General features: G+C 48.2%; 1 protein-coding gene across 2 annotated transcripts; it reads left to right on the top strand.

Annotated features, from left to right (window-relative positions):
* Positions 1 to 38,143: 38,143 nt before the first annotated feature.
* Positions 38,144 to 113,884, top strand: SMAD6 (SMAD family member 6). Of its 2 annotated transcripts, XM_087820725.1 has the most exons (4): positions 38,145 to 39,866; positions 47,310 to 47,366; positions 51,052 to 51,129; positions 112,766 to 113,884. In XM_087820725.1, the coding sequence occupies exons 1-4, from the start codon at positions 39,041 to 39,043 to the stop codon at positions 113,305 to 113,307; spliced, it is 1,503 nt and encodes a 500-aa protein (XP_087676851.1). In that variant the 5' UTR covers positions 38,145 to 39,040; the 3' UTR covers positions 113,308 to 113,884. The 2 variants fall into 2 exon arrangements, with proteins under 2 accessions (XP_087676855.1, XP_087676851.1); XM_087820729.1 differs by lacking the exon at positions 51,052 to 51,129 and having other exon boundaries at positions 38,144 to 39,866.
* The last annotated feature ends 29,451 nt before the right edge of the window (positions 113,885 to 143,335 follow it).

Here is a 143,335-nt window from a genome sequence, read left to right as displayed (position 1 = left end):
GTGGTTGAATCTGTGAGCATGGGTGAGCCTGTCTTCAGAGAGTGAGGACAGAAAGGTGAGCCTGAAGCCACTGTGTCCTAACATTAGGGGCAGAGTGGAAGGAAAGGATCCTCTTCAGGAGCCTGAGCAGAAGTGGTTGGAAAGTGCAGGGGGAGGTACTGAAGAGCATGGGACCCAGGATACCAGGACAGGGACAGTTTAGTGAGGGAGTATCCAGCTGGCCCAACAGCACAAAGGATCATGTGGATTTGGTCACATGGAGATCACTAATGAGCCTGTCAAAGGCAGGTTACCAGATGAGGCCAAGCCCCTGGCATCTCTTTCTCGGGCAGCTGCCACAACCCCTTGTCTGGTCACCTGCTCTGTCCTCAACCCTAGAGTCCATTCACCACACAGTGATTGTGAGGGGTTCTTAAAAACACACCCAGGTCATGGTATGCCCAGATTTCTAACAGTCTCTTGCCTTCCCACCACCATCCTTACCATGGACCACCACTCTTGATACCTTCTAGCCTCTGCCCCATCCCCATTCATATTTTGGGTCCCTGCTCTGAACGAGGTGTCTGCTTCAAACGTCTCTGACCTGTGGGGATCCCCTCTGGCCTTAGTCCCTCCACATGGGATACCCCCATGGTCCACACCCTCACCCCCTTCACCTGGCTCTATGGTGCTGTCAGATCACTGGGCAAACTGCCTTCTAAATGAAGGTCCCTGAATGCCCCTTCCTCTCCCTCTCCAAAGTAGGCCGTCCTCATTTTGAACAAACACTGCACCCGGTGAGGAATACTTCCCACAGCTGTCAATGAGTTTTTAATTGTGCTCCTTATCTCTCCTTTAAAACGTGAAGCACTGTGAAGGGCAGAGGCTGGTTCTGCTGTGTCCTCTGTAAATTGCAGCACCAGGCTTGGTGCCTGGCATGGAGAAAGGGCCTAGTGAACTTTAATGAGTGAGCATTAATGAATGAAAACACAGGTGCAAAAGGGTTAAAGGACATGCATGGAGCAAGTGCAGGCTATTGAGAAGCTTGAATGAGAAGTTGTAAAGGGGAGAGTATGATACAGGGCCTTAGTCAGGCGCCAGTCCCTCTGAGTCTTTCTGTTTTAAAGGATAATGGTAATGATTTGAGGCACACAGTACGTGGTCAGTAACCGATGGAACCCAGATCTCACCCATGTTGGGTCTTACAGTGCAGCCCATCTTGGGTGGGGGGATAGGCCCCGTGCACCATCATCTCAGGATGGGTGGTCCCCTAGGGCAGGAAGCGACCACTCCTGACCCCCAGTCGGGTGGGAAGACTCTGCAGCCCTGCTGAGGAAAGCCTGTGGGCAGTGGGGTGGTAGGGCCTGTGGCTGCAGGATGCGCCATTCCCAAGTTCCTAGATACCCCGGCCTGCCTCAGTTTCTGTGCCCATAGCCCCCAAGGGTGAGAGCCGGGAAGGAGGCCCCTCTGCACTGCCCGCCGAGTGGGCCATAGTAGGGTTGACCTCGCCAACCCCCAGCCTCCTGGAGGCGGGACGAGGGTGGAGTGGAGGCAGAGTCCTAACAGGGAAAACCACGCAGGGAATCCGGTGCACCCCACCCGCCTGAGCCGGTCCCCCCTGCCGCCCCGCCCCTCCCAGAGCCGAGCCGCCGGATGTTTGACTTCGGTTTCTGTGACCCAGAAGGACGGGAGGGGCCGCCCGCCGAGCCGCCGGCTTATCGCGCCTGTCTCCGCGCTGTCTCCCGCCGGCAGGCCTCCCAGGCGGACGGCCTCTTCCCCCACCCGGCTCCCGCTCGGCTCCACGCTGGCGGGCTGGTCCCTCCGGGGCAAAGCTAGGGTGGGGGTGTCCCGCAGAGCAGAGAGGAGGCGTGCCCCCAGTCCCTTGGGCTTGGGGAGGGTGTGGGAGAGACGTGGGTCTGCTGGAGCAGGGAGGCCCGAGCCACCCCCTTGGCAGCTGATGTGGGAGGAACTGGCCAACTTGGAGCTGAGAGGACCTTTGTGGGAGATTGCCCCATCCCCATTTTATAGAAGACACACTTGGGGCCAAAGTCTCCCCTCCTCCAACCTCCTATCGAGGTCTTTCCCATCCTGGGTCTAGAAGCCTTCCTTCTCAGAGCCTAGGTGCCAGCGGCCAAGAGGCACAGGCCAGCTGGGCCCCAGAAGTGCCAGCCTCTAGTGAGGCCTGAGGGGGCCCAGGCCTGACCCAGCAAAATGACTGGGTTCCTCTGCAGTGGGGACGGACACGGCCAAGTCCCCTTTCCTACCACTGCCTCTCTGTTCTAAGCCACACTGGCCACCTTTGCTCTGGTTGTTCCCACTGCTTAGAGTGAATGATCTCTTCACCTCAGCTTGTAGGAATCCCCCTCTCCCTAAGGTGCCACCCAAAGACCACCTTCAGCCCTAGGTGATGGGGGCGGGGGGACTAGCACCTGTACGTGAAAAATGGAGGAAAGCCACCTCTCCACTCACTCCCAGCTGCGGGGTGGTCTGAAGTAACCCAGGAGGTTCCAGGTGAAGACATTTGGGATGGGGGGAGGTGGTATAATCTTCTCTTTGGGGCTCTAAGATGGGTCAGCCCTGCAGGTGAGTCAGCCCAGATTTTGTGCAGCCACCTCCCCACACCCTGCCTTGCCCTCCACCACTGCCATGTGTAAGTTAGGGGGCTGCTGAGCTGAGACAGTGCTGACGAGCTCGGGCGGGATGGAGTCCTGGGAGAGGAGAGAAGCCAGAGAACACCCAGACCAATTCAGACATTGGTCTGGGTGGTTAAAAGGAAGACGACAGAGAGCCCAGCATGGGCAAAGGCCTGGGGACCCAGGCGAGAATCTGGGTGTAGCAGAAGGAGGTAGGGTGGTTGGGGGAGGTGGAGATAAAAGGTAAACTGGGGCCAGATTGAGAAGCTCTTACACCTCAAAGCAAGGAAAGGACGGAAGAACAGGTTTCATATTACATGTTACTTTGCCACGTTAATAAGGTGATAAATGATAATAATAGGTATTATGCCCATCTTACAGCTGAGCAAGCTGAGGCTCAGGGAAATACCTTGGCTAAGACTACGTCAGGAACTGGGAGAACTGGAACCTGAGTCCCCATCATCCTGCTGCAGAACCCCAGGCTGCTGCCTTCCTGCCACAGCCTCCAGGGACTGGCGTTGTGGAGAGGCCTTTGGTGCCATTTGCTCCACCCTCCGCCCACCCTATTTTTATGGATGAAGACACCCAGGTCCCAAGAGGGACCGGGTTTGACCTCCTTTTCCTTCTTCCTAAATTGTCACCCTGGTATCCTCCCGATGTTCCCAGGCCAGGAGCTGGTTAATAACAGATTTTCAGCCCCTGCCCAGTCTCCTGCCCTCCCACTTGGTGGGTCCCAGGCAGGGCCTGGGAATCTGTAGCTTTGGCAGGCGTTTTGGTGGTTCTGAGCCTGCTGTTTGCCCTCAGTCATTTGGGGACCATAAACTTTTCCTTCAAGCCTCTCACTGAGCCCCTTCCTGGCTGGCTTCCTCCCTTCCCCCTCAGCCTGCCCCCCAAGGGCACGTATTTCCCCCATTCCCCTCCACTTGTATGCACCCCAGGCCCTTCCTCTTCAGTCTCCCCCTCTCAGAAAAGTGAAAACACATGGTTTCCTAGGCAACCCCATCCCTCCTCCCAGTTTGCCCCGAGACCTCCCAGCGTCTTTCAACCGCTCAGAAGAATATTTCAAATACCAGCCTCGCCAGGCAGAGGCTCACAAAGGCTATGTCCCCTCAGAGCCTGCATCCCTTCAGAGCCTTGTTCCCCTCAGAGCCTGCATCCCCTCAGAGCCTTGTTCCGCTCAGAGCCTTGTTCCCCTCAGAGCCTGCATCCCCTCAGAGCCTTGTTCCCCTCAGAGCCTTGTTCCCCTCAGAGCCTGCATCCCCTCAGAGCCTTGTTCCCCTCAGAGCTTGTCTTCCTCAGAGCCTTGTTCCCCTCAGAGCCTGCATCCCCTCAGAGCCTGCATTCCCCTCAGAGCCTTCTCTCTGAGGGGCAGTGGCCCTGCTCCCTCCACCCTGGAGGCCTGGAGTCTCAGGGGCAAGTGCTAGGCCACCGCTTTGGTTACCACCTGAGCCCACTCACCGCACCAACCCTCAGCCAAGAAGCTCAATTGCTATTTGGCTTCAGAGATCTCTTTAGGTGGGGAAACCAGAGCCTAAAGAGGGCAGGGACTCACCCAGCTTACATGGCAAAACTGTGGCCTGAGTAAGGGACAGAGGGGAAAGGAAGTAGGATTGGCTAAATATCCACTCCCTGCTGCGCACAGTGTTGGATGCTCTTGAGACATTAACTTGTCCTCCCTCTCCACAATCCTGTGAGGTCAGTTTTATTCCCATTTTATATTTGAAAAAATTGAGGCTCAGAGAGATGAAGTACCTTACTGTGGGTCACCCAGTGTGTGAATGGCAGAGTCAAGTTCCAGGAAGCCTGATGTCTCCCCAACAAGGCCCTGGTCTCTGTACTTAGACTGCGCTGTTCTCAAGGCTGGGAAGGGGATAGGGAATTATGGGGCTCTGTGGAGTCCTTCCTGACTATTATTTTTACATTTCCATATTAGAAGATTTGGCTGAAGTTCTTTGGGGGCTGGGCTCCAGATGAGTTCCTCTCTCCCACCTTCTCTCTGCCCTGGATTCTGTGGCCAATATTTCTCATTCCAAGACATCTGTAACTGGATGAGTAAGGATTGAGATGCCATTTGTGCAATTCATGCCTTCTCTCGGTACCTCAGTTTCCCCACCAGTAATGTGAGGAGAGGTTGGAATTGAAGACTTTGGAGATCCATTCTAGCTCAGATATCCTTGAATTCTCACATCAAGTATATGTGTGTGATTGTGTGTGCAATTGTAGACAATTAGGTGTGTGATTATGTGAGTGACTGTATGATTAGGTGTGTGATTCCATGTGGGGGATGGTGAGTAAAGGGTGTAATTACATGTGTGAGAGTATATGTGTGTGGATTATGTGTGAATAATTGTATATGTGAATGTGTGCGATTGGAGTGTGTGTGTGATTATATATGTATATGGAGAAAGGTGATTGTAAATATTGTATATATTGAGTGTGAGTATGCATGTAATTGTGTGTGTGCATGTATGTGGGTTGTGATATGTGGGTCTGTGGGCAATTTGGGCTGTCTGCGAGTATGTTATTGTGAGAGATTATATGTGTTTGTGGATGTGGATGTGTATGATTAGGTGTGGGTGACTTGGAGTGACTGTGTGTATGTGTGTCGTTGTATGTGTTGGAAGGCCATGAAGCCTCTTCTCAGCCTGGTTGATTGGGACCTAGGGTGGGCAAGGTCCCTCCTCCTTGACCCCTCATGGGTGAGGCCAGGCCAGGCATAGCTGCCCATGATGCCAGCAGGGCAGTGGAGCATATCCCTCTGGTAATCAGCTCCAGACGCAGCTGTGTTGCCCGCCTCTGATGGGAGGATGCTGGAAATGCCTTCTGGCCCCAGCCAGGTCTCTTTGGGGGAAAAAAATTAAAGGGAGAGGAAAAAAATCCCCGAAAGGCAGATCTTTACTGAAGCATTTCGTGACACGCACACCAACTAATTGATTTCCTTATTAGTAGCAGATTTTCTCCCGGCCTTTTCTCCTGCCTGAACTTATAAAAATGAGGGGTGGAGAGCCAGCTCGGTACATTCCCTGGGCCAAGTTTCTCCCTGGATCTGCCCAGGGCCAGGGAGTCAGCAAGAGCACAGGGTTTGTTTGCTTTTCTAGGTCTAACTATAGGTAGAGGAGGCACGAACACCTGTGGGATCAGGTTTCAGAAGCCAGGGGAAAGCCCCCTTGCCATTCCTCGATTTCCTCTTCCACTCCATTGCGTTGACTGCTGCCTAAAACCCCACCATTAGTGAGCGTGCTGTGGGACTCTTGGAACCTCATCTGTACACAGAGAGGCTCCTGTTACTGATGTTACAGGGTGCTTGTAACAGGGAGGTTAATTAAGATCAGGTGTGTGACTCCCAGGGCCCTTTGTAAATGGAAGTTGTTCCCATTACGATGACAGTGACTCTTTCATATGTAGTGCATATATCAACGCACAATTCAAGGCCTGAGAGTTAACAAGGAGGGATGGGCCTTGCATTTAGCAGAGTTAGGAGGGGTTGGGCAGCAGCCAAGTTCAGGTGAGGTCTCTCAGGAGATCTTTCCCCTTCCAACCAGAAAGCCAAAGCTACCCCTCTGTCTGGGCCTCTGGCAGATGGTGGCTCAAGCTTCATCTAAGGGCTCATGAAAAGAGAGGGAAGACACTTTGCCCAAATGGTTCCAAATGACGCTTTAGACAGCCATTGTTAATCCATTTGCCATAGGAGGAAACTGAAGCACAAGGGGTTTACAAATATACCAAAGATCACACAGCTACGAGAGGGAAGGCAGACATTTGAACCCAGGCCTGACTGGTTCTGAACCTATATTCATTTAACAAAATTTTCATTTAACAAAAAACTACAGCCCCTCTCATGAAGGTAGATAGAGATGGACAAGACAGCCTGGGCCCTCTCCCCAGAATATCTCAAGGGACAGACAGATAAGGGAACAGATATTGGGGATCATGGTGTGACAAGTGATATGACAGGAGTAAACACAGCCGCTGGAAAGGGCCCCTCATACTGGCCAGTGGGATCAGGCAGGGCTTCCTGAAAGGGTGACACCTACAGGTGGATGGGGATGCATCTGCAGGGCTGACCTTCAGCTGGCATCATGGGCATGATCATGCCAGTGGTTAAAATATTGATGCACTTATATATGTGTTTGAAATAACTGACGTCAATGCTCCCCTCCCTTCTCCAGTGCTCAGACTGCCTGGCCCTCCCCCCAACCCCCTGGACCTTCCTTATCCAGAAAACTTAACAGCACATCCAGGACCCTGCTAGAAGGGTGGGTGAGCACTGTGACTATAAAAGGCACAGGAGGGGCCCCAAGGCTGGGCTGGAGTCTGTTATTCTGGTCTTGTTACTGCCTCTCCCATGGGTGGGTGGGGGTGGAGGCGATGGGCTGGAAAGTGGCTGCAAGCTAGACTCCGGCCCAGCAGACAGGCCTGCCGCTTGACACGTTCCCTTCCATTCCACGTGGACTTCCTGGAAATGGCCAGGGGCCTCTGTCGCAGTTCCTGTTCCCAGCAGCTCACAGTCGCCAGACCCAGGGAGACAAAACGTCCCTGAATGTGGTGGGGCAGGAACAATATGGGGCGGGCGGAGGAGGGCCACAGGAAGTGTGGCGGAGACAGCCAAGGAGCTGGTCCCCAGGCTGGGGGTGACTCAGGGACTTGTGACTTGATAAGGTAAGATGACTCCAAAGGAAAACAGGGCAAGTTGGGGGGTGGGGGTGCTGAAATGGCCAACAAGACGGGATTTCCGGCACCTCTTCAGACATTAGTTCTTGAGTCTTTACACGTCTCTGCACAGCAAAGGACCTTAAACATTATCCAACCAAACTGCTATATTCACTGGCCCTGTTGGGTAGGTATTAAAATCCCAACTTCACAGAAGAAGAAACTGAGCCTCAGAGAGGTGAGGTAATGTGCTCAAGGTCACACAGCAATGGCAGTGCAGCCAGGGCATGCACCAGACAACTCTGACTCCAGCTTGCATGCCAAGCCAGACTTGCCAGCAGCACTGCTCCCCACTGTCCCCGGGAACCAGGCATGCCTGTAGCTGAGCCCAGGGACTCTTACTGGGCTTTCACATCCTTGCCCACAAAGCCAGGGCCCCCCTCACAGCCCCTGAAAAGACCTTCAACAAATAGGGCCATTTTGCCATTAGAAATTAGAGCCTAAGAAAGTGTTTGAAACGGGGCAAAAGTACATGTCTTGGCTCCCAAATACAACATGACCACTGCAATAAAATGGATAATCACAGTAAAAATCATATTTACTGTAGGATCTCTGGGTTTAATATGCCTTTTATGGAGTGGAGTGGGATCTCCTAAATAAGAATGCCCAGGGTGAGAAAGTCTTAAAACTGCCTTGCCAGCCGCTGGTCCTCTAGCCTTGTGAACACTCCCACAGGGGAGCTGTGGCTGGGAGGCTCAGTCAGCTCTTGTCCTTGGATGGGTCATGCCACTTTTCTCAGCCTCCCACCCTGCCCTCAGTTTCTTTATTAGTAAAATGGGACCACGATAATAGCCCATACTGGGGTGATGGGAGGGTTAAATACAATAATGTGTTCAGAGAACCTGGCCCCATAGTTGGGGCTCTACTATTGTTTCTGCCTCCTCAGGCTGCCCTGCCCAATTTCAGGAAGTCTTTTTTTGGCTGGAAAGTTCTTAGGATGAAAGAATGTTGGAGAGAGAAGGCCATTTGAGATAAGGCAGAGCCAGCCTCTCATGTGGGAGGGTGACTTCAGGATCTCAAAAGGCTCGTGCCTTAAGCGCTATTCTCACCCCTGCTCTTTGCCCAAATTCCGCCCTTCCAGCGGCACCCTTCCAGCCTCAGGCTTTGATTAGGTTACAATGCACAGCCCTCCTCCCCTTCCCCTCCAGGGTGCTGGAAGCAGAGTCCAGGTCAGATTTATCTCTGTGTTTCTTTCATGTTTTAAAAACAGCCCTGTTGAAATGTGGTTGACATACAATAAATTGTACATATTTAGAGTGTACAACATGATAAGTTTTGACATATGTTTATGCTCATGGAACCATCACCATAATCAAGAAAATGAACATGTTCATCACTGCCAAGTTTTTTTGTGCCACTCTGTGATCCTTCCCTCTCTCCCTCTCTCCCCAACCCCCACCTCAGTCCCCAAGCAACCACTGATCTGCTTTAGGTTACTATACATTAGTTTGCATTTTCAAGAGTTTTATATACCTAAATGGAGTCAGACAGAATGTATTCTTGTGTGTAAGGCTTTTTTCATTCAGCACATTCTTTAAGACTCATGCATATTGTGTGTATATCAATGGTTCATTCCTTTTTATTGCCGAGTAGTATTCCATCGAGTGGATATCCCACAATTTACTTATCCATCTACCTGTTGATGGGCATTTGGGATGCTTCCAATTTTTTACTATTATAAATAAAGCTGCTATGAACATTTGCATACAAGTCTTTGTCTGAACATAAGCTTTCATTACTCTTATGTAAATACCTAGAAATGGGAGGCTAGGTCATATAATAGATGTATGTTTAACTTTTTAAAGAAGCTACTAAACTGTTTTCCAATGTAGTTCTATCATTTTCATTCCAACCAGTAGTGTAAGAAAATTCCAGTTGTTCCATATCCTTGCCAGCACTTGGTATGATCAGTCTCTTTGGTTTTAGACATTCTAATAGGTATACAGTGATATCTTATTGTGTTTTTAATTTACATTTATCTAATGACTAATGCTATTGAACATATTTTAACTTGTTTATTTGCCATCAATATATCTTCTTGGTGAAGTGTTTGTTAAAGTCATTTGCCCATTTTTAATTGGGTGGTTTATTTTCTCATCACTGAGTTTTGAGCTCTATAAATGTTCTGGGTACAAGTCCTTTATCATATCTGATTTGCAAGTATTTTCTCCTGGTCTGTGGCTTATCTTTTCATTCTCTTACCAGTGTATTTCAAAGAGCACAAGTTATGTTGATGAAGTTCAATTTATAGTTTTTTTCCTTGCATCAATTGTATTTTTTGTGTGTACCTAAGAAATCCTTGTCTAATCCAAGGTCACAAAGATTTTCTCCTGTTTTCTTCTAAAGTTTTATAGTATTAGGTTTTACATTTAGGTTATGATCCATTTTGAGTTAATTTTCATATATGGTACAAGGTATGGATTAAAAGTTTGTTTTGTTTTGTTGCATATAGATATCCAATTGTCCCAGCACCATCTGTTAAGAAGACTTTTGTTTCCCCATTGAGTTATCTTGGAACATTTGCCAAAAATCAATCAACTGTTTACTTGTGGGTCTATTTCTAGACTCTCTATTCTGTTTTATTGATCTATTTGCCTACCATGGGGGCAATACCACACTGTCTTGATTACTGTGGCTTTATAAGTCTTGAGGGCTGGTAGTATAAGTCCTCCAACTTTGATTTTCATTATGGCCACTTTAGGTTCTTTGCATTCCCATGTGGATTTTAGATTCAGCTTGTCAATTTCAACAAAAAATGCCTGCTGGGATATTGACTGAGATTGCATTGAATCTACATGTCAATTTGGACAGAAATGACATCTTAGCAATATTGACTCTTTTGATACATGAAGATGGTATATCTATCTCTTCATTTATGTATGCTTTAATTTCCTCTTAGCAATATTTTATAGTTTTCACTGTATAGGTCTTGCACGTCTTTTGTCAGATAGATCTGTATTTGATATTTTTAAATGCCATTTTAAATAGTACTGTTTTTGTTTTAAATTTCAAATTCTGATTATTGATAATTTCAGGTAGCAGGAACTAGATTTGTTATGCCACCTGAAAACAACTGAAAAATCGGACAAAATATAAGAAACAATGACTCTCAAGACATTGGATATCAGCCAATAAAGAACAGTGATGAAAAACAAATGAGATGAACTGTGATTGCCTCAGATTACTGCCTACAGGGCATTTCCAGGCCACAGTGAAGGGACAATGAGTGACTAGGAAGGGCCCAGCAGTTACCTTGAGTTGAGAAGATGAAGCTAGGAGTCCAAGGAAGCCAGGGTAGCTAGAATTCACAGGGAAGAGTACTGGGTAAGAGAGAGCTACATCAGAAAAATCAGAGTTCCCTCTAGTATTCAATTGAGTACTGATGAGCACATATGTGTGAGAAAACTACCCAAGGCCAGGAAAGAACCCCAAAAGATTACAAAGAATAGTACCTGGAGCTCCACAGGGCTCAGAATAGTGCCTGTTCCTAATAACCTGAGTGTAAAACATGTATAGCTCATGGGCCATCTGCACATTGTGAAAGATCTCATGTCAGTAGTGAGGAGGCTTAACCCTAGACTAGCTGCTACTATTGTCTTGCTTACTGAAGCTTAAGATCAAGACCTGAAAGGATCACACTCTTTCCAAGTAGCTCAACCATGTCCCAGAACTAATCTCAAGATTAATTTTAGAAATACAAAAAGATTTTATTCAAAGTTCACAGTGTTTAGTATCACAATGTAAAGAGAGGGTCATCAATGCATTTTGAATAAAGGGTATAAAAGCAGCTCTTAAAACTGTGTTCCATGAGTTCAAGAAGTTAAAGATTGAACATATTAAGTAGAGACATATAAGACATAAAAAGATCCAAATCAAACTTCTAAAGATGAAAACCACAATGTCTAAGATGAAAAATATATTGAATAGAGTTAATGATGGATTGAATGTTAAAGAAGAATATGAATGTGAAGAAATAGCTAAAGAAACTGTCCAAAATGAAACACAGCAAGAAAAAAGGATTAAGAAAAATGAACAGAGCATCCGTGAACTGTGGGGTAACTTCAAGAGGCCAAATATATGTAACAGCCAAGATTTAAAGAAATAATGGCTGAAATTTTTCCAAATTTGATGAAAACTGTAAACATATAGATCCAAGAAGTGCAACAAAGTCCAGCAAAAGAAACAAAGAAAAACCAAAGTGCATCATAAACAAATTGCTTAAAACTAGTGATTAAGAGGCCAAATTTATAAGTAGCCAGAGGGAAAAAAGACACATTGCATGCTGACAAACAAAGCTAAGGAAGACAGCAGATTTCTCATGGTAAAATATGCAACATTATAAAAAAACGGAACATTCTCAGAGTATCAAAACAAAAAAGTGAAAAATCTCTAACCAGCAAAGCTTCCAAAAATAAAAGCAAAGGAAAGACTTTTTTCCTGATATATGAAAAGTGGAAAGAATTAATCACTAGCATATATGCTCTACAAGAATTTTTAAATTCTTAGAGGATTCAAGCAGAAGAAAATTCAAGCTGAAGGAAAATTTAAATTCAAGCAGAAAGAAAATGATTCCTGATGGAAACCTGGATCTACACAAAGAATAAAGAGCACTGGAAATGGTAACTACACTGATAATGTTAAGGCAATTTTCCTTATTACTTAATATATTTAAAATATAATTGACTGCTAAGAGAAAAATAATAACAATGTATTATTGAATTTATTATAAGTGTAAATGTAAACTGACAACAGTAGCACAAAGGCTGTAAGAAGACAAATGTAAACATACTATTATAAGATTCTTGTTCTCTCTGGAGTGGTATAGTATCACTTGAAGGTAGACTGTAATAACTTAAAGGGATATGCTAAAGAAACCCCTAAAACAACACATACACACACAAGGAGTTATAGTCAATAGGCTAACAAAGGAGATAAAATAGAATCGTAAGAAACTACTCAGTTAATTTTTTAAAAAGTCAGAAAAAGATGAAAAAGGGAACAAATGACAGATGGGACAAACAGAAAACAAATAACAAAGTGATAGATTTAATCCCAACCCTATCAATAGTCACATTAAATGTGATTAAATGTGAGTACCCCAATTAAAAGCCGGAGATGATCAGATAGGATAAAATAGCAAGATCCCTAAACTGCTTTTATCATCCAAACTACTTTCATTCAATTTAAACATAAATTTTCACTGTTAAAGTAAGAAAAACAAAACTAAATAAAACCCCAGCAAGACCCAACCCTATACTGCCTACAAAAACCCCACTTTAAATATAAAGAAAACAGTAGGCCAAAAGTAAAAGGATAGAAAAAATATACTTTACTAATGCCAATCAAAGACGGAAGTGGCTCTGTTAATTTTAGACAAAACAGATATCAGAGCAAAGTCAATACCAGTGATAAAGGAGTTTATTTCATAATGATAAAGAGGTTAATTCCTCAAAGTGACATAACAGCCTTCAATGTTTATATACCTAATAACTACACTTCAAAACACATGAAGCAGCCCTAGTGGGTTTGGCTCAGTGGTTAGAGTGTTAGCCCATGGACTGAAGATCTCGGGTTCGATTCCGGTCAAGGGCATGTACCTCAGTAGCAGGCTCCATTCCCAATCCCGACAGGATCCTTGTGTGGGAGGCAACCAATCAATGTATCTCTCTCACATTGATGTTTCTCTCTCTCTTTCTCTCCCTTCCACTTTCTCTGAAAAGCAATGGAAAAAATATCCTCGAGTGAGGATTAAAAGAAAAAGAAAATCAGTTTGGAGTTTCATCAAAAAATTAAAAATGGAACTGCCTTATGACCCAGCAATTCAACTTCTGGGTATATATCTGAAGAAACCCAAAACACTAATTCAGAAGAATACATGCACCCTTATGTTCATTGTAGGGTTATTTACAATAGCCAAGCTATGGAAGCAGCCCAAGTGCCCATCATTAGATAAGTGCATCAAAAAGTGACAGTACATATATGTAATGGAATATTACTCAGCCATAAAAAAGAATGAAATCTTACCATCTGTGACAGCATGGATGGACCTAGAGGGTATTATGTGGGTATTATGCTAAGAGAAAAAAGTCAGACAGAGAAAAACAAATACCATATGATTTCACTTACATGTGGAATCTAAAGAACAAAACAAACAAACAAACAAACAAACAAAATAGAAACAGACTCATAGGAGATCAGACTGATGGTTTTCCAGAGGAGAAGGGAGTTGGGGGATTGGGTGAAAAATTGAAGGGATTAAGAAGTACAAACTGGTAATCACAAAATAGTCATGGGGATGTAAAGTACAGCATAGAGAGTATAGTCAATAATATTGTAATAACTATGTATGGTACCAGGTGGGTACTTGAAATATTGGGGGGGACCATTTTGTAAAGTATATGGTTGTCTAACCACTATGCTATACATCTGAAACTAATACAAAATAATATTGAATGTAAACTGTAATTGAAAACTGTCTTTAAAATCTTCCAGGTTTCCTGGAAGAGAGAGACTTGATATTTTGGTCAGAAGAAGTATGGACATCTCAGGCACAGGGAACAGCATTACAGGGATCTGGAAACACATGCAGGATCTGTTTTGGGGAAGACACATTATTTAGTTGTCTAATAGAGTCATAGAGGCTGACTGTTCTTGGGAGCAGGGTGGAGTGTAAAAGGGAAGTTAAGTTATGAAAGGCTTTGGATGGCAGGAGAAGGGCTTGGACTTGATTCTGTGACAGTAGGGAGCCACTAATGCTATTTGAACACAAGAAAGATGGCAGTTGTGCTTTAGGCTAGAATCAGGGAAATTACAGATTACAGCAGTGGTTCTCAAATTTGAGGGAGCATCATAATCACTTGGAGGGCTGGTTAAACCAGATTGCTGGACGCTGCCTCCAGAGTTCCTAATTCAGTGTGTCTGAGACAGGGCCCAAGAATTTTTTTTTTTACAAGTTCTCGGGGGATCCTGCTAATGCTGGTCTGTGTATTGGAAAACCACTGGAAGCTTTGCTAGAGGACAAGAGTCAGGTCGGGTGGGCATCTCTCTAAGCCTCCCAGGCACTAGCAGTGGAAAGACCCCTTTCTCCCCCAACTGCCATCTTTTACAGATGAAGAAACTGAGGCCTGGAAGGCAGTGGCCATAGTAGGCTATGATGTTTCCAGGCCTTGAGCCTAGACTCCTGGGTCTGAGTCACCATGGCATCTGGAACCCCTCAGAGGAAGGCTCCTCGGACCTCCTCCTGGGACCACTTGGCTTAGGCCCTTCAGAGGGCACTGCCACTGTGGGTTGGAAAACAGGCCCCCAGTAGCTAGGTCTCCCATAGTTTGAGAAGGACAGGACAGGGAGACAGACACAGCTCAAGGACAGATGCCTTGGCTTGTGTCAGCCCCACCCCATCACAGGTCACACCTCCTCACACAGTGTTGGTTTCAGCTGGGTCACAAGTGTGTGGCCACCAGCCTGGCTCCACTGGTCTGGCTGAGTCGGGCCGAGGCTGCCGGCATACTGACTGAGGACAGCTGGGAACAGAGACAGTGAGAGGAACAGGAGACGGAGAAAGGGTGCATCCAGGTTAGGGAAGGAGCACTGAACCAGGAACCTGCCAAACAGTCTTCCCTGGTCTTGAAGAGCTGTTTAACCTAAAGGAACTTGCTAAACCTCTCAGGATTTCATGCATTCAACAAAAACTTACTGTAGACTTGGCTGTGCCAGGTGCTGGGATGTGGTAGTGGACAGGACCCACATGGCGCTATAAGTCCTGGGTAAGAGCACGACCCCTGAATCCCAGCTTTCCATCCTGCTGACTGGTGACCTTGAGCAGGATACTCAACTTCTCAACTTCTCTGCACTTCATTGTCTTATCTATAATTTGGAAGTAAGACATCTACCTCACAGGGTTGTGAGGATTAAATAAATGTATACTTGTAAAGCCCTAGGAATAGTGCCTATCGAGCACTATTAAGTGCATAATAAGCTTCAGTAGTAGCTATTATTATTGCTATCTCCACCCTCTTGGAGCTTATATTCAAAGATATCTCTTATTTAAAATTTCTTTTCCATTATGAGCTGACATGTAAAAAAACCCCATAAACACTGTGTCCCCATCACCCTATTTAAGAAATAAGTATTATAAATACATTTCTCTCTGCTCGACTTTAGTCAGGCCTTGATATCCTGTGCCCTGGGAGCCTCTAGAGTCTCCTGCCTCCAACCCTTTCTCTGCTATGCTCACAGTCTGTGAGATCCAGATAAACACAAACCAGACCCTGCCATAACCCTGCTTGAAAATCTCCACCTATAAGATAAAGTCGGACACACCCCACTACATCCAAGGCCTTCACTCTGACCCCCATGACGCTTCCTGCTCGGTCTCTGCCACTCAAGACCAGAGTTCCTCTTAACATTTCTTAAGCAACCCTGCTCTTTGCATATGTCACCCCCTCTGCCTGGGGTCCTGTGTATTGCTTGTCCTCTCTCCTTCGCTGACTCCAGGTGGAGTGCCATCCTTTGGTTCCCCCAGGCTCTGTGAACACTGTTCCAGTGATGCAAGCGCGCTCGGTGTGTGTGAGTGTGTGTGTGTGTGAGTCTGTCTGTGTCTTCTGCTAGACTGTAAGCTCCTGACAGAGACCCACAGCTGACTCATTTGCTTCTCCCCCTAGTAAAGGAGAGGCAGGCACTAGCACACAGCTGTAGTTGAGTGTGTTTGGGGCGCTGTGCTGGGTGTGGTGGGGCAGTCATCCAGTGACTCCAACACTGTCTTTTTCATGGGGAACTCACAGTTCATTAGCCGTAACACAGTTGGGGAAGAACACAAAGCTCATTAAATGGGGTTCTCATCCTAAAGACACTCCAGCACAGTGTGATTTCCTCCACAGTGCCCAGCTTCCCCCTCACAAGCCCCTTCCTGCCCCTTCCCTGGTCTCGTTCTTCCTCACGCGGGCTGGATCTTCCCCAGGGACTACGATGTAGGACGTGCAGTGACCATGTCATGGCTCCAAGAGGCTTGTGGTTTTGGGGAAACCAAGTAGATGCCAAGCCTGGCTCCAGACAGCCTAGGCTCTAGGAGCAAAGAGGAGGTGTTTCCAGAGCCAGGACTCCCAGCCTGTTTTCATCCTGTCAGATGTATTTGCAAGGCAGATTCTCTTCATAGAGAGAGGGGAGCCTAAATCTCCATTTAAGTAAATTGGAAATGAACTGTGTGCTCAGGTTCCAGGGAAATAGCTGGGTGCCTAGGGCAGGGGTGAGGGTGGGGGAAGAGAGACACTTACCTCCATGGACATTTTGAATTTTGTACTATGTTCACATCTGACCTATTTTTTTTTTTTTTTTAATGAAAACATATACTGGATGGTAATCAGAAGAGCTGGGTTCCAGTATGGCAAATACCAATTACCAGCCTGCTCACCTAGGTCTCTCTGAGCATTGCTTTAATAACCACCCAGTTCTCAAGCTCAAAGAGTAGGCACAAGGGAGACCTTTGTAAACTAGACAGGCTGGGCGCACTTAATTATTATTTACTCTCCATTCAGTTCAGCTCAGTAGACAATAACTGAGGCCTCTCTGTTGGCCACAGTGTGTGGGTCTCTGTGCAAGTGTGGGTGTGTATGTCTGGGCATGTGGGTCTGGGTGTGTCTGGACATGTCAGGGTGGGGTGTGGGGTGACTATGAAGTCGACCATTAAGGGTCCTTACTCCATGGAGCTCCTGATATAGTAGGACAGGTGGCCATTGAACAGCTTCCTCTATCACTCTTGAAATCTGCTAAGGGGATAAAGGAATGAAAACAGTGGCTGCACAGAGGAGGAAATGTGAATTCAAACAGGGGCCTTTGCACTGGCTGATTCCATTTCTTGGAATGTTCTCCCCTCAGGGTCCTCAAGACCCACCCCCTTGCCTCTCTTGACTCTTTGAACAATGTCACCTTCTCAAGCTGGCCTCCTTGACCACCCCATAATAATAAATAGCAGCTCTACTCCACAATCCCCAAACCCCTCCCGGCTTTAATTTTAGCCAAAGCCCTTACTTTCAATGATAGTAGTTACCTGTAATAAAAATATCTGTTTTTCTCATTCCCTTCATTAGAATGAGAGCTTCATGAGGGAAACCATGTTCGTTGTGTTTACTGCTATGTCCCCAGTGCCTAGAATAGTACCTGGCACAGAGTATACACATTCAGTAAGTATTTGTAAATATGGTGGTGATAGGGTGGGTATTCCAGGGTGGATGGCAGCAAACAAGCCAAGGGCATGCCTGGGGAGGCAGCCAGAGGGCCGAGGCTGCAGCAGGGAGCTGAGGGCCACTCGGTGACGTGGTAGCTGAGGGAGCTGTGGAGGCAGGAGCACTTCAGCGGGCACAGGGAGGAAGACGTTGCCTAGAGAAAACCTGAGACATTTTGGGGGCTGTTCTATGTGAAATTGCAGCTTGGTGCCCATCCCTTCCCATTGGTACTCTGAGAATCAGAGCCTATTGATATGGGACAGGGAGATTCGGGAGCCCTGTTGCTTTGTGGAGTAAGTGATGGTGGACCCATTCATGAGAACCAAAGCCACCTGGAGGTCCCTTGGCTAGGAGAGAGTGCCTGCGGGATGTGTATGTGTGTGCGCGTGTGCATTTAGAAGGGAGGTGGCAGCAGAAGTCCCTGCGATGGTGGTGGCTGAGCAGAGATGTTGTGTGAGTCTTGGAGAACGGATAGCAAGGTCCAGATACAGGGCACTCTTGGGATCAGGGGCCAAAGAGGCTGAGCAGGCATTGAGGCCTGTCTGGGAAGGGCCTCGAAGGCCAGGCCAAGGAGTCAGCATAGAATCCTGGGGGCCTTGGAGAGCTCACGAGGATCTGGAGGTGAGAATAGGGGGTGGCAAAGCAAGGTAGGTATATTCAGGAGGAATTGCCGCTTGGGGTCTTTACCAGTGTGTGCTGCCCAAAGGGATGGAGACATGCTCTCTGAGTCTTGTAGACAGAGAAGGGGGCAGATGGTCATTTCACTCATTTTACCCCACTCATCACTCGTCCATTTACTCATTCACTTTATTAAGCACTTAATGTGGTGGGACCTGGGGATGCCACAAGGAGTCAGTCCTGAACTCTGACCCCAGGCAAGGGGGAGAGTGCCCTAGGAGAGATGTGACAGCTTCAGGGAGGCTGCAGTTGTGTCCAGCGGATAGACCAGAGAGGGCTCCCCAGAAGAGGAGGCATATAAACTGGGAACTGAATGATGGCCAGGGGTTTGAAAGTTAGCTAATTGGGAGGAGAGGAAGATTTACAGGAGCTCCAAACCAGAGGGTTTTAATTCACCCAGCAACTCTCAGAGAAGGTATCCAAGGCAGTGGAGGCGAAATTTTACAGATAAGGAAATAAAGATCTTGGGACCAAGCCCAGAGAGGGTAAGTGCCAAGCCTCAGGTCACCAGCTTAAAAACAGCAAAGTTGGGACTGGAGCCCAAGGCTGTTAGACTCCCAGCCAAATGCTCATCCTGCGGGCTCACAGCAGCCACTGGTTATTTTGGAGCTCCAGTCACTGCAGTTTACTCGGGTGCTGTGGAGGAGCTATTAGCCAGTTCCTAACCCCCAGGATGTTGATCTGCCCCTGCCTGACCCCTGATAGGATCCAGGATGTGGGCCAGTGACCCAGCCCAGGCTTCCTGGCGGTTGGCTGAGGGCAGGCAGTGGCCAAGGTGGAAAAGGATGCCTCAGACTTTGAGTCTGAGGACTAGGGGCTGGTCTCAGCGGTAGGTCCCGGCTGTGCAGACTTGGGCAAAGCATTTCACCTCTCTGTGCCCTTTGGTTTCCTCCTCCATCAAATGTGAACACTATGCACTCCAGTATTCCTCACCTCCAGTCAGCTGAGAAACTGAGGACGTAATAGGCTTGACCCTCCTACAAAAAAGTTAGCTGTTATTATTTTAAGGGACTGGGGGTCAGTTGTGCCACTAAAATGATAATAAGGATGTTACTACACTGCACCTACTACCAACTAACCTTTCTGGAGTCCTTACCAAGTCCAGTGCAAAGTGCTTTATGTACATTCATTGCATGAAGTGTGGATTGGGAAACATTGGAGGGAAAACGATCATCAATGTATATGATCTATAAAGATGATGATAAGATTGTGCAAAGCAATGTAACTAAAGGATTCACAAGTCTTTGAGAGCACCTGGGAGCTTTGCAGACTGTGTGACCTGGCCCCTCGGCACAACTCTAGGTCTTTGCTTCATTCAGTGGAGTGGCCAACATCCCCAGAGCACAGGCAGCCAGCCCCCACCCTCAGCTCCCCAGCCCCTGGATGAGGTGTTCAGGCTCCAAGCCAGGCCAACTCCAAGATTCCTATTCCGGAGCAGCTCGGCTGCAGCCCCAGGAGGGCAGCCAACAAGGGGCCCAGCAGCTTATCGCTCCGCAGAGACTCTCTAGCGGGCAGACTGTCTCCGCTGCTGCTGAGCCAAGCTGATAAAGAGGACAGACCCTTGTGTTTACTGTGGCTGGGAGAGTGGGGCCTCCTGGGGGCGGTCCTGTCTCCTCTGGGAACAAACTGTCTGTTTGCTGAGATACCATCGCATTCCTGCAGCCATGGCCACCCCAGGATGGATGGGGCGGGGGTGGGGTGTGGAGATGGGAGCAGAGGAGGAAACATGACAGCTGCCGGCCCTCTGTTTCCCTGGGGCCTACAATGAGAAGGCCTGCACTGGATCCTCCAAGGAGTCTATAGTTTTCAAGTCTGATTGTTAAGCACTTCATAAAGGTCATTAATAGCCAACATGGGCACTTCACTCTAGAGTTTACAAAGCCTTTTCTCAACATTTATCTTTTTTGCTCTTGTAGATAACCTTCCATTTAGGTAGTCTGGGGTAATGAAATTTCACAGGGGAGAGATGCTGAGCAAGGCTGCAGCAGAGGCCAATGACATGGCTAGACTTTGGGGCAGGGACCCTGAATGACCCTCAGCTGACCAGACCGACCCACAATAATAGCAAACACTTGGAGAATGCTTACTGCGTGGTGGTCACTGTCAAAAGCATACTAAATATATTAGTTCATTTAATTTTCACAACAACCCTTCTGAGGTGCTATTATTATACTCATTTTGCAGATGAGTAAATTGAGGCAGACACAGGTTAAGTAACTTACCTAAATCACATAGGCAGCAAATGGGAGGGCTGGGGTGTAAACCCCAGCAATAAGGCTTCAGAAGCTCCAGTTGAACCACTATGCTACACTGCTAGCTTAAAGTTAGGTAATGACGCATGTATTTCTACCTGCTTCCGGCTGTAGAGGCAGCCTAGCAAAGGGAAATAACTGGCGTTGGAATTTGGCTTGGGTTCAACTCCCAGCACCAATGTTAATGAGCCCTGAGGCTGAACCTCACCTTTCTGGGCCTTAGTTTCCTCCTCTGGAAAGTAGAATAGCACCTGCCTTAGCAATGCGTGAGAGGTGTTGTATGTGAAGGGTCTGGCATGTGGTGGATTTTCATTAACAAATTACTGTTATACTTTGCCAGCTGAGCTGGGGAGGTGGCCTGCCCAAAAATGAGACTTCAGAAGAGTATTTCTTAAAAGGGAGGCCCAATCGCTTAGCTCTGACAGCACAGAGGAGGGGTGACTTCTAGGTGAAGGAATCAGATGGCTTCGTAGGAGGCAGCATGAACAAGTGGTTTGAGATTTTGGCTTCAGGGTTGGGCAGACTTGAGTTCAAATTCCAAAACCTAACTTATTTGCTGGGTGGCCTTGAGGGATTTCCTAATCACTTTGAGTATGCAAAATGAGAACACAATAGAACCTTCTCATAGGGTTGTGAAGAATAGATGAGATCATTTAGGGAAAGGAACACTGGGCACACTGACAGGCACATGGTAAGTGCTCAGCAAATGCTGCTGCCATTATTATTCATGGGGTGGGGGTGGGGGGTGGTAGACAGAATAGTGCACCTCCCCCAAGATGTCCTTGTCCTAGTCCTCCCTGGAACCTGTAGTTATGTTACATTGCATGGCAAAGGGGAATTAAGGTTGCTAATCAACCTTGAGATGGGAGATTACCCTAGATTATCTGGGTGGCCCAAAGTAATCATAAGGGTCCTTATAAGCTTATAAGTGAAGGAAGGAGGCTGAGAGAGTCAGTGTCAGAGTGATGTGAGTGAGAAAGACTCTGCCAGCCATTCCTGACTTTGAAGATGGATGAAGGAGCCATAAGTCAAGGAATGCAGGCTGCCTCTAGAAGCTGGAAAAGCTAAGGAAATAGATTCTCCCTAGAGCCTCCAGAAAGGTACGTGGCCCTGCCAGTGCTCTCAATTTAGCCCAGTGACTTCCATTTTGGATTTCAGACTTCCAGAACTATAAGGTAATACAATTTGAGTTGTTTTGAGCCACTAAATTTGTGGTAATTTGTGATAGCAGCAAGAAAGGGTGTGAGTTGGTCCTTGAAGACTGGCAGGATGGTAACAGGCAGAGGTGGAGCCAGGACACACAGGAAGAGGAAACTGTGCACCCAAAGGCCCTTAGGCTGGAAAGCACAAGGCATTTTGGGGGGCCAGTGGGAAACCCTGTGTGGTTCTTTGCAAAAATGGACATGATTCTCCACCTTTGCCAGTATCCCCTTTACAATGTAACCGGGCAGCTCTTCAGATTAAGAATCTATTTTCCCATTGCTTGAATCTGCATTTGGCCCTATGACTTGCTTTGGCCAAATATATGCAAGCTCTGACCCTGGGCCACAAAAGGCATTGTGCAATTGTACACTCACTGATGCTGTTCTTAGAACCCTGCCACCAGTGTATGACCAAGCCCATGTGTGACAAGCAGCCTCTAAAATGGCCCCAATGACCCCCACCTCCTGGGATTAACATCCTGTGTAACCCTCTCCCACTGACTGCTGGCTTGGACCTAGTGCTTTGCTTCTAACGAAGAGAATACAACAAAAGACATGGGCTAGCACTTCTGATATTAAGTTAGGAAAAGACTTTGTGATTTCTGTCTCTCTCTCTCGCTGGCAGCCTTTGAGGGACTCCAACTGCCATGTTGTGAGTGCCCTGTGGAGAAGCCCACTTGGCATGGAAGTGCTGTCTCTGGTCAACAGCCAGTGAGAACCTGAGACCTGCCAAAGGCCACACGAGTGAGCTTTAGAAGCAGATTCTCACCCCCGTTTGAGCCTTGAGATGACTGAAGCCCTGGTCAATTCCTTGATCGTACCCTTGTGAGAGGCCCTGACCCAAAGATACCCAGCTCAGTGACACTTGGATTTCTGACTCACAGAAACTGTGAGAAAATGAAAGTTTGTTGTTTTTAGTTTTGTCATTTGTTACACAGCAATAGATAACTAATACATCACCAGACTAGTCTGCTGGATGATTAGTGACGTGTGACCCAGTCACTTACTTTCACCCAGCCAACAGCCAGACAACCACCAGACATGTGAATGAGGCCATCCTAGACCACCCAACCCCAGTTAACCTGTTAGCTGCTTGCAGATATGTGAGTGAGCCAAGCCAAAGTCTGCTGAGCCTGCTTCAGATCAGCAGAACTTCTGGCCAACCTTAGACTTGTTAGCAAAAATATAAGTAGTTGTTTTAAGCTACCAAGACTTGGGGTGATTTAAAAATTTTTTTTTTTTTTTACCCAGAAATAGCTGATATAACCCGCACAGCCAGAGGGTTTTATGTGCAGTAGGAACTGAGCCTGGGTAGCAGGGTAGGGGCCTGAATGTGGAGGGCTTTGATGTCAGATTAAGGCATTAGTTTGCTGGCAATAGGAGAAGGTACTGGAGCAGGAGAAAAAGATCGTGATCAGAGCTTTGACTAAGGACTTTCCTGTGGCAGCAGGAGTGGCATGACTCGGAGGCAGGGGGCTCATTTAGGAGGTTGCTGTCCTGAGGCAGATGAGCAGTGATGGAGTCCTAAAATTGCATAGGGGGTGAGGAATGGGATAGAGGGAGTAGAGGTGGAATCAGTGGAACTTGTTCTGGATCGAGTTGGGGGCAGGGCAGTGGCAGAGAGGAAGCTGACACCCAAGTTTTGATCCTGGGAGGCCAAATGCTTGGTGCTGTGGATAGAGATGGGGAAGTCAGCATGGGGGGTAGAGAGATGCATGGTATTTGGGACAGACTGAGGGTTAAGTGCTAAAGGGACCTCCTGGGAAGAGGCCCAGGAGACAGTGATTCAAGACTGCAAAGGGAGCTTTATCCCCAGCCTGGTATATCAGTCAGGTCCGGGGAAGGGTAGAGAATAGCACATTCAGACTGGGCAATTGAGAAGGGTGGATAAAGGACTACGTACAAAGGCGTGTGAAGAGTTTGGGCATTACAGGAGGGGTGGCGGAGTAGCTTGGGACTAGCAGTGGTGGGGAACTATAACCCCATAGGTCTGAGGAGGCCCCAAGGGAGGGAGCAGGAACCAGAACCAAGAGAGGGTATGGTATGGGGAGCCTTACAGGAACCGTGGCATTCAGGAGAAGATGCCGATAATCCATGGCAACCCAGCAAGGAGGGCACAGGGGAATAAACACCCTGACGGCTCCCTCTTCCTGTTCTGGGAGCACTTTCTGGTGTCCCCTATTGGCTGAGTCCAGCCTGGAGCCAGAGAGCAAGGTTACCTGTTGATGCCGCTGGACACAGCAGCCTCACAGGACACAGTGGGTGCAGAAGGGCAGGAATGAACAGACGGTATCTAGGCCCCTAACAAATTACAATTCTTTAGCTTAAGTCAATCAGTGACCCTATTCTGGCAAATGAGATTTGAGGGGACATCTGCTCGGGAGTTTCTGAGGAAAGGTTCTTGACTCTTACGAAGGAGACAGCAGGAAAGATGTTCTTCACTGTGTGTGACTTGATGCCTGGAACTGAAGCAGCCATTTTGCAACTGTGAGGAAAACCAGCCTAAGGGGAAACTGACTCACTGAGGATGGATAAGCAAAGAGATGGAAAGAACTGGATCCTCTGTGACTTTGTGGAACTTTTCCAGGAACTGTCCTACTTCTAAGTTATTTTTTCATGAAATAATACAGTTATTGTTTGAACCACTTTGAGTTGGACTACTTGTAGCCAAAGCTTCCTAAGGGACACAGCTGCCATCCACCGTCTCCGAGGCCATGTGCAAGCACCTTTGGCTCCCACAGACTCCCACAGATCAAGCCTCCTGCTTTCCCCTGCTGACCGCAAGCTTGCACTGACTGCATCAGATTCGGTACAGAGTTTCAAATGCTTTTCCAATCTGTGATGAAAGAATCAGAAATGGGAAGTGGACCCTCTGCTAGGCTACAGATGGCTTCTGCTGGGGGCACTGACCACAGTAAAGAGACTTCCCTTGAGGGAGGTAGTATAAAGTAGGTGTAGGGCACAGGCCTTGTCAGAACTCGTCTCAAGCCTAGGTCTGCTGCTTTCCAATTGTGTGATTTTGGGCAAGTTAGTTAGTCTCTCTGAACCTTGATTTTGTTTGTTTGTTTGTTTATTAATCCTTACCCAAGGACACACACACACACATATTTTTTTTCCTGTTTTTTTCCTTCTCGTATATTTTTATTGATTTCAGAGAGAGGAAGGGAGAGGGAGAGAGAAAGATGGAAACATCAATGATGAGAGAGTCATTGATCAGCTGCCTCCTGCACAGCCCCCGACTGGGGGCTGAGCCCACAACCCTGGCATGTGCCTTGACAGGGAATTGAACCCTGATCTCCTGGATCCTAGGTTGATGCTCAATCGCTGAGCCACACCCAGCCGGGCCTGAGGATATTTTTTCTATTGCTTTCTAGAGAGACTGGAAGGGATGGAGGGAGGAGAGAGAGAGAGAGAGAGAGAGGGAGGGAGAAACATCAATGCAAAAGAGACACATGTATTGGCTACTACCTCCCACACATGCTCTGACCAGGACTGGGATGGAACTTGCAAACCTAGGTACGTGCCCTTGACGGGGAATTGAACCTAGGACCCTTTGGTCCACAGGCTGATGCTCTAACCACTGAGATAAACCAGCCAGAGCTGAACCTTGGTTTTCTTACTGGAGGTGGTAAGGGTTGAAAGGTGGTAAGGGTTGAATTAGATGAAAGAAAGAAAGAAACAAAGCCTGACACAAGTCCTAGCCCTGAGAGGCTGCCCTCAAAGGACCTCACCCCCCTGTCCTTATCCCTTCCCACTGCTGGGCTGGATGTGAAGGAAGGTAGGAAGGGTCCAAAGGAATATTAGAGAGAAGCAGCCCGATCAAAGGGAGAATGTGAACTCCCAGAGAGCAGTGACGTGACCTGACACATAGAAGGGCCATCCATGTGTTTGTATGAGTGAATGAAAGGATAAACGGGGGGAAAGAGTGAGTTAGGGCTGGAAAGATGGAGAAATTTTACCCCAGAGCAAAAGGCTGAAGGAGGGTTTCATGAAATTCCAATCACCAATATCCAGGGTGCAGGTGGTAGGTCAGTCAGGACAGGCTGGTGACGTGGTGGTAACGAACACCCTCAAGTCCCACGGCTTTACAGTCAGCTTTATTTCTTGTTTATACACCACTTGGGGCGTGATCAGGGTGCTCTGTCCTTCACAGGCGCTCACAGATCCAGGTGAAGGAAGCTCCGTGTTGACATTCTCCCCGCACAGCGGCGGCAGGGAAAGGAGCATGCGGCAACCCCGACACCGACTCTGAAATCACCTGCTCGGAAGTGCTCCGCATCGCTTCTGCTCATACTTCACTGGCCAAGGCAAGCCACATGGCCACAGTTGAATTCAGGGCTAGATAAGCATATAGAATCCTACTGTGTTCCCAGAAAAAAGGACTGGCTACTTGTCAACAGTCCTAATAACTGCCGTCAATGGTTTAGGCCAGAGGGGAGCTTGGGCCGAATGCAGCTCAGGCCTGGATGGTTTGGCCTGTTCAGTCTTTTAAATATTTTTATAAGGTTTCCAACATTTATGATATTAGATATGTCACCTGCAAATCTGTATAAAAAGTTGGATAATCTGGTGATAGCGAGCCCAGTTGTATTAATTGGGATCAAGTTAGGCAGATGATAACAGAAAAACACAAAATAACAGCAGCTTAAATAAGATAGATGCCTCTTTCTTATATAAAAGAATCCAGGAGATAAACAGGCAGTCCAGGCCTAGGGTAATGGATTAAAATAAGCCATCAAGGCTTTTCAGTGAATAGCTATTGTCTTCATGGAAGAGCTCCCATTTGCAAAGTCTGCTTCACAGTCTATGATGGCTTCCAGGGCTCCAGCCTTTACATTCATACTCTAGGAAAAGTTGAAGGCATAAAAGGGAGCCTCCCAGCTGAGCCGGCTGTCCGTATGCAGCTTTCCCAGAATTCCTGCACAAAGCTTCTATCTATATTTTATTTGCCAGAAATAGTTACATGGCTATACCAAGTACAAGGGAGGATAGAGATTGTCAGTCATGTGTCTATGCTCAGGCAACACTAGTCCTTTCCCCAGAATAAAAGTTGCTCAACTAAAAATATATCATTCTGCTATTAAAGAGAAAGGGGAAGAAGAGAACTGAGGTTGCCATAGGCACCTAACAGTCTCTGCCAGGGGCCTGCAGGCCTTATTGTCTGGAGTAAAGTAATGGATGCTGTGTTTACACTGGGCCTGAGATCACCAATTTGCCACAGACCCCACCACTCCCTAATGCCTCTCCAGCACTCAGTGTCAGTTACTATTTATCATGGGACTTGTGCTGGCTTTTTTTTTTTCTTAGTGGAATTAAGAAGAGAGAAAAAATTATATATCTATTATTAAAAATATATATATTAAAAATATATATATATATTAAAAATCAAAAGGACAAAAGATATACCAAGAGAGTCATGTGTTTTAAGAAAAATGAGAGTGGACATACATTTCTTCGGGGAAGAAAAAAATATTCCTAGCTGTGTATCATACAAACAAGGTGTGTTGGGGGCAGAAAAAGCAACTGAACACACCATTATGAAATAGCTTTACTCACCACTCTGGCCTGGCAGGCGTTTTACTGGTTGTGCAGCTCCCTGGGAAGACAGTAGGCCTCAGATTTCCCTGGTTCTGCATAGCTCACCCCTCTTCCTGGGAGAACAGTCTCATTTTGTACAACCTCTCTTACCCCTCATTTGGAATGATCTTGCCCTTCTTTGTATTCAGGGCTTATTTTGAGCAAGTTCAAAACCGCCTCGCAAAGTTCAAGATCATTATAACAGGCAAAAATGCAGTGAAATAGCACACCACTGTCAGTTAATTACTAAAAATCCTTTAATAGCTGACATTATTATAAATTATATACCCATTATGACAGGGACAATTGGGCTCTCTGTTTTTCTAGCCCTGCATTGGAACCCCAAACAATGCCTTCTTGTTGGGGAGAATGACCTGGATGCACTTGGAGGCAAGTGGGGAGTTTACATGGGCTACCTATGCTGACCACAGCAGCCTGTGGGCCTCTGAGGACACCCTGTTCCTGGGTGGGAGTGATGCAGTGGCCTGATGAGGCTTTAGAACCAACCCTCTCCCCATTTCCGCCACTGCCATGTCTACAGGAGTCTCTTCCCCCTGGGCCTCCCAGCTCCCTCTGCCCTGTTCTCTGCTCTCCCGCCTGTCTAGGCCCAGCTCAAAGAGCCCCTCTTTCGGGCAGTCTCTGTTGATTCTCTTTCCAGTTCCAGACACATGGTAGGTTGGTTCTCTTTTGTTTTTGAATCAGATACATAGAGTATACATCTTAAGTGTAAACCTTGATGACTGTTGACATATGTGTATATTGTGTAACCCCCCTTCCTAACCAAGATGTAGGACATGGGCCCTCTCTTAACTAAAAAATGTTCCTGTGCCTGAGAATCTCCTTGGGAGTGTATGAAAAATGCAGCCTCTGGCCTAACCCCGAGATGATGGTTCAGGGGGTCTGGGATGGCCAGGAGGGCAGATTAACTGCTCCCAGGTACTCAGGCTGAGGGGCCCGCAGCCTGCCCTTGCTGGGGTAGGTCCTGTGTCTTCTTTGTTTTTCTCCCCTTAGGCAGGGGCATAACCCTTAGAGGGCATCTGGTCCCTTTATCTCAGGGTCCAGTAAGGTTCTTGGCTGAGAGTGGCACCCACAGGGGTGGATCCAAGCTGGGTGCAGCTTGAGGCTGCCTTTAAAAAAAGAATACTCTTTTGGGTGCAGGGTCCTTCTACAGGTGACGCTTGCCCTATTTTCAGTCCGCAACTGGCAGTCACTGAGAGTTTGTGGTCTTAGGTGTTGTCGGGGTGAGAAGTTGTGTGATGGACAAGGCAGGTTATTCCCCAGCTCACTCCTTCCATCCATAGGAATAGCCATGGGGATGCGTAGCCCTGCCCCAGATTAGAATCATGTGGGGGAGCTTAAAACACACACACACACACACACACACACACACACACACACACACACACACATACCAGGCCCACAGCAGATATTCTGATTAATAATTGGTCTGGAGTGAGGATTGAGTTTTAGTACTTTCCAAGCTCCTAGGTTATTTTAATATAGTCAAGGGCAAGAACCCCTGAGCAGGAGCCTGACTCTGAATTTTAATTTTTCTTTATCTGCTCCAGACTTATACTAAGAGAAAGCTGGTAACTGTACCTTCCACCACCACCACCACCACCTTCTTTCTGCCTCTCCTTCTAAAGGGGCAGGACTCCTGGCTGTGGTCAGTGTCATCGACACCAGCCACATCCCTGGTCCACCTCCAGAGCGCTCCCTCCATCCTGGGGACAAATCAACTAATAATATTAGGGATCTGTTAAGTGCCTTACATTATTTTTAATCCTCACTGCAACACGCATTTTAGCAGGGAAGAAACTGAGCTCAGGAAGCCTTGGTGATTTCCTGCAGAGCCCAGTGGGTATTGCTGGAGCTAGGATAAAGTCCTTGTGTATTTCCCTGGCCAGGCTGCTCCTAGAAGCTATACCTATCTATTGAAACCAGCCAGGCCTAGATCACGGGCCCAGGGCCGACTTATCCATTTAGACACAGTGGACACAGTACCTAGGGTCCATGATAATTTTAGGAGGCCTATGAAATGTTTCAATTTTGTTTGAAGCCAGAAGAAAAAAATGAATAATGAATGTATACAAATGAACTCAGCTTGGATTACATTTATCTTTATGCCAATACACTTCTAAAAAATACTTTCATATATAGACATAGATATATATTAATGGAAGAAGGGTCTTGTGTAGACAAAAGTGTCTAGAGCCCATGGAAGTCATGATGCAGCCCTGCACGCAGCCCTGGGCAGCGGAAGGCCCTTCCCAGAGTATGGCTAGTGCTAGTGGGGATTAAGGCAAGAACAGTTTATCACACACCTTCTGTACGCCTAGCTCTGGGAAGTAAACAAGAGCATAAAGACTGCCCTGGTCTGGCTCGGAAGAGGAGATATACACACAAGAAACCAAGAACAAGACAAGACAGGATGTACTCTCCAATTGTCCTCAGTTCTTACTTACATCTCTTCTTGTTTTTGTCATTTCACTTGTCATTTAGTCAGGTCCTGCTTGCAGGTGATTGAACTATTTCATGTATGTAATTCTTCAAACAACTAGTTTTTTGTTGATTTATTCCTGTCTTCAACAAATGTTTACTATTTAAGAATACATTTTTTATTTTTAAATAGTTGATTTAATTTCTTTTGAATGGGTAATTCAGCCCATGGTGCAGAACTTCAGAATGTACTGAAGAATACACATGAAGAAGGCAGGAGAGAGATGGAGGCTTCTTTTTACTAACCCTTTGGTCCTGTTTAGACTTTGTACCAGATGCAAGCATTACCTATTTAATAGAATGAATTAAAACAAGCAAGCCAGCAAACAAAAAACCCAAGCAAAATATGGGCTGAATAGTTAATCTCCCTCTCACCAGGCTTCCAGCTTCCCGGTCCTACCTCCAAGAGACAATCAACAATAACAGTTTCCGATGTATCTTTACAAAGACATCTTATGCATATGCAAGCATATATGCTTTGTGAAAAAATGTACACAAATTGTAGCATACTGTATGCATTGTTGTTAGCCATTTAGGATTTTGATCTTTTGATACTGAGGGCTGCCTCATTCTCAACAACTGGATGATCTATCATAATTTATTTAACTAGATCCTCTGTTGATAAAGGTGGTTTCTAGTTTCTTTCCTTTTCTTATAAAGTAACCTTCTGGAGCATAACTCCCACTCTTTAAATTGTGTGTTATTTAAAGGTATAAAGACACTGTTTCACTCCTGTGCAAGCACATCTGTATGGTGTATGTGAAACTGTAGCATCAACAGGTGTGGGCATTGCTGCAGGGACAGGAAGTTGGTACAACTTCTATGGGGAGGCCAATTTGGCCCTATTTATCAAATATTAAAACCCCTCTCCCCAAACAATTTCTGGAGTCCCTGCTGGGGGCTGGGCTAGAGGTTCAGACATGAGGAGAGTTCAAGCTGTGCTCTAGGGACTCTCAGATGCAGACACATCATTTCTAGCCCTGGGAGGGAGGGATGTAAAAATGCCAGGATGGTGCAAGGAAAACAGCCTGGGCCTGTCCTTGGGAAGAAAGAGAAAAAAAGTTTGCTTAGAGGAAAAGAAGGAAGAGCATTCCAGATGGATGGACCAGCATGTGTGAAGGCTGAAAAGCAGGGTTCCCCATACTAAATGCCTTTGGCCAGTAGCAAGTGCCTAGTAGAAACATTATAGTCAAGCACCAAAATGAACCACATCCCTGGACATAGGCTCTTAAATAAGGGCTCCTGTATTACCCTGAAGGTGGAGGGGAGTGAGCCTCTTCTGGGGTGGGGGATGGGGGATTAGGTCGGGTCTGGGGTTGTGGTCTGATGCTACTCACAGCAACTGTGACATACTTTAGAAGTCTCTCGTCTCTGTCCAAAACTCATGGGAATTTCACATTCTATTCCCTGATATATCTGGGTTAGCTTTAATATTAAAAATGAAATATATTATAAATATAATATACAAATAAATTTCCCCAACATCTCTGAGTCAAATCCTCCAGGAAAATCCTTTGACTTCAAGAGCACCTCCTCTACCCCACATCACCAGTTTGAGAGGGGTGCAGGTAAGCCAGTTTCACTGTAGCAAATCCAGTCTTCACCTTGAACTTTGTGCTCCTGCCTCCAGCTCTCTCAACAACCATGAGACTCTCTAGTCATTCAGTCATTGGGTGTTGCCCTCTTCTGTGGTAGTCACAGGAGCAGAATGACAACAGCAGCTCTAAATGAATGCTTTACATTTTTATCTCAACCAATACTCACAATGACCCTGTGAGGTAGATACTATTATTAAGCCCATTTTACAGATGGGGAAACTGAAACTCTGAAAGGATAGGTAAAGTGACCAAGGCCACTGTGTAAGGGGCAGAGGCAGGATTAGGACCCAGGCGGCCTCACCCCAGAGCGTGTCCTCTTACCTCCTGCACTACATGCATTGCTCAGCTGGGGGCGAGAAGCCTTAAGTACCGGGATAAGGGGTGAGCCCTGGGAGTCAGCAAACCTCTGCTCAATTTGCTGCTCCTACCAACTGACCCTGTGATCCTGGACAGGTCCTTCTCCTCTCTTGGACCTAGAATATATCCAGGCTCCCCGTCCCTGCCCCATTCTGCCCGGCACTCCTGAAAGGCTACCTAGACAGTGGAGGGTTAAATGCAGCCCAGGGGGTGTGACCAGTAGCATCTGGGAGGGAAGTTCCTGTTGGTTCCCTTACACAGCCCACCTTCTTTCTCCAAGTCACTTCCCACGATGAGCTTCTGAGTCCTACAGTGTGTGAAGACTTGACTCACTTAACTCCCACCTTGGTCAGATAGGTCCATTTTATAGATGAGGAAATTGAGTCTTCCATATTAAGTAGTTTCCAGGGTTAGTTTAGTGGCTTAACCTGGTAATGATTGACTCCATTTCATATAACTAATAATAGCTACCATTTATGGAGCACTTATTAGATGCCAGACACTGTGCTAAGCATTTTAATCTTCAAACAACCTCCCAATATTATTATTACCAGTTAAGTCACAGGCTCCCCCTCTGTAATCTATAACATGGGAATAATAATAGTGCACTATTGGGGGTTATTGTAGGAGGTGAAGTAAGTTGCCCAAGGCCAAATAGCTAAGAGGTGGCTAAGCAGGATTTGAACCCAGGTCTGTTGGGTTCAACAAAGTAATGGTTAAGAATCATTGCTCTGTAGTGCCCAAGCCCAGGCTGCCTGGGGTGGCAGTAGTAAAACCAGCAGTTGATTCAGAGAGGCTGTGGTAATGGGCACCATAGTTATAGACAGGACCAGGAAAATCATTCTCTGAGAGAAAGTAGTAAAAAGCCAAAAAATAAGCAAAAAAGTCTAAATGTGAGTGAGATTAGGAATTGGTTAAGCCAGTATTCCCAACATTTCATGTATCCTGGTGGTTCCCAGGACAATTTCAGGTGATGCAAAGATAAACATATTTTATATGTTTATTTTAAAGTGATAAGTATAAGTAGCACATTTGTGACTTCATGGATATCACTGCTTACAATAAGGCTAAATAGACATGGTGAGTTGATTTTAAAAATTAAGTAAATAAGCATCAATAACATGTGTTCACTGTTCAGATGTTCCCTCACACTCTCTGGTATGTAGCAGTAAATCATGCTGGGTCCATCTTCAAATACATTCAGGATCTGATCACTTTTCTCCACCCCAGCAACAGCCTTCTATCAGGCCCCTGCTGCACCCGCCCTCTGCAGCCTATTCTTCACACGGCCGCTAGAGGGAGCCAGTTAAAACAGAGGATCATGCCCCTGGCCAGGAACCTACAGGGGCTCCCAGCCCACTCAGAGGACAAGCCAAAGACCCAACAATGTCCTGTATGGACCTACAATCGCCCTCTAGTATTTCTCCCATCTCATCACCTCTTTGTTGGTTTTGAAACATGCCAAGCATGCTCCCACTTTCTCTGTGCCTGGAACATTCTTCCTCCAGACAGTGTCATAGTGGTTCGTCCATCACCATGAAGACCTTGCTCAAATGTCACCTTCTCAGGGAAGCATTCTCTGATTACTTTCTCTGAGCCACACCTACCCTCTCCTAACATTCCTCTCTCTCCTTCTTGGCTTTATTTTCAATCTTGGCACCTTTACCTTCCAAAACACTTTATAACTGATTATTTTGTTTATGGTCTGTCTGTCCTTTCACTAGACCCCTTGAGCTAAGGAATTTTTCAGTTTTGCTTACTGCAGGATTCTTAGCACCTAGAACACAGTAGTATTAAACCAAGTAGGAGCTCAATAAGTATTTGCTAAATGAATGAACACAAAGTTCCATTCATGCACATACACATTTTACAAGAGAGAGAATCCATAGCATTCACCAAAGCCTTAGAAGGGTAGTCTACCACCCAAGGGTTCCCAACTCACCCATTTTGGGCCATGTTGGTCAAGTAGATTTACCTTCCAAAGGGGCAAACAATATCACTTAGCCAGTTGGGGCTATGGTTATTTTTCATGAGAATTAATGAGTGGGGCCCTTGTTTATTCACCAGTCTCCTGTAAAGTAGGTTAGAATGAATCAGTCCCCCTGCCAATCCATTTGACTGTAGTGAGAGGTGGTCCTGACTCCGTCTGTGATACCTCAGTTCATAAGCAGTGGCCCCTAGAGTCCGCCACTTCCCACCACCGAGAAGTAGGTATTGCCTTGTATGATTTCTGTTTCATGCCTTGTCTTCCCAGCTCAAGTGGAAACTTCCCAAGAGCAAAGGACCATATTTTCTTTTCTAGGACCAGGTGTTAATGAGATGAATACTCACCTCAAGCAGCCATGGGTTCAAGTCCCACTCTGCCACCTATTGGCTGTGTGACCAGAGATGAATTCCTTAACCTCTCTGTTTCCTTCTCTAAAAAATCAGGTCTAGCAAGAATAACTCCTTCATTGTGTTGATGGGGGGATTTGACGAGATAGTGCATGTAAGTGTGGTACAGGATGATAGTGAGCGTGGAGCTTGCTGAAGTGAGGGATTTCAATTCCCGTGACAAATATTTACTGAGTGCCCACTATGTTATAGGCATTGTGCTAGGGACTGGCGGGGGTGTGTGTGTGGGGGGGTGAGGCAGGTGCTGTCCTGTGTGAATCAGTTTCTTTGAGGGCACAGACAGAATGGCATCAAATGGCCTGCTTCTGACTCTATTTCCTTAGTGCCACTGTGGGTGGCCTGTGCCTGATAGTTTCAGCATCTCTATCCAAGTGAGGCTTCATTCTAGGGGCAGAGGAGAAACACAAGTTGTATGGCTGCAAATTGTGAGAAGCACTGTAAAAGGGAAGCACAGAGTGCTTTTGGGGAAAACTGGAATAATGGGAAGGGGGCAGATTTGAACCTGAGAAGTTAGAGTTCTTTGTGATTTACTTTGTTAGTGACTTGGCTACAGACAGCTGAGGAGCAGCAGCTGGGACCCCCCCACCCCTTGCACCTCTCCTAAACCCCCAGGGAATTAGAACTTGTTCTCTAGGAGGGTGCTCTTGGGCTGTACCCTGAGGTCCTGCCCTGCTGGGCCACTGCCACACACACCCTCTAGTGGTCACAATGCAGGCCAGTGCTAGGCTGAATGGGCCCTGGGAATCCAAGGACGGTGGAACTGACTGGTCACTGCCCTTCCCTCCCTGATACTATCTCCCTTCAGAAGCAGTCTTCCAGTAAGGCAGGATGACTCTGGGTCCTCATGTCCTAATTTTGGTAACCACCTCAAGTAGGATTCCTATTCCCATTTCACAGATGAGAATCCCAAGTCTGAGAAAGGTTAAGTAGGGTTAGTACTGAACTCAGGCCTAGCTGATTCTGGGGTCAGCACTCTTCAGGCTCATCCAGCTGGCACCTAATGGCACCCCACCCCCAATACCACACCTCTGGATGAGCAAGAGCTGAAGCCATACTTGGTCCAAGTTACCACCCAGGGAAGAAAGCAGCTCTCCCAGGAAAGCCCCTGCTTTAGACTGCCCAACATCCCTCAGAGCAGTCCTCCCCTCCCCCAACCCTGTAGGAACGGATGCCATGGTACCTCAGGGAGGTATGGGGGATGGAGGGGAAGGAGCCACAGTTAACATATTTGCCCCCAGGGGTAGGTGCTGAGCATTTATGGAAGCTGATCACCCATTTCCTGGCTGCTGTTCCATTTTCTTTGCTTCCCATTACATACACATACCCCCCCCCCCCCAACTGGCTGGGTTCAAATTCTGCTTGTGTTAACTACAAGCTTGTGCAAGTTAATGACTTTGTGCCTCAGTGTCTATCTGAAAAGTGGTGGTTAACAACCATACCTACCCCGAAGTTGTATTGTATATGGAGTCTGGGGCCTTACCCCATAACAACGTGATTCAGCAGGCCCAATGGACCACATTTTGAAAATCACTGCCTTGAAGGGTGTGCTCTGATTTACACACCACTTTCTAGCTGTTGGGGGTGAGCGCTCATACTGGTTTATTATGCCCCTCTGGTTTTAGCATTTTAGCACTCTCAACACTATCTTCATTTCGATGGCAAATTGAAAGGGCAAGTTCCTGTGCCTCAGTTTCCTCACCTGTAAAATAGAGATAATAATACCTAATCAGGGTTGTTGTGAGAATTAAATGGCTAAAATCTTTGTGGCTTCCAACACTGGCTTCCAACACTGCCTTGCCCATAGTAATGACTCTATACCATGAACTATTATTATTATAATCAACAGCCAAACCAGCAAATATCCTGATAAAAGAAAATACATTGAGTTTCACCTTGTATTTTTTTAAAAAAAGTATCTTTATTGATTTCAGAGAGAGGAAGGGAGAGGGGGAGAGATAGAAACATCAATGATGAGAGAGTCATTGATCAGCTGCCTCCCAAACGCCCCCCACTGGGGATCGAGCTGGCAACCTGGGCATGTGCCCCAACCGGTAATCGAACCGCGATCTTTTGGATCCTAGGTTGATGCTCAACCGCTGAGCCATGCCCGGCCCGGCTCTCCTTGTATTTTAGGATGCATTAATCTCCCTGAGGGCGGGAAGTGACTGAAAGGGGCTTCTGGCGTGAGGATCACGGTGTCTTCTGGGTCTGGTTACACAGGATTGTGTTCACTTGCGAAAATTCATCCTGCTGATCCCTTGCGATTTGTGCACTTAAAATGCACTATATCCCAGGATCTATATGGGCCTGTGAAGAACGCAGGGCAGGCTTTATCCCCAGTTTTTCAAACAAGAAACTGAGGCCAAGACAACTATTTTGATTTGGCCAAAGCAGGAGGCGATGAGGGTGGGGGAGCGCCCGAGCGCCCCAGCCCGGTGCTCTATTCGGAGAGCAACTGCCTGTACCAGGGAGCGCGGCCCGAACAGTACCTGGCTCCAGGTAAAGCTCACCAAATGGTTCTGAGCCCTTCCTGCAAGTGCCGCCCTTCCCCCAGTGTACACGCAGATGCCGGGCCGGGGACCGCACGGCCGCACACTCACAAGGCCAGGTGTACGCGTGGGCACCCGGAAGGGAAACCCCCAAGCGGGAGCCCCCCGCGGGGGAATGGCGCCCAGCCCCGGGCCAATGGGAGTAGCGGAATTTCTTTCATTCAATGAGGGGCCGGACTCTGGCTTTTGCCCGGAAAGGGGCGGGGCGCCGTGCCGGGGGCGGGGCCGCCGTGCTCCGAAGAGAGGGCGGTGCCCGCCCCGGGGCCCGGCCAATCGGCGCCGCGCCCGGGGGGGGAGGGGGGACCAGGCCTTTTTTCCCTCCGCGCGGGGCCAATCCGGACTTTACAAGCTTGAACTTTTGCCACCCACGGACGAGCTAGCGCGCCCGAGGAGGTACCCCGCCGCGCCGGCTCCAGGGCCTGGAGCGACCTTAACCCTTCCCGCGCCGGGCGGCCCGCTGCTGCCGCCGCGCCCCCCAGCCAGTCCCTGACCCTGCGGGACCCCGTCCCCAAGGCCATTCCAATTTCAGTGGTGAAATGTCGCTTGAGAAAGCACGACCTCTACCCACATCTCTCTCCGGGGTGCAGAGAGTAAATTGGGGAATGGGGAAGAGGAAGCATCAGCCTTGAGGGGGCCCAGGACCGCTGGCGGCCCGCCTGGCTCCGAGGGAGGGCTGTGACGCCCTAGAGGAGCTCTACTGCAGGAGACACTCCCGCCTCTACCCCACCCTCAGCAACTCCCGATCCTGGGCAAACGTGGAGCCCCTGTGTACGGTGTTCCACGGCCCCCCGTTTGGCCCAGGGAAGAACGCAGGGCAGGCTTTTCTCAGGGGATATGGAGACCTCGGGCCGTCACAGAAGATCCCGCTACCACCAACAAACCAGCACCCCCTGTTCCCAAGAGACGCAAGCCAGTAAGGCTCACACGCACACCCATTTTTATTAGCCTTCCCTGGGATGGGGTTTGCATCAACTCTAAAGTGCAATGTGTGTTTGTAAGTTTGTGCCTCAGCCTGAGAGAGGCAAGGCACCCCGTTTGCGTCCGAGACTCAGTGAGTTCGTGGAACCCTCGCGCCACCAGCCCGTGGTTTGTGTAACCGTGCGTTGTGTGTGTGTGTGCGCGCGCGCGTGTTCTCGCTCGCATCCGTGCCCGCGGCGCAACGCGAGCCCGAGAGCGGGCTTTGGGTGCAGTCAGACCCGGGGCGGGGGTGCCGGGGCGAGCACGGGGCGGGGGCCAGGGCTCGGCCCGCCCCGGGAGCCGGCCCCTTGGAGCCACGGGCCCAGCAATGGGACGTGTTCTCCTTTAAGAGTTAAGAAACTTGAAACCTTGTTTGCGCAACAATCAGCGCCGCGGAGCCGCCAAAGTGTCTAGACTGGCATATGATGGGAGGCAGCCAATGACTCTGCGGCGCTCCTCCGGGGGCCCTCAGTGTGCGTTTGAGGAGAACAAAAAAGAGAGAGAGCGAGAGAGAGAGAGCGAGCCGAGCGGGGGAGCAAGCGAGGGAGCCAAGCCGAGAGAAAGAGCCGCCGGGCGCTGCCTCGCCAGACTTCGCCGGGACCGCGGGGCCACCGGGAGGCACTTTTTGTGGAGGGGGAGGGGGAGCGACCTCTGCAGCCGCGGCGCCCGGGGCGTCCGAGTGCTGCGTGGGGAGGGCTGCGACTTCTGCCTCTGTGGATTGCATTTTTAATTAAGGATTCCCAGCAGCTCTTTGGGATTTTTACAGTTTCCACTCATGTGTTGACACCCGCGTTTGGGAGAAACTCGCTCTAAGTGCATCTAGCGCCTGGGACCTGAGACAGAGTTGGCCTTTCGTGCATGCAATTCCAGGGATTTTGGTTTTGTTAGGGGTTTTTCTTTCTTTCTTTTTTTTTTCTTTTTGCAGGGAGTAAGAAGAAAACAGTATCAACAAGCCTGCTTTTGGGATCCTGCAGGGAAAAGCCCATGTAGTTAAGAGCTTGGGTTTTACAGGCAGGGTTTCCCAGGCATATTTGCGGGGTTCGGCGCGAGCGCTTTGTGCTCATGGACCAGCCGCGCAACTTTTGAAGGCTCGCCGGCCCATGCGGGGACTTCTTGGCGGCGCGCCGCCTGCAGTCCCCCTCAAGCGCCGGGGCTGGAGTTGCTGAGCAGCCCGGCCACCGGGGTCCATGTAGCCGCTGGCCGGGCGCAGACTTCGGCTCGGCGTGCGCGCGTTCCTCGCCGGCCCACCCCGGCGAGCTCCCTCATGTTGCAGCCCTGCGGCGCCCCTTCGACGCCAGGCTGTGCGCGGTCTGCACGGCGCCCGGCAGCGGTGCTTCATGTGGGGCTGCGGCCCGCGCAGCCGGCGCCTCGCTGAGGGAACGGACCCCCGGTAACCGGAGACCGCCTCCCCCCCACCCCCGACGCCAAAGGATATCGTATGTTCAGGTCCAAACGCTCGGGGCTGGTGCGGCGACTTTGGCGAAGTCGTGTGGTCCCCGACCGGGAGGAAGGCGGCGGCGGCGGCAGCGGAGGCGGCGGCGGCGGCGACGAGGATGGGAGTTGGGGCAGCCAAGCTGAGCCGGCCCCGCGGGCACGAGAAGGCGGAGGCTGCGGCCGCTCGGAAGTCCGCCCGGTAGCCCCGAGGCGGCCCCGGGACGCGGTAGGAGAGCGAGGCGCCCAGGGCGCGGTGAGGCGCCGGCGCGCAGGGGGCCCCCCGAGGCCCATGTCCGAACCTGGGGCCGGCGCTGGGGGTTCCCCGCTGGACCTGGCGGAGCCAGGAGGCCCGGGCTGGCTGCCCGAAAGTGACTGCGAGACGGTGACTTGCTGTCTCTTTTCGGAGCGGGACGCTGCGGGCGCTCCCCGGGACGCCAGCGACCCCCTGGCCGGGGCGGCCCTGGAGCCTGAGCTCGGCGGGCGGAGTCGCGAAGCCCGCTCGCGACTGCTTCTGCTGGAGCAGGAACTCAAGACAGTCACGTACTCGCTCCTGAAGCGGCTCAAGGAGCGCTCCCTGGACACGCTGCTGGAGGCGGTGGAGTCCCGCGGCGGCGTGCCGGGCGGCTGCGTGCTGGTGCCGCGCGCCGACCTCCGCCTGGGCGGCCAGCCTGCGCCACCGCAGCTGCTGCTCGGCCGCCTCTTCCGCTGGCCTGACCTCCAGCACGCTGTGGAGCTGAAGCCCCTGTGCGGCTGCCACAGTTTCGCTGCCGCCGCCGACGGCCCCACTGTGTGCTGCAACCCCTACCACTTCAGCCGGCTCTGCGGGCCAGGTGAGTGTGCCGCGCCTGGTGAGGGGGTGTTGCGGGCTCGGGGTCCCCCCGCTAGTCCCCTTCCTTGGCTTTTTTATCCCAGACACCTCGGGCAGACAGAGCTGCGGTGCTCCCGCGGGTGCCCCTGGAGTGTGGGAGCTCCAATGGAGGCGCCTCATCCTGTTCCTGCGGGGGAGTGGGGATCTGGGCACACACATCAAATGGCAACTTCATCAAGGCACTGGCAAACTTAGAAGGGTACATGGTGGAGTTTTCTCTGTGGAACTTCAGGCTCCAACTTCACAGGGAGAGGTTAGGCCTAGGAAAAGCCAAAGATTACGTGTTCCCCCCCCCCCCACCAGTTTACCCCCAGTCTGTCCTCAGGCCTGTAGCATTTGTGTTCATACGCCTATATATACCTAAGCTGTACTTTTCTATATCCAAGTGTAGATATAAATTGCGAAATTGGGTGTAGACAGTTCGTGGCTAGAGGCAAAGTGTAAATTGTCCCACTTGTTCCTTTGTATACTTTGGAGCAAAGCTTTTGCATGGTAACTCCTCTCAGAGTGGATACCACCCTCTTGATCTGATTGCTTCCAGCATCCGTTGGGCATCAAATGCCAGGATTCTTCATCATCATTCTCAGTCCTGTGTCCAGCTTTTGTGCCCAGGTGAGGGTCGTGGGGGCATCTATAAGTAGGTGAGGAAGCCAGGTGTTTTATTACATCTGAGAAACGCTCCTGTCTTTGTTCTCTTACTGGGACTTCCTGCACACACACCACCCCCAGCCCAGTTTACCTGAGGATGCCCCGGGTTCTGGAGCAGAGGTGAGGACAGGTGGAGGTTCCTGGCAGGCCAGAAGCTTGCAGGAACACATTTTAGCCTGTAGCATCTTCAAGGTATATGCATCTTAGGTGGCACTGGAGGTTCTGCAGGGGTGTGACTGTCAAGAGTTATAGGCTGTTGGGTATTAGAGGGCTCAGAGTTTCTTCAGTCTGGTCCCTTTGGAGAGAGTGAGCACCTAGCTTGAGGGTCCATAGAGTGTCAGATCACAGGTCTTCTGACTCCCAGTGTGAAAGGGAGGGATGGGCCTATGAGTGAGCATGGGGGTAGTGGCTAGAGGCAAAAGGAAGGTGCATCAACGGTGGTTCACTTATGGGGGTTGGTGGAGAAAGGCAGCCATTGATCTGACTGCCCTACTCCCTGTATGGTTGGTCATTCCAGGCCTGATTCAGGAGCTTTTGGCAGTCCCTGACCTGTGGCCCATGGCTTGCTGTGCCCCTTGTTCCTCTTTCTGACAGCATCCCCAAGAAGTGGCTTCCTCCCTTCTGCTACCCTGTCTCCTCTCTGCCTCTGGGAAGGGGGCCCTATCTATGGTTGCCCTGTCTTTGGTCATTATTGTTTAGTGGGAGATAATTGGTGGGGCCCACTCTGCTATTTTAGAAAGTCCTGGCAGGTATTTTCTCTCTCACCATGTCAGTCAACTAGCAAATATTTGTTGAGCACTTATTCTGTGCCAGGCACCATGCTGGATGCAGTAGCAGAGAGAGAGGAAATATGAGTAGGATCCCTGCTCTCAAGAAATATAATCTTGGGGTAGAGCTGGGGGAAGAAGGGCCAGGTCAGAGGGTGTGAACTATCAGAGCACTATGGGGTGTGTATGCATCAAGGTCACCTCCAGGAGCTCCGTAGCTCTAACCTGGAGCAGGTCTTGGAGGGTGGGTAAGGGGAGGTGGGTGTTGAGGAGGAGGAGAGGGCCAGCTGAGAGTAAGGTGCCAGGAAAGCTCAGGTGTGTGGGTGGGAAGGGGTGGTGGTGAAAAAGTTGGAGACAACACACAGGACCCACCCTTGCCAAGGATGGGTGGGTTGTTCCTGACCTTAGACGAGGAGTCATCCTGAGTGTTGATTTGAGTTTGGTGGACTTGGGCAACAGGTTGAGGGACGAACTGCAGTGGGATGGTGCTTAACCACATACTTGGTCCTAGGCTCTGCTTGGCCAGTAACACAACTAGACCTTGGACGAGTAACCTGCCCTCTTAGTACCTACCAGTCAGTGGAGGTGGCTTCAGGAACATTCTCCACATCTAATTCTAGACTAAGCACTGGCATTTGACTCCTTTCCTGCTCCCAGAAGGAGGCACTATTGCAGGGGCTGTGTCTGTTCGTCTTCTCCAACCTAGGGTCACCCCCTTTCAAGCCATCCTGGGGACTTTTGGGAGTACTGATGGTCTGGGAAGGGTTTCCAATACTTGCTAGATATGGACCCTCTTGCCTCATTCTCCTGCCTAATGGCATGGGCTGAGGAGACTGGGACTGAGAACTGGGGAGCCCTTTGCTGCCCACCCCACCCCCACCGGCTGGCCGCCAGCCTGGCTCCCAGAGCTGGGCGGGTGCATAGCTGGAGCTCAGTCGTGCGCGTCCTGATAAGGAGACTGCTCCTTCCAGGGCTCTGGGGGAGAGGGCTGGGGCACTGGGGCAGACAGACAGCTAGAGAGTACACTGGAACACCCAGCAGGCCAACTGAGGGACACCTACCTGGCACCAGTCTCCTCAGTGCCCCCTGACCCCCACAGGGATCCTCAGTGACTGGAAGCCCCTTTCTGGGCAGTGCAGACTCTTGCTGCTCAGAGCAAACCCTGTTCCATCCATAACTTGATTTGGGGCATTGGAGCCAGTTCCCTTCTTTGGGCGTCGTCCCATCTGTAAAGTGGTAAGGGTGGACAGAATCCCTGACGTCTGACTGGCAGATTTCAGGTGATACTGGCCTACCTCCCCTGTCCTGCCCTCTCCCCCCATGGCTTGACTCAGAAAGTGGGTTTTCCCCTGTGCCCAGCTCTGCCCACCCTCACCCCCACTCCCTCCCGTGGGAGTCAGGCCCTAGCACTCCCTCCCTCTTGTGTGTCTTTCGTGTGCCTTTCCGTCCAGGGAAAAGCCAGTTCACTGAGCTCTGCCTATGTGGACGGAAATGTGGAGAAATACTTTAATCACAGTTCTAACCTGTGTTTATAGAGCTCCTTTCTCCTGAAAGTATCCATTAACTTTGGAATAAATCTCCTGCTCTTTGCTTCACCACTTTTTTTTTTTCTGTAATTATATTCAGTAAATTACTATTATCCAAATTGCGCCAGGGAAAGAGAGACAGAGTGAGAGAGAGAACTTCTAAATGACTGTAGGAGGCCGCCTAGGAAAACACAGGGTTCCCAGGCCAGGACTATAGGAATTAGAATGGGCTAGAAAGTTTTCCTTTTATTTGGCCTGGCATTATCCCTTTGAAATGAGATCAATTTCAAGTTGGGCTTCCAAGCCCCCACCCCGCCCCTCTAGCCTGCCGGCCCTGCTCCTCCGAGCTCCTCCTTGGAGGTGAGGAAGGGGTGATAATGTGCAGTTTGCCTCTTGCTGGCGCCAGCCGGCCGCGCTGTTTATCTGGCTGCCGGGGGAATCTGGGCAATTAGGCTCAGCCGGCCTTAAAGTGCCAGGAGCTCCTTTTTTGTGTCTCCCACCCTGGGGCTTGGGGTTGAGCCTAAAGCTTCTGGGGGAGGAGAGGACGGGCGCCCGGGAGGCCACCTCCCCACCCACAGCTACTCCTTGGCAGGGTGGAAACTAGGAGGCCCAGGAAGGCCAATGGAGCCTTTTCTAAGCAAGATGCTGGGCTGCAAGGATAGGGGTGGAAGGTAGTGTTCCAAACTAAAACTTAACCAGCCACTGAGAGAGACTGTGAACTCTCTTGGCTTTAGAATTAGATACTAAAAGGCCAGGTACTCTCCAGGGGCTAACCAGAGTTAGTCTGGGCTGAGCTGAGCTGAGCTGAGCATTAGTCTTCTGGTACACTCAGCCCCTGGCTGACTGCTCTCTCACTTCTGGAGGAAGTTGGAGGAGATTCCTGAAGTTGATGCCTGAGGCTGGATGTCTGAGGGGACTGGAGTTTCTAATCTCTCTCCCTCTCCCCTCCTCCCCCTCTTCCTTTCTCCTTTTCTCTCTTCTATTCTCTTCCTCCCTCCCCCATGTTCATTTCTTCCATAGGGGTCTGCAGGACTCTAGAAGTTACTATTTTTAAATCAACACAGCTTTTGCAAGCACTAAGATAGCTTCTAAGAAGGGAGTGAACTGAGGACCTGGAGGCAGCTCACACTTTCTTATCTTACCTTTTGTCTTACACACCAAGTGTCCCACCTGAGTGCCCACATTGCTCACCTGATATAATGTCCTGGAGCTCCATTCTCCCGGATCAAGGGGGCTGGGATGTGTGGGAGTGTGGAGGTGCCAGTTAAAGGTTACCCAGTATTGTTCATTGCAGCATTATTCCTAATAACCCAAAAGTGGAAACAACCCAAATGTCCATTAGCTGCTGAATAAACAAAATGTGACCTATCCATACTATGGAATATCATTCAGCCATGGAAAAGAATGACATGCTCATACATGCTACAACATGGATGGACCTTGAAAACATTATGCTAAGTGAAAGAAGCCAGACACAAAGGTCATGTGTTACATGAATCCATTTGTGTGAAATCTCCAGAACAGGCAAATTCATAAAGAGAGAAAGTAGATTGATTGCGTAGCATTTGGGGTTTGGGGAAATGGGGGACAGGACTTCTTTGGGGGTGATGAAAATGTTCTATAAATAAATGGTGTTGGTCTCACAACTCTGAATATATTAAATACCACTAACGTGTATACTTTAAAGGAGTGAATCTTAAGAATGTGTGAATGATAACTCAATTTTTCAAGAAAAGGTAACTTAATATTGATCCCCAACTGGCCTCCCTTTTGTTTAGTTGAAACAGAGTAACTTCTAGTTTCCTTTGTAACCTTGGACTGGTCCTTTACTTTGCTGGACCTCAGTTGTCCCATCAGTTAAAAGAAGTTGAGTTGGTGAATTCCAAGAAGTTGAGTTAGGCAAACCTCTGACATTTTGAATCCTCCTGCTGGGAGTGAAGTCTATAGGCCTTTATACTTTTACTTGCCTAGTGTGGAAGTTGGTGATTAGCTTCCAGTTCACACAGTTGTTAAGCAGTTTTGTGCAAACCGTTTTGCTGGTGCAAATGGGGGCCTGGGAAAGTCTCTCCTGAGAGCTTTGCAGTTCCCTTTTAGCTGGTTTGTCTGACATTTCAAGTTTGTAGATTTGCTTTCTGTCTTACTCTTGTCATTAGAACCCTGCCAGTTCAGGTGTGGCCATGGGTGGTGGATATCACAATTCAAGGCCCAGGTGGCCCCTGCAAGAGACGCTGGGATTGATGACACCACTGCCCATTGCTGTGAAGTTTCACTTTTGGGGACAGATCTGGGGGGCAAGATCTGTCTGAAGCCTCCCACCTTGTGTGGCCTGGGCCTCAGCCAATCAGATTTTTGCCGAAGGAAGCCTAAAACAGTAATTACGATCCTTCTGATAAGTTAGGTAGTGGAAAGGGCACAAGGCAAGGGGTCAGGAGACCTGGCGTCTAGTTCTGGCTCTATAACCAGCTCCCTCTCTGGCTCTGAGGGAGTCACTTCCACTCCAGGCCTCAGTCTTCTCTGTACAGTATGAGTGCTGGCCTCAGTTCTCCTTCCCTGTGGAACTCTAGCACTACCTGTGTTTTGACAAATAGCTGGCCTCCTTGATTCCCTGTTAGGTCTCCCATGGATCACCCCTTTGGACCCTTAGGTCCTCTTTATGCACACCTTAGTCCACTGATGCCCCCAACTTTACCATTATCCTCATCACTGTTGTCTTTGTCCACAGACACTTACTGAGCACTTTCTGTGCATATGATGTGACTTAGCTGGGATGAAGGGGTGGAAGATGGAGTGCCTTTAGATTGCCTGTCTCACTGGGGTGTAGAGCAGAGTCACGCCTGGGCTCAGATCCTAGTTCTACCACGATTGGCTGGGGGACACTGGGCAAGTCAGTTTTCTCATCTGTAAAATGGGAATAATATGTCTAAGAAAGGATGAAGTAAAAATAAGTGCCCAGTCAGCATACTTAATGTTAACATTGTGTGCCTAAGGTCTAAGAGAATAAAATACAATGAATGGAATTGAAAATGCTGGCATGGAGATAGACACAGGATAGATAGGCTTTCAGCAAATGTTTGCTTCTCTCCCAGTAGCTATTCCATGATTCACTTTTCCTTCTCCCTAAATACTCTCCACAAAAGATTCCGTTTTTAGACCTCGGAGCCTTCGCTTTGTTGAAATAATTTCTGGCTGGAAAAGCAAGGGTGGGGAAAAGCTGAAGCTGCATAGGGTGTATGGAGCAAAACAAATGCTCCTACAGCTAATTGTGCCTTATTATAATTATGAAAAACACTTATTACCCCTTGTGTCATTACTGATACCTGCCTAATAATAGTTATTACCACTTTACTACCACTGAGAGTTTGTTTTAGTTTGCGATTTGATGGTGTTTAGTTTCATTTAGGGAAAATGAAGGGTCATTTCATTCATGCAAATTGTTACTTAGTTTAGCAAATTGTTACTTCCCCTAAAGCAAGAGGCTAAGGAATTCTTCTGAAGACAAAGTATATGTTTTTAAAGAGGAGTATTTTAGGCAAATGAAAGGAAACCAAAAGAAAAATACCATAGACAGTAAGGAATCACACAGGGTCTGAGCTGGAAGGCCGTAGAGAGCTTGTGTCCCACCCCTTCTCTTTACAAAGGGGTGACTGAGGCCGAGGGCTGGCTGTGACTGGTTTAAGGTCTCCCATCTAGGTAGCTGGGTTTGGCTTCTTGGGTCCCAACCAGTGTTGCTCTCCTCCTTGCTCCAGAGAATGCTACTTCTAGTGCAGCTTGTTTGGAAATGAGCTTCTGTGTCTGAGTCTCTGTACTCACACTCAGTTCTGATTAGAGTTGCCAAATTTAGCAAATAAAAAGACAGAATGCCCAGTTAAGTTTGAATTTCAGGTAAACAACACATATCTTTTTAGTTTAAGTATGTCCCAAATATTGTGAGGGACATACTTATACCAAATGCTTACGCCACGGAAATCCAAAATTCAAATTTACCTGCACATCTGGTATTTTATCACGCAACCCTGGCTCTGGCTTTTCCCTGCACCTGCATTTCTCTTGTTATAATAATAGTAGTTAAGTGTTTGTGGAGGTACTTTTCCACAGTACCAAGAGGTGTACTAAGCGTTTTATATACATTATCTTCTTTCACCCTCCTGGCAAACCTGGGAATATTGTCATCCATTTTATGGCTGAGGAAGCAGGCTCAGAAAAGTGAAGTAACTTGCTGGAGGCCTCACAGCCAAAGGTGGTAGAGTAGCGGTTGATCCCAGGTCTGGACCCCAAGCCTGTGGCCTTACCATTGGGCAGTGATGTTCCAGTGGATTTGGGCAGCAAAGGTGATGGGAGAAAAGGAGGGTTTCTTGTGAGCGGGGCTTTTTTATTGGAGGAAATCAATAATCAAAAGCTTGTAGAAGAGCCCCCAGGTGTGAACTTTCCCACCCTGGCAGTGACATGCTGTCTCCTGTCTTCCAGAATCACCACCACCCCCCTACTCTCGGCTGTCTCCTCGTGACGAGTACAAGCCACTGGGTAAGTGTGTCCTCCTTCCAACCCTTGGGGAGGTGTGTCCATCCTGTGCTCCCCTTCATTCCAGCACCCAGCTTCAGTGCTGAAGGGCTGGAGGGGAGGGGGGAAAGCTGGCCTGGTTGCCTTTGAAATGGGGTGAAGTTTTACAAACACACCCTCAGTTGGGCCAAAGCAGACTCAGCCTCTCCAGTGGGCTATTTACATCTTGAAATTCCTCAGCTCATCATTAACCTCTCTGTGACCTTTAAACATGGGCCTGTGGGAGATGAATGGGTTTCGACTTAAGCATCTCTTTGGAGGTGGGTTGGTATTTGTCTCTTTTCCTTTCTCTCCCTCCCCCAGTCTTAGATGTTCTCCTGTAGTGTGTATTAATTGTTACTATGACAAATAGGTTGAGCAAGAAGTTACTGTTGAGAGGAGCTCTAGGTTTTTCCCCCTTTTAAGCCGAGAAGTTTACTTGGGCAAGAACAACAGTTGGAACATTTAGAAAGCATGCGTATTGGTACATAAAGCCCCTGGCATGGCAGTCTCCTAGGTGCACTTAGTGGAGGTGGTTGTGTCGTTTTAGACAGGTCCCATTCAGAGGTAAAATGTGTTCTATGTAAACCTTGGGACTAGATGAGCAGCCAGTATTCTGTAGTAAATGTGTGTGGTTTTAAAAGTAGAGATGGCTTGTTTCCTGGCCATTCTGTTTCCTCCAGTGGAGAATCCTAGTGGTGGGGTGAGTTAGTTTGGCCTTAATAGTTCCAGGAGAGCAGCTTTGTGACCCAGGCAGTTCCCGTGGGACTTAAGCTTTAAAAGTCAGATGGCGTGGCAGTGATGCTAGCACATTCCACCAACTGACCACAAAAAGTGTGTTTTGTTTTGTTTTTGGTAAAGGCCTCTTCTCAGTAGTGTGTGTCAGCATCATGTGGGAGGTCCCTTCTAAGTGTCGTCGACTCTCAGGCATCCAGTCCCGTTTTCCTTCCAGGCCCTCCTGTGGACTCGCAAGTGCCCACCAGGTCCCTCCAGGAGTTTGACTTCCTTGGTCTAGGAGGACAGAGGCTGTCCCAGGATGGTGTGTGAGTCAGAGGCTTAACGATAGCAACTTCCTCAGTGTTTTTCCCGACTTAATGGTCAGCCCATGGATGGAGGAGCTTTATTTAGTTCCGTGGGGAACTGGAGAGGTCATCTGGTTGGACCCTGTCACTTCATAGATGGGGAATCAGACTGAAGGATCGGGAGGGAGGGCTCCCCAGGTAATGAGCAGCAGGGCTGAGGCGGAAACCCAGAGCAGCCCCCTATTCAGCATGCCTGTTCCCCATCCTTCCCTCACAGGCTTGTCTCACCATTTCCCAAGTCAACATAATTGCACTAGTCACTTAGATCCCTAGTTCCATTAGAGGAAAAAACCCCAGCCCTCAAATGCTCTTAGTAAAGTTGCACCTTGAATGTCAAGGATTATCGCCCTGAGGAATTGTGGGTCAGCCTGTGATAAAGCAGCAAAAATCCAGACACCACTTAGCCCTGCAGAGTGACCATTTGGAAATCAACAGGTGGCCTGGTTCTTTTACGAATGGGACAACTGAGGCCTAGAGAGAGGAAGTGACACTTGCTGGTAGTCATATAGCTCAGGGGTCTGCAAACTACAGCTCACCATCTGTTTTTGTATGGCTCACGAGCTAAGAATGGTTTTTACTTTCTTAGATGGTTAAAAAAAATAAAAAAATAGCATTTCATGACATGTGAAAATGATATGAAATTCCAATTTCAGCATTTGTAGTTAAGTTCTACTGGAACATAGCCACGCTCACCCATTTCCATATCATCTGTGGCTGCTCCCACACTACAGCGGCAGAGTTGAATAGTTGCAACAGAAATTGCATGGCTTGCAGGGCTGAAAATATTTACTCCTGGGCCCTTTGTTGAAAAAGTTGGTGACCCATGATTTTGCTGACTGGGAGTGGAGGTGGGACTCGAATCTGGGGCTCTGACTTCCAGCCAGGGTCCGTCCTTGGGGCTTGAGCTGTGATTGAGGTGGGGAGTGTTCTTTTTCTACAACAGCCCAAAGACACTTCAGACTTTGAGGGCCTCACTAGAAGCACCAGATGTGAGGGTTTGCAGAGTGCATTATGAGGACTTACTAGCTGCGAAAGGTAGAAACTGCCTGTTCTCACTCCTGGGAACCTCACAAAGCTGTCTGTGTTGGCTCCACAGTGCTTCACTAAAAAATAGGGTTCAGCCTGTGATAATGAGACTCGGGGTGCTGAACACTTTGGGAACATGAGGTAGTAAAAGCAACAATGTTTTACAAAGATCCCACTGAGGCATTGAGGGTTTTTTTGTTTTTTTTTTTAAAGAGATTTTCCATCTGTCCTTATTTTCCTCTGAACACGTTTTACCAGCAGATAACTTTTTCGTGCCCTAATACAAAAAATAGCCCGAGTTATTTTTTTGTATTATTTTCTTTTCCTTGCATTGTTGCTTTTTTGTAAACAAAAAGTCAGTTCACTTCTAAGCCTCTGTGATCACATGAGACCAAAAAACAAAATAAAACCCAGAACACCCAGTCAGCATCTGGCAAGTGGGAAACGAAAAAAAAAAGAGACCAAATTGGTTAATGTTTCATCTTCCCGCTGCCCAAGCCATGTGGTAAAAGGAAAAAAATAATCCTGCAAGATTGAGTGGAATCCTAGCTAGCGAGGGCCCAGGCTAACGGTTTTTGCCCTAGGAATCCCCAGTTTGGGGTGCCTCTCCTGAGCCAGGTGGGACCAGCTGAGCCAGACCTAGGCTTTGCTGGGTGAGAAGATGATGAAAGTGCTGCAGGCCTCACAGAACATGCCTTCCAACTCCTGGACAGGCCTGTCCCTTAACAGGGACAACACCCCGTCGCTGGTAGCAGGAGGCACAGGCCCAGGAAAAATTTTCCGAGTCTGCCTGCCCCAAAAGGCATCGGCTTGTCAAGCTAGCAGCTCAACATTCAAGAAAAAAAACGTGCAAAAGATTTTCCTTTCCCCATCTAACCACTGCAGACAGGGGAAAACAAATAATGCACGCCATATGAAGTACTTAAAACTCCTCACAAAAAAATGAACGCCTTAAAAAAAAACAGTCCAGGCATTGAAAGTCACTCTGTGTGCAGTTTTGGATGTTAGGGAACGGAGGAAGGGAGAGAAAAAAAAGTTAATCTGGGAGCAAATGCTTGAGCCCTTAATTAGAGGGGTGTAAATGGGACAGAGGGAGGATGGCTGGTAACTTGTTAAAACAGAGTTTCCCCAGCTCCAGCGGGAGGAAGGAAGGAAGGAAGGAAGGAAGCAAGAAGGAACAACTTCAAGAATTTTAATGGTTGTAATTAAGTATAGCAGCTATGAATTGTTTAGGGGCTTAATTTAACCTTACCCAAGGAGGCTCCAAGTTGCTACTTGCTCAGTCCCCTGAACTTGGGTTATTTCTGTGGTCAGAGCAATTGCAACTTTTTCAGGTGCCAGGGCTGCCGCAGTCAGCATTTTCCAGAAGAGTTCCAGGGCTGGCTGGCCTGGTCTCCTACGATCATGGGACAGGGTTACAGAGTGGCATCAGAAAGTTGGGAGGGACATGCTGCCCTTTGCAGGCACTTGCGTGCACACACGTGCACACAGATGCATGAGAAAGCAGAAACGGGAGGCACACCCCACAGCCAACTAAGTTTTCTTTCTCTTTCCTCCCGTAGATCTATCTGATTCCACATTGTCTTACACTGAAACGGAGGCCACCAACTCCCTCATCACTGCTCCGGGTGAATTCTCAGGTTGGCATGTTTCTCTTTGCACATTGCTTTTGTGTTGAACTTTACACAGGGGGATAGGTGGGAGTGGTGCTTGATGGAGGCCTTTTTGATATTCCCACTCCTTTTCTTTCCCCTTTTCCGCCCACCCCTTAGATGGGAAGACTGCCCATCTCTTCATCACTGGTGTTCTTGGGGTTAAGAATGAGACCTAAAGATGATAACTTAAAATGTATGTTGATCCACACTTTAACCAGTTGTCTCTACCTTGTCTTGTGGAAGTGAGTAAAACCCAGCATAACTCTTCATCTCTCTTTTTAGCCAGGGATCTTGCTCTCCCAGCTGCTGAGAGGCAGCAAATGGATGTGTTTGTATACATTTCTCTTCATGGGTTTTTCCTTATGTCCCCGCTCTGGGGAAGGACCTGTGTGAAGGGTCAGAGAGGGGGAAATGGAGTGGGTGGAACAAGCTTTCAGGAGGGTCTGGTAAGCAGGGAGTTTGCCAGAGGCCAGTGGTTTCCCCTGTCTTTCCTTGAGCAGTGGATGCTGGGCTTGCTTGCAGAGAGAATGCTGGCTTGGAGCTCCCATCCCTTGCAATTAAGAGCTGGCTGTAGGGACATTCCAGAAATACCTAAATCAAGCTTTCCTTAAGAAATAAGAGGTTAGTGGTGACCTGGGGGCATAGAGAGCCAAGAGGGACTCGGGTGCCAAGGTTTGTGGAGCCCTTTGGGAAAATGGCTGGTGGTGTTCTATGAGGACAGCTGGGGCTTGTGGCCTGGCTCTATGCTGCATGGGGTGACAGCCCCTTGTGTTGGAGCTATTTCCAAAGTGAGCATGGTTGGATCTTAGCCTGAAGGCCTCTGTCTGCATCTGAGCTTTCTTTCCTCTACCCCACACCCATGTCATAATAGCAACAACAGTGATCAGGGTTATTAAGTGTTTACTTTGGGCCAAGGCCTGTACTTGAGCCCCTTTACATGTATCGTCTCAGAACAGCAGTAAAGGAACTTCGCCAGGGGCACATAGTAGCAGAGCCACTTATCACTGTACCACTGTTCTGCCTCCTACTTTTCTGCAAGGGCTGAGTGTACCTCTGATAAACTAACTTATTTTGCACAAAATTCTATCATTGCTGCTGTATTCTCCCCATGACTACACGAAGCTGCTTTTCATGGCTGCCTGGCCATTTCCCATTTGCAGAGCCCTTCCTCATCCATTTTCTGTTCCATCATAACCATGGGAGATCACAAGACTACATCTGTTTCAAAGACAGAGAAACTAGAAGCTGGAGCAGGAAGTGACTTGTGTAGGGTCACATTCGTGGGGCTCATGGCACAGCTGGTACTGGGGTCTAGGTTTCTGAATCCTACTTGCCTTCTGGTTTCAGGTGGCCCCTCTAATTGGGCCACTTTGTTTTCTTCTCTGCCTTCTGGCCCTACTTGGTTGTAGTGCCTTTTCCTGAAAGACCTAAACCAGATGAACACAAGGAGTTAACATTTTGGATGTTAGGGAGTGGAGGAAGGGAAAGAGAAATCCATTCTTTTTCCTCTGTGACTGGAGATGGAAGCCATATATAATTTTGAAGAAGATTAAAAGTATATCTGAATACATGATTCTGTGTCCCTGCCAACCCTGAGTGTGTTTAATTTTGATGGATCACATTGGCATGAGTCGGATGGATGGGTAATTTTTTGACATCCCCTCACCCACCATCATTAATGGTGGAAACTCCAATGTATGGAGGTGCCTTACAGTTTCTCAGTGTGTTTGCAGGCATAGTCTCTTAATCTCTGTCATCCCAGAGTGGCCCTGGTATGTGGCTCAGGCAGGAAGGAGCAGACTCCAGAGCGCCTGCTGGAGGCCCCTCTCCCATCTGATTCCCAGGAGAGAGTGCCCTCTGGAGGCTGGGAGGTCTTTGGAGACTCTCGGGCCATTGTGTTTGGCTGTCTTTGGGGTCCAGTGGGCCCCTTTGGGATTCCCACCCAGTTATCCCAGAGCAGTCTTTGGTCCTGGCCACTGAGAAGGCCCCTGCTGCTCTCTACTGTGGACCAGGACTGTACGGTTCTCATGAGAAAATTTGCCATCCAGTGCCTTTGGAATTCTAAGGGGTAATGGAACTGGGGAGGAAGTGTGGGATTTCCTATGGGGTGGCGGGGGAGATTGAATGGGGTCTGGTGGGCTTTTGTCTGAGTTCCAGTGGTCCCAGTAAGCCAGTGGCGTTCCCCATTGTGGTCATTCAGTCCCCTTCCAGGGACAACATGCGTCTCCTCCTGCTCCAGGGGTTCACTTTACTGTTCAGTTTTTCCAGTTTACTTGTGCTGTGAGAGTCTGAGGACTAATGAGTTGGCACTGCACTGCCTCCTGGGAGCTCACAGACTTGGGGCTGTGGTGGCTTTCACACTAGAGGACAGGCTCAGGGAGGGAGGCCCTGTAGGGTGGGGAAAAGGCCCAGAGGGTGACAGTCTCTGGGTGATGAGGGCAGGAGTCATCCTGCAAGGAATGCAGGGTTGGACCCAAGGGCAGGGTGGGAGGCGAGGTCAGAAGGGTGAGGGACAGAATGTGTTGGGCCAGGCCAGGGCGCCTGATGTTCAAGGACAGATAATAATGCTGCTGTTGCTGATGAGAGTTGACATTTATTGACATTCACTACTTTGCACTTTGCTAACTGCTGGTCATTCTCCATCTCACTGACTGTTTATCACAACCCAGGGACACAGATGTGATTCTCCCTATTTTATAGGTGAGGAAACTGAGGCTCATTGCTGGACCAGCTGCCCAACTTCACAAATTGTAAGCGGTAGGCTTGGGGTGGGAGGCCTGAGCAGTGTGACTGCTATCCCATCCAGAGGGCCCTGCCTAGCATTCCTCATGCAAGGGTTCCCATCCCCTACTGGGAGACACACCCTGGCGGGCAATATAGAATGATCCAGAGGAGCCTGTGGGCAGCCCGTCCCAATTTAAGCACCAAGGATAGGGGTGAGGGGCTGGCTAGAGGCACTGGGCTCTGTGCCTCTTCCATGTCACCACCAGGCAAACCTTGCAGACCACCCAGAGAGCATACCAACGAGCTGCCTCAGCCCCCTCAGCTGCCCTAGCCCCCTCTGTCTCCCTTCTGCTGAGAGTCTGCCCCTTCTCACTGCCTTGGGATGTATGTCCTGCCGGAGCAGGGTGTCTGCAGCCCCACGACGGAGCTGCCCTTGTTTGTCTTGCACAATGACAATCCCAGCACCCGGTCTGGGGCTGTCTATTTTTATCCAGTCCAAGGTCTCTGCTTCACTTTCCCGTCCTGTTGTTGAGGCCACTTTAGAAGGAATGGTGGGAATTTTGAGGCTCAGTCACAGCCAGGCAGGCGTGAACGCATCAGTGGGGGGTGGGCAGGATAGGGGCTGGCAAACAGGAGACTGTCTTGTTTCAGTCTCTGCTGAGTGGTTGACATAACATTCTCATCTGATATCTACATCACCTCCAAATTTAGCTCCTAGAGCCAAGCTTGACACTCTGGGTTCCTTGCCTAACACAGGGCCTGGGGCCTTTCCCCCCTAACTGTCTAAAGCCCCCTCAGGCCATCCTCTTTCTCTCTGCAAAATCTCCACCCCTGTCCTATTTCCTTGATTTCAGTTTAGTTCTGGGAGGAGAGCAAGATTAGCTAGTTAAATTCATACTGAGGTGTAAGTAACTGGTAGACAACCCTTGTCCATTTAAAGGCAGAATATGCCATAATTCAAAGAATTGCAGGATGAAGGGCCGCATGGGAATGGCCATTCTGAGGAAGACAGGGTTCTCTCAGCTCTTCAGTACTCTAGGCTGGAGGAACAGAATGGCAGAACACAAGGAGCTTTGTGCTCCGTGATACAAGGAACAGCCAGGCCAGGCTTGGTGCTGGGTGCTAAGTGGGTTCTGGGTCCTTTAATGGGAGCCTGAAGTGGTGGGGCTGCTGTAGAAGCCACGCCTGCCTGACTCTACACGTAGGGGGGCTGTGGGGAGGTGGTGCAGCACTGAGCAGACTTCTTTAGAAACCAGGGGCTTCTTTCTGGTATCCTATTCTAGTGCCTATTGGATAACAAACAGTTCAAGCGCCTTATGAAGCACCCGCTGTGTGCAAACCATGTTGTAAGCTGCCTGTCATGGGGACCGGGCTGTCCCTTTTGCTAACCTAGGATGTCTGTACCAATTTTTCAGTCCTTGGAGCATGCTGGTTTCTTTAGAGCTGCATCAGCAAGGGTGAGTCCCTCATTTTAAAGAGGAGAAGGCCTAGGGAAGGAAGGGAGGTATGCAGGACCACGTGGAAAGTTGGGGTCTCAGCTGGATTTTCTCCACCAGTCAGACTGTAAGTTCCTTGAGGGCACAGATGCTTCTCTAGTGCTCTTGCATTTTGTAGATTGACAGAGTTTGGGAACAGAGGCTCAGAGAGGGTAGGAGAGTGGCAGAGGGCCACACAGCAAGCATAAGCAAGTAGAGCCAGTTTATTACCTAAGTGACTCCATGCTGCCCACCCACCTGCCAGCTTTCCCCCCAGTGGTCCCTGAATAGATACCTTTTGGGGTTGATGCTGTTTAATGTTCATCTTCAGTGCCTACCGAAGCTGGGAGAGGAGTGTGTTGATACCGTATTGTCTCCTGCTGCTTCCTGATTCTAGGGCCCAAGCATGCTCTCAGATGCCCTCATCTAACAGATCTTTGAGGTCCTCGCTCTCCAAAGTGCTCAGTCCAGGTCAGTGTGTGCTGAGCCTCTATAACAAGGTGGACTGAATAGCATTGGACTGTGCACCAGAGGACCCTGGGTTTAAGTCCCAGCTGTGCCTTTTCTTAGTTGTAGGACTTTGGGGCAGCCAGGCCCTGTGCTTAGGTCTGGGGGCACAGAGATAAAAATTATATCATCTCAGCCTTCAAGAAACAGACAGGTAAAGACACAAACAGTAGTAATGAGAAGTAGTGTAAGAGACAATCCAGAGGAAAAAGGGATTAGTGATTGACTCTTGGTGTGTTGGGGAGGTGGTCCAGGAAGACTCCCTGGAAGAGATGATATCCAAGTTGGGTTTTATAGGATGAATAGGAGTCTTCCAAAGAGGTACGATTTGGGGGTGGGAGACGTTCCAGGTCCAAGAAATAGCAGGCGCAAAGGCCTGGAGGTGTGAAAACAGCCTGATGTTAAAAAGCCAAAGGAGGTCAGAGGGGTTGGGAAGCAAAGCACCAGGTGTTGGTGGGAGATAAGGCAAGGGGAGGCCAGGGCCTTGGTAATATTTATTACAAACTTTTTACTATTAATACACAGAGTGCACAGGTAAGTGTCCAGCTCAGTGAATTTTTGTTTTGTTAATCCTCACATAAGGATATTTTTCCATTGATTTTTAGAGAGAGTTGAAAGGTAGGAGGGGGAAAGAGAGAGAGAGAAACATCAATGTGAGAGAGACACATCAATTGGTTGCGTCCTGCACCCGCCTCAACTGGCGTGGGGTAGAACTTGCAACCCAGGTACGTGCCCTTGACTGGAAATTGAACACGTGATCCTTTGGTCCGTGGGCTGGTGCTGTAACCATTGAGCAACAGCAGCCAGGGCAGCTCAGTGAATTTTTACAAACTGATCACACCCTGGGTACCATTGCTGTACATGGTGGTGCTCAGTCCTGATGTATGGTAGTGCTCATTGCCTATGGGTCCAGGTCCACTGCATGATGAGTGGGCAGGTGGGTAAAGTTTTAGCTAAAAAGAGGGTTTGTTTGGTTTTAAAGAGTAAGAAGGACGTTTTACCTGTAGTTTGGGCCTTCTGGTGTCCTGACACAATTAGATGTGAACCTAGATTGGTCCCCATGGGTTAAGAGCTGGCCCTTGAGTATGGCCCACATCCACTCTGCCTACCTCCCAAGTCAGGCTCCAGCCTGGGGGTAGGTTTCAGGACTGACCGTGAACTCCTGGGCCAGGACCAGCTTGTCACTTCCAGTTGAGAAATGGCTTCAGACTCCTTGCCTTCTCTTGGGGCGGGAGTGGGGGAGAAAGAGCACTCACCTCTGGTTCCAAAATCGGCAGCATTTGGAACTTATGCCTTCCATTTCTTAGCTTTGACCAGCCAAAGAAAAAAAGAGCCTTCTTACCTCCTTAAAGCCTCCTGGGTATTTCACAAAGGGACCCATTTTCCCTGGACTGGTTGTTTGAAGTTGGAATAGAGGTGGTGAGGGGTGAAGGGCAGGAGTGATAAAGGTGACTTCAGCAGTCCTGGGAAGAACAGGCAGTGCTGGAGGGGTTCTGGGCAGCCTTGTTGGCCATGAAGCGATATGGGGTTTACCACAAAGCCAGAGTGGGTTACAGGCTTGGCCTTTCCCTTTATCCTGCTGTGACCTCAGGTAAGCTCCTCACTTTCTAGTCTCAGTTTGCTCAGCTGTACAGTGGGTCACTGATCTCAGGGGCCCCTTGGTGCTCATGTATTCTAGGCAGTGGGTTCCAGCTCCTGAGCCTTGAGGGGTTATGTGGAGAGATGGAGCTTCTGGCCTACAGCATCTTAGCTTCTCATCATTGTCCCAAAGCAAAACTAAGGCCTGGGGCAAGACCATGTGGAGGGAGAGGATTGGTGTTCTAGATCTCCCCCCACCCCCTTTTCTAAAGCACTAAAGCTTGGGGAATGGAATGGGAATACCCTTGACCAATGAAGAATCCAAGGCCCAGAGAGGGCAACGGACTTACTAGAGATCACCAGCTTTTACATCCTCTGGGGTCTCTAACGAAAGGACCCCAGGGCTGATATGTTTCCTGGCTGTAGGCTTTGGGGTGACAGGTCAATGTATCGAACATTTATTAAGAACCTACTGTATGCCAGTGTCAGAGTGAAGACCCTTCCCTGAGGAGCTGATGGTCTAGAAGGGGAAATAGCAAACAAGGAATGATGAGTGATTGTGTTAAGTGCTGTGAGCTGTGGGCACAATTTAGCACCAGCACAGAAACAGGAGCAGAGGACTCTGTTGGGGTGGAAATGACGTGTTCAGGGAAAGCTTCAAGAAGAAAGCGAATCTGAGTTGGGTTTTGTAGGATGACTAAGAGTTCACCAAGAATACACCAGGGTATAGACAGCCTGTCAGATAGAAGGAACAGCTTATGCAGAAACAGGGAGGTGTGCAATAGCACCATGTGCTCTTTGTACCTAGGTTAATCTGTGAGGAATGAGGGAATAGGGAAAGATGAATCCAGAGAGGGTATCTTGAATCTGGAGGAATGGATTGGAATAGAGGGACTGTGGTCACTGGGGCCAGGGGAACTTTGGGATATGGTTGGTCCTGAAGGGGCTCTGGAACTTGTCTGGCATCAAGCACAGGGCCTAGCCCATAGACAGAGGTCACTGTGGAATAATTAAATGACTTTTTGCCTGGGATAAAGAGATCCAGAGAGAGAGAACATATAAAGACAGAAAGATCAGAACACATATTAAAGAATCATGGCTAACACAGCTCTGTGCCAGGTACTCTCTAAGTGGGGGCCATACACATAATCACTCATGGAATCCTCCACACAGTTCCCACGAAGTAGCCACTTTTGTTAGCCCTGTTAAAGGAGAGTAACTGAGGCCTGAAGAAGTAAAATAACTTTCCCAAGGTTACCCAGCTAGAAAGCAGTAGAACGGGATCAGAACTCAGTCAGTCTGGCCCATGTTGGTTCCCCAGTATCTGGCGTGGTGTCCTCTCTGTCCCCTGAAAGATATAGGACTCACATAGTCTGGCTTCTTGGGGGCTTCTGTGTCCCTGGTTACCCCAGATTCAGTATGTACAATTGTCATCCTCTGTTCGTAGGATGGTTGCTGGATGAATAAATGAATGACCAGTGAGATGGTGGGTGGATAGGCTTCTGAGAGGAGGCTGTTGGGCTGAGGAAGACTCCTCTGCTTGTCCAGGGCTGCTTGACTCTGCGCTGGAGGCAGACGGCCCCTATACTTCGGGCAGCCTGCATCACGGGGGAACCAGCAGATTTTCTCAGGAGACTTGAAATTCCAGAAAATGCACTTGGTTGCATCCAGCCTAATCACAACCATCTGTCTGCCAGGCCCCTGGCTCGCCTTCCTCCTGTCCCTGCTGGCATGCTTTCCACGGGCGTCTGTAACAATCGGGAGCTGCACTCGAAAGTTTCCTTGTCAGGGTAGAGCAGCTGTTGCCAAGAGCTTCTTCTTTGATGCAAAAAATATATCCCGAAGGTACTTTGTCAGATGTTTTTATATTAAACATTCTCCCTCCGTGGCCCTTGGCTGCCAAGGGAAGCGGAGATGCATGGCTTTTCCAGTTGCCCTTGTGGAAAGAATTCCTGGTGTTCACAGGCCTTTCCCTGCCCCCCCCAAGTCAGGGCCTGGAACCCCCAGCTAGAGTGAGTCAGGCCTTGGGGACTGGCACTTCTACCAAGCAGGGGCCCACCTGGTCTGAGGGAGTGATGCCGCCCTTACCCTAGGGCGGAAGTTTCTGGGTTTGGAAAAGCAGAGGCCTCAGGTCTGGAGCAGACGTCCAAGTCAGGATCCCAGACTGCAAGGTAAATCATTGCTGAGACTTTAATTGATGTTTTAAAGGAGAGGTGATAGCTCAGAGATAGGAGCCTGGAAGCCGTATTGATCTCTCTGAGTGCCCAGGGTAGTGCCAGCACTGGACAGAGCTGGGAGAGGGTGGAGAGGTGGGCTCGGTCACAGTCACATGGCCTGAAATCAGGAGGGGTCCGGTGGGGCTGCTCATCCGTCCTGGGAAACAGCTAAGGGGAGGGGCTTTGCTGGGCAGGTGTGGTCAGTGGGGTATGTTGGGAGAGGGACAGGGGCAGAGTACAGCTGTTCTGGCTCATGCTCTTGTTCCAGCCTCTTGGGATGAACAGGGTGAAATGGGGCATCCAGCAGGCACCTTTGTAAGCAGTCTGTCTGAGTCAGCCAGTCAGGGTGTATGTGCCCCAGGAAGTCCCGAACTGTCTTCCCACCCTTCTGCTTTTCTCGACTCACCTCCTCAGCCCTCCTGTCCACTGCTTTATGTCTGGCCCTGAGAGCCTACCCACCTCAGCCCTCATGTTGGGACCCAACCTTCCACTCAGTGGCTGTGTGGTCTTCCGCTAACCACATGTCTGCTCTGGGCCTTAGGTTTTAGGTCCCTCCCAGGCATGCCCGCAAGGTCACAGGAGAAAAGGGGACATTGTTTCCAAAGCAAGGACTCCAGGCAGCTCTCAGAGGGCAGATGATGAGAATGGGGCTTGGGATGCTTGACTCTGAGGGCAGGGCCAGCGTCTTCCCCATGAAGCACCCAGCTCGGGGCTTGGTGTGCAGTGGATGTTGGGATTGTGTTTGTGACTCATAGATTGGCTGCAGCTTCTCCACACCTCTGGACTTTCAGCTCATGTTGTCTGTCTCAGGCTCAAGGAGACCCTGATTTGGGGTGGAGGAGCCCTGCCTCTGGAGCCTCTGCTGCTGTTTGACCTGAGAGAGGAGCTGGGGAGGACTGAGAGGGCCCAGACGCTTGGGGACACAGACTCCGTCTCCTCCTACCTGCTGTTCAGCTGTGTCTTAGGTGCCAGTCCCCCTCCTCACAGGGAAAGGCTGGAGAGAGCCCCAGGGGCTTCCTCTGAGTATACAGGAGTTCCACACCTGGGGCCAAGAGACCCAGGCCCCAGTCCTGGTTCTGTCTTACACCTCTTGGTGACCTCAAATTGTTTCCACTCTGCTTCTCCATCCGTAAATAGGCCAGTCAGTCTAACTCATTTGTTCTCAGCCCTCTTTGCACAGAGTCCTGTGAAGACTTTTTAAATAGCTTAGACCCCATTCCAGAAGTGGTTGGGGAGGATGGGCCTTCAGGATTTTAAAAAATTCCGCAGGTGATTCTGATTGGCAGCCAGGGCTGAAAATCTAGGTTTGGATGAACCTGGAAGAGACCTAGAGCATCCAGCCATCTTCCCCTCAAGGCAGGAGCCCTTTCTGTATCTGGGCCCCCAGCCTGTACTTGGTCACTTCTCGGGATGGGCACACATGGCATCTTAAAGTGGCCGCTTTGTTTGTGAACTGCCCGGGCTCCGGTCCCTTCAGCTGTGATGTGTGTTCTGGGAGTTAGCAGTAGGAGAGCACCACCAGTGAGGTCACATCGGACTGTCCCTCTGAGGGTCACCAAGTGCCTACACGTTTGTTTCTTGCCACGACCTGGTGAAGTAGGTCTTGTAACTTCCAGGTTTCGGGTGAGAAAGCTGAGTCTGTGAGGTGGTAAGAGTGATTTTCTCAGACACACTCAGTGGAAGGCGAGTGTTTGACCTGCTCTCGGGAGATGCTGTAGTTTCCGTCTTCCCAGGAAGGTGGGCTCTCTGTGATTGCTCTAGAAAGCTGGGCCAGCCCCACCTGGGCCCTCACACCCTCCTTGTTGCCCTGACACTTCCCTTGGGTCTGAACAGCTTTACTAAAAATTAAATGAGCCACTCAGCTCTGCCCAGACCTGCTTCTAGACATTGGAGTAGTAGGGTGTGTTGTGAGGGGTACAGGTGACAGGAGGGTGCTGGGGACTCAAGGGGTCAGGGTGAAAAGCCCAGGCTTTGGGGCCAGACAGACCTGTGGTCTAGATCACGTAGCTTCCCTTTTGCAGCCTCCTTTCACTCCATTTCTGACAAGGGGGCTGGGCAACATCTTGTGGATGCCTTGGAGATCCCGTATGCACCGTAGGTAGCACAGTGCCTGGAACACACTCAGTTTTCAGCAAATGATTAAGTGAATTGGTAACCAAGTGTTAGCATGAAGAATATAAAGGCATGAAGAAGAAGATAACCTTGGAATCTAATGTAACCCTAGAGAGAGGCAGGGTGAATGCTGTTTCCTGAGTGAACAGTGTGAGCTGGGAGTGGAGCTGGAATTGAAGGAGGAAGGTTTCGCCAGGCTGAGGGGAAAGGGCAGCCCCGGCGCCCGGAACTGCTGGGTGAAGGCAAGGCGATGCGAAGGCAGTGGTTCTAGGAAGGGAGTGATCCCGGCAGGGCAATAAGCAGTGAGGCCCATAGGGAGGTCTCGAATGCCGCCTCAGGGAGGGCCGGACTTTTCCTTTGGGGTGGGCTGCAGCTGCATGTCCCAGAAGTTCTTTTGATTGATAGATGGATTGACTGCAGCCTTAGAGAATAAGTTTGTATGGCCCACGAGTGTAGAGTTTTGTTTGTTTAATGTTAACTTTTTATTGATGCACAATATGCAGAAAATCACAAGCACCACAAGTGAACAATGTTTTCAAATCACAGGTATTTGTGTAACTACTGCCCACATCAAGAAACAGAACACAGTGTCAGACACCCCCTCTCAGGCTCCCCTCCAGCCACTCCCTGACCCTCACGGGCAGCTGAGCTCTATTCTGACTTAAACACCATAGACTAGTTTTCCTGCTTTGGAACCTGGTACAAATGGAGTACACACTGTGAATCTTTTTAAAAAAATGTTTCTTTTACTTGAGATACAATTGACGTAACATCGTATTAGTTTTCAGGTGTACAACATCATGATTTGATATTTTATATATTGCAAAATGATCACCACAATAAGTCTAGTTAACTGCCATCACCACAGAGAGTTACAATTTTTTTTTTCTTGTGATGAGAACTCTTAAGATCTACTCTTAAACACTCTCCTATATACCATACATCAGTGTTAACTAGAGTCACTGTGTTGTACGTTACATCCCCAGAACTTACTTATCTTACAACTGGGAGTTTGTACCTTTTGACCATCTCACACACACCACCCTCCACCCCATCTCTGGCGACACCAATCCTGTGGGTTCTTCTGTAACTCAACAGACTGTTTGCAAAGCCCATCCATATTGTTGGGACACCTGTGATCACTCATTCATTGCTGGATAATTTTCTCTGGGCACAGACCACGGTTCTCCTACTCTAATGTATGCATTTCACTACTAACGAGCACGTGGGTAGTTCCCATGTTCTGGCTCCTACCCATGATGTTACAATAAATATTCTTGGGCAGGCCTTTCTGTGAACATAAGGACACACTTCTGTTGGGTGTACACCTGGGAGTGGAATCACTGGGCTCCACATTAATCGTGTGGTCAGCTTTATTCCATGCTCTGCTGGACTGTTGTCCAAGGCCAGAGTGTTCAGTCAGAAACTCTTCTAGGGGGGTTTTGATTGATTCCCCCCATTTTACCTGAGACCTTGAGAGGGGCAGTGCCTGTCCTTGGCCCCACAGCTCCCAAGTGGCAGAGCTCAGTCTAGACCTGGGTCTTCCTGCTCAGCGTCCAGAGCCCCTGCCCATGTGGAGGTGGTGCCTAGCCCGCCACTCCAAGGAATTCAGGTCCTGTACTCCTCCATCCTTCACCCCTGAGGCAGGATTTTAGCCCCATATCCTTTCTGAAGGTCCTGGGCAGTGCACTCTGGGAAAAACAAAAAGGAGAAAAGAGTGAAAGGAAACCAAACATTAGAAAAGAAGTATGTTTCCAATAAACTGGGTCTTGCACCGGTAGCCAAAACATTAAATTCCTGGAGCCCTGGAGCAGCCGGTTGGGTTTGCCTCTCCGGGCTGTAAATCTTGCTGGGTGTTGGGTCAGGACTCTCCTCTCGCATCGTCCCCAGAACACACAAACAGGCAGTGTCCTTTGGTGCTTTGGCTCCCTGGACTTTGGGGTGGCATGTCATTTTTTTCAGCAGGCTGGCTCAACCCCAGCGGGGCCTCTGACAACAAGCCACCTAGGCCTGTATGAGGGAGCAGTGTGTGAGTTACCGTAAGAGATTTTCTTCCCTTGCCCACCCCCTTCCTTTCTTGGGTGCTTTGATGGGTTTGAGGTGTTTATAGGCTTGATTCACAACGGAGTTACCAGGGTTTTCCACGGAAATAACTTATTAAAGGGGCCGTGCACACAGCGACATTGAAGTCTGGGGAGGGGTGCCCATCAAAGGCGGCCTGCGGCCCAGCCAGGCAGCGGTTCACTGGCCTGGCACTCCAGGCGAGGCCAGGAGGGGCAGGGAGGGGGCGGCCTGAGCTGCAGGAAAAACACTTGGGCTTAAGAAAACACTCCCCAGACAAGCCCAAATTCAGGTCCATGGGAATAAGGGGGGGGGGAATGAAAGCCCAGCATGCCCTGCCAGCCCTCCTCTGGAGCCTCCTGCCCAGATGTGGGGACACATGTGGGTGCCTGGCTGACGCGTGGTGCCTGACTGCGCTGTCATGCCCAGCCCTGCCCTTGGCCCAGGCCTGTTCCTTGGAAGGAAATGCTAAGGCTGCGGGCTGCCTGCTGCCTTTTGCCAGGGATAGGTGGGGAAGAAGTTAGGGGTAGAGGGAATTTCTGATGGTCTGCCTTCCTGATAGCTCCTTTCCTTTGATTTAATTACACCTGATTTGTCCTTTGGAGCTCACTTTTAAAAGTCTTCCTTTTACAGGAAACTGCCAGGGATTGCACAGCCCACTGTGCTTCTCTCTTCTGAACTTTCAGTACTTTTCATCTCTGTACTACTCCCTTGCAGTGAATTGATTGCATTGAATTTATCTGCTGTCCCCAACCAGACTGAATGAGTGCCTTCTGGCCAGGGCCTGCGTCCACCTCTGCCCCTCAGGGACACTGGTGTCCCTGGTGTCTGCTATTTGCCCACCTTGTGCATGAAGACATGGATTGGAGCCTGCAACTCAGTCCAGGCTCTTTCACAGTAATAACCACAATAGCAGTAGAAGAAGTAATAAAAATAATGGTTAAAATTTGAGAGCAAAACATGTAGCAGACACTGTGTTTCGTATTCCTTAAGCTCATTCAGTCCCAATAGGGTAGGTTCTGTTAATTACATACCCCCATTTTTCAGATGAGAAAACTGAGTCTCAGGAGAAGTAATTTGCCCAGGGGCAACCCGCTAATAAGTGGTAAAGGTGGGTTTGAACCCAGATCAGCCTGATTCCAGAGCTTGTGTCCTTGGACAAGTTACTTTACCTGTCTAGGCCGGAGTCACCCTCACATTCTATCAGTGAGTTCACAGACTGATTGGAGGAACAAGACAAGTCCTCATGAGGCTGCATAAGGTGTGTTGTTTGTTTTGGTTTATTAAGATACAATCTACATATAGTAACACTTTTTGAAGTGTATCATTCTTTGAATTTTGACAGTTGTGTTACTGTTATCAAAATACAAAACATTTCCATTGCCCCAAAAAGTTCCTTGGTGCCCCTTTGTGGTCAGCTCTTACCCCAACCTCAGCTGCTGGTAACCACACATCTGATTTCCATCTTTATGGTTTTGCATTTTCTAGAATATCCTACAAATGTAATCATACAGCAATAACCTTTTATACTTTTTTCTTTAACTCAATAATAATTTGAGATTTATCTGTGTTGTTGCATAGATGGATGTTTGGGTTATTTCCAGTGTTTTTGGTTATAAACATTTGTGTTCAGGTTTTTGTGTGAACATAAGTTTTGAATCACTTGGGTAAATACCTAGGAGTAGGATTGCTGGGTGTATGGTTAAAGGTATGCTTAACTTCATAAAAAACTGCCAAATGGTTTTCCAAGGTGGTTGTACCATTTTGCAATCTCACCAGTGGTGTGTGAGAGTTCCAGTTACTCTACATCCTCACCAGCATTTGGTATGGCCAGTTTATTTTTATTTGGCTTATTCTAATAGATGTGTAGTGGCGTTTCATTGTGGTTTTAATTCACATTCTCCTAGTGACTAATGAGGTCAAACATCTTTTCATATATTTATTTGCCAGCTGTACTGTACATCTTTGATGAAATGTTTGTTCAGATCTTTCCATATTTTTTATATTGGGTGAGTTGCTTTCCTACTGAATTTTGAAAGTTCTTTATATATTCTGGCTTTCAGTCCTTTAAAAGATGTGTTTTGTAACTATTTTCTCCCAGTCTGTGGTTTGTCTTTTTGTTTTCATAATGGAGACTTTTGAAGAACGGAAGTTTTTAATGTTTTCGAAGTCCAATATATTAGTTGTTTCTTTTCGTTTGTGTTGTATGAAGAGCGTTGCCAAACCTAGGACCGGTCACAAAGATTTTCTCCGAGAAATTTTATAGTTTTAGGTTTTACATTAAGGGTTATAATTATGTTGAATTAATTTTTGTATATGAGATAAGGGTCTAGGTTCTTTTCTTTTTTTATGGAGGTCTGATTGTTCTAGTACCATTTGTTGAAAAGACTACCCTTTTGAGTTATGTTGACCTCTTTGTCAAAAATTAATTGGTCATATGTGTTCTCTTTCTGGATTATATTCCGTTTTATTGTCTATGTATCCATCCTTTTACTAGTACTGCACTATCTTGATTTTACTGCAGCTTTACTCTTTTTCAAAGTTGTTTCAGTTATTCAAGGCATTTTCATTTCCATATTAATTTTAGAATCGGCTGTTGATTTCTACAAAAAGGTCTGCTAAGATTTTGATTAGGTTTGCATTGAATCCATAGATCAGTTTGGGCAGAACTGACATCTTGACAATATTGAGTTTTCTAATCAATGAATGTGGTATAGCCCTATACATTTAGGTCTTTGATTTCTCTAATCAGAGAGTACAGATCCTTCACATTATTGTTAAATTTATACCAGTGTGGTTCACATTTCTTGGTACTATTATAAACTGTAAAACATACTGCAGTTATTTATTATTAGAATATAAAAATACAATTTTTATATATTGACCTTGGTTACATAGGATTTTAATGTCTCTTGTGCTTTGCATTGGGTACCGTGTTTCAAAGGAAGAGTTGCAAAGTGGAGATTTTTTTCCTCCTGGACTCTCAGAAACATCACTTCTGCCTTATGCCATTCCCTAAGATAGTCAAGTGTGATTTTATCCTACCGAGACAGATGTGACATCTTGAGTTGCCTAAGGCTTTGGGTGACAGTTTCCTGTCTGCACAGTGGAAAGCAATGGAGAGAAGTGGATCAGATGACCTGGTGAGATCTCTTCCAGCTCTGAGCTTGGTTCACATCATCTACAGGATGGTAGAGTTAGAAGAGAGCTGAGTCTTTATCTTAGGAAACCCTCTCATTTCACAGAACTGGGAGTGCAAGACACTTGCCCTGACTCGCACAGCAGATGATGAGAGGACAAGACCCTGGATTTGGCCTGGGGGAAGACAGCACAGCATGGTGACTGGGAGGAGACACCATTGCCACAGCCAGGAGGGAGGGGAGGAGGGAGAAAGGCTGGAGAGGCGGCCATCAGTGCCTGCTGCCAGAAGGTGGCCAGGAGCTGTGACCCTCAGGAGTGGCCAGTTCACGTTTGGCTGCTTTCAAAGTATAAAAGCACTGTGCTTGGGTTTTGGCTGACCTCACCCCGAGTGTGGAGTTTAAAGGCCTTTGTAACTCTTTGGGGTCTGGCCATGGCTAGGGGAAAACACTAGAAGCCATTAGTGCTCATTCCTGATACTCTGCCTCTGGAAGTGAGAAGCAACCTCCTCTCCCCCAGTCACTGCAGATGATTCAGGAGCCTGAAGAGTGTGAGCAGGGAGGAGAGAAAAAGGAAGGGGAAGAGCCTCTTTGGCCATCAGAGCCCCTGTGGCCTTTACTTAATAGAGCATTCAGTGCTCATTAGCATTCAGTGTTCATTAGCTTTAATTTTCATAGCCCCTCTGTGAGTTATCAACCCATTTTACAGATGAAGAAACTGAGACTCACAGAGGTTTCATTTATCTACCAGAGTCACACAGGTAGCAAGTGAAGGACTGTGATTCAGACTCAACTTTCCTCCTAACTCAAGAGCTGGTGTGATAAGGAAGAGGTGCTGATGAGCACAGGGTTTCTGCTGGGGGTGAAAAGTCCTGGAACTAGGTAGTGATGATGGTGGCACAACACTGTGAGTGTACTTAATGCAGCTGAACTGTACCCTTAAAAATGGTTATTTTATATTATGTGTATCTCACTATAACTAAAAGATTGGTGTGCCCTTTGTCTCATCTGTGGTACCTCCTGCCATAGAAGGCTCCTTGGCATGGAGAATGTGGGCCGTTGCAGCTGTGCCTCCTGGTTGGTGGGACTGCCCAGGGTCCAGGCAGAAGGGCGGGCAGGGCCTTTGGCCAGTGGATAGCCATGGCTCAGCTGGCCTTTCCACGAAGTCCCCCTCTTTAAGGATAGAGTGAAACTTAGACCCTGGCAGCATCCCCAAAAGGATGCTGGGACACTGTCCCAGAGCTCTTGATCCACACAAAAGAGGTGGGACCTGGGGTGACCAGGGCCTGCTGCCACCAAAACCACGCCATAGCCCAGGGCTGGACTGGAGCCAGAGTGGATGGCCTGTTGCCTGCCTGGTTGGCCTCTGGTCTCTGTCCCTTGGCATCGCTGGGAGTTATGACTCTTTCCCCCACAAGAGCCTTCCCCTTTGGGAGGGAAATCAGGGAAGGAAGTCAAAACCTAACTGCCCATATTTTTTTAGAGATGCATAATGAAGATGTAGGGGGAAATGATATGAAGTACTTTAGCCAAAACAAATAAGCAAATAACTAAATACAGGGGGCTAAGTGAAGCAATCCTGATAAATGTTGAATGGGTGAGCCTTAGCTAGGCTGAGTTCTTGAAAGCAGAGCCTGAGATGCAGATTTGGATGCATGTGGTTTTTTGGGGAAGGGGTTTTCTCAGGAGAAGTGAGTGAGGGAAGCAGGATGGGCAGCAAGCATGTGGCCTCAGCTGGAGTCCAGCCTCAGCCTGATCCACAGGGAGCTCTGGGGCAGGAACGGCACCACAGAGTTGGTCACACCTTGAGGCAAGGGTCAGCCTTTTGTTCCCATGTCAGTTAGTCATTGACTGTTGGCATACCCACTCGCGCGCACACATACACACACACCCCACGTGTGTCGGGGGGTTATAATCACCTGACCCACGACAGTTCTCCCAATAAAGGGCATCTGTGAACCAGTGGCAGCCAAATCTCCTAGTAGCTGGGAATACAGGGGACCTGGGGGACATGTAACAGCATCCACCACGTGGACCTATATAAGGGCTGTTACTATTCTGTGTGTGTGTGTGTTTTTAATATGTCTTTTATTGATTTCAGAAAGAGGAAGGGAGAGGGAGAGAGAGAGAGAAACATCAATGATGAGTCATTGATAGGCCTCCTGCACGCCCCCTGCTGGGGATTGAGCCTGAAACCTGGGCATGTGCCCTCACCAGGAATCGAACTGAGATCTCCTGGATCATAGGTCGATGCTCAACTACTGAGCCACGCTGGCCGGGCTATTGTTACTATTCTTTTTACTTTTGGTGTATGCTTGACATTTTTCATAATGAAAAATAAAATTGCTAGTGAAACGAGGTTGTGAGAAGGAAGGAAAAGGTAACTTCCACCCACTGAGCATTGGCTTTATGCCAAGTATCTCACTGCCTTTGACCTAGGTTATTTCCCTGAGACAAATGGGGAAGTTGAGACTCAGAGAAGTTAATTAACTAGCCCTAGGTCTAGGGTTGCCAAATATAGCAAATAAAAACAAAAGGTTCCAGTTATGTTTGAATTTCAGATAAACAACAACAAATGTAAGTCTCAGCATGCCCCACACAGCATTTGGGAAATACTTATACTAAAACGTTTTTCATTGTTTAACTGAAATTCAGCCTTTAACTGGGAATCTTGTGTTTTACCTGACAACCCTTCCTAGGGCATTTAATTGTAAGTGGTGGAGAGCTAAGATTCATACTCAGTTTGGGGCTGACGCCAAAGCTTATGGTTTTCAACTCCAGTAGGTACAGCACTGACAAGGTTTTTGGAGGTAGTATCTTGCCAGGGCCTCATTAGGCTGCTGCCTGAAAGCAGAGTCCATTAGAATCACCTGGGCATTTGAAAATCACTGAATTTTCAAATCAGTAATTTGAAAATTACTGATTCCTGGGCCCTACCCCAGACTAATGAAATCAGAGTCCCTGTTGTGGATTCCTCCTCCCCTCAGTAGTTTTTTAAAGCTCCACAGGTGAATCTAACATGCAACCAGGGCCAAGGATCACTGGCCCGGACTCCCCACTCTCATTGTTCATGAATGTGGGAAGGAGTCCACCAGAGACCAAAAGGGAGCCCTCTGTCACCTGGAAAGTACCCAGAGCCCCTGCCCTGAGCCGAGGAATGTGCTAGGGAGAAGCAGGGAGCCCTTTTGTCACCCTCTCCAATTCAGCATCGTCCCATGGCAGGAGAAAGTTCAGCCTCGCACTAGGCCCTGTCCCAGACTGCCAGCATGCTAGGCTCTCTCACAGCCCCTAAGCCTTTGCTATCCCCTCTACTTGGAATGCCTACCAAGCTGTTTTGTCCACCTGGCCAACTCCTATTCCTTCTGAAGGTCCGTCCAACTCATGTAACCTCCTCTCTGAGCTTGCTCGGACCCTCACAGCAGAGCTGACCTCCCTGTCCTCCACTGACTCATGGCGTAGACTCAGCGATAGCAGTTCAGTTCTTAGCAGGAATGAGTGAGGGGTCTGCTGGCCCCCTGTATTTTTACCTTGGTACATCTCCATGTCTGAATATGGTGCCTGGCGTGGGGAGGCACTTGGAAAATGGGAATTGGAGGGAAAAGGAAGGATTTTTTTTTTTTGGCGTGTCTGAGAAAGTTCGGTCCCATCTTTGCTCCTTACCCTCTTGTCTCCAGTAGAGTCCCCCCTTCCTGCTGCTGCTCTTGTGAGCTGGCATCTAAGTTTGTTTGCCTGGAGCCTAGGCCCTGAGAGCCCAAAGGTAAACAGGTTTATAATGACTTGAGGGAAGAAAAAAGCAAGTGAGCCAGGAAGTCACGCAGTGCCAGCTCTGGGCCTGGGTAGGTGGAAAAAGGCCCCTGTGGCAAACCCGGAGCCTTGGAGCCAGGCCCCAGCCGGCCTGGGCCGATTCTCTGCTTCCCAGAACTCCGCTGGATAAACAGGGAAGTGAGGAGTGAAGCCTCCCGCCTTTGGAAGGGGCCGTGGCCCAGAAGGAGGCCAAGGGGCTGGGGAGGAGAGAGGCGGAGACCGGGTACTTGCTCTTTGGGTATTAAAATAATTGTGTGTGTTTTTAATTGTAAAATACGCATAACATAAAATTGGCCACTTTAGCCCTCTCTAAGTGTACGGCTCATTGGCATCACGTACATTCACATTGTTGTGCAGCTATCACCACTGTCCATTCATAGAACTGCCTTCATCTTGCAAAAGGAGAATGGCTTTTTAAAGCCTCACATTCAGTTCTGTTGAAAATATACAATGAGTCGCTATTTTACATTGGCTGGGGGACACCCTTAGTGAGCAATCATTTTGTGGGACAGATAGGACCAAGGAGCCAAGGAAAATTGGACACAAGTGAGTGGGGAAGGCACAGCTGGATGTGTGCAGGAGAGGGGGTGTCACCGGACTCAGGCTCCGAATGGAATATAGGGTGATGGTACATAGGGGCCACTTTTATAAATCTATCTTCATGTCACTCCCATGAAAATAGTGCGTGAAACAAGAGTCACAATGATTTAGGAAGTTCAGAAAATAGAAAAAAAATTGATCATTCCGCACTGACTGCCATGCTCAGTTTTCTCTCTGTCCTTCAGTATCTTGTTCATATTTTCACGTTGTTGTAATGCAGTGGCATGGAAGATAACCTTGTCCTTTCTGCCCTCCCCACCTAACATCTTATGAGAACCACTTTTCCATGTTCCACTCCCAGACACTTCCCAATGTTCACAAACAACTTTGCTTTGTCTAGGGAGCATTCCTACCATCAATCCCCTCCAAGGGGTTGGGGTGGGTATGGGAGCACTGGCTATACTCGGGACCAGAGAACAGGTTCAAATGGGTTGAAATGTAGAAGAAGGCCAGACACTTTGGCAGCTTGTGGGGCACCTCTATTTTTGAGGTCATGGACGGTGGGTGCTAGGAATATTTATGTGGCATATTTTCGTCCATGCTTTGCATTCACAGACATCCCTCTCTTGGTCCTGTATCACCTTTGGGGAGCTAAGCCTCTCACCTGTCTGCAAGTAGAACTCGGGTGTGGATTGCTCAACCTGGCAGCCTTCCAGGCACTAGAGGTGGCCGGTGAACATCTGGTATATGTGTCTATCTTCTTGGGGCCTCAGATTGCCACTCCCAGGGCCTCCTGGAGAGAACGAGCGTTACCCAGGCTGTCTTTCCCAGTGCAGCTCCCTGGTCCTCTGCACAGATGGTGGGGCAGGTCATCGGGGAGCTGCTCAGGGATGCAGGTGTGCAGTGCTGAGGAACCTTGGAGAGAGATTGGGCACCCACAGTGGCATCATTTTGGCTAGCATAAAACATACCTGTTTGCTTTTGATCTCAAAGAAGCATGGCTTATTATGGAAAATTTGGAAAGCATCGAAAAGTGCAGAGAGATGCAAAGAGGATACTCCCATAATCCTACCATCCAGAAAGAGCCACTGTTAACATTTTGTCTTACTCTGTTTAAATTTCTTTTCTTTTAAAAAATGTGATTTTTGTATCCCACCTTTCCCCCCTCAGCATTACATAAATATTGTCCCATGTCGTTAACACTCTTCATAAACATTGTTTCTGATGGCTTCGCTCTATTCCGGCCTATAGATCAACCCGGGCTGACATACTAGCTCGTAAGTTGGACACCTGGCCTCCCAGGTGGGAAAATGAACCCTGGCCATAAGGAGGGCTCTGCCTAGGGGCAGGCAATGACTGTGGCTCCCTGACTTCTCCTATGGGCTCTGTTGCTTCCTTCCCAAGCCTGGCCCAAGGAGGTGGACACCCATCTTGGGTGGCGTTAACCCACTCCTTCCTTTGAGCTTTGGCAGCCCTGGGCGTGAAGGGAAGCCTTCTCTGGTCACTCCGGGTTGGAGTGGCAAGATCTCTGATGAGATCGGGCACATTCAGGGTGATGCAGACAGTCCTCTTCTCTGAACTCGCACTAAGGAGAAGCCCTCACACATGCTACCTAGATTGTGTGAGCTTACAGGGTGGGCATCGTCCCTGCTACATTTGGCCTCTTTTTCTTGCTTCAGAGAGTACTGGCTTTAGAGGAAGGTCTTGCCACTCACTAGCTGTGTGACTTTGGGCAAGTTTCTTGAACTCTCTGAATCTTGGTTTCTGTAAAATGAGAATGATAAAAATGTCCTGTTTGCCAATTTGTTGTGTAAATGAAAAAAAGATAATATATGCAAAATGCTTGGTACTGTCCAGGGACATGGTGGGTGCTTGATAAGTGGTGGGGGTTATTCTGAGTGGCAACAGTGAGATTGTACTATCCTGTCATCTCCCCTTTCACCCATAGAAATGAACAGCCCAGTGGGGAAAGGTTGACCTGAACTAAGTACAGTTGACTCAGCTACAGTTGAATGAACTATCTTTGCTCCTCTTTCTTCTGCCCACACTTTGGATGGGGAAACTGAGGCCACCCTGAAGGTTCCGCCTACACTCCATGACTCTTGGCAGATCCCTTGAGGGTGGCGTAGGAAACTTGTCTTTGGAGATTCAGGAACACACTGGATACATCAGTTGGTGAGCCAAGGAAATTAGCAGTAACGAGCTCATTTCGATAGCAATGAGCTGAGTCTCCCTCCAGCTGCCAGACATTTACGAGGCTGGCTGGGTGCCGGTGGCCGGAGGCCTCCAGTGGCCCTCATCCCTCTGCCTTCCGGCTGGAAATAATTCGTATTTAAAAAATAACAATAATAAAAAAAAAAGTCTCCATCTCCTTTGGCCTTCTGGTTCCTTCGGGCCCAGGTGGAGAGATGGATGTCTTTGCCCTTTAAACCCTGTTCAGGGCAGTCAGAAAGCGGTGTGTCCCCGTCCCCCCCCCCCATCTGCCAGAAGGTGAGTCTACAGCACCTCATGATGGCCAAGGGGCTTCACCTCACAGGGACTCTTAGGGAAGGATTATTGGAATTTCAGTGGGATCCTGTAAGACCTTTGGGTCCCTTTCCTGCTCTGGACCTGTCTTCTCATCTGCAAAAGGACGGAGGAGATTGATGGGAGGATGTATAACTTTCAGACCCAGCATTATGTGGAAACCAGGATCCAGGGTTGAGGGTTTCCAGTCCTGGCCAGGAGCCATGTGTTAAATGCAGATGCTCAGGCCTACTGAAACAGAATCTCCAGGGCAGGGCATAGCAGTGTACATTTTGGGGGCAATTTTTAAAATTGAGCTTAAATTCACATAACATAATGCCCTGGCCAGTGTGTCTCAGTGGTTAGAGTGTCTGCCTGTGCACCCAAAGGGTCTTGGGTTCGATTTCCAGTCAGGGGCGCGTACCTGGGTTGCAGGTTTGATCCCCACCACCAATCCAGGTGAGTGTGGGAGGCAACCAGTCAATGTGTCTCTTTCATATGATGTTTCTTTCCCCCCCACTTTTCACTCTCTCTAAAAAAGAAAAAGAAAAAGGCAATGGAAAAAGTATCCTCTGGTGAGGACTGACCGAAAAAAAGAAAAATCACATAACATAGAATTCACCATTTTAAAGTGGACGGTTCAGTGGTTTTTGGTGTATTCTCAGTGGTATGCACCCATCACCACTGGAATTCCAGAAGGAATATATGTACATTTTGAACAGGTGCACCCAAGAGATTCGAATGCTGCCTGTTCTTCTGGGGACCTCTGTAAGAGAGTGTCCTGAGGCGATGATTGGGATGGCCCCAGGGTACCAGGCTGTATTGTATGGCTGCTCCTCACTCTAGCTCCCTGCTGGGAGAATCAGGTGCTCTGGGATCCTCGGGAATTGAGGTGAGGGGGTTTCTGGGAGAGGAGGGGGCTGATTCTAGGAGAGGGAGTTCGGTTTCCTCACAACTTTCCAGGGGAGCAGAGGCTCTCTCCCATCCTTGTGCAGTGTACCCCGCACCCTGCCATCTGGTTAGCAGTCACTCAGATCCGGTTACCCTTTAGCCCCCAGCCTGGGTTTCTGGGGGCAGCTTGAACAGCTTCGGGCTCACAGCCAGGACACATGCACAGTGATGGCCCTGGGGCTCCTCACACCCCAGGGACACCCTTCTCCACTTTCTCAGCCTAACCCTGGAGGGTGTCATAGTTCTGCTGCCCTGATCAAGTGCCCCTACTCCAGGCACTAGAGGTGAAGTCCTTTTCATCCCACCGATGTCACATCCTTCAAGATTTCCCTTCCTAGCCACTTGAGGCACCTGGAAACTTGACCCCTAGAAGAAAGGCCTTTGTAAGGGTTATAAAGTTGGGGGACAAGTTACTGTAAATCCCACGTTGTCAATAAAGGAACAAGTTCTTTCCAGGGGTTTCCTCAGCTCCCTACAGACGATACTGGAGGCTCTGCCCTGGAGGAGAGTGTGTCTGGTAGTCTTGGGCAGGCCACTCCCCCTTGGAGCCCCTTGGATTGTATAGCCAGTGCCCCCTGTACAGTAATTGGTAGCCACAGGAATGGCACCCAGCCATAGTGCTCTTGCTGGTTGACCTTTCCCCCAGGAAAGGGGTGGCTGGTTGGCTCTCTGCCCCCTCGTGATGCAGCTCTTGGCTCTCAGGGTCACCACTGATATTTCTGATCCTGGCCACAGTCAGTATCCCTTATTTATGAAGTCCTGTGGGTCAGAGGACATGGCCTTTGCTTTGGACTGCCCACTGCGCTCCCTGGCCTGAGACCTGGCTTTGCTTCTGGGCTTGGGTGCTTTTACTGAGTTCTTGCCTGAATCCTTGGTCCTGGAAGTCTTTTCCTTGGATTCACCCACCTGGAGGTCTGGCATTTCAGAGTGGCTGCCCTCCACGGTCAACATGTGGTAGGCCACACCCTGACTATATGACGTTTCCCTCTTTGGGCCTCAGTTTCCACACCAGGTTATGGCTGGTTCTTGCCCTGTACTTCCATGAGTCACCCCTGCTATGGATGTCATGGCTGCCCAGGGAAGGCTGAGTGAATAGATGGATATACCTACTAGCCAGAGACCCTGCAGTGCCTTATTCCTGTAGGACTTTGAGAGTCTCCTTCAGTTTGCAATGAGAATGTAGCAGCTGAGAGTTCGCTTTTTACGATTGGTGACTCTTGTGGTTTTCTCCCAGGGTCCCACTCAATTCCTAGCTTGCAACCAATTCCACAAGGTTGACCTAGGCTACATTCCCATGGGTGGGGGGTGGCTGGCAGTGGGGCTTGGATGCTGAACAGAGACCTCTGGGCTGGCGTCGAGTCAGTTTCTGCATCTGTAAAGTGGGTGTCTATCTGAAGGGGCTTTTGTGACTGTGAAAGGAGATGATGTACACTAACACTTGTGCTGCAGGTACTGTCTGCCTGGCTGTCAATATCACCGATGTCCTCATTGTACAGATAAGTAAAGGGGGCTCCCAAAGACATTAAATGGCTTGTTGGTACAGCCAGTTAGTGAAGGAGCAAAGACCCACCCCAATAGCATTTCTTCTTTCTTTTTTTTTTAAAGTAATATGTGATTAATGCAGAACATTTAGAAAACAAGAAAAGCACAAAAGAAAAAACCCCCTTAACTCTACCACCCTCAAAGGAAATGATTTTTATTTTTTAGTTAGCTTAGAATATTAATTTTCTTGTTATCCTCTTAACAAAAAAAGTGGGCAGTAGGAATCTGCTATATAAATATATATTTCCAATGAAAGGGAGGGCGCTCTAGAAAGTATGTATAACTGTTTGTAGCGCCCTTTCTTTCTCTCAGCAATATTGAGAACGTTTCCTCAATTCAACAAATATTCTGTGTGATTTTTTTTTTTTTTTTAATGGCTGCTTAGCTACGCCATCTCATTGATGTGCCATATTTATTTACCAGTCCCCCAGGCCTGGACAGGTCGCTTTTAACTATCGCAAACACTTGAACTCTCTTGGCGAGTATCCTCATGCATTCGTCTCCTTGCATCACTGGTTACTTCCTCGGGATAAATTCCTAGAAGAGGGACTGCTAGGTCAAAGGCCATGCACACTAAGATCAGAGTACCCTCCGGAAAGGCTGTATCCGCTTTCTCTCCCAGCAGCCGTACAGGAGAGGGCCCGGATCTTGTAACTCACAACCCTTGGCTATTTCCAAACCACGAGCCCAGAAAGAGTTGAAAAAAATAAAAAATTAAAAAAACCACCGTGCTGGGAGCGACTTCCTGCCAGAGGAAGGGAGGCATTTGGTAAATAGTCCACTCCTAGTTTCTGAGTGGATGCTCTTGGGCCTGCCTCGGGCCAGGCCATGTGGGAACATGCAGGAGAGCTGAGACCTCACTGGCTTCCCATCCCCCTGGACCAGGAAGATGCTGGACACCTGAAAGGGAACAAGACCTGGGAGTTCAGGGTGTTGGGTAGGGCCTCGGTGCTTCAGCCACCTCAGCCACCTCTGTCCCTGGCATCTGGTTCAGTGCTCAAGGGACTAGAAGTGTGGTGAATATTTGTTGAATAACAAAAAGCAGCTTGTTACCAACGAAAGTCTACGTGAGTTCTTTGAAGTAGGGGCCGAGTCTTGTTCACAGCTGGCTGCACCCCGAGCCTAGAACAGTGTCCCTTCTCCGTAAATACTGGCTGGGAGTATGAATGCTCTATGGGACAAATGAATCCAAGAAGTGATGGAGTGGTCCAGATCACCCAAGAAAATGGGATGAGCCTTCTTGTGGCTTGTACATGCCCACCCCACTTGTCAGTGCTAGAGTGCACTGGGCAGGGAGTCTGGGTGTCAATTTCATGCCCCTGCTCCTGTGTGACCAGGGCAGTTGCCTCACTATCTGAGCCTCATTTTTCTTAAGGGACTAGATTTTGTTCTCAGGGCCCCCTTCTGGCTCTCAGGCCAATAATCTGGGTGCCTCTGGTTAGAATGGGGCCAGGGAGGGTGTCAGTTGGCAAGACTGGCTCCACACATCTAGCAGGATGGGGGCTCCCCCAGGCGACCTCTGGACCAAGGACAGCTAGCTGCTGCCAACCCCTGATCCCTGCCACTGCCTCTCACCCCGCCCTCAGCAGGGCCATCAGAGGCGGCTGGTGGCACTTCCCTGGGGAGGGGATATGGAAATAAGGTGATCCAGCTCTTTCCCTGCAGTGACCCTCTGTTTTGAATAAGGTTGTGGATTGTTTATTCGAGATGGGAGGCCCCCGCCAAACATCCTGCTTTTAAAATCTGAGCTCCGGCCTCAGTCCCTCCACCCCTCACCTCACCCCTACTCCCCACCCCCATTCCCCACCCCCACTCCTAATCCAGGAGGCCCCTTTTTTGTAGCCCTTGGGCTGGCATCCCTGCCCCTCAGCTTGACTTCCCCACCCCCACCCACTTCCTGGGCCTGACAGTAAGACAGTTCTTCTTAGCTTCCTTCTCCCTTTTGTCCTGTTCCCCTCCACTCACTTTCCTAAATTTCCCCTCTGCTCAGGGTAAGAGGAGAAGGGCTTCCTACCCCAGGAGGGCACCATGACTTTGTCAAAACACGTTCCCATCTTGGACTTGGATCCTCAAGATCTGAGTACTGAATCTATTTTGTTGGTGAGGACACTGAGCACCAGAAAAATGTAGCTACTTGCTCAGGGTGCATGGTGCAGCAGTGGTCTAACATAGGAACTCTGGAGCTCCAGCCCAGCCTTTGCCTCCAAGTGTCTGTGTGACCTTGGACAAGTCCCATTCCCTCTCTGGGCCTCAGCTTGCTCATCCACAGGGTGGGTGGGTGGTAGACGATCTCTCAAGTTCCTTTCCACCTCTGCTTGTCTCTCTCTAGATGAGGATCACATGGCATCAGGTGGGGAGGCCCCTTGCAGTGCCTCCAGGGCCCTGTGGCACCCCCACCCCTCCCTTGCGCCCCACTTCCCGCAGCCAGTTTGGAGCCAGAGACAAAGGCCTGCTCTGGGAGGAAGGTGCGGCCAGCAGGGATGTGTGCTGGTGCCTGGCTGGCTGGCTCTGATAAGAGGCCATGAATCAGCTGGAGGTGCTGGGGACAGGGGGCAGATAGGGCTGGCTGGCACCAGTCTCACCAGCCTGGGCCCACCCCCTTGGGTGCCTCCCCAAGCTCTCTCATACAGGTGAGAGAAGGTTTCCTGACAAATGCTGGGCTTATAGAAAGAAAGGGATGTAGTAGCTGTACAGCTTTGGTGACTCGTGCACTGTTACATGTGTGTAAGCCTAGGGTTTTTTTGGCCTCAACAAACCTGGGACCTTCAAAAAGGCCGCGTGACCCTGGGGCTCTCTCCTTGCATGTGGGACAATGTGTGGGATGGGATGTGTGTCGTTTCTGGAAGTTAAAGGTCTCCCTTTCCGGCGAGCCAGCTCTTTGTTGCATATCCTCAGGGACCCTCACTTCAGCTTACTGTTCCTGCTGCTGACACTGAGGCTCCCAGATCCTCTGGATTTGCACTGGGGTGGGGGGGCTCCTGGTGTTGGCAGTAGGGAGCTGGGGTTTGGGATCTGTGCATACCTGCTTATGAAAAGTCATTGGCTCATTCAGGGAAAATGTCATTTTGGGATACCCTCTTGCTATGTGGGAGGCTGTGACAGTGACCGCCACTTCTGGCTATTGCTGATTTCATGCCCTTGGTGGGCATGATAATTATTAAACTGCTCAGGTGACCAGTCAAGGGTGAGGTTCAATTTGACAGAAGCTGATAGAGGTAATGCAGAGAGGACTGGCCTCAGATGTGAATGGTTATGATGACCCCCTAGTGAATCCAGGAAACCACCCCCCCACTCCCACCCCCACCCCCAATGTGGATTCACAGGACTTTCAAATCTGAGTTAAGTGTGAAGAACTGAGTTGGTGGGGGCGGTGATCCTGGAATCTAAAGACACTGGCTCTAAAGGTTAATCTTGTTCTAAAGCATAGATAAGGGAAGGGCATATTTAAACTACCTTACGAAAGATGCTATGCATTTGGACATTTAGTATGTCAGTTATTGGTGTAATATATATAATACTAATACACAAAATTCCTTCTGGCCTGATTTTCAGTTTACAAAGAACAATCTAATTGATCTACCGTAAGAGGATCCAGTCAGGAAGACAGAAATTCTTAGCTCCACTTGGCAAATGGGGAGACTGAGGTTTGGCTGAGGTTGCATGGATTGGCCTTGGGACTCTGGCTACAGAGGCCTGGCCCTTGTTGTCACACCTGCCCTTCACTTGAGAGCCTCATCTGCCCCTGCTAATAAGCCTGTCCTTGACTTGGGCCCATGGTTCAGCTCCTCAGCTCCCCCAGGGGGAACCCAGCCAAACAGCCCCAGTTGGTCTTTGAAGGTCTGTAGCCCAGTCCCTGGGGGGTTGAGGGACTTCATGGAGATGCTGTTTACAGAGCCCTCCTGGTCGTCGGTACCTCCCTGTCTGCCCACCAGCATTGCCGCTTCATCTGAAGGATGTTCACAGGTAGTTCTTAATTCCAGGTTAGCTTTCCTCTGCCACTGTGGCTTTTCCTTAGTCACATATACTTATTAAAAGCTGAAGAAAAGTGAGCAGTGTAAATTTGATAGAGGTTGAACAAAACACTTCACCTTAGAATGCGAGGCAAAAGCAGGTAATTTGGGGGGGGTCATTGGACATCTGGAGTTATCTGGAGTGGTCACTTCTGCTCCAGCCACCATTTCCTCTGACTGCAGCCATCTATCCTGTGTAGGAACCAGAACCACTCACTCACCCTTCTCCCTCCTGCAGAGATGGCCCTAAGTTTTCTCTTGAAAGTCATTTGGGTCCCCCCCCTTTGCCCTAGCATTATTTGGGGGGCACACAGCCACCCCCATATCCTAACGTGCTCCACTGCAGCCAGACCCCTCCCTGAATGATGAATCCTGCCTAGACTCCATAAATCACCCTAAGAGCACATTCCTTGGGGGATTTGTAAAATAATCAAAATATTTGGGGAAAAGACCTTAAGATTACTTATGGCTATTAGTGGGATCCATATATTTTGGCACCAAACATGGCTTAATTGAAAAAATATGTGTGCTTGGTGATTTCTTTCTTTCTTTCCTTTTTTTTTTTTTTTTTATAAGGAGTAGGCCCAGAGAGAAGAGTGGTTAGGAAAAAAACAGGGAGGAATTAAATATCAAAAGGGTTTGTGTGGAGGAGCTGTTTACAGAATTGTGGAAAATATAATGCTAAATGGAAAGTAAGCCCTGCCTATATAGTCCGGGATTATTAATAGAACAGAGTTACCACGTACATAATGAACCTTTTAAGAGACCTGGGACAACTTTCCCCGTTGCAAAACAAGTTTCCTTCGAATAGCACCATTCACGCTGCTAAGGGCATTGGGTTACAACAATAAATAAAAATGAACAGTGCCCTGAGAAATTCAAGGAATGCACAAATGTTTCAGTGATTTAGTATGAGAAAACACTACTTAAACATTTAATTGAATCGCATACTTTCATCTTTAAAACGTGAGCGTTTGAACTGCCACCTGAAGCGTTCTCTTCGCTTCATTAGATGGCAGGGCTCCTTGGGGGAGGGGTCACGCTCCTGCCCCTCCCCAGGTTTTTCCCCTTCCCTGCTGTGCCCTAACTCACTTTACCAGAGTTGTCAGGAAAAGGCAACTGGACTGGAGTTTCCATGTAAAGCTATCAGGAGAGGCCTGTATGCAATGTGCTTTTCCAAATGCTGTATTTGCCAGGATATGATGTTACCTTTGGAACCCTGGGTTAGTCACCGCTCCTCCCTGAGACTCAGTTTCTCCCCTGGTAAACAGGGGCTTGGATGAGAGTCTCGGGAGAACTTTGTCACAATACACGTGCCTGCTGGCCAGTCTGATTCAGCAGATTCCCTGGTGCCAATGTTGTGCCTTTCTGGTTAAAGATTACTGGAGTAGGTGCTCTTCCGGGTCTAGGAATCCAGAGGGTAGGAACACAGTGACCATTGGACACCTCCTGGGGCTGGGTCATGTGCTCGGGGGGCTTGCTGCTGGTTGCCCCTGCATTGAATCCTCTAGGGTCTAAAGACTTTGTAATTGTAAGCCTGGGAGGTGGACTGGGCTGATACCTGCTGAAGGGGGCCTGGCCCCACACCATGTCCTGGAGTTGGGTCTGTGTGTGTGGACAGTGGTTCCAAGTTGCCGGGACATCGGTGCTGGAGAGGGCCTGCTGACAGATTGGGTTTGGCATCTGTGAGAAAGGGAAGATCATGGGTCTGCAGCGCATTTTCCGAATTTGGCCAGGTGCTGTTCTTCGAGGTTAATGTGTACACATGGGAAGCACACACAGGCACTCCCTCGAAGGTTCACCACAGCCAGGGCTCCAGGGCTTTCCTTAAAGATTAACCAGTGACCCTTTATTGATTGCCTGCTGTGAGCTGCTGTGGGGTACACAGAGGGGCCTCTCACCCCTGCCCTTGAGGGGCTCATAATCTGTTTTCGCACATAAGACAGAGAGCTATATGACCTTGGGTAGTTAGTCTTCTTTCAGTAAGACTCACGACCTTTTTATCTAGATACCTAGGAAAAACCCCTGGTCCCAAATACCTCTTTTTGGTGTGAGTATATTCATGAACTCTTTTATGTTTTATCTCCCAGCTAGACTGGGGACTCCTCACACAGGACAAGTATTCCATGTGGCCAGTGAGTGCTCAGTGAATGAGGCATCTTAAGTTCATTTATGGGTGCTTCCTGGGAGCCAGCCTGTGCCTGGTGCAGGGGTGCAGGAGAGAAGACCCCGTCTCTGCTCTTGTGGCGCCTCCTATCTGTCGAGGAGCTTGGGCTTGGGACCAGCTACTGTAAGCTATGATTTGTTTGGTGCCAAGGCAAGGCATTCTTGTTTTGGGTGTTCCCAGAAGCAGACCCTGAGACAAAAAATTGGGTGCACAGTTTATTAGGAGGGGGATTGACCCAGGAAACAGCAGGGTGAGAGTAGGGAAGGGAAGGGGTGGGAGGCCAGTGCCCGGAGCATTATTGAGCCAGTTACCTCTGGGGGCACTTGGAGCTGAAGCCTCCTGGGAACGTTGGGAAGCATAGAGCTTACCTCAGAGTGGTCCCTCCTGAGGGGTGAGGGAGCTGGGGTGTTAATCCACCTTGCCTGGGTCATTTATTCCTGGCCCTTCAGGCATGTCCTTGGACAGAAGCAGGTCTAGGTATTTGGAAACTGGGTCATGCACTGAGTTGGTGAGGGCTGAACACCCTTCATATACCTGGCCCTGAGTGGCCCAGAGATCCTGCCACTGGCCTCCCAGAGCAGTAGTTTCTTTTAAGCAAAGAAAGCCTGACAAGCCCCTGTCCTTTATAGAACAAGTGTGAAACAGAACTGTGTTTGAGGTTCTCTGGGGGAAAGCGCTTTTCAGTTGTTGAGTTCTGTTCTGTGGGTGGTCGGAGGATGATGGTGGTGACCACGGCTCTGTACAAAGGGCTCAGACCTGGGCCTTTTACCACTTTACTCTAGAAACAGAAGTCAGGGCCAGTGGGTAGTCTGTGGCCTTGAGGAAGCCACCGAACCTACTTTGCTGGCTTATTGTGACCCTGAAATTAAATAGTTCAAGTACAGGGCTTAGCCTGCTATCTGGCACATACATGCTCAAGAAATGACCATTCCCACTCCCTTATAAGCTGGTCGTACGTGCCATATGCTTCCATACACCTCCCGACACACTATGTGGAGGCAGGTAGGACATGGTCTATCACTGCCTGTTTCACAATAGGAAACTGAGGCCCAAGGAACTAAGACCAAAACCCGGGTCTCCTGAGTCCCTGGGTGACATTGCTTTCCTGACATGACAGGTGTGAGTCAAAAGTCAAAACAAATTGCAGAGCCTGCCTGGGGTGGGAGGAGGGGAACCCCTAGGGACCAACTATGTTCTCTGGCTGTGGCACTTACCCCCGCTTGAGCAGGTTGTTACATATTCTGGGCGCCTAGACAGTGCTGGGCTGGGCATGGAGCAGGCTATCAGTGCTAGTGGGGCTCTGGCAGTCAGCCATCCCAAACCTTTGTTTTGTTGAGAAGAGGAAACGGTCCCAGAGAAACCAGTGACTTCCCCAAGTCACATAGTGACTTATTGACAACCAGAACTGCAGCCAGGCCCCTGATGGCCAGCTTGCTTTTCTTCCTACTCCTTCCATAGGAGGCTGCTATGTAGAGTACATTTTATATAGTTGCTTATAAACATAATAAAAATCCCTTATGTTTAATGGTTCCTTTTTTAAAAAGCAGTTTACAGCCCAGCTTTTCACTTGCTCCTAGGAAAACCACGAGAGGAACAGGGGTATTGCCCATTTATAAGCTACTGAGATCTATAAGCTGGAGTAACTGAGGCTCAGGAAGCTTGCCTGGGCCTTGGGACTCCCAGAACAGTGATTTTTCTGCCATACAAGGGACTGTAGTGGGTCATTTAACGCCACCTCTGGCTTGCTGGTCACTATTGGAAGTCGCATTACCTCTGTGTTTTGAGTCCTTTCACTAGGATAGTTGGTCTCACATCACCCCACCAACTCAAGCCTCTTTCAGAATGCTTGCAGTTTAATGGAAGCAGATACTTAATGAAAAGTTACATGCAGAAATCTATAATAAAGATCTGAACAGATTCCTGTGGGATCGCAGTGGGGGTTGTATAGGTAAGTGTGGGAAGGCTTCATGGAGGAGGTGACGTTTACCCCTGAATATGGACACTCCAGAGAAAAGATGCAGGGGGATGACAGTAGCATTTGCCAAACACATAACCATGTGTGTTGTGCTCTATGTATGTCGTCAATTATTGAGTTCTTACAGCAGGCAGCCCTGGGAAAGTTGTTTAATTATTGTCATTTTGCAGATGAGGTCATTGGGCCCTAGAGAAGGGAGATAGCTTGTTTGGATTGGGTTTTAAAGCCCCTTGTCTTCCTTCCACCTCTCTGCAGTCTCTCACTGCCACGAAGTCCCCAAGGCCTGAGCAGATCTTCCCAGCACTTTTAGGACCTGAGATCTGCAAAAGGTGATGAGGCCAAGCAGTCCTGTAAGAGGGTATGCCTGGGGTGGGAGTGGGCGGTCCCAGTGCCTACCTCAGTTTCAACAGCCTTGTCCCCCAGCCTGTCCTTGTGTCATCCCAGCTGCAGGATCTGGGTAGAGTTGGGCCTTCTGTGAGTTGGATGTCTTTAAGGATTCCCAGAGGCTCCTTGATCTCAGAACCTCACACTGCCCCTCCGGCACCATCTCTCCCCCTCTCCCCTCCTCCTGCCTTGGCTTCCTTGGGAGGCCTTTGGCATACACCAAGGGCAAGCAAGTGTGGCCAAGGTGGCCTCGGCATGCCTGCCCCTCTCCCAAATCTCTGGGCTGCCTTTTCTAGGGGTCCTGCTTCATGGACCTGATATATCAGGGGTTATTCGGTTCAAGATTTCATTCTACAAATGGGGTATCTGAGGCTCTGAGAAGGGAAGTGACTTGCTCAGTCACAGTATATTAAGGACTGGGCCAGAACTCCTGGTGATCCCTGTCTAGGAGTGACAGTGGTGGACCGCCAGCCCTCTGCCATGGTAGGATTGTTAAAACAGGATCCAGTACTTACTCCGCTCCTTGCACAACTCGGGCCCTCCCACCCCAAAGAACCTCATAAACTTGAGGAATTTATAAAAACATTTTTCCTCTTCCTGCAAGGGCTTTATCACTCTTGGAGATTTGGGGGGACAGGGAAGGACCCCCAGCTGGGTGACACTGAGCCTTCATTTCCTGTTTGTGCTTCCTGGCACTGCCTGCCTTCACCATCAGAGGCCCTGAAAGAGACAGCATGTTGCGGGGCTGGGAGCTCAAGCTCTGGGGTCATATGTCATCCCTGCCACACTTACCACCTGTGGTCACGGTCTCATTTATCCTCCTGTAAAAGTGAGGGTAATAGTAGGCCTGTCTAAGGGGAATGAGTTAATAACGCACATACAAATGTTTCATAAATGGGTGATGTTGTTGTCTGGCCCTCAAAGAAAAGGGGGCACTTCTCATCCCTCCTTTCTCTCCCTCTGACTCTGTTCTCCGGATGCCCTCAGCCGCCGCCACTCTTACTAAGTGGGCTGGCCGCTGGCTTCTGTTCTCCTTAAGTTAAAGGCAGGGGTGAAGCTCAAACTCTTACAGAAAGGTCAGAGTTTGCCAGGCTGCAGGTGATGCTGTCTGGGAGTGGGCAGGCGGGCTCTCCTAGGGCTGCAGAAAGACCTGGCTGTGGTTTGCAGTTTGCAGGAGTCACACCCCCTCCTCCCTCATCACCTTCCACTTGTACACGAACACACACAGTTCACCCACATGCCTCTTGTGCAGTACAACTGGTGGTACCTGTTAGGAGCTCAATAATGCATGTGCCCATTTTATTTTCTGACCCTCTGCAGTGATGTTACCATGTGGGTGCCCTCTGTGCTGGGCATTGGAGGGTAGTGCAGAGTAAGTGCCTACTAGCTGTTCAGCACAGAATTTGGGCATTTTACAAAGAGGACCTTTCATAATCCTTATAACCATAGTGGGTGCCAGGGGAGTATAATTCATTATAATCCCCATTTTACAGGTGGGTTGGTTCACTGAGGCTCAGAGAAAAGGCACATATCAATGTAAGGTAACAGTGCAGGGCTTAAAAATCCATTTAATACAGTAGTGCAAGGGACAAGATGAGGCCTTATGGCTCCCTGCAGAGGCAGCATGGGGAACTGGGGGCAGGGGGAGGCTCTTTGGTTTGGGGGCACAGTGAAGGAGGTATGACTTCATTTGGGGCTAGGGAAGTCCCCCCTCTGCCGCTTGCTTGCTGTGTGACCTTAGGCAAGCCCCTTTCCCTCTCTGGGCCTATAAGGACTGCACACTCATTCAGTTCATCTTTGGATTTTCTGGAAACTCTGGCAGCAGATCCGTTGTGTGCAGAAAGGAGCTCTCTTAGTTTCAGTGCTGTCCTTACTCTTCAAAAGTTTCTTAGGGGTATTGGGGTCATGGCCCAGCTCTAAGGGTACCTTCCTGTTGAACAGTCAGCACCAAGCTGGGGATCTGACAGAAATTCTTGTTTGCTCACTCCAAGGTACTAGGTAGACCTCCATCAGCATGAGTGCAGGGCCACACTTCCCAGACCCCACTTGCCCTGAAACAAACAAACCATGATTGCTTCCTGTTCCTGGGCCTGAGTTTCTCCTTTTGTAGCAGGAGAGGAGAGGATAGGAGACAACTCGGATCTGTGGTTTTCAAACTCTTTCAGGCTGCTACAAAGCATGAGGGATGGGGTAGCTGTACTTTTCCCTATTTTAGATCCTGGGACTAACAGGGTTAGAAAGGGGAGTGGGTGTTCCACCTGTTAACTAAGAGAACTAATTTCAAGAACCAAGTAGATGATCCCATCCACTCAAATCTCTTTTGTAATGAGGGCGTTATTGTGCTAAGGTCATCCTTGGATGACCCCCAGGGAACCGCAGAGGGGAGGATGGGGTGCTGGGTAGAGGATGTAGGGCAGGATTTTAAGTATTAAAGGCCGTGTCCACAATTGCTTACCAGTTCATGAAGTCTCCACTGCAGCCATCTGCTTACCTGCAGTCATGGCCCTACCTGAACTCCAGGTGGAAGAGCCCACAGCGCATCCCTGGGCTTTGTGGGTGCTCTGCATTTTGCAAGATGCTCATGACTGATTTCCCAGCACTGCCTGGGCAGGGAAGCCTCTGTTATCACCCCATTTTAGGGATGAAGAACTGAGGTTCAGGGAAGGAGGAGCCCTGCCCTGGAGGTGAGGGACCAGGGGAGTGGCCATGCAGTGGGGGTGGAGAGGTTAGGGGGGTTGGGAGTAATCTCCCACATCACTGGGCAGGACTGGGCTTGGCTCCCACCTCAGAATGGGGCTTTAAAGCCAAGGGAACCCATAGTGGGGTTAAACAGAAAGGCCTCCTGGAGGAAGGAAAAGATTCCCAGAGTTCTGTGCTTCAAGCCATTTTGGTAAAAAAAACCTAATTAGAGGTGACAATGGTGACTTTGTCTGTGTGCTCACTTTTTCCTCCCTCTTCCCCACACCTCCCCCTTCTTTCTGTCCCTCATTTGTTATATCCATGGGAAAACTAGGTAACGTTATAATTACTGAAAATATTGTGGGTCCGTGGAACCTAGGGGGAGGGGCATACCCAGAAGTGCAGGAGGCTCTTTTTAAAAAAATTTTTTTTAGGTTTTATTTTTTTCCTTTCATTTGGAAACGGAGCTCTTTGCAGTCATGCTGTCACAGTTAAAATAAGGTTTAAATTACAGGCCAGCCCGTGGCTTTTCCCCTTTCTTTCAGAATTTTTGCCAACTTGCAATTTACTTAATGAAATCCTGCTATTCCGTTTAACGGGGATATTTTTTGCAGATGTTGATTTAACTTAGCTTTGCAAAATATGTGAACTGTACCGTTTCTTTTCCTATTTTTAACGGTTTCAGGATTCTAGTTCAGCAACTCCACTGGCTCTGCCATGCCAACAGCGGTGTTTACTCCCATCCCTTGAAAATATTTGTTTTCCATTGCTCTGTCTGCCCTCCCCTCCATCCCATGTACCCACAAGGGGAGAGGGGGTTCCATGCACTGCAGAATCTTCCAGTGGATACTTAATCAGGTTTAGTAATGGGTGGAATTGAGCTGATGGAGCTAGAAGGGACACAGAGTTTCTTATAGTCTAACCCCCCTTGTTTTGGAAATGGAGGGTCAGAGTAGGAAAGTGACTCGCCTAAAGCCACACAATAAATAGGAATAGCGAAAGTGGCTTGAGGTATATAAGCTGAGCCCTCTGGACCCAGGTGAGAGTTGGGGGTGGGGGAGTTCTTGCCTAGTGGCTATTTTGGCTTTTTCTTCTCCCTAGAGAGACCTTTCGCCTCCCAGGGAGCTTTCAGCTTGACCCTCATGTTGGGAGGGAAGTTCCACTTCATGTCTACCTGAGGCATCTGTGACATAGTGGAAAACCCCCCACGGAGAGTCCTGAGACTTGGGGCTGTAGGGAAGGGCTTCTGCTGCTCATTAGCTCCTGTGACCTGGGTAAATTTAAATTTACCCCACCCCTCAGTTTCCCCACCTGCACAGCATAGGTGATAGTGTAGTCCTTGTCTGTTGTAAGGATCTAATGGAGGAGGGTGGTGTGAGAAGGGCTAGTATGAAGCACAGCAGGTGTCCAGGGAATGCTTTTGTAAAAACCTCACGGACTGCCAACTCTGACACCCAGGGTGGCACATGAGAGGAGAGAGAATCTGGTGTCTTTGGGTACCCCCGCCATGTCAGACATAGCAGGAAATGTCCCTTCCCTTTTGGGTAGGGACCCACCTCTTCCAGCCACCCTTTTCTTAAGGAGGAGTCGTCCAGAATGACAGGGACTGGAGTCAGGAAAGAGTGGACAAGTTGTTTAGCTTAGCAGGGCAGAGGCCCAGAGATGGCAGGGGACTTGCCAGGGGCAGAGCCTGAACCCAGGGTGGCACTCCTCATGGTTCCTGAGGGGAATCCAACCCCCTCAGGCTGAGTCTGTCCTTAACTCCCCAGGCTGGGGACTGGTCCATCTTAATTCTGGCCCCTTTCAGGGCCTCTCCCCCAGTCTCTTGGAGGTCTTGCCTGGCTCTGACATAACTGGAAAGGTCTAAAGGAAATTCTGGATGTGAGGCCAGCAGGGAGAGCGGGGCAGCAGCTCGGTGCTGGAGGGCTCCCCAGTGCGCCCTGGCTGGGCCGGCCCTGAGCGCTGCATTCCGCACACACGCCCTGGATGCCGGAATGTCCTCCGAGCTGCAAAGGAAGTGCTGGCAGGACTACAGAGCTGCGGGTCGAACTGGATGGGCCTGGGCACTGGGGATTAGGCCCTCTGTAAACGTGGAGCTGGCCTGGCCCTGGCTGGGAGGGCGTGGGGGGGGTGGAGGACGGCCGTCTGGGTGCGCTTGGTGACCTCAGGGAGCAGTTTCCCGTGGCCAGAGGGGTTGGTTTCTGGTTAGTCTGACTGAGAAGGTCGGGGACACTCCTTGAAGCAAACTCCACGTTATATAAACTCTATTTATATAAAGTTGTTGTCTTTGTGTGTGTCTGTGGGTGGAGGTGGTGGGAAGGAAAGTGTGACTAGAACTTTTTCGACTGAAGAATTCATCATACAGATCCTTGTATATTCATGGCTCTTGGTTCTTTAAAACTCTCCTTTTTATTATTAAATATAAAGTAATATGTCTTTACACAAATAATACAGTTATATTCTCTTTCTGTAAAATTCAAGATATACTGATAAAGCAGAAGTCTCTTTTTCTTACCCATCAGTAGAGAGTTAACTACTCTAAAACTTGACAGGATGAAAAAACAACACAACATGGTAGATTTCAAAATATATGTATATATGGCAAGTATAAATGTGACAAAAGCTCTCAGACTATGTTTCTATAAATCCAGCTACATGCTGGATTTCCAGAAGGAGAGACACCTAACAAAATTATATAGGAAGGTTGAAGCTAAAGAGAATGGGAAAAAAGGTATACTAGTCGATTGTAAACAAAAGAAAGCAAGTACAGTAATATTAATAGGAGGTAAAACAATTCCAGGCAAAAACAGCATTAAAAGGAACAAAGAGGCACATTTTATATAGATCAAGGTTGTCAGGCTTTTCTATAAAGGGCCAGGTAGTAAACATTTTCAACCTTGCAGGCTGTACATTCTCTGTCCAAACTGCTCAATGCTGCCATTATGGCATCTACAGACAACATATAAACAATGAACATGACCATGTTCCAATAAAACTTTATTTACAAGAACAAGTGGTGGTTCAAATTTGGCTTTTGCTGATTCCTGACATAGATCAAAGCTAAAATTATCAGCAAGATGTAATTATCAAGGATTTTTATATACCTAACAACATAGCTTTGAAATATCTAAATCAAAGATGAATAGAAATAAAAAGAGAATTTGAGAAACCTCTAGAAGAATGGGACTTTATAAAGTGCTTTCAAAAGTTGACAGATCAGTAGACAGAAAGACAGAATTAGGAACAACACTGTAAACTTGTTGATAGGGTATATTTACAAATGCTTCTCCCACTGTACTGTGTAAGTTCTTTGGTTACCCCTTGAGTTTTTTGTGTTTTGTTAAAATATGTCTATTGATTTCAGAGAGCGGAAGGGAGAGGGAGATAAATAGAAACATCAGTGACACTCTCATCATTGATTGGCTGCCTCCTGCACGCCCCCTACTGGGGATCCAGCCCGCAACGTGGGCATGTGCCTTGACCGGGAATGGAACTGCAATCTCCTGGATCATAGGTCAATGCTGAACTACTGAGCCACAGCCAGGCCCCTTGAGGTTTTTTTTTTAACTGGAGTAGTCTGTCTGTCTCTAAATGGGCTTGACAAATAAAGATGAAGGCAAAACAAAACAAAATTCTCTATCTCTAGTGTTGGGTGCTTTACACTGTCTTCTGGAGTTCCCACTTCTAAGATCCACTTGTCTTTTAGTATTAATCACACCCAGTTGTAGACAGGGTCATTACCCTTAATGAGCTAATGGTCAGTTGGGATGCGTACCCATGAAACAATGGAGAATTGGTTGGGCCCTGACCCTCCTTGTCCACCACCTTTCCATGGCTCCCTATGCCTGCAATACAGCACAAGCGTTCAGCGCCAGTTGGATAGCCAAGGTCTTGCATAGCCTGGCCCTAGCCAACCTCTGTAGAATCTCCTTTCTGCATGAGCATTTCTGTGTTCTGTAATCTGGCCACAGCATACTGTTTTTTCCTTGTCTTCTCTTGCCCCTGTGCCTTTGCCAAGGCTGTTCTTGGAGCACCGCTTTCCTTCCCCCATCCTTTCCATCCCCTCTGTAATGGCGCTCAGCTGTCCTCCCCAGATGGGTTTATCTTGCTGCCCTTTATTGATCATGCTCTTTTGCAGTTGTGTTCTTTCTTCCCCTGAACTGAGGTGTGTTTGGTTTCCTGGCACTTCAGGAGAACAGTGTTGTATGCAGCATAGGCCCTAGGCAGTGCCTGTGGAAGGAAGGCAGCATCTGTGGGGAGTCTCTCTGCCTGCTGCAGAAAGGTTGGCCTGAATGTTTGAGAACCCCAGCACCACCCCCTTCACCAGTGGATGACCTTGGATTGGTCAGGAGGCTTCTGTTTTCTTCCTCATCTGTAAAATGGGACAATTAATAACATCTACCTTCTTGGGTTGTGGGAACTAGATGTGCCTGGTAAATGCTGAGCTTGCAGGACATGTCAGCTATTAGCATGGTAGTCCCCATCCAATGATTCTTTGTCATGGGTGCTTTTGATCCCATTGTACAATGGAGAACCTGAGGCCCAGAGTGGCTAACCAGACACACAGCTAGAAAGCAAAGTTGGGATTTGAACTAAGGTCCTTGATCCCAAATCCCACACAGAGCTGCACACTTTCCCAGGGGCCTGTCCTCAAACATACCCAGATGCACTGAGTCAGGGCCATCCGAGGTGGCTCCAGAGTGTCGCCTTCCCTGCCAGTCTCCCTGTCTGGCCCTGGGACGACCACGTCCGTCTCATTCTAGGAAGTTGATTTCGTTTGGTCTCCTTCCTGCCCCTGTCATTCCTCCCTCGAGGAAGCCAACTCCTTTAGCTAACGTGCCAGGCTGTTGAGCCCTCCACTTGTGGGATGGTGACATATCAGAGCCAGAAAAGAGGCCTCTTAAATCTTGTTAAAAACAGAGATTCCTGGGCTCCACCCAGGACCCATGAATCAGAATCTCCAGGGGTGGGGCCTGGGAATCTGGACTCAAGGGCCTAAAGTAGGGGAATCGCTGACTCTTTTAACCCTTTTATACTTCTGTTGAAGAAGCCCAGACTCCGGGAGGCCCAGTGAGCCTGGGGACTGAAAAGCCCTCTCTGGACTTTCACCTGGGCTATGGTTGTTGCCCCTTCCCAGCATTGTCCCCGCCTCTCCCTCCCCATCCCCCAGCCTCGAATCTCTAGAAACCCTTTACAATGGAAGTGGTTGCGAATGGGTGTGCAGAGACCTTCTGGAAATGCAGGCTCTGCTTGCAGACTTCCTGTGTCTTACAATGTTATCTTCAGAATAGGAAACTTTGCCCCATTTTTGCAACGCACATCCTTTGCCTGAGAGTCTGTGGTGGTGCCGGCCAGCTGGGGCGGGTCACTTCGCAGGCAGAGGCGGGGAGTTGTTCCTACAGCGATGGAGGAAGGACTCTCTCCCTGCTACCCATAAGAACCAACAAACAGACCCTTTAGCAAAAATAATTCATGTTGGTCAGACATATCAGGATTATTTGTTCCTTGAGCTCAGAGATAGGAGCCCTCGCCGTGAGGCCTGGCCCTGCTGCCTGTGTTCTGGCAAGTGATTTCTGCTCTCTGAGCCTTAGTGTCCGTTTCTGTAAAGGAAGAAGGTTGGGCTGAATGATCTCCAGCCCTGACATTTAGCAACTCCCCAAGAATCCTTTAGATTTCCCTAAGTTTCTCTTGGAAATAAACATGATGTTGCTGTTAGTATGTTCCGCAATACCCTATAATTTTCAGTTTCCACCACTCTAAGAGCGGCATGCCCCTCTCACCCTCAACTCCAAGACATTCACATGACCTGCTGGGGTGGGGGGTGGATTCCTCAGGTGACAGAGTCTGTTTTGAATTGGGAGTAGGGAGATGACCCTCAGAATGCACAGGGAATGGGGCTTTCCACAGGCTTGCAGTTAGCTACAGGCTCCGGCTAGTGCTCACTTTCTATAGGCAAGCTACAAAGAATATTCATGCTGTTTCTTTTATTCCCCTCAGACTGGAAATCTCAGGGAGGGCGATTTTGGTTTGAGGGAGAAAATATGTGTGTATAGCCCACTAAATAATTTGGAACTGACCAGAAGGAATGATGTTTACAAAAACAAGAGTCTCTCTGATTTCCTTTGACATCTCCGAAATTTCTCTTGACTTCAGCCTCCAGCACTTCCCTCGCCACAGGATTAAATTCCTCCAGGAAGCCTGCGGGCACGTGGGGGCTGGAGCCATGCCAGGGAGACCCAGAGCCGCCAGTCTCCCCGGGGTGCCTCTGACCTGGCGCTACCCTGAAGCCTGCCAGCCTAAGGACCCCTAAGGAAGGCAGAGCCCCTCCAAGTGGCACTAACCTTGGGCAGGGAGTCAGGCCCAACCCCCAGGCGAGGTTATTCTCCCTCCGCCTCCCGTCTCCTAGTTATAGAGGTGCTCAGCGCACAGTAGGCATTTAATGAGCGTGAGAGAGGTTCCTCCTAAGCAAATGTTCTTCTCGCAGCTCAGTGGCACTTCTGTTGGCTGGACCCCAAACCCACAATGAGTGGTTCTTGAAAACATCCTACCCACTCTTTCCCCTCAGGGAATTTGCTCCCAGGGTTTCAGGGTGGAGCTCCATGTGTTCAAGGCCTGGGCAGGGCAGCTCTTGTGGCTGAGTCGGAGTGGTCAAGAGGGGGCGCTTCGGGAAGGTAGAGATGGTCAGACTCTGACGTGAATGACCTACTAGGATGTGGTTCTTGGTGGTTCTTTGTAAGTATGTGAGTTGGTGTGCCTCTTTCACAGTAACAGCCATGAGGAGAGAGAGGGTTGAACGAAGTGGATGCTCAGATTTCATATGTATGAAGAAGATCCTTTTGATCAAACTGTGGGTCAACGACAAGATCCATGGTGTCTGTGGCAGAATGTCCATCTGGTGGCAGGATGTATGTATGTGGCAAGCCCCAGCCTCTGTGCTTTTTTTTTTTTTTTTTAAATATATCTATATTGATTTCAGAGAGGGAGAAAGAGGAAGAGAGAGAGATAGAAACATCAATAATGAAAGAGTCATTGATCAGCTGCCTCTTGCATGCCCCTTACTGGGGATCGAGCCCACAGCATTGGCATGTGCCCTGACCAGGAATAGAACCTTGATTTCCTGGACCATAGGTCGATGCTCAACTGCTGAGCCACGCTGGCCAATCCAGCCTCAGTTCTTTTGTTGGTCTTACCAATAGCCATTTTTGAAGCCCAAAGGAGTTGGTAGGGGAGGGGAAAAAAGTATCTGCTAGGACACCTGGCTTCCCTGCCTCACAAGATGAGTTTTCCCGCAGAGATACAGCAGGGAAGCCTCTGCTAGCCTTGGGAGCACTTCTGAGGCTGCTTCTATCACCCAGTGGATATTAGTAATCCAGAAGATGTTTGAAATGCCCACAAGGTGGAAGGTGGAGGGAGGCTGGGCCTGACTACCCGCCCAAGGTCAGTGCCACTTGGAGGGGCTCTGCCTCCTCAAGGGTCCTTAGGCTGGCAGGCTTTGGGGTAGCACCAGGTCAGAGGCACCCCGGGGAGACTGGCGGCTCTGGGTCTCCCTGGCATGGCTCCAGCCCCCACGTGCCCAAAGACTCAGGCAGTTGCTCCTGACTCGGTGGCCTTGGGGACCTGCCCAGCCGGAACCTGCCATTCCCCCATCAGTGCCGCCTCCCCGACTTGGCAGGGCCTTCTCCTCAAGCTGGAGCAGCCCTCGGTATTTCCAGCTTGGCCTCCTGCCCGCCTCTCTGGGGCCTTGCAGTCTGTCCCTTGCAGGCCTAGACCAACACGCCCTCTCAGCGTGATGGTTGGCTTCCCAACTCGCCCGGGGCCTCTTCCAGCCACCCCACATTCCCCAAGGGTATCTGTAGGCCTCTCACCTTGCCTGCTCCTCCAAAAGCATTATTGACCCCCTGGAGGTGTGTCACTTTCTCCCAGGGAGAAAACATGGAACCTGGCTAATTTGTAAATCACCAACGAGGCCATAAACATCCTTGGTTCTTCTACTGTAGTTGACGCCCGAGGGGCCTCTCACCTGGATACGCCCCAGTTAGCTGGGTACCCTGGACAAACGCCCTAGGAAATGCTGCTTCTTTAAGATGGGTATGGAGAAAACTGGGTGGCATGTTGGTATGCTGGAGCCAAGGGCTACCACTCTTTCCTGGGCATCCCCTGAAGGGCCTGGAGGCCCTGGGGACAGGGGAGGTTCAACCATCCATGGGGCTTCCTTTCCAGATATACTGAAAGGGAAACCTGACAACTCAATGACTCCTCACCAATTCAGGCGAATTGGGTGGGTTACTGGGAAGAATACTGTCTAATAAACCAAGTTTTGTAATTTTCAAATACCATAAACTGTGATGCGAGCTGGATAATGCTTCCTGTTAGAGGTCATTCAGAGATCTGCTTTAGTGAACAGATAAGAGCAATTTGTAATTGGTTTGCCAGTTGTTTATACAGTGCTAGTTGGATAAACAGTTCTCCTGAACCTTATTTATATTTTGCATTTGTTTATCAAAACTTTTTTTTTAACTTCAACCCAGCTGCTTTCGGAATTATTACAAACTCTTGATTTATGAGTCCTAATTAATGGTACTTTATTGTATGTGTACAGTACTTTATCTTGGCAGTATGCATGTTTTACCCAAAAGCCTCAGTGCTTAGGGTGAGCAAAGCCAGAAGTGTCCCTTCATCCCTAGAGTGTCAATGTTATATGAAGACTTGGGGGACAAGTCATTTGTCTTACCAGATCAAAAGCAGACATGTGGTGGTGTAGATAAAGCATGAGATTTCCAAGATCTTTCCTGGACTATAACCCTAAAAATTTGAGTCCCCTGGGCTAGACTGGCTCTGTGGACACTCCAGGTGAGGTTTACATATGGTAGGGTGTGTATGGAGTCAGTGGAAGGAGGAGAGGGGGAGGATACTTGATGGCAGTTTCCAGCAACAAATGCTTATCTTTTTTATGATCTGATATGTTCCTACTATCATTTTTGTCCTACATGGGGTTGTGTCTTACCTTTGACATTCATCCAGCGAGTACTGGCATCAACCTTTTAGCATTTCTTCTAATTAGGAATTAAAGAGCCTACTTATTAGGCCAAGAGTTCAGCACTGATGTTAGGAAAACTGCTCTTGATTTCACAAAATGTAGACCCACGATAGTGAGATGGGGGCTACATTTCACACCAAGGTAGGCCACCTAGTTTTGTTGACCCCAAAATTTCTTGGGGGTGTTTGTTCTTGCAAAGACCTCCCAAAGACTTGACCTAGACAAAGAGGGGCTCCCACTTCCATCCTTTTCCTTACTACCCCTGAAGACACCGGGATGACTTTAATAAACCTGGACTCAGCCGTAGCCTCTCCTGCCCTCTGCTCACCCAGCTGCTTGTCATTTTCTTCATCCAGTGAGGAGTAAGCGAGCCATGAAGTTAGAGGCAGCAGCTTCCCCAGCCTGGCCTCTGGATTTGCCTTTTAGCTTTTTTTAAGTCTTTGTGTCTCCCTTTCTGGCTGGTGAGAATGACCAGAGGGGAGGGCGTACGAGGCAGCCCCTTACTACACACACACACACACAGACACACACACACACAGACACACACACACACAGACACACACACACACACACACGGTGAGAATGACCAGAGGGGAGGGCGTACGAGGCAGCCCCTTACTACACACACACACACACACAGACACACACACACACAGACACACACACACGGTGAGAATGACCAGAGGGGAGGGCGTATGAGGTACCCCCTTACTACACACACACACACACACACACACACACACACACACACACACACACACACACACACACGGTGAGAATGACCAGAGGGGAGGGCGTATGAGGTACCCCCTTACTACACACACACACACACACACACACACTTATCATGATAATGGCATGCAGGTTGGATTGGTCCTGTGGGGTGGATTTGGGAAAGGAGGCTTCTGGGTATTTGGATTTTCTGCTGTTATTTTAAACTGGTTTTAAGTGTCCTTTATTGCAGCTATGGCCACAAGATAGGGCTAGGATGTTGTGAGATGCTTGATGTAACTGAAAGGGCCTGGCCTGTGAGTTCCCCACTGAGGAGGAAGTGGTTAGGTGGCCAGGAATGCAACCTGTGCCTCCCAGATTAATTAATAATTGAGAGCTGGCCCCCAGCCAGGCGGAGCTGCCGAGAGATACTGTGAACAAAGAGTGGTTAACTACAGTGGGGGAAGGAAAAGTTTGACTTTGCCTGTAGCTAAAAGGGAAATTCACAATGGCCATGATTTATGGGCTGAATTACTCGGGATCCTCCTTAGTGGGCCCAACTTGGGCATGTGTTCCAGGAATGCAGACTGGGCGGCCTATAGCACCATTTGTGCCCGCAGAGAAGGGAGGAGGAAGGGGTGGGGGGCAGCATGGCAGGCGCCAGTCTCTGTGGAGGAGGTGCAAGTTGCACCCGTGGGAGAGAGGCTGCACCGACTGCCTGTTGGAACTAGGTACAGGCTAGAAGTTGAGTGCCTGCTCAACACACTCTGCAAGGAGGAACGGAAGGAGGAGTGGCTGTGGAGTCTGGCTTGCCCTGGGTTCAAATTCTGCTAAATTGGCTGTGTGACCTTGGGCAAGGAGCTTAATTTCCCTGAGCCTTCATTTCCTCTTCTGTAAGATTATGCCTGCCTCCGAGGACTGTCCTTGGAGCTAAATGAGATGGGGTGTATGGATAGTTGGTGCTCAAAAGCAGCTGGATTTCCATAGGATGACTGGAAAGGGCACCTGCAGCAGTATAAACAGGGTCATTACTTAGGGAATCTCTGCTAATGTTTGCTAGGCCTGTGCATACCAGATGTGTGCTGCTTTCTAGGTAGAGTCGATTATTAACCTGCAGTTATTCAACCATGTCCCCAAGAGCCCCTTTAGACTTCCCTGTGAGTTAGGAAAGGCACTCCTTTCCCCCCCATCACACAGAGCCCTGTGGCTACAAACAGCCCTACAGAGGGGGAGGCAGTTCTAGAAGGCACTTGGGCATTGCCATTAGTTAGGTTCAGTCCAGATGTCTCCCTGGCCCCATGTCTTTTCTGGAAGAAATAAAGGATTATGAACTGGATCATGAAAAACAAGCCATCTGCCCCTCGTTACTGAAAAGTTGGCCTTGGAATAGAAGACCAAATAGAAGCACAGTTGATAGTTGTGACCGTCACTCTCGAGTTCTTGCTGCATTGACTTGAGTCATGCAGGGTGTGCCCAAGTATATCCAGATACAGGCTAAAGAATTACTTTGATGAGTATGAAACTATTACTGAAGTGATGGCTCACCTTCCCAGGATGCTTAGCAGGAGATAGTGACAGTGGAAGTGGTACCCTCTACCTCAGAAGACTTGGATGAGCCCCCGTCTTGCTTTCTCCTTAACCCTGTGGACCTCAGGGGAGTCGACCAACCTCTCTGAGCTTTATATACTATAACCTAAAGCGGGGTCATTTACAAATGGACTTGAGGAATTGGGAAATCCTCTGCAGTCTAAAACGGCATCCTCCCATCACCATTGATGAGGATTGGGCCACTGTCTTGGCTTGGGCTGTAGAGGCTGTGGAAACCAAGCTTGGCCTTCTTCTGCTTTGGAAACCAGTCTTGGACTTGGGGTTGAGGCATGGGGCCCAGGTCTGTGGGGCTGTGTCCATCTGTTAGCCTGATGGAATTGATGGACTGGCCCCCTTTCTCCGCTGCACCTCCCTCCCCAGATCAAACAAGCTATCCTTCTTCAGGCATCTTGGAACTTGGGCAAGGATGGCCCAAGCAGCCTTGCCTGCTTCAACTGCGCACAGTAGCACAGCCACAAACAGGAGACCAGGTCACAGGGGTGAGCTTCTGCCAAGCCTGTGGGTCATTTTGCAACAGTTTTGCATGGAACATTTAAATCTTATGTTAGTGCATTCTTTACAGCAAATATTAGTATTTAATTGTGGCTTAATGATCTCTCCAGTCAATATTAGCTTTTTGGTTATTATAAAGCACTCCCGTGTGTTCCATAAATACACAAGAATGATCTAGGCAACCCTCACTTTAAGAAAATCCAGTGTGGAGGACTCTGCATTCACTAAAGAGGCATGGATTATGTACCTTTGTGTTATAAAAGGATATTTTAAAGGAAATGATTTAATGCAAGGATTATTTTTAAATTAAATTTCCTTACCTCTGGGACTTTAATTGGGGGTGTTTATCCCAAAGTGCATCTTTAATGTAAATAAGGCAGGTGTATTTGACTTGCAAAGGTCACATGATACTGTCTCATTGGTAAATAACACCAGGCTGGTGTTAGATGAGGCTTATTTTTGAGAGCTTTGCAAACAAGAAAGCCAGCCCCCCGCACTCTTCTTTGGCTTTTCCAATCAGAGCCATGCTCCCTGTTCCCTTCACCCTCATAGTCTTAGCAAGCCAGAGAAATTAAACCTACCCCCACTGCCAGATGAGATGACTGTAGGCTTCAGGTGATTTTATTTTGAGCCACTGAAACAAACCTTGCATATAATGACCTTATCTAGTATTCCATAGGCCAGGCTGCATCATGAGGACCAGCGAGTTGCTTCTCCCTCCCTGCCTCAGTGTCCTACCTCTGAGCATCAGAGGTATCATCTGTTGAATGGAAAGGCTTTTCAAAGGAGCAGATATCGAGATTTTTTCAGAGGTTGAGCAAGACTGAAAACATTGGGGAACGGGAGGAAACTCAGATTCCTTTAGTGGCAGTTACTGTTTTAGGCCCTTTACTATTACCCTCCACCCCTCTGAGTGAGGTATAAAGTGAGAAGAAACCAGCACTGAGCAGGGCTGGCTTCACAGGTATGCAACATGTGCCTCACTCAGGCCCATGCTCAGAGGGGCCTCCGCTCCATTTAATGCTCTGCTTTCACCACATTGAAATTCTGGATAAATTTTTAACAAGGAGCCCTGTTGCACTGGGCCCCCCAAATTAGCAGATGGTCCTGGCACTCAGAGATGCAGCCACCTGCCCATAATAACAGAGCTGTTAGGATTTGCACCAGTTCACCTCCCTGCTACCTATGGTCTCAGGGAGCCTTGCAGATCAAGAGAGAGTGGGATGGACAAAGTATACACAGAGTGGGGTGTTAAAGGCACAGAGAGCTAAGGGACCTCGATAGCAGGAGATGATGAGACCAAGGATTTGAGGGGTCTGGACTGTGGGGACCTCGCCTGGTGATCCCCTAGGATGTTTGTTGCATTAGTGTGGTGGGTTCCTGTCCCTTAGAATTGAGACAGGCCGATTGAGGGCAATTTTGAGGTACTTTGCTTTTATGGGTTTATATTGGGTCCAAGGAGAAGGCTGAGGCAGGAGGTTTGCTAATAAAACTCAAATTGTATTTGGGAAATAAATAAAAATATGGAGGTGCCCCGAATTCTCCTAACTCTGGGATCCTGTAGAGCAGGGATGTTCCTTGAAGCACAACACTGCCATCTGCCACAGACCTGCATCCCTGCCCTGATTGTCCCCATCTGAACCTCCAAATGGCCTATTTTATTTTCTGTGGTCTTGGAGTCAACAGGGAAGTCAAAGTTGGGCTGAATCAGTGAAGTTTGGCACTTAAAACCTAAGATAAAACCCAGACTCAGCTAAGAACCCAGAAGACCAGTTAAGGGCCTGGTTTGTGTGTGAATTCAGGATTTTGGCCATCAGCAGTGCAGACCCACAGGCAGGGAAGATGCAGGCCAGGAGGATCTGGGGCCCCTTCCCTTCTCACAATTGCTGCCTCTTTCCTGGGGAGCAAGGTACCCAGCTTTATTATCTTGCACAAATGGTGTTATTTTAAATCTTTCTAAGGCCAATATGAAAAGCCAGGCTTTCCCACCCCTGGGGCCAGGGGGTCTCTGGGTAAGAAAACAAACATATCGAGTCTGACTGTGATAAAACAAAAGAGGACTTGGAATGGGAGCAAAGTTCAGAGCCTTTTGTTGCTGAAACTGATTCTTTCTCCAAAATGTGGGCTGATTTTATAAGCTGTTTATCACTGTCTCTTCCCTCAGAGACACTTGTCACCATCCTTCCCTCCCAGGGCACAGGAACCAGAATTCTCCCACCTGACTCCACTGCCTACCAGAGATCTCAGGGGGGCTCCCTGCCCTCAGTGCTTCTGGTGTGGAGTCTGATGGCAGCCTCAGTGTTGGCTCTCAGAAGCCATACCTGCCTGCAGAGTATTAAGAAGGAAGCACCAAAGCCTAGGGAGAAAAGCCACCACTCCCTGGCCAGGGAACCTGGGACAATCTTGCCAGGGCACCAGGGCGAGATGGATGCTGATGGAAGCGGGGCCACAGGTTGCTTCCTCTGGCGGGTCTCCTTGCCTACCAGAGCAGTAGGTCCTGAGGAAACTCTCTGTTGAGGAGAGGCTCATCAGATCTGCGTTTTAGAGCCTGGACTAAAGCTTGTTTTATGTCAGATTGCAAGGTGAGTTCATCTTTTCAGGATTTGTTTGAATACTGCACAAGATAAAATAATGGAAACCTTACCCACCTCTGCCCAGGCTGCTACTTTGTTCCACTGGAGACATGGGGCCGAGCGGGGGGAGGGTGGTGGTCAGGGTGCCAGGGTTGAACGAAAGGCTTCCTGCAGGGCTCAGCAGGCCTCTCCCTAGAGAAGGCCAGTTACGGCCCATCTGGGTAGCCACTGCCTATTTTTATACTTGTATCCCTCCTAAACTCCTCTGGGCCAGGGGCTCTGAGGACTCCCCAAAATAGCAGAGGGAGCCCATGAGGCAGCACGAAGGAACTGGTAGGGGGAGGGTGGGCTCAGAGTCAGGCCAGCCAGTTGGGATTCCCACGCTGCACTGCTGCTGCCTCTGACTTAGGGTCTGTCCCCAGAATGGGGATGATTCCACTTCCTGGGCTTGGGAAATTTGAAAGGGAGAACAGATGACAAGCAAAGAGCACCCAACACCTCCCCCCTGCAGCAACTCAGCCAGGATTGGCAGCCCCCATCCCAAGATCACCGATCGTTAACTGCAGCACATCTAGAAAATGCTTATGTTTTGGAGGGGTGGTGGAAGTGTGGAGTGTATGGGAGAAACTGAAAAACCAAAAAGTACGTGTGTTTGCAGGGCTGCATAGGGGGCCGTAGAGAGCTGTGATAAGGCATGCTGTTTGAAAACCCCACTGCCCTGCGGGAAGGTGGGCAGTGTGTGGTAGGGCAGTGGCCCTCACATTGCCACATCCAAGGACCCCTTGTAGTGCGCAATCTTTATAGAGTCTCCATTTGCTGGTATGGAGCGTACATAGCTGGGTGATTATAGCACAATCAGTGCTCTTACCCTGCAGTCCTCTGGGCTTTTGTAGCCCACAGGTTACACCCATGGGAGTAATGCAAAGTCCTCTGTCTCTAAGCCTAGATAGACATGAGTTCGAATCCCAGTTTTGCAACTTCCTAGCTGAGGACTGTGGACATGCCATGTGGCTTTCAGACCTCAGTTCCTTCACCTTAAAATGGAAATGACTGAGAGGATTAATAATATGTCAAGATGTTGCAAAGTGTTTCATACTCTGCCTGTTATTTGGTTAAGGTTTATTAAATGTCAGCTAGTTTATTTTTATTATTATTATTATTATTATTGTTATTATTGGCTGGTTGGTTTTATTATCACTACCTGCTGCTACAATTATGGTTTCCCCTTGGTTCTCAACTCCATTGCCACATCTTATCTTTGCAGACATTGTTACCTAATATGAATACCCTTATGAAACTATACAGGCTGAATCAAACTAGTAAATAATTTATACAAATAATATATAGAGTTAAGACTGAACGGTGGTAATAATATTAGTAAAAATAATAGTAGCTATTACTTATGGAGTGCTTATTTTGAACCGGGCATTATTAATCACACTTAAAATTAATCCCAACAGCCCTGTGAAGTAAGCACTGATTGCATCCCCATTTTACAGATTAGGAGACTAAGGTCCAAGGGGGTGAAGTCACTTGTCCAAGATTTCACAGCTGGTGAGTGGCAGAGTTGAGATTCATATGCAGGCAGTTTGGCTCCTGGTCCCATGCTCTTTATTCCAGCCCTGTGCAGGAGACAGCCGACTGGTCCTATCCATATGGCTAATTTCTGCTGTGACCTTGGGAAGTCACTTTTGCTCTTTTGGCCACATGGACTGCACCATTCCTGGCTTCCCTCCTCTGCTCCCTGACAGTCTCCTTTTGCATTTCTATTTACTCTCTGCCTTGGGGGTGAACCCCACCACAAGCAAATCTGCGTCTGGGCGTCTGGTAAGCACAGTCCTTGGCCCTAGGTGACCAGTGGCTGAAAGCCCCCAAGGTGGACTCTGTGCAGGCGGCAGCGGTGGCCAGACCGCCCGTGATGTAATGACCGATTAGGAACTTCCTCTTGGAAGCCTGGCTTCCTCTAGGAGCCAAAGGTGCTGGCTCTGAGGTGGGGGGTGGGTAGGGGTGGGTGGGAGCAAATAAGAGGAAACTCCTGTCAGCTGGGCCCTGCTTTTGGAAAGAGTTCAGCAGAGCGGCTTGGTCTAAGCTGTTGACCATTAACAGGGCCCGTGCACATTCCTTCTCTGCTTTTACCACCAGAGCCCAGTGGATAAAGGGTTCATCGCCCCCTCCCTTAACAAAGAAAAAAAAAAGCCTTTAATTAATGCTGCATCTCTGGACTTGCTGCAAAACCTGAAGCCATTTCTGCAGCTTAAAATGACAAAGGAAGGTTAAGTGGAAACTCCTTTTTTCCCCTTAGTTTGATAACAAAAACTACTTATCTAATGGGCAAACAAGGCTTTTAAAGGGGTGTTAGGTTAACCAGATGCAGGGCCACGTAATTACTCCCAGGCCTGGGAGCCGCAGATGAAAAAGCTGCCGGTTGGACTGGAACTTGAAGCCACAGGCATGGCATGGGACAGAAAAAAGTTTTCCAGGAGGGCTAGAGGCCCCAGCGTAGCTTGTGAAAAGGGGATTGGAAAAGCCAGCCCTGGGTTCCTCTCCGGCTCTGCCACCAACTTGCTGAGTGACCCAGGGCAAGTAACTTAACATCTCAGGGCCGCTGTCTCTGAGTCTCCCTTCCCAGCTCTCAGTGGGGTCTGGGTCTGTCTGCCCTTGCTTCCTGCTCATTGAGATGTGGCTGGGCCGACCCTCTCCATCCAGCCCTGGGAGAGCCAGGGAGGCTGCTGTGGTCCAAGTCCGGTGTGAAGCAGCGGCAAAGGCTTTGAACACAGAAGAGCATGAGGCTGGGGGGACAGCCAGGACCCAGGAGACTAGGAGGACTCTGGCTGGCCTCCTGCAACGGCTCTGAGCCTTTATGTCTAACTCCTTTAGAGTCCAAGGGATCAGAGACTTAATCTGGGCACATCTTAGGTTCCCTTCATAGGATGGCCGAGTCCAAGGCAGTCTGGCCAAATGGAAAGGGGGAAATCACGAGGAAAACAAGCTGCATCGCGTGTGCTCAGGCTTTTGGAGCGTGCAGCCCACGGGGGAGCACACAGGAACGTTCCTGCCCTTTGTTTTGACAGAAAACTGCTGATTCAAAGAAGCTAAGGGCTGTTCTTGGGATTTCAGCTCTCCCCGCCATCCCTAGACTGCAGTTGGCCCCCTTGGTGCCCCAGCACCCCCACAAAATTACATGTTGGGCTCACAGCACCCTCCCTGGGCTGGGAGGCAAGAGGAAGGAATGCCAACCATTGGAGGGGCTGGCTCCAGTTTAGGGGAGAGGACCTATTGTGAGCCTGTCTCCTCCAGCCCACCGCAGGCATCCACCTCCCTCTGGTGGCAGGAATGTGGGCACCACCAGGAGGCTGGGCCACCCCTGCCAGGCCTGGAAACATGGGGCTGTCCCCTGGGCTACCACAGAGCCCTGCTGAGGCCACTTTAGGACTGGAGCTGGCCTGGGCAGCACATTTTTACTTTTACTTTTTTCATTCTAATTCTTTCAAGGAAGGCCTCATACCTACAATGAAATCCACAGCTCCTAAGTGTATATAGGTCATGATTTTTGACAGTGTGTACACCTGAGTTCCCATTGTACCAATGAGGATATCAGACATTTCCATCACCCCACAAAGTTCCCTCGTGCTCCTTCCCAGTCCTCCCCACTCCACAGAGGTAGTAATCTCTGTTCTGATTTCTGTCATCATAAGTTAGTTTTGTCTATTCGAGAATTTCATATAAATGGAAACAAATAGCACTTCTGTGGGCCTGTTGGCAGCCCACGCTTCTGCATGTTATGTTTCAGTAGTTTGTTCCTTTATTGGTGAGTCATGTTCCATTGTGTGGATGTACCTTGTTATTATTTTTTAATTTCACTGTTTTTTTTCTTTTTAATATTTATTTTTCAATTACAGTTTACATTCAGTATTATTTTGTATTAGTTTCAGGTGTACAGCATAGTGGTTAGACAATCATATACTTTATGGAATGGTCCCCTTGAGTATTTCAAGTACTCACCTGACGCCAAGCATAGTTATTAGAGTATTATTGACTGTATTCCCTATGCTGTATTGTACATACCCATGACTGTTTTGTAACTGCCAATCTGTACTTCTTAATCCCTTCACCTTTTTCACCCAGCCCCCTAATCCCTCTCCCGTCTGACAACTCATCATTATGAGGCTGTTTCTATTTTGTTTATTTTGTTCTTTAGATTCCACATATAAGTGAAATCATATGGTAATTGTCTTTGACTCATTTCACTTAGCATAATACCCTCTAGGTCCATTCGTGCTATCACAAATAGTAAGATTTCATTCTTTTTTTTTTTCATCCTCTCTCAAAGACATGCTTAAAGAAAGGAGAAGGGAGAGAGGGAAACATCAATTGGTTGCCTTCCATATGTGCCCCGACTGGGAATTGAACCAGCAACCTTTCAGTGCACAGGATGACTCAACCAACTGAGCCACACCAGCTGGGCAGATTTCATTCTTTTTTATGACCAATATTGCATTGTATATATGTGCCACAACTTTTTTATCCACTTGTCTACTGATGGGCACTTGGGTTGCTTTGATATCTTGGCTATTGTAAGTAATGTTGCAGTGAACATAGGGGTGCATATATTCTTTTGAATTAGTGTTTCAGATTTCTTCAGATAAATACCCAGAGGTAGAATTTCTGGGTCATAGGCAGTTCCATTTTTAATTTTTTGAGGAAACTCCATACTGTTTTCCACAGTGGCTCCACCAGTCTGCATTCCCACCTATCATGCACAAGGGTTCCCTTTTCTCCACATCCTTGCTAACATTGATTTATTGATGGCAGCCATTCTGTCAGGTGTGAGGGGATATCTCATTGTGGTTTTAATTTGCATCTCTTTGATGATTAGCAACATTGAATATCTTTTTATGTGTCTGTTGGCCATCCGTATGTCCCTCAGGTCCTCTGCCTATTTTTTCATTGGATTTCTTTTTTTGGTGTTGAGTTCTTTATAATTTTGAATATTAACCCTTTATCTCATGTGTTATTGGCGAATATCTTCCCTTCAGTAGACTGTCTTTTTGTGTTGTTGATGGTTTCCTTTGCTGTGCAAAAACTTTTTAGTTTGATGTAGTCCATTTGCTTATTTTTTCTTTTGTTTCCCTTGTCTGAGGAAATAATATCAGAAAAAATACTGCTAAAAGAAATGTCAGATATTTTACTGCCTGCGTTTTCTTCTAGGAATTTTATGGTTTCGAGTCTAACATTTAAGTCTTTAATCCATTTTGAGTTCATTCTTGTGTATGGTATAAGAAGGTAGTGTAGTTTCATTTTTTTTTGCATGTATCTGTCCAATTTTCCCAATACTATTTATTGGATAGACTGTCTTTACCCCACTGTATGTTCTTGCCCCTTTTGTCACATATTAATTGGCCATATACAGGGGTGAGCAAAAGTAGGTTTACAGTTGTTCATATGGAAAAATACAATTAATAATACAAGAATAAACTCTCTGTTTTGCATACTCACAACTGTAAAACTACTTTTGCTCACCCCTTTATATAGGTGTGGGTTTATTTCTGGGTTCTCTATTCTGTTGCATTGATCTGTGTGTCTGTTTTTATGCCAGGGATATACCTTATTTTTGTGTATTCATTATCTTAGTCCATTTGGGCTGCTATAGCAAAATACCATAGACTGGGTGGCTTAAGCAACACATTTATTTCTCACAGTTCTGGAGGCTGAGAAGTCCAAGGTCAAGGTGCCAGCTGATTTGTTGTCTAGTGAGAGCCCATTTCTAGGGCGTAGATGGTGTCTCCTTGCTGTCCCTCACATGCTGGAAGGATTAGAGAGCTCTCTGGCATCTCTTTTATAAGGGCAGTAATCCCATTCATGAGGGTTCTACCTTCATGACCTCCCAATGGCCCTGCCTCTCCAAATGCCACACATTAAGGGCTGGGATTTCAACATATGAATTTGAAGGGGACACAAATATTCAGTCTGTTGTAGCATCCATTCTCCTGTTGGACATCTGGGCAGTTTTCCAAGATTGGGTGATTATGAGTAGAGCTGCTGTGAACATTCACTAAATCACAGAAATTTAGATCTCATTGTTTGGATGGGAAGACTAGGCCAGAAGAAGGGAGATCACCTGCTTGATCAGAGCCAGGAGGCAGGACACCTGACTGCAGGACTCCTGGCAGATCAGCGCCAGACTGCGCCTCTCCTCTCCTCCTCCCCCCGGAATCGTCCCAGCCAGGACCCAGAGTCTGGCTGGGAACTAGGCCAGGCCCCGAGCAGGGGGTAGTGAGCAGGAGTTTCGGTCAGAGCGCGGTCATCTTTGATGTTGTTCACTCCGGTCTGACTCCCCGGCATTTATTTGCAATTAAGGAGCTGGCTCCTAATTAGGCTGATGGCGGGACCACAGCCTTGGAGCCACGAAGAGAAAAAGATCTTCTGCAAGAGACTCCCTCCGCACGCTGAGTGCCAGCTCAGGCTGCAGATGAGAGGAGTGGTGGGAAGTGCAGAGGGGACCCAGGGTTTGGGGGTGCCTTCCTTCTCACTCAAAGACAACATGTCAGCTTCTGGCAGATACTGCATGACATTCGGATACACATATGCATGTATGTACATGTGTGTGGAGTGAAATAGTGCCACAGCAGCACTCACCCTTGTTCTAGACATTCAGTTACTCGTTGCGCCATTCTTCAGTCTTTTAATTCTGAATACCTTTCACTTCTGGTACCAGCTAGGAGTCAAATCTTAACCTTTCTAAAGTGCTTTACAGTTTGCAAAGGGCATTGCCATCCACTGTCCTATTGTTACCTCCCACGGTGGTGACCCTGAGTCATGACCCCCAACACCCTTATGGAGACCTGGCCTCTGAAGGGTCAGGCCAATGCTGGAACCAAAAAACAGCTGCTGCTTTCTGCACTCAATTGATCTGCTGCTGGGAGTTTCCAGAAAACCCAAAGATAGACTGTGTAAATGAGGCACTCAGTTATGAATAACTGAGTTTTCCAAATGGGGAGACTGAGGCTTGGGGACATTCAGCGGCTTGTCCAAAGGACACATATAGTCAGTGGTGAGAGCCTTAGATCTGTCTCAATTTTGAAACCTTTACATCATGTGACAAGCATTAGATTAGAATTCTGGGCTTTCGACTTCTGGTCCCTGTTGTGCCACACAGTGCTGTATGTCCTTGGGTGAGTCACCCTGTACCTGGGGGGGCATCTTTAGGGCACAAGGACATTGGACTCAATTTGTGATTCACACAGGCCAGTCTCAGGACTAAGTTTTCATGGGTCCATGATAAAAGAAATAAGAAAATTTCTTAAATGCAGCAATTTTCAACCTTTTCCATTTCATGGTATACATAAATTATTAAAATTTTGCAGCACACCAAAAAATATATTTTTTGCCTATCTGACCAAAAAAAAATATAATTTTAATTGATTTACAGAAAAAATAATAACAGTAATTACCTACCCTTTTTGCTCCAGAGTGCTATTTAAAAAAATCTGGTGCCTATACTTATATATAAGGATTTCTGGTACCAAGAATTAACCAATCAGGTGTAACCTTATTATGCGACATGACCGGTAAGATGCAACTCTATTATATGATATATATGGTTCAAGACAGGGCATTCACACCGGATGGCTATTGTCAGTGCCCCTGACTAAATAGGTATTGCATGTTTTAAAAATTCTTGCGGCACACCAGTTGAAAATTGCTGATCTAAATACATTAACTTTAAAATTTCTGATTTCTTTTAGTATCAAATTATACTTTTTTGTAATTTTGTTAGTATTAAGTTATACTTTCTTTTGTGCTAGTGATAGTATATGGTCTTGGGGATTTTAACATCTAGACAAAATAAAACACTAACCCTGTAACATTCCCAACCCCTCTGTTAAACAGTGTACTGGTTTGTGAAAGCCCAAAGTGTTGGGGCTCCCTGGATGAGATGCTGTCAGGGGGTACCTCAAGCTCTGGAGCCCTGAGACCCTGAAAACTGCATGGGGATGGGGAAGCCCCCAGAACATGGTGTTGGCTCACCTGCTGGCTTGTTCTTGGATCAGATCTGAGACCTAAGTCCTTGCCCACCATCCCCTTTGGCCTGAGGCCATTGGTCCCACCTGCTGGACAGGATTTCAGTGGGGGATGGGGGTGAGGACAGTGTGCCAACACTTGAGATGTATTTTATTTCCTTCCTCCTTCCCTTTTAGTGTGTTCCAAGAGCACCCTAGAGTTACGTGCAGCCTTGGGACGGACACAGAGAGGACTGAGACTTACCCCTTTCTACTTAAGAGTCTAGCCTAGGCAGGGGCATTGACCAGTAGCACAGACACCTGCTCAGGTCAAGGGAAGGCTGCATTTAAGCCTGTAATCACACAGGAGGGAGGGGTCAGAGAGGGCTTTTCTGAGGCCGCAGTCCATCTCCTGGAATTTGGAATACTTGGCCAGGAGCCCAGGCCTGATGAGGTGTTACCTAGTCTGCTCAACCAAAGAGGCCGAAGGAGGTAAGGCCTGACCCAGGCAGTGTCCCTGAGCCAGATGGCTGGGGCAGGGGCAAGCTGCGTCCTAGGGCAGCTCTGAGGGGCACTGGAGGTAAGGCCAGGGACACAGGTCTTGATTGGGGTGGGGGGTGAGAGGGCACTTGGCTTGGCTGGTGGGAGGAGGGGGACAGGAAGTCCGACCTGGCCTTGGATTGAAAGCCTTATGGGAGCTGGGGGAGAGGAAGTACCCCCCCCCCCAGTCCCATTATCCTCACCCTACTCCCCCACACTCTGGCTATGAAACTGCTTCTTTCCCTTTTACAGTGGAGTGGCTACACCCTTTAAAATTAGGTGGCCTTTTCTGAGCCTTATCTTTGAAAGTGGGGATAGCAGTAATTCCTCACTTGGTGACACTGTGCAGCGAGTACTTGGAGTGTGAAGGCCCTTTGTTTGGGGGGTAGGAGAGTGGGAGTGACTCACAGGGTTGTGGGTAAGCACCTCTAGGACTCAGGCCATGAAAAAAAAAGCAGTCATGGTTATAGATAGGGCAACTGAGGCTTAGGGAAGGGGAGGGACTTGCTCAATGCATGGGTTTTAGCGGGGAGTCTGCCTGGAGTAAGGAGAAGCGCTCCCTTCTGGGGTATGGCCTGGCACTGATACTGGCTACAGCACTCACTAGTGCATACCCTTGACTAGTCAGAGCACCTCCCTGGGCCTCAATTTCTGTACCTGTGAAATGGGATGATAACAGAGGTGAACCAAGGCTGTTGTGAAGAAGGCGCCTAGTACACGGAAGGCATTCGGGACGCCTGCTGCCCATCCTGTTGCCCAGTGTTGCCCGGGCATAGCTTCTTTTCTTCTTCACCTCTCTGCCAAGAGCACTATGGGAATGCTCTTTGCTTGGTGAGAAGTTGGTGCTGGAGTTTCATGTCCAGGCTGGGATGGTGCGTGGGAACTCCCAACCATTGCCGGATGGATGGATGGATGGATGGATGGATGGATGGATGGATGGATGGATGGATAGGGGCAATGGCTTGGGTGTTCCTGGCTGCCCACCTGCTAGTGCCTGCAGCTTGGTCACCCACCACAGGACACAGTTGTCTCTCTGCCCACTGGCTAAGGGGCAGGTCAATGAGGGCAGGGATTGGGCTTCATCTTTCTCCACCTGACAATCACCTAGAACCATGAGGGCCTTGGATGGAGACTGCGGCAAAATGATACCTCCTCAGGAGCTGGCCTGGGGACCTGTGGCTGGGACCTGAGGCCAGATATAGGGTAAAGGGCATGGCCTTTCGGGCTGTGCCCAGCCCAAGGCCACAGCAGAGCTAGCAGCTTACATGAGGCCCCTCAGACAGTTTCCTGCTAGGGTAGCTAGGTCGGCCTCTGAGCACATAGGAGGAGGATGTCAGGGGGCCTGTCACCCTGCTACTCTGGGGTTTCTAGGTGGGGCTGAGCTGACAGACAGAGCTGACCTCGCTCAGGCTCCTCAGTGAAGTTGTTAGCAGGGTTTTCCCCCTCAGGGTTAGTTGGACTTTGATCAGTTTCCCATGGAGAACAGGAGCCATGGAGTGCCTTGCTGTGTTCTCATCAGACCTCCAGCAGAATTCTCTCTCTGTGCAGGACAGGCTGCTGGTACCTGCCAAGTCTTGGATCTTCCTATAAAAGGAGGGGAAAGTGGCCTTGTCACAGGGTGATTGGAGGACTCAGTGAGGCGACATGCAGAGTAAAAAGTGTAGTGTAGCCCGCCCAGCTGAGTGTGGCTCAGAAGTTCAGCATTGACCTAGGTAGGATCCAGGAGATCCAGGTTCGATTCTGGGTCGTGGCACATGCCTGGGTTGTGGGCTTGATCCCCAGTCAGGGACATGCAGGAGGCAGCCTATCAGTGACGACTCTCTCATCATTGATGTTTCAGCTCTCTCTACCTCTCCCTTCCTCTCTCTGAAATCAATAAAGATTAAAGTGCAGTGTACAGCACCTGGCACCCTGTAGGTGCTTAAGGTCCAGTTCCTCCTTTGGGTGCATGGGTGTTTTTCCGACCCCTGCTAGCTTGTGAAATTCTATGTCCAGGAGCCAGATGTGGTTCATGTTTGTGTTCCCACAACACCAAGCACATAGTAGGTGCCTTGCCTTCTCTATAGATTCATAGCTTCTGTTTTTTCTTTTGTGTGTGTGTTGGGGGGGTGGGTCCTGCTTTGTGTTAAATTTCCTGAGGCCAGGCTGGCGCACAGTAGGTGCTGGGATGTCTGTTGACCGCTAGAAACACCACCCAACCCCCACTATCCAGGCAGCAGTGCCACCTCTGTTCCCCTCTGCCACCCGCCTCCCCACCCTGCATAACACCCTGTGCCCTGTGCTTGCCCCGCAGACGCCAGCATGTCTCCGGATGCCACCAAGCCGAGCCACTGGTGCAGCGTGGCCTACTGGGAACACCGAACACGTGTGGGCCGCCTCTACGCGGTGTACGACCAGGCCGTCAGCATCTTCTACGACCTACCTCAGGGCAGTGGCTTTTGCCTAGGCCAGCTTAACCTGGAACAGCGCAGCGAGTCGGTGCGGCGGACGCGCAGCAAGATCGGCTTCGGTATCCTGCTCAGCAAGGAGCCTGATGGCGTGTGGGCCTACAACCGAGGCGAGCACCCCATCTTCGTCAACTCCCCGACGCTGGATGCGCCCGGCGGCCGCGCCCTCGTTGTGCGCAAGGTGCCGCCTGGCTACTCCATCAAGGTGTTCGACTTCGAGCGCTCTGGCCTGCTGCAGCACGGGCCTGAGCCCGACGCCGCCGACGGCCCCTACGACCCCAACAGCGTCCGCATCAGCTTCGCCAAGGGCTGGGGGCCCTGCTACTCCCGGCAGTTCATCACCTCCTGCCCCTGCTGGCTGGAGATCCTGCTCAACAACCACAGATAGCGGCCGCTCCGAGGCCGCGCCCACCACCTGCCCCAGCGCCAGGAGGGCCAGTGCCCAGAGACACAGCCCCCACGGACGAGACCCCCCAAATATCATCTACCTAGATTTAATATAAAGTTTTATATATTATATGGAAATATATATTATACTTGTAATTATGGAGTCATTTTTACAATGTAATTATTTATGTATGGTGCAATGTGTGTATATGGACGAAACAAGAAAGACGCACTTTGGCTTATAATTCTTTCAATACAGATATATTTTCTTTCTTTTCCTCCTCCCTCTTTTTTTTTTTTTCCCCCCTCCTCAAAGAAAATGATACATCAGAGCTAGGTGGAAAAGCCTGGGTTTGGTGTATGGTTTTTGAAATATTAATGCCCAGACAAAAAGCTAATACCATTCACTCGTTGATAATAAAGTATTCGCATTATAGTTTGTTTTGTTTTTTAAAAAAAACACATGTCTTCTTTTTAACAAAGAGGGACATGCAGGACTTCATCCATCAGACATCCTGAAACTTGACAAAGTTCTTTACCAAGTAAATAGTAGAGGGAATAAAGTGAGAAGGAAGGAAGGAAGGACATATGTTTACTCTTATGGCCACAGGAGGGCCTGTTGTTCCTTCTTGCCCATGGCTGTGGTGTGTCCATGGGATGGGAGGAGGGGGGAAAGTAGAGAGTACTTGGGCCATCCATCCCAGTCTGATGGGGGAGGCTCATGCTCTGGCCTGGAGGAATTCTCAGTGTGATGGTGGAGACTCAGGTCCATGCCTCCCATCTCTGAGCTGTGCACAAGATAGAAGAAAACATCATACATCACCACTCTGGGGAAATGGCCTGAGGAAGAAAAACAGATGGTGGGCCGTAGGCTAATTTACCACCATGTAGAACCCACCTGAGGCCCAAGGTGAAGCTCCTCTTAGAACCTCACCAAGCTACCCTCCCACCCACCTCTATATAGCTCAGAATCTGACCATCTGGGGCTGCATATATGAATTATGCAAAGGCAGGTAGTTTCTTTTTACTCTATAAAAGGGGAAAGTTGAGGGTCTGGAAGGGTAAATGGCTAGCTCGTGAGGCAGATCTAGGTTAAAAGTTATATCTAATTGTAGGATGAGAGCCATATTAAATCAATTTTCTCTCAAAGAACACTCAAAAAGGAAAGCCTCCTTGGTCAAATAATGAAGGGGAATGTTACATTGTGCAGTATATCTTTCTTAGAGATTTAAATGCTCTGAGAAGTCCTGTGGATAATCTATTGCTACATCATAAATTATCCTAAAACTTAGCAGGTTAAAACAGCTAACATTTATTATCTCAGTTTCTGCCTTCAGGAATGCGGGAGCAGCTTAGCTGGGTGGTTCTGGTTCAGGGTTTCTGGTTGAGGCTGCAGTCAAGCTGTTGGCCAGGGCTGCAGTCATCTGAAGCTTAATGGGGGCTGCAGGACCCATTTCCAAGCTCACTCCTGAGGCTGTTGGCTGGAAGCCTCAGTTCCTCGCTATGGAGGCCTCTCTATTCGGCCACTCATGAAATGGCTTCCCCCTGAACACATGATCCAAAAGAGACCAAGAGTGAAGCTGTCACTTCTTTTAACCTTACCTCAGAAGTGACATACCATCACTCCTGCGATATTCTGTTGATCACACAAACTATTCTTGCTGCAATGTGGGAGGGAGCACACAAGAGTGAGCGCCAGGAGGTGGGGATCATAGCCACCATGTCCAAGAAATGCATCATTTCACTTTGTTTCCTGAAGTTATTTGCCAATAGACTCCCCTCCCGTTAATCCTGCCCCCATACCAAAGCACACTGGTACCTCTGGGCTGGTTGGTCACTGCTGGTTGCTAGACATGCCAGGGCACCTCACACTGAGCCCTGCCCTGAAGATGCCCGTCTGGGATGCCAGCCTCTCTGGCGTATTCTCAGTGTGGGGTCAGTGTAGAGGCACCTCAGGCTCAAGCAGTGAGCAGGATCCCCAGGCAAGGCGGAGTAAAGAGCAGTGCCATGGGCATGCTGAGGGGAAGCGGGAGGCCCCCAGGAAGTCTCAGTGCTTCAGCCCTGATCCGTACAGGAGAGATGAGCAGCAAGTTGACAGGCTAGGAGCGGCAGGGGGGAGGGGCAGAGAGGCAATGTCATAAGAGTGGCACAAGTCAGGAGGCATCCGTTGTGTGGATGAGGCAGGAGAGGGGAACCTGTGTTCAAATTCTGGTTCTGCCATTTACAGAGTGACTTCAGAGATTTCTTAGGGTGCCTCAGTGTTAAGAGAATAAAATTGTTCCCACCTGAGAAGCAGGTGTGACTTGGAGGGATTAAGCACATCACACAGTACCTGGTTCATCTTCAGTGCCTATCACCTGTTATTAATGCAGGGCCAGGGCTGGAAAGGGAGGCTGGGAGCCCTCAAATGCTAAGATGAGGGGCTGGGCTGGCATTTAGGAGACAGGAAGTTTGGTTTCTGAGTGGGCCAGGGAGGTGATCAGAGCTAAACTTGAAGAAGCTCCTTGTAGGGGCTTCCCAGAGGAGGGCCAGGCTGCAGGCAGGAATGAATGGTTCATCTGAGCCCTGAACTCATCCAGGCTCCCTAGAGCACTGCCCACTAACAGCAGCCTCCTGACAGAGACTCCTTGCCTGAGAATGCAGCCAGTCACACCTCAGTGCCTGGGCATGGAAGTGATGATCATAGTCCCCTTCATCAGGGAGCAAGAGACAGAGATTGACACTCCTGTTTCATCGAGGAGGAAACTGAGGCCTAGAGCAGGGAAGTGCTCATCTCAAGCTGGGTGACCATGGATTCTGGGATATGACCAGGTTTCCTGCCTCCCACCACAGGATCTACTTCATGCACACCAGATGGTGACATCCTTCCCACCTCCCAGTTCTCAGAGGGTGCCCACCTAGGCAGATGACCTTGATTCTCTAGAGCTAAGCCTCAGGGACCACACTGTTTTTCATGGAAAACTGTCTCCTGATTTCCCTGCCAACCCAGACTCCTCCCTTCACTCCACTCTGCCACCCTTGGGCCTGATCCTCCTGGGAGGCACAATTCCCTCTGCTGTTCTGCACCTTCCCCAGGCCTTGGGCTTCCTGAGCACTGAGCAGAGCTGAGCTGTGCTACATGAGGATGGGCTGGAAGTCACTGAATTTTTCCTCTTTTCAAGTCTATAATTAATAACACGAAGTGTTTTGAGCCCTTCCTACATGGTAAGTTTCTTTTACGCATCTAACCTTCACAAGAACCTCTGTGCAGTGTTCTGTTATTCCCCTTTTTTCAGATGGAAAAACTGATGTTTGCATGAATGCTGTCATTTGCCCGAGCCCTCTGTCTCAGAAACCAGCTGGGGGTTCCTCTTGTGTGCTAGCTGTGATTGTGCTGGAGTGGCCTGTCCCTTGGGGACAGTCTGAGGCTGTAGGACTGAACTCTGGGGACCCAGGACCATCAACCTCACAACTGTTTTGCCTCCAAGACCTGCCCTGTTTTGAGGCTGAGGGCCTCCCTGAGGTCCTTGGGTGGCTGAAAGTGTCAGGGAGAGGCCCTGTGGCTGCCTGTCTCCATGGGGGTTTGAGAATCCAATTCCAGCCCCTCAGTTTACAGTTGGGGAAACCAAGCTCCAGACAGGAGAGGCTGAGTTGTTGTCAAAGGTGGTGGCAAGACCTGCCCTCCTTCCCCCTCTCCTAGTCATGCTGCCCCTAGTAACTGGTTTCCCAGATCACCCAGGGACCTGGTGACTCAGGCTCCAAAGGAGATACTTTCTAAGCAAGGCCTGGTCCCTGGAGAGTGTTGTGGGAGGCTGGTTCCTGCAGGCTCTGGGAAGCAAGGTGGGTGGGGCTTACTGCCTCCAAACACAAGCTCAGGCCTAGAGAGGGGACAGGTTGGGTGGCAGGACTTCCTGCAGTTGACTAGGTTTTTGGAGAAGGGTTAGTCCCTCCATTGCTTCCTCCTCTCCATTCCACAGCCCACCCCCCATCTCCAGCCCCTCCCCCCACCTTAGTCTCCAGGAGTATATGGGGGTGTGGGGATGGATAGGTTAATCTAGGAATGGGAGAAGCAGAGCTGGGGAGGAGAGAGGACTCCACAGATCTTGTTCACGACTCAGGTGAGGAAACTAGGCCCAGAGAGGGATGTGTGTAGCCCAAGGTCACACAGCAAGTTTAGGGCAGAGCTAAACCTAAAACTTAGGTCTTGGGATTTCTGGTCTGGCTGCTTCCTCTGCGTCTGGGCACAGATTCCATCAGTGCTGTGGAGGGTGTACATATACCTCTATTCACCTCTGGGGACTCCCCCAGTCACCTTCTCCCTGTCCTGGAAGCTCCCATCCCACACACATCTCAGGGGCCTTAAAAATTCTAGCCACCTCTGGCTGCAGCTGCCTGATTATAATCCTGACTCTGCCACTCACCAGCTGTGTGATCTTAGGCAAGGTACTTAACCTCTCTGTGCCTCAGTTTCCTCATCTGAATAATAATAAGAGTATCTATCTGCTAAGGCTGTTGGGAAGATTGAATGAATTAATGCATGTTATGCACTCAGAACTGACATGCATTAAGCATTCAGCAGGTGCTCACTAGTACTATTTTGGGGTGTGAAAGGCAGCTCAGGGAGGTAAAAAAGCTTTGGTTGGGAACTCAGCAAGTATGAGGACTCAAATCCAGATCCCTTAACTCGCTGATGGCTTGGGGCAATTGCCTGACACGTGTAAACCTCAATTTCTTTGGGGGGAAGTAGAGTCATGATCCCCTGGGATGTCCCCAGCCTGGAACACCAGGGCTTCCCCCTGACAGTTGCTGTGGCTTCTTAACTGGGCCTCCTTCCCCTCTCCTGCCTCCTCCAATTCACTCTCCTCCACCCAGACCTATGGTCTGCACTCAAATCTGACAGTGTGCCTCTTTTGACCATGACCTCTCTGATGACTCCCTGTGCCCTCAGGATAAGGAACTACCTCTTCGAGTGGCCTGTGAGAGGCCCTAAGGGAATCTGGCCCTGCTCCATCTATACTTGGCCAACCCTCTTAAACACCACACTCCAGACCTCTCTGTCTCTCTGTCTCTCAATCTGTCTCCGTGTCTCTCTCTCCCAGATCTTTGTCCGAGCTCCCCCTCCCTACTCCAGACCATGCCCCAACCTTCCCTATCCAAGTACTGACCACATTGCTGATGGTTTCTCCTCCCAGGGAGTCTCCTGGAATCCAGAGATGTCTCATGTCCCATTTGCTCCTGTGGTCCAGGGCCCCTGCATGTTTGTGGAATGAAAGGGTCATGGAGGTAATGGATGTGGGTGTGTATTTTATAAACGCTAAAGAACTAAGCAGGCATGGGTGGGGGGGGTTGTTTATTAGTATACTGTGTATCCATGACAATCCCCAGCTGGCTTCTCCTTACAGGCCCCTAAGAACCCTCACCTTCTCCCCTATCCTCAAGCCCTGGGCTTTGGGGCTCATGTTCTGCAGCCTTAGTCTATCCTCTCGAGTGTGGTAGCAAGAATTCTTAATTTGGGGGTGGTATCCCCGCAATAATTTAAAACACAGAACACAGAATCCAAGCTGGGAAAAGTTGCATTACTCACAGAACTAAGGCCCAGAGAGGGCAGGATGCTAACCAGGGTCACACAGCAAGGCAGTGGCAGATGGGAACCAAATCCATGCCTTGGGGCTCCTGCCAGAGCTGGCCTCTCAGCAATGCTGCAAAGGCTTCTGCGAAGCCAGCAGTGACCTGAACAAACAACTGAGAGGCAATTAGGGTAGGGGTGTAGGTCATTTTTGTGTTTTTTTTTTTAAAATTGTGGTAAAATACGTATAACATGAAATTGACGGATTTAACCCTTTTTAAGTGTACTGTTCAGTGACATCAAGTACATTCACATTGTTGTACAACCATCACCACCATCCAGCTCTAGAACTTTTTCATCTTCCCTATGCTTCTTTACGTTATTGTGATAAAACATACATCACATAAAATTTGCTGCTTTAACCATTTTTTTAAAAAATATCTTTATTGATTTCAGAGAGAGGAAGGGAGAAGGATAGAGAGCTAGAAACATCCACGATGAGTCATTGATTGGCTGCCTCCTGCATGCCCCTGGCTGGGGATTGAGTGGGCAACCTGGGCCTGTGCCCTGACCGGGAATCGAACCCTGATCGCCTGGATCCTAGGTTGATGCTTAACCGCTGAGCCACGCCTGGCTGGGCAATTTTAACCATTTTTAAGTGTACAGTTTTGTGGCATTAAGTACATTCTCATTGTTGTGTTCCCTAAGCTTTTTAATAAAAGGCAAAGGAAGAGAAAGTTTTAAAATTCTTCGCCCTGGGATTTCGAGGCCTTTGCTGACTTCCAACCGCTCTGATAGCCCAGAGGAGACTGTGTGTCATCTTGGCCCTGCTGGGGGGGGGGGGGGGTGTTGGCAGAGGGTGCTGGGGAAGGGGTGTCCAGCCTAGGCTGACCATCACTAGGGATATGGGCTGGAACAGCCCTGCAGCCTTGCTGACTATTTTTAAAGCAGATCACAGGGAGGCTAGTGGAGTGTAGGTAAAATGCCCAAATTTCTGAACATGAGACTGGGCTGGAGCCCAGGGCTGAGCACAGGCAAGAGATGGTTTTTAATTTGGCTTCCTTGGACTCCCTGGAGCACCATGGGAGACCTGAGTGATCTGGGGGAGCCCCCTCCCTTTCTGTACCTCTATTTCCCCTTGAAACCAAAAGATCTAAGCTAGATGGCTAGATGGTGCCTTCTGGGGAGCCTAGGGCCTCTAGAGAGCCCCTGCCCCTCACCCAAAAATCTATGTCCCAAGAATGGCAACTAGAGTGGACTTTAATATTGGACCTACTGAGAGAAGCTGGGATGATCATTAGAAATACAACTCTACCTTTGTTTAGTAAAAATAATGACATTTACTGAGGGACTTGTTGTACACAGTGGTCCCTCCTATTCATTTTGTCTTCAGTTACCTGTGGTCAACCATGGTTCGAAAATATTAAATAGAAAACTTCAGAAGAAACAGTTCATATGTTTAAAATCAAGCTGTTTGAGTGCTGAAACCTCGAGGGGACTTGAACCGTCCCCTCGCCCAGTGTCTCCGCGGTGCGCGCCGGGTGCCGGGTAGACGCTCGGTCGCCACCCTGGTTATAGATTGACCCTTGCGGTATCGCGGCGCTTGGGTTCAAGTAGCCCTTATTTTACTTACTAATCGCCCCAAAGTGCAAAGTAGTGATGTTGGCAATCTGGACACACCAAACAGAAGCAGTAAAGTGCTTGTTTCTTATTGTCAGAAGGCCAGCAGTAGCCTAAGGGCAGGTCGCCATGCCGCGTCACTCCCCTCGCTTCATCTCACGTGGCCTTGTGTCACCTCACATCGCAAGAAGGGCGAGCACAGTATGAGTTATCTTGAGAGCAAGACCACATTCACAGAACTCTTATTATAACATATTGTTATAATTGTTTTATTTTCGTATTAGTTATTGTTAATCTCTCACTGTGCCTAATTTATAAATTAAACTTTATCATAGGTATATATGTATAGGTAAAAATATAGTATATAGAGAGTTCTGTACTATCTGCAGTTTCAGGCATTCACTGAGGGTCTTGGAATGTCTCCCCTGTGGATAAGGGGGCACTAGTGTACTAGGTGCTTTGTATCATCTCATTTAATCCTTACCTTGTTTTAGAGATGAGGCTCAGAGAAGTTAAGCAAGTTGCCCAAGGTCACACAGCTACTAAATCAGAACTAGGAGTCCCACTCAGATCTCTCTGGTTCCAGAGCTGGTTTTCCTACTCCCCAGCCTGCTGATGGCAGCCCTTCTGAACTTGACTTCCCTGGCTGCTGAGCATACAGGCTTTGGAGGCAACTCCAGGTGCTCTAGGCCCGGCTCTGCTTTCAGCTAAGTGACCCTGAGCAAGTTACTTAAGGTGTCTGAGCCTCAGTTTTCTCATTTGTTAGAATGGGAATGAGAATAAGGTGGTTAGGAAGATGAAATTAAATGAGTTTATATTTGTGAAGCAGTTCGAACAGGGCCTGGCTAGTAATAACATTTAGCATTTGTTGAATTTAAAATACATTACGTTGTCAACAGCTTTATTTTATTTTGGTCAGTTTTATTTGAACCAGCAAATTAATTGCAATTTTTTGAAAAAATTTTGCTTTTAATTTCTTATCACTGAGCAATGAACACAATGATGCTTTAGGAAAGCCTAGAAAACACACACACAAACAACATACATGCAGGCAAGTCCAAGATATGTTTTCCTTAACATTTTAATTTAAAAATACCTATTCGTGAGTTTTGTAGAGGAGAGAAAAAAAATCTCTTCTATGGGCCATTCAGTGTTGGCCAGATCCCTTAAGTTGTATAAAATGGGCAGCATTTTGATGTTTTCTAAGTATGTGTATTAGAAGCAGGCCCTTTGAAAATGGCTACACCACCCTCAACCCTGCTCCTTTCCTTTCCTGCTTTACCCATAGAGCTAGGATGGTTGTTATTATTGGCCCTGATGACAACTATTTTGACTTTTTAAGAACCCCCTGCTTTGTGCTGCCCTAAAAATAATCAGTGAATATCAAAACCACATCAGAAAACAACAACAACACGAAAACACATTAGATCTCCAGAAAGTTGAGTGGCACCTGATCTGCCTTGGTGACAGGCCTTGGCTTGCTCCAGGGCTCTCCTTACCCTGGGGCTCCTGGCAGGGTGTGAGGTGGGCAGCTGAGGTCAGCTGACCCCTGAGGCCACTTGGCTCCATCTGGGCCCACAGCCAGGATCCCTGCCACACTCTAGCTGGTCGTGCTGAGGGGAGCTCCTGCCACAGCTTGCATGGAAGAAGAACCAGCTTGAGCCACATGGGGTTTTTAAGTGAGAAATTGTCAGTCCACATGTTTGGAATCCTGTTCTGAGTCAGAGTCTGGAGATTCCCAGGGTGTTCCTCAAGGGTGGAGGATTCTGGCTGGCCTGGCTCTAGCCCAAGTGGGTGATATCATCAGAGTTTTCTGTGACAATATCTAGGCCTTAGGGTTGGGCTCCCAAGTGACCATGAGAAGCCAAAGCCCTTTGAGCTGAATTTGCTATGGTTGAGGAGAGAGGAGATACTAGGGAACTTAAAGTCCACAGAGCCACTGAAAACCATCTTTGAACAGAGAGATTTCCTCAGCTTTTCCATCAAGCCTTATGCCTGAGCTGCTGCTGACAATGATGAATATGTTAGCTCTGGAAAGAAGTGAAAGTCTGTGGACATAGGTTTGAATCCTGGCTCCACCATTTTCCACATTGTGTGAACTTGTGCATTTTATATATTTCCTCTGGGCCTTGGTGTTCTCATATGTAAAATGGGGATGGTATCCTCTACCATGGAGGACCAAATGAGAAAGCTTATAATGTTGGGAGACTCTCCATGGGCCTCTCTGCAAGTCTTGTAAGCAGAGGCACTGACTGCCTTTGTTCTGAGCTATCTCTTCAAGGATATATGATAGTCAACAGCCTTAGAAGACAGAGATAGTGTCTCCCTCTGGTACAAAGGGCAGACATGTTTACTGCCTGTTATAAAATATTTGGGTTCTCTAAGTTCAAGGTTCCCCTCTATAAAGCACCCCACTGAGTGTACAGGTATCACTTGTCTCTCTTTGCACTGCAAGGACACCAATGCAAACATGATGCTCATGCTTCTGGCTGTGCCATGAGTAATAGAAGTCTGTTGGCTCTGACTCAGGAGTCTTGTGTTTTCTGCCAGCATCCAGGAAACAGGGCAAGCTAACTTGTTATCTCGCAATTGGGTAAAATCTCAGATCCTTCACAGTTCTTGACAGGTTTGGTGATGAAGATGAAATGCTGACAGAGACATGGCTTTCTGGAAGAGGAATGATGAGGACCTCACAGGCCAAATAATGAGATTTTGAGGGACGTTTATGGAACTCAGCAGCAAATATGTTGACCAAATTGTATGGCCAAGTGCACAATAAATGGCTCTCTATTTTATTGTCTTTTCATGAGGAGGAATTGGGGAGGTGGTTGCAGGCTGAGTTCTAGGAAGTAGGTTCAAAGACAGCTGCCCAAATGGTACCCTGGTTGTGGCTAACTCACCTCTGGGTGGGAGGACTTCCTCACCAATGCAGTGGCCAGCCTCAGTTCCTCACCATTGAAAAAAGCTAGCACTAGAATTTGCCTTGGGTGGGCAGAGATGCTGCTTTTTTTCAGATAGCAGTTTCCAAGGTGGACAGCTACACTGAGAGCGAAAGGAGGAAAATGTACGACTGCTGTGGGTAGAAACCAGAGGGATCATTAGACTTTGACTCGTTCACTTGGCGACAAGAGGGTGGGACACATCATTAAAGAAGAATGATGACTCAGGCCCTCTCTCAGTCTATCATGACAACTTTAGATCCATTGGAGATGATAGTAAAAGGACTATGAGTCCTGGTGACTGTAAGGGATTATGACTTTCTTGGGGAAATTTCCCTGAGACAATCTCCCAGAGGAAACCATAGGTGAGGAATTGATTAGTATTAGGGCTCTTACTGCTTCAGGTTGGGTTTGTCCTTATGGTGTCCACTGGGCTTCTGTGAGTGTTCCAACTCAGTGCCAGTTCTGCAGAGCTGAAAATGGGCATTGTTACTTTTCTGAGTGGACAGAAATCAAGACTGTTCTCACAGCTCTAGCCAGCACTCCCCTTAATGCAGCTTGTTATATGTTTATTGTCTCTTGGATATAGCCAATGACTTGGCTGTGTTGTCTGCCACTTGGAAAACAGGCTGGCAAAACACCCCTCTATAGGGTCACAAACTGTGGGAATGAGTTGAAGCTGCTGATTGAATGGTGTGAGTCACTCCTGTGGATGCCCATGGTAGGGGTTTATTGTCTGATGAGACCAACTGGCATGTGTGCCCTGCCTAGACTGCCCCCCATTGCTGCCTGGACCCATCATCCTAGCTAACAGAGCCATACCCCTACCCTCCGAGACCTGTACAAGTAAAATACTCTATGTTTCTGCACTGCTTGGGACTCCTACCAAAAGTTAACCAGGCAGTCTCACAGTGGGCATGGGCCCTGCCTGCTTAAAGTAGATTGCCTGCCTGGAAACTTTGACCCCTCTGTGGCTATGGGTGGATATCTCTCTGCAGTTGACATATTTCCAGGTTATGGTGTTGCTGTTCCAGTCTATTCAGCCAATTCCAGCCACAACATTGTGGCCCTTGAAACTAACCTGGGTCATGTTTTCAGCTTTTTGGATCATTTACAGTCTGATCATGATGTGCTGTTTATCGCAGAAGGCACTCCACAGTGGGCTGACAGTCAAGGTGTTTGATGACCTTCCTTGCTCCCTGCCATCTCCAGGGATGGTCTTGTCAAGTCAAAGTTCTCAGCTCCATCTCCCTCGCCTCCTCTTGGTCCATACACCTGAGTAAGGTGGTTTGGTCATTGATTATGGCTGCCCTCAGAAAGAGATCATCTACTCTGGGCCACCTCCTATATGGATGTAATGACTAGGATGAAGGGGTGGAGGGTTATATAGACCTATTTTGAAAATTTGAAATTCCTCTCTAACCATTCCTAGGCATTCCCTGAATGGTTAGCCTTGTTCATGCAAACTATGCTTGGAAGTCTGGCCCAAAGGGGATTCAAACTGAATTCTGGTTACCTTTTATGAAAACATCCTATCACTCTTGTACCCAACCCTTCTGGGAGAAAGTTCTGGGTATGAGTGAGGGTTAACTGGGAAAAAGGTGAAGTTATTAGCCACTGGAACAGAACACCCTGCTTTTGTGGCAGGTTAGGAAGAGCAGCAATCCACCTGGGAAGGGAACACCTTAGACGTCAGGGCCTTCCTTGCAAGGGACAGTGCTCTGTGCAGCCCTCCCATGGTGGTGCTAGCGCCTCAGATTGAGCTGACTGCTGCTTTGTCGTCCCTGGCCAGACAGCTCTGACCATGATTTGATCTCCATTTCCCTTAACCTTCCCCCCAAACCTAGAAGTTATGAGAAAGAGCATGAGATGACCCCAACTCCTGCACTTCCCATGCAAAATACCTGTCAGCAGCACCTTTGGATGCCTACCCCACTCCATTGCCATTGCTCACGCACCCTGTGGGGCTGAAGAATGTCCCCTGAATGGCAGTGTCGACAAGCAGGACAGATTGGGCTGATTGGTTTTGGCGGTTATCCCTCCAAAAACAAGGTAATTTGTTACACACCAGCAGATAACAAACACACCGTCAGTTTCATGCTCACAGCAATGCTTTAGCGTTAGTGGGATGATGCCTGCTTTACAGATGGGAAGCAAAAGTTCAGAAAACTCAAGCATTTGCCCGACGTCACACAGGCAAGTGGTGGTGCTGAGTTGCAGCCAGGTTTGCCTGACTCTTGTTCCAGTGGTAAGTTCTACCTCATTAGCTTTCCCTCACGTAAGGTGCTGGGTTCTTCCATGAGCCTCACAGACTCTGGCCCATAGCATTTCACACCTTTCAGGCTGTGCCCTGGCTCTGGACACATGGTTGGGAGGCTTAGAAGGCTGGGGGAGCATGAAGTGGCCAGTGGGCTCCCTATAACCTTCTCCCCATATGTGGGGTCTTCCTTTCTTCATCTGTGAAATGGGTCTAAGACCTGCTTCAATACAGTGGCTGCAAGGAACACATGAACTCAGGAGCTGGAAAGTGCTTTAGAAAACTAGAGGTACTGCTGTGAACAGTGATGTGGTCTGACACATGGTCCAGGAGGAGAGAGTGAAGGGCTTGATGGAGGGCCTGGAGTGGAAAGAAAGCAAATGGAAAGGGCCAGCCAGACACAGAGCCTGGGCCAGGGCTCCCTGATGCGTTGTCAGCTGCAATGCTGCCTTCCTTCCTGGGCCTGAAACCCTGCACATTCCTTTAGGTTAAGCGGTGCCTTTTCTAGACTCTCCCTTTAAAACACGCATCCTCTTTAGAGCAGTGGTATCATCCAGTACATATATTGCACCCCTCTCACGTGCCAGGAACCTTACATACGTTATCTAATGGAATACTCACACCGGACATTCACACTAACCCTTTTGGTCCCACTTTACAGATTGGAAACATGAGGCTCAGAGGAGCTCAGTAATTTGCCTAAGTTCTCATGGGACACAAGGGACAGAACCAGGGTTTCAACTAAGATCACCCTTGTTTCAAGGTTGGTTGCCTTTGGACTCCATGGTTTTTTACACCTTTGGCCTTTACCCCAGAGAAGTCAAGCATGCTGAAGCTGGGGCCTGGGCAGAGGGGGCCCAGAATCTTCCCCTGTGGGTGGGATCCCAAAGTGGCCACAGTGGCTTCTAGAATAAGGGACGGCCCCGGACCACCACGGCTCTGGGTACACCATAGTCTTTCTGTGACATTACCATGGCTGCTTCATAATGGCCCCTCCACCTGCCTCCAGGAGCTGCTTTTGTTCTCTTTAAACTGCAGTGAGGTGGGAGCTTCCTAAAATGCAGCCTTGGCCACGCCATTCTCCTGTATAAGCCACGGGTTGGCCGCCCATTGAAGTCCAAGCCCCTGATGGGACATATAAGGCCCTCCTTAGTCTGCAGCCCCTCACCCTCTGTAGGCTGAACCAGCAATATCCCCTAAATGGGCCCAGTTAAATTGTGACTTCACCAAGCCTTTACTTACGCTGTTTCCTATTCTTAGCTACCCTTCACCCACGCCATTGCTTAATTGTCAAACTTCTTTTTGTTCATTTAAAGTAGTGGTCTTTATGAATATTTCATGTATTTATTAGGAGATACATGCATGCGGCACAAAATGGCATATAATGACAATTGTCTCCTCCCATCCAGGCCCCAGCCACCCAGGCCTCCCTGGGTTCCCTGCATGTTGGGTACCTTTGTATCTTTTAATATGTTCTCTTCTGAATGCTCTAGCTCACCTGTCCTTTTCTCTGGGACCCATCCCCTAACGGCTGTCCTCCCACCTGGCCCAGGTAAGCCCTGCCCACCGAGTCTCACGCAGCACCCAGATGCCTCGCCATGTCCAAGCCTTTGGCACATTTATTGTGATCGCCTGTTGACTGGCCTGTTTTCTGTCTAGCTTGGTGGTCACTGTTGTGTTGGTGAAAATAAGTTAAAGGTAATCCTGGAGGACTGGGTGTGTCTTCAGGTGGTGATGACAGTGTCTGGGGCTGTTATATGTCACAAATTCCCCTAGAAGGGAAGGTTTGCTAATGAGTGGTGCTAGGGAAACTGAGGAGATGGTGGAGTGGGGAGAGAATAACTACATCTTCACCTCACACTATAGAGCAGAATAACTTCCACATGGATGAGACTGAAAATGTGAAAACAATGAAGCCATGAAATAACTAGAATAAAATGTTCACGATTTTGATCTCTGGCTGGGAAGGGCCACTCTACTAAGCACAGCAGTAATGAAAGAAATTATAAAGGAAAAGATGTATGTATGTGTATACTTAAAAATGGAAACTTCTGTACATCAAAACATACCATAAATAGAATTAAATAAAACAAATATGTAAAGAGCACTTGCAAATCAAAAAGAAAAAAAATTAAAACCTCAATAGAAAAAAATAAGCAGTGGACACTAAAAGAAAATTAATAAAAGGAAAATATAAGTGTGTAAGTATATGAAAATACGTTTAACCTCATTAGAAAACAAAAGATTCAATTAAAATAGTGAGATGTTATTTCTCACTTATTACTTTGGCCAAACTACTAAAAAAAAAAAAAAAGTAGTGCTCAATGGGGCTGAGATAAAGTGAGATGAGCAAGATTATGTTCTTCTTCTATGCTGATGGCTCTATAAATGAGGGAGGCTTTCCGGAAGTCAGTTTCTCAGTATGGATCAAAAATCCTTAAAAATGCTTATGCCCTTTGTTCCAGCAATTCCATCTCTGGGGATCTTTCCTGAGAAATATTCATTTTTTCATAACAGTAGAATTCTGAAACAGTCTAAGCACCCAATAATGGGGAATTACAGAAATGATGGCACATCTATGTGATAAAATGTTATGCAACCTTTAAAAATCATGTTTAATTATTAATGATAATTGTGCCTTGGAGAATAGGAGAAGATATCAAGGTGCAACTGGTTTGTGTGTGTTTTTTTTTCCTTTCCACTTTCTATTTTTCTGGACAATTTACCTTACCATAAGCATGTGTTATTTTTATAAAGAAAAATATCATGTTTTAGAATATTTTAAATTGCAGGCTTCCCCCACTCTCCGAAAGTAGAGTGTTCCTATGGAACCTTCCCTAAGCCCAAACGGTGTAAAGCAAAGAAGCCATTACCATTCATTTATATGGAAAATTTTTTGAATGTTCCCAGGCCTAAAATTCAAGGCATGCACAATGTCTTTATTTTGTTCCCCATGATCAAAACACTTCATTGCATCCAGCTTTACTCTAAGCGTGACACCCTTCCGAGCTCTTTCAGGCTTTTCTGATACCTTAGGACACACCTTGCTAACGGAGGCGCCCCGTCAATTGAGATAAAGCGCAGGTTGCAGGCTGCTCAGCTTGGTGCTGAGAAGCTGAGCGTGGTCCGGGGAGGGAGGCTGGCGGGGCCACGCTCGCTGCTCTGGACGCCACGGCTCCCGTGATGCCCACTGCCAAGCAAACCCTGATCACTAGTTTTCCTTTTTTTTTTGGTGAAAGTGGAAATCCTCTTCGGATTTCTTTTGGTTAGCAAAAACAGGTAGTAATGTGTTTCATAAAAGTGGAGTAAAGAGAACTTTTGAAAAGCAGGAGGATACCTGCATATGGAAAAGTTACCATGATATAATGCTGGGTGGAAGAAAGGCAGGTAATAAACCTCCATATACTCACTCTAATACTTCATTTACATGGATACAGATCATGAGTAAGCACTGTGTTCAGTCCCCGGCACATAGAAAGTGCTGAATATATATGTAAATATTTATATTATGATAGTAATGCATATATATGTGTGTAAAATATAACCAGTGAATAGATCTGGGTTGTAGAATCCGTGATGATTTTCACTTTTAAAAAAAACTTTCCCACCTTTTTCAAATTTTCTGCAGTGAGTGTGTAATATCTTTATTATATTAACTTTATTATAAATTATAGTTAAAAAACCAGATTTTCCACAATAAATGTTGAACCAAAGGGATTTCGTGTTAAAGCTCAATTAAACATTTGTAACTGGTTAATTGAAGTTTGACTGCGGTAAATGACAATAGGTGAATCCTCACATTGGATCATTGAACAGTGCACTTCCACATTTCGCTGCCTCCCTTGACCCCTATAGTACCCTTGCGAGGTACTGCGATAAGGGAACTCAACAAGACATAATGGAAAATGTGTACACACACACACACACACACACACACACACACACACACACGTCCAATGCACACACGTGCTATGACCTTGGCCAAGTCACAATCCTAGAGGGCTTCAATCTCATATTTAGATGACCAGGACACAGCCCAGCTTTCTAACTGGGCTTCCTGGCCTCTCCAAGGTCTGCTAAGTCCAGGTGGGAGATGGCAGGGCAGGGGGAGAGAAGAGGAGCACCCCCTTAGTCTTCAAGAGGTGCTGGGGTGCATCTCATCTCTCATTTGGCTTTCAGAGAAGGCCTCCTGGTTGCTGTCCCTGCAAGACCCCACACTGACTAATGAGGCCCCTGCCACTGATGCCCACAGACTGGCCCTTCTCATCCCAAAAGTGGACTTGGCAAAGAGGGGACCTTTACTTGGAAGAACAAAAGAGAAAACATGTCCTGCAGATGCTTCGAGGCTAACTGCTTTCTGTTCTCTCAGTCGTTGATTTAATTGTGCTTTGTTTCTGGAGTGCTCAGGATATAGAGGGTTCTCTGAGCTCACAGGTAGACTCGGAAATCCTTGGGGGGACACAGAGACAGCATAAGCAAGACTATGGGGCAGCACTGCACTGGGCATGCTGGTCATACACACTGGAGGCCGGCCATAGGAGAGAGCTTAGAAAGAGAATAAGAGCGACAATAATAAAATAACAGCTATCATTTATTGAGCACCTATCATGTGTTATCTCTTATTTAATTATCCCATCATCTCTGTGAAGTAGCTAATGTTATGTCCATTTTACAGATTTTGAAACAGACTCAGAGAAGTGAAATAACTTGTCCAGATACTTGGCAAGTAAATGGCAGAGTTGGAATTCAAGTGGGAGAGATGGTTCTCCCTCCCAAATTAATATCCAGAACTTACCCAGCATATGATATTCTCAATGAGAGGTATTTAAAATGGGTGGGTTTAATGAGTACCTACTGAATGCCAAGGCCTGGCTTTGGTGATCTGTATATGGTATCTCATTTAATTTTCAGAACAGCCTTTGTGGGGCATGTATAATTATTCTCATTTTACAAATGAGAAAAATGGAGGCTCAGAGATTTGCCCAAGGTCACACTGAGCCAAACAGAGACCTTTTTAGGGAAGCACTAATGGGGAGAATGAATCTGGAGTAACCTGGCCCCAGGATCAATCCCCAGAACCAGAAAGGACTAGGGAAACGGTGGGGCAACTGGGCGAATACTATCTTCACCCATAGGGGGCAGCAGAGCGTCAGGGGTAACTGTGATTTTGGACAAGCCACCAACCCAACCTCAATTTCCTCATCTGAAAAATGGGGGCACCAATACCTACTGTGCAGGGTTGTCATGAGGACTGAATGGGATGGTGAGCATGACATTCTCAGAGCAATACCAAGCTCACAGGAGATGCCTGACAACAGAAAGGTCCTGCTCCCCCTACCCACTTTTCCTTTCCTACTGGTCTCTGTTAGCCAGTCAGCACTCTGGGGCGTTTGTAGAACCAGCCTGGCTTTCTACCCTTGCCCTCCCTGTCCCTCCCTCACCCAGCACCAGTGTGTCATAAGAGTTTATGGAATGAGAGCCAACTGAGCTGCTCCCTGGCTATGTGACCTTGTGTAGCTCACTTACCCTCTCTGGGCCTCCAGAGTGGCAGTCTGGACTGCCTGAATGGTCTGGGAGCAGGGGGTGCCACTTGGACAATCTCTGGGGGCTTCACCGTACCCAAGTGAGCTCCCTGCCCCCAGCTCTCTCTCTTTGAGCCTGCGCCACCTTCCTCGTGAGCCGGCCCACAAAGGCTCCGGGGGCTAAGGTCGCTGCCCACTGCCCCAGGCACTGTCCCTGAAGGCTTCTCCAGAGGGTCCCTCCGCAACACATTTCAGGGGACAGACCCATCTTTCTTTCTCCTATAGCCCCTGGTAGGGGCCCTCCCACTCCAGCAGGGGACTGGAAAGTGACTCAACCCCCACAACCCCCTCCTCAGACTCGCACACTCACAGCCATGCTTTGGAAAAAGGGTGGTTTTCATTTCTTTCCTTTTTTTTCTTGAAGCACTCTTACTTGTCTGCCCCTGGGCTGTTTCTCCCATGGGCCTCCGTGGTCTGGGCCAGGAGTCTGTGGTCAGCCCTTCTCTGTCCTTTCCTGGTAGAGGGTCCCACCATCAGGGCAGGTTGTGTGGCCCTACTATGTGTGGTGGGAAAGAGGCTGGCCTCTGGAGGTCCCAGCTGGCCCCCTATTATATTGGCTTCTATTAAATTGAAACACATAGCACATCTATTACACAATAAACCACAGCTATTTCATGGATCAAATTAAGTTTTATTTGGGCAAATTACAACCTTTCCTACAGTCGTGCCTTTGTGAGGCCATTCCTTTTTAATAAAAGCAAGCATTTCTGGGGCTGGCCCTCCTGGACCAAAGCTCCGTGGTGGGTTGGGGGCTCAGGCTGAGGCTGGTAAGAGGTTGGAAGTATGTGTGCAAGTGTGTGTGTGAGAGAGTGTGCGTGAGATGAGAATTTTGGGGGCCCCTCTTGGGAATGGGTTTGTCCACCTTCTCCTCCTGCCTCCCCATCCTGAGGTTGCCATGGAAGTCTGCAGAGAACTTCTCATTAAACAAGAAAAAAGCAGCAGCTACAGCAGCAGGAAAGCATTTCCCGGAATCCGGGAGGAAGTGTGAGTCACCAGCTTGCTAAGTGAGCTCTGCGTGGCCACTGTGGCCCCGAGCCCAGGAGGCCTGGAGCCCAGGGCCCGCCAGCAGGACTGCGCCAGGCCTGCCCGCATAGACATGCCTGCTGCCCAGGCTGACGCAGGCTCCAGGAATGCAAACAAAGCTGGGTGGAGGGGCCTTCTGAGGGCTGGGGCGCTGGGCCAGGCAGGAGGGAGCAAGCCTGGAGGAGAGGCCTGCAGAGGGGCCTCGGGCCTGACAGGCCCCTCTCTGGTGTCCTTGGAACCTGGGCTGCTGGGAAGGCTCCAACCTCTCGGTGTGACCGGGCCTAGCACTGCCAGTTCTGGCTTGGCCTCTAGGTCCCTCCTTGTGAGGCAGAGGTAGGAGTTCCCTAGATCAAAGGTTCTCAGAATCAGTCATCGGACGAGCAGCATCAACATCAGCTGGGAACTGGTCAGAAATGCAGATTCTCAGGTCCCAACCCCAGACCTACTAAACCAGAAACTCTTGAGGTAGAGTCCAGAGATTCTGTGTTTTAACAAGCTCTCCAGGCCATTTTGATGCACACTCAGGTTAGAGGGCCACTGTACTTAAAGATCTGTAAGTCAGCTTCAAACTCACGTCTGCTGGTTATACATTCAAAAAACTAGGAGGTAATGCTTAAGGAGAGCTTCCTGTGTGCCAGGGACTGGACTATCTGCTTTACAAATGCCGAGTCACTTAATCCTCATGTCCACCCTGAAGTCAGGTTCTGTGATCATTTCTCCATTTTACAGGTGACAATAAGTGCTGTTTTTGGTTAGAAGCTGGAGTTCTGGGACTGTGGAGGTGATGGGAGATGCTGGATCCAACTCACAGATTTGGCCTATGCTGGTTAACTGGTTTTGTAGCTGACCTTTCCCTGAGTAACTTTTCTTAAATGCTCTTCGGAGGCTGCCCTGCCCCCTGAGAGCTGGCGGTAGGGAAACTCTCACTCCAAAAGTGGGGAGTACAGAGGCATTCAGGCACGTGGAATCAGAGAAAAAAGAAGAGGACACTGAAGGGAGTCTCTAGCCCTTAAAATTCACAGTCAAACTAATGTAGTGGGAGGGACTCTCCTTTTGCCAGGTCCCCTCTCCCCATGGTCAAAGATCTTTATTTCTTAGACCCTTTTCCTAGAACGTGGGCTCTGGGCTCAAATTCATGTTCTGCCATTTATTGACAGAATCTTGCTGTAAACTTCTTGGTGCTTCAATTTTCCTTTTCTGTAAAATAGGGTAACAATATTTCCTAGATCATACATTTTAGGAGGTACTGATTAAATCAGCAAATACACATATAGTACTTAAAACACCATTAACATTAGCTACCTGCTTTCAGCCTTCCTTCCTTCCCTCCTCTGGGTGGCCCTTGGGCTGGGGCAGGATAGAGAAAAGGTAGTCCTGACCTGTGAAGAGTTAGTGCCAAGGTGAGGCTACTGAATTGGATTCCAAAGGTGACAGGGGCTCCTGTAGGGGAAAGAAGAAATGATACCTGTATGATACCTGTGATATGCCAGGCTCAGTGCCAGGCATTTTTCTCCTCTCCACAGTTGTACCAGGAAAGTAGTGTTATTTTCTGAGCTTACAGATGAAGATTGAGGTTCCAGAAGTACAGTGACCAGCCCAAGGACACAATTATTTAAGGGTAGAGCTAGTGTTTCGTGAGTCTGCCTGGCCAGCCTCACCTCAGTCCCACACCCATTTCACATGACTCCATGCTTTTGCCTCCACTACAGCTCACCCTGTCCCCAAGGCAATAGGGGGATCTAGAAGGCCAGAGCTGGCAGAGGAGTGGGGAAGCTCCTAAAGACATGGCTCACGGCTCTTTCCCTAGGGCTTCAGTTTCTTTTGGTGATGCTTCCTTCTTACAGGTTGCAGGGCAGGTCTGCTGAGTGGACCTATAGTGGGTTTAGCTGCTCCTGGCCTTGCTCCTCCAACAAAGTTTGCCCATCCCTCTGTCCCATGACTGGAAGGCAGGAAGGCCTTTGGTAGATGCTTTAAAACCCAGTGAGGGGGGACTCTGGTTTCAGCTCTGGTGCATAAAGGTCTTGGAAGTTGTTATTCCACACTAACAACAATAAAAAACTGAACAAACTGAAGTCAATGCCTTTTCTTAGATCCATCAGAGGATTAATGTCACAGGGTAAAGTTCCACTCTGAAATCTGGAGAAATGGGTGAATACAGAGAGTCATAGCCAAGATCAGCTTACCTGAAACAGAAGTCTGCAGAACCAGTAACTGTTAGGAACACCTAAATGGTAATTTTAAAAACTACGTCATTGATGTATCGTTGACATACCAAAAAGCTGTAAATATTTAATGTTTACAACTTAATGAGGTTGCATGTAAGTAGACACCCGTGAAACCATCATTACAATCTATGCCATAAACATGTTCATCAAAATGGCAATTTTGATGAACTTCTGGAAGCTGATTGTAGACTAGTTTGAAAGTTAAAAGCTTCTGGGGGCCCAGTCTCAAGCCCCCCATGCTTTCTTGGGTTTTATCCCCAGGAACTCCACCAGGTTCAAGTGGTAAAGATCAGAGGAAAACCCCCTTCTGTTATAGGTAGGAAGAAAGAAAAAATAAACATTTTGAAATATGTCAGAGCTTTCTCCATAACACAGGCCTACACACTTCAGGAGAAACTACTTTACCTGAGCCTAGTCTGACCTGAGAAAGAGCAGCTAGGCAATTCCGGAGCTCTCTAGCCTTCCTGTCTCATTTAAGGAAAGAAAAAAAGGGCTTAGATATGCTTCTGAAGGTCATAGCCCAGGGACTCAGGCTAACTAAAATTCTGAGATGTAACGATAAGTGTGGAACGCTTCCCCTCCCCCACGTCTCACCACCAATAGCAGATCTTCAGTATAATAATAGTGGATTACAACTAAAAGAGCTGCAAGTTTTCTAATGAAGGAATTTTTAGGAAAACTCAAAGATAACAGGGGAGGAAAACAAACAAACAGGGAAATTCTAGGAAACTGAAGCCTCTGGCACCTATAGCTATAGCAAACCTTTAACACCGCCCAGCTCCTAGTCAAATTAATATAAAATCTCACACTAAAAGCTTAATTACCTCTGTTCTCATAATCTAATATATTATGTCTGCCTTTCAACAGGAAATTAAAAGGCAAGAAAAGCAGTCTGAAGAGAGAAAGCAATCATTAGAATCAGGCTCAGATATCACAAAGATTTTTTTTTTTTTTTTGGAATTAAACAAGCAATTTAAAATAACTATGATTAATATTCCAATGGAATAAAGTAGATAACATGCAAAAACACATGGGGCATATAAGCAGAGAAATGGAAACTCTAAGAAAAAATCAAGAGGAAATGTGAGAAATCAAAAACACTGTAATAATAATGAACACCTTTGATGGCCTCATCAGTAGACTGGACATGGCCAAGGAAAGAATCAGTGAGCATAAAGATATATCAATAGGAACTTCCAAAACTAAAATGCAAAGAGAAAAAAAAAGAATAAAAGAAAAAGAAACAAAATGTCCAAGAAGTGTGGAACAATTACAAAAATATAACACATGTGTAATGGGAATACCAGAGGAAGAAGAAAGAAAGAAGCAGAAGAAATAATGGCTGGGAGTTTTCCAAAATCAATGATGGGCACCAAACCATAGATCTAGAAAACTCATAGAATACTGAGTAGGATAAATACAAAAATACCTACACTTAAGCACATCATGTTCAAACTGCAGAAAAGCAGACAAAGAAAATTTTGAAAGAAGCCAGAGGAAAAATACATTTTACCCACAGAGCAACAAGGATAAGAATTATATCAGCCTTCTTACTGGAAACCATGCAAAGAAGAGAATGGAGTGAAAATTTTAAAGTATTGAAATTAAAGTACCCGCCAACCTAGAATTCTGTGTCCAGCAAAATTATACTTGAAAGTGAAAGAGAAATAAAGACTTTCTCAGACAAACAAAAATTGAGAGAATTTGTCACCAGTAGGCCTGCTTTCCAAGAAATGTTAAAAGTTCTTTGGAGTGAAAGAAAATGATGTAGGTCAGAAACTTGGATGTACATAAAGGAAGGATGAATATCAGAGAAGGAATAATAAAGATAAAATAAAATACTTTATTTTATATTCTTAATTGATCTAATAGACAGCTGTTCAAAGTAATAATAGCAAAAATATAGCAAAAAAGTATTGGGTGATTATAGCATGTGGATAAAGTGAAATGAATACCAGCAATGTTGTAAGGGATAGGAAGGAGGAATTGGGAATAATTTCTATACAATACCACAAATGATATAGTGTTATTGAAAGTGGACTTAGATTAGTTGTAAATATATACTGCAAACTTCAGGGCCACAACTAAAAGTTTTTAATAGAAATTTAATTGATATACTAAAAGAGGGGAGAAAACGAAGTTATATAAAACCAGATAAGGCAGAAAAAGAGCAACATACAAAAAACAGTTGCAAATATGGTAGATATTAATCAAACTATATTAGTAATCACCTTAAATGTGAATGGTGTACATATACCAATTAAAAAACAGACTATCAGAGAGATAAAAAAACAAGACTCAACTATGTTGTCTGTAAGAAGCCCACTTTAAAAATGAAGACACAGACAGATTAAAGGGATGGAGAAAGATAAACTATGTTCACACTAATCAAAAAGCTGGAGTGGCTACACTAATTTCAGAAAAAGCAGACTTCAAAACAATGAAAATTATCAGGAATGAAGTGCAGTATTACATAATGATAAAGGGACGAAGTCTCCAAGAAGTTATAACAATCCTAACGTGTATGCACCTGAGAAGAGCAGCAAAGCACATGAAGCCAAACACTGATAGAACTGCAAGGAGCAATGGACAAAACCACTATTTGGAGACTTCAATACCCTTCTACCAGTAATTGACAGAACCATCAGGCAGAAAATCAGTAAGAACATAGTTGAACTAAATAGCACCATCAATCAACTGGGTTTAATTGATAGAATACGTCATCCAATAACAGCAGAATGCACATTTCTTCTCAAGTTCACATGGAACATTCACCAAGATAGACCATTTTCTGGGCCATAGAAACCTGCTTAACAAATTGGAAGGAAAAGGGGTCATACAAAGTATGCTCTCAGATCACAAAACAATGAAACCAGAAATCAGTAACAGAAATATAGTAGCTCTGTTGGTCTAGTGCAAAGTAAAAAAAGAATTACACTGAATTGTGTGTGTATATATACACACACATATATGTGATTGTGTGTGTATATATACACACACATATATGTGATTGTGTGTGTAGGCATGCGTGTGTGTATGGATGTGTGTGCATGTTTGATTGCAATATGATGGTGGGAGTATTGGCAATTTACTTTCCTGATTTTCTCAAAATTTCTAATTTTGTTCAGAAGCGTAATGGGAAAAAGTAAAAAATATATAGCCAAAGGTTTAGAGAATTAATGTTAGGCTGGGTCCCCTGCCCTGAGAACTTTCTCGCGGTGGAGCAGGGAGCCCACATCATTCTGTACTCCTGATATGCAAACTTCATAATGGCAACATTTCCTGATCCCTTTGGTCTCTAGTCTGTGCTTTCATGATTTTGGGGACATTTTCACTTTCCTTCCTTCCTTCCTTCCTTCCTTCCTTCCTTCCTTCCTTCCTTCCTTCCTTCCTTCCTCCCTCCCTCCCTCCCTCCCTCCCTCCCTCCCTCCCTCCCTCCCTCCCTCCCTCCCTTCCTTCCTTCCTTCCTTCCTTCCTTCCTTCCTTCCTTCCTTCCTTCCTCCCTCCCCCCCTCCCTCCCCTTCCTTCCCTCCCTCCCTTCCTTCCTCCCTTTCTTCTTTTCTTCCTTTCTCATTCTCTTTTTCTCTCTTTCTCACTCCTTTCTTTCTTTTTGAGGTGCACTTGGGGAAGTGGGAGTAGACCTGGTTCTTAAAATATACCCCCCTTTTTTCTTATTTATATAATACTTTGCTGTGAAGGCTTCTATGGGGCCAAAGAACAAGCACAGAAACAAAATCAGATCATAACCATTCTGCTGTCTGGCCCTCACCAAGCTGGACCCCGGGTGGAGCCTCAGGACAGAGATCTGGGGGGTCATTAGGAAGCAGGGCCAGCACACCCCAGGAGGGCCCCCCATTTGCCCTCGCTCAGGCTCAGAAGAGGAGAAAAGAATCCAGATTCCCCTCGACCCAGCATAGGGTCCATGCTCAAAGAGGGGAGGCCCAGTGCCCTCCTCTATGAAGTGGCACTGTTAAGACAGCTCACTGGGATGACACATGGGCCTGGTGGGAGGAGGGCCAGGTTGGGGCCAGGGGCTCATTCAGTGTGGGCTGAACTCAACGTGGGAAGATGGGCCTGAGGTAGGAAGAAGCTTTTGCAGGTCAAAAGCATGTGTTTTGAGAAATCCCTTCTGTGAAGGGATTCATGCCTTCTGTGAATCATTTCTTCTTGCAGTGTTGGTGTTTTCCCCGCTTCATCTCCAAGTCACGTGAACTCCTAGTGCCAGTTTCTGCTTCCTCCTGGGCCGGCCGCCAGCAGCCGCCTTCTGTGCTGTCTTAAGGCAGCATGAGGGACAGACAGGAGGCTGTGGGCAGTATCCCCGTCCTGGGAGAAGGCCCTGCCCTGGACTTGCCGGGTCTGAAGCATCTGCCGCGGGGCAGGGGAAAGGACTCTTGGTTAGTGTCGGAAGCCCCGAATGCCTCACGGCCTGTGCCACCTCACTTCAGCATCCACCCTAAGAAACAGGGGCCTGAATCTTTCGAAGGGCATTCTCAACCTTGTGGTCCTAAGGCAAGGGCTGGGACCAGTGGGGAAAGGCTATCAGGGAGCTGAGTCCTCTCCTACAGGGTCCTCCCTTGAGGTCCCCCGATCAGCCCCGCTTCCCGACGTAGTTCCAGGCAGTGGCAGCTACCGGTTAACGCAGACCAGATGCAGCCCTTTCCCCAGACATGCTCAGTGGCCTTCCTCCTCGGAGGCCTCGGGAATATTTGAAACTCCATGGAGTTTGGCTTCAGAGCCCGTGTGGAAACCACAGCTCTATTACGTGAGCACATATGATCTCCCTGGGAGGAGAGGCAACTGGCCTTAGGAAAAAAAAGAGGTAAGTTGGAGGCCGCTGCTGCGTGGAGAACACGTTTGCCTCCCTGCTTAGGACAGTGCCTGGGAGCCCCAGGGAAGGCAAGTCCAGTGTGCTCTGCCAGGACAGAGGAGTGACCTCGGAGGCCGTGGGCTCTCTAATGCCAGAGGATGGGAGCAAAGGCCAGGGCCTTTAGAGAGGAGACCTGAGCCCCCTATGAGAGCTAGACTTCCACCAAGGAGCCATTCTACCTTTCTCCTAATGTGACCACATGTTTTGAAAGCTTTATGTCTGCCAGGCAAATCCTTGAAGAAAAATTCCATTGAACGGGAACAACCACCTGCTCTTCCCCCTTCCTCAGGCAGACCAAACAACTAAGTTTGCACAAATGAGTGAGAAATGATCCCAAAGTTACTGCCAGTTAAGATACCCCAGCTTCTATCACTGCCTAGTTGGGTAACTTTGGGCCAATAATTTAATATCTCCAGCCTTAGATTTCCACTCGTCTAATGGAAATAAGGAGCCTCAACTGGGAGGTGGGTGGGTGGGGCTTCTAAAGATATGCATGGAAGAGCCAGGCCAAGGCTCAGAGGCAAGTCACTGTTACTCCCAAATGAAATTGATCAAACCCTCGTTTCCATTTCTGAATTATCCAAGACCTAAGTAAGAACTGCCCTCAGCACTGTGGTTGGCAAAAAAATCCCTGAGATACCCCTGAGGGTGCTTAATTGGCCAGCTTTGTGAATATAGCACATTTGGGCTTGAGTGATGGCCTAGAGTGGGTACTTTGAATGCTGCTGACATGATTTTTTTTTTTAATTGAGGTAACATTGGCTTATAACATTATATGTTTCAGGTGTACAGCATTATAATTTCACATCCATATATACGACATTGGGTTCACCACCAAAAGTCTAGCTTCCATTCATCACCATATAATTGACCCCCTTTACCCATTTTGCCCTCTCTCCACTCTCCTCCTTTTCTGGTAACAACCAAATCTGTTGTTTACATCTGTGAGTTTGTTTTTGTTTTTAGATTTCACATATGAGTAAGATCAGTGGTATTTGTCTTTCTCTGTCTGACTTATTTCACTTAGCACAATACCCTCAAGGTCCATCCATGTGACAAGATTTTATCTTTTTTATGTCACAGTAGTATTCCATTGCATATATATATATATATATACCACACCTTCTTTGTCCATATCAATGAACACGTAGGTTGTTTCCATATCTTGGCTATTGTAAATAATGTTGCAGTGAACATAAGGGCGCATATATCTTTTCAAGTGTTTTCATTTTCTTCAGATAAATACCCAGAAATTACTGGATCATATAATAGTTCAATTCTTAATTTTTTGAGGAAACTCCATGTTACTTTCTATAATGACTATACCAATTTAAATTCCTACCAATAAAGTTTCCCTTTTCTCCACATCCTGTTCAACACTTGTTATTTCATGTTTGTTTGTTTGTTCTATAATTGCCATTTTAACAGGTGTGAGGTGACAACTCACTGTGACTTTGGTTTTCATTTTCCTGATGATTAGTGATGTTGAGCATCTTTTCATGTGTCTGTTGCCTATAGGTATGTCTGCTTTAGAAAAATGTCTATTTAGATTCTCTGCCCATTTTTTAATCCAGTAGATATGTTTTTGTTGTTGAGTTGCATGAATTCTTTATAAGTTTTGGATATTAACCTCTTATTAGATATATAATTTGCAAATATCTTTTCTCATTCAGTGGGTTGCTATTTATTTATGTATGTATGTATGTATGTATGTATGTATTTATTTACTTACTTACTTACTTATTTAATCATCACCCAAGGATGTTTATTGATTTTAGAGAGAAAGGAAGGGAGAGAGAGAGAGAAGAACATTGATGTGCTAGAGAAACATCGATTGGCTGCCTCCCACATGCGCCCTGTCCAGGAATCGAACCCGAAACCTTTTGGTGTATGGGATTACACTCCAATCAACTGAACCACCCGGGCAGGGCACCTTTTCGTTTTGTTGATGGGTTCCTTTGCTATGCAGAATCTTCTAGTTTGATGTAGTCCCATTTGTTTATTTTTGCTTTTGTTTCCACTGTCGTCGGAGTCAAATCCACAAAAACATTGTTAAGATCAATGTCAAAGAGCTTGCTGCCTATGTATTTTATGGTTTCTGGTATTATGTTCAAGTCTGTAATCCATTTTGAGTTAATTTTTGTGTAGCTGACATGACTCTTAAGGGCAGAAACCCTGGCTGAGACCATTTCTGTTGGCCCTTCTAGTGTGAAATGAAGGCTCAGTAAGGGCAATGGATCCCCACCCTTTGGTTCTGCTCACATCTGTTCACCTGGGGTGTTAAGCTGGCTACTTGGCCTATTTCTGTGGGGTGAACTGATTTGCTTAGTCACTTAGCAACCTCAGTATCTCCTCTATGAAATGGGAATAGCTGCCATGTTAGCTCCCTGGAAGGTGCTGTGAGGGGTAGGGGGAGCGTTCAGAGCGTTATGTGATGAACTCCCACTCAGGGAGACCTTAGGCTTCAGGGCTCAAAGAAATAGAAATGCAGAGCAAGCTGCTGCCTTCCACGATCAATTCCGAGGAGAAGGGTACGTCCCCTGGCACGGAATCTGGGAGTGGCTGGAGCAGGTTCCCTGTAAATTTAAGATTTGTGGATGGAAAGAAACTGGACTTAGTGGTGGACCTTGACATAGTTCGGCCACTCTGGCCAAAGATAATGAAGCCTCTTTTACCCCTGCCCAAACTCCACTGGTCTCCGTCTGTGCCCTCCCTCCTCCTTCCTTTCATCCATCAGTTCATTCATGCAGAATGACCTCACAAATACTTCATGAGCACCCCCTTTGTGTCCAGCTCTGGGGATATGGTGCTGGGCATGGTGCCTGCCCTCCTGGAGCTTTCTCTTCACATGGGGGAGAAAGACCTTAAACAAATAGCCACACACATCAATACAAAATTACAACATTTAACAAATGCTAAGAAGGAAAAGAATGAGGTATTGCGAGAGTGCAGAACAAGGGCCAACTCCTCCTGAAGGTCAGTACTTGCTACGTGTCTGGCAGTGTCCTTAAGGCCTTGATCTTGACTCACTGGATCCTTGCCAAGTCCCTGTGGGACCTATAGGGAGGGCCCATTGTATCTCCATTTGACAGATGAGGAAACTGGGTGAAGCTCAGCTCTCAGTTATTCCCCCTAATTCTGTGTCACAGGAGGGCAGGATTCCCTCTTCCTTTTATCACAAATTAGGAAAATGGGACTTTGAACGGAAGTTAATGTTTTTCTCAAGGTCACAAAGATAGGAATGGCTGAGTTCCCTGGCCCTTCTCCTACCAAAATCCAACCAGCCTGGGACAGAACTTTTAGCCCAGAGAAGATAAATTAGCCCTTGAGGAATGAACACATGATCTAGTGGAGAAGATCACTACGGAAGATCAGCTGCATCATGCCCCACGATTCTTCACCCTCCCGGTATGCACATCCTCTCCCAGGACCTCTGCGATGCCCTCACACCTGGCGTAGAATGTTCTGCCCAGTCCTTGGCTCTGGGCTCAGCTCCACGATTTGCTTTGGCTGATAGGATATTAGCAGACTTTGTGCAAGCAGAGGCTTAACGAAGCACTTACACATTTCCCTTTTTGCTCTTTCTCTTCTGCCACTGTCAATGAGGAGAGCCAACTTGCTGAATGACTAGACATGTGGCCCTGAGCCAAGTCACCCCTGTCATCCCAGCGAGAGGCCACAACCCTAATCAGCTGAACCCCACAAATTTGTAAGCTGAGTCAATGTTTGCCACTGGGGTTGGGTTGTTCTGTGGCGTTATTATGGCAATCGATGGCAGGCATGCACGTAGCCAATTTGGCTGTAGGTTGCAGGTGATAAGGGCTCCGCAGGAGGTCTGCACAAAGGAACAATGAATCCTGAGCTGAGAGATCAGGGACTGAGTCACAGGATAGTCATACAGAGCTGATCTTGAAGGAACTGTAAGAGGTGTCGCAGGCAGATGAAGCAGGCACAGACACAGAGGTGAACTA

This window comes from Miniopterus natalensis, chromosome 1, assembly GCF_054644295.1.
Source record: "Miniopterus natalensis isolate mMinNat1 chromosome 1, mMinNat1.hap1, whole genome shotgun sequence".
Lineage (NCBI taxonomy): Eukaryota > Metazoa > Chordata > Mammalia > Chiroptera > Miniopteridae > Miniopterus > Miniopterus natalensis.
This window is presented reverse-complemented; position numbering and strand designations above follow the sequence as displayed.

Excerpts from the sequence above, each read along its gene's own strand:
- SMAD6 (XM_087820725.1), top strand. The coding sequence starts at position 39,041 with ATGTTCAGGTCCAAACGCTCGGGGCTGGTGCGGCGACTTTGGCGAAGT. Across the intron at positions 47,367-51,051 it reads TGACGAGTACAAGCCACTGG|ATCTATCTGATTCCACATTG; the intron begins GTAAGTGTGTCC and ends TTCCTCCCGTAG. Across the intron at positions 51,130-112,765 it reads TGCTCCGGGTGAATTCTCAG|ACGCCAGCATGTCTCCGGAT; the intron begins GTTGGCATGTTT and ends CTTGCCCCGCAG.